The sequence below is a fragment of the Aphelocoma coerulescens genome, chromosome 3, assembly GCF_041296385.1.
Source record: "Aphelocoma coerulescens isolate FSJ_1873_10779 chromosome 3, UR_Acoe_1.0, whole genome shotgun sequence".
NCBI classification, from domain to species: Eukaryota; Metazoa; Chordata; class Aves; order Passeriformes; family Corvidae; genus Aphelocoma; species Aphelocoma coerulescens.
In genome coordinates this window covers 67,758,695-67,902,873 of record NC_091016.1, presented here as the reverse complement: position 1 = coordinate 67,902,873, position 144,179 = coordinate 67,758,695, and the positions used below count along the sequence as shown (strand labels likewise).

The 144,179-nt window shown below is 39.3% G+C and overlaps 2 protein-coding genes across 5 annotated transcripts; both read right to left on the bottom strand.

Moving 5' to 3' along the window:
- Positions 1-62,928: 62,928 nt before the first annotated feature.
- ALDH8A1 (aldehyde dehydrogenase 8 family member A1) lies at positions 62,929-74,226 on the bottom strand. Its single transcript, XM_069010724.1, has 7 exons — positions 74,001-74,226; positions 69,765-69,912; positions 69,227-69,382; positions 67,339-67,488; positions 66,421-66,677; positions 65,462-65,623; positions 62,929-64,047 (listed from the first exon to the last, which is right to left on the bottom strand). Exons 1-7 carry the CDS (start codon positions 74,136-74,138, stop codon positions 63,595-63,597), a joined length of 1,464 nt encoding a protein of 487 aa, XP_068866825.1. The 5' UTR covers positions 74,139-74,226; the 3' UTR covers positions 62,929-63,594.
- A 2,990-nt stretch (positions 74,227-77,216) lies between these two features.
- HBS1L (HBS1 like translational GTPase) lies at positions 77,217-136,873 on the bottom strand. 4 transcript variants are annotated; one of them, XM_069010720.1, is made up of 19 exons: positions 136,720-136,873; positions 134,048-134,113; positions 132,131-132,268; positions 129,792-129,986; positions 102,573-102,681; positions 97,978-98,055; positions 94,128-94,384; positions 93,495-93,660; positions 92,326-92,443; positions 89,591-89,737; positions 88,877-88,951; positions 87,999-88,116; positions 87,744-87,812; positions 84,421-84,525; positions 82,318-82,408; positions 80,620-80,728; positions 79,915-80,015; positions 78,865-79,009; positions 77,217-77,897 (listed from the first exon to the last, which is right to left on the bottom strand). In XM_069010720.1, exons 1-19 carry the CDS (start codon positions 136,760-136,762, stop codon positions 77,886-77,888), a joined length of 2,142 nt encoding a protein of 713 aa, XP_068866821.1. In that variant the 5' UTR covers positions 136,763-136,873; the 3' UTR covers positions 77,217-77,885. The 4 variants fall into 4 exon arrangements, with proteins under 4 accessions (XP_068866821.1, XP_068866822.1, XP_068866824.1 ...); XM_069010721.1 differs by lacking the exon at positions 97,978-98,055; XM_069010723.1 differs by lacking the exons at positions 129,792-129,986; positions 132,131-132,268; positions 134,048-134,113; positions 136,720-136,873 and adding an exon at positions 129,139-129,252.
- Between the last annotated feature and the right edge of the window lie 7,306 nt (positions 136,874-144,179).

Genomic DNA, 144,179 nt, shown 5'->3' with positions numbered 1-144,179 from the left:
TATTATATGTGCTAACTGTTAAGAAATATTGCCTACACTCCTGAACAGAGTCCCTGTTGACATATCAATAAATTAAATATTTCTATGCTTTCGAACTTTTGTAATGAGTATCTGAAGGTCAAAGAAGAATAATCATCTGAGATTTACACAAATAAAAATAGCTCAGCGGTTTCTATTGCACAAGAAAAATAACCATAGTAATGCAAGGAAGAAAAGGAGGTTCAAGGGGAGACCTCATGACACTCTACAACTACCTGAAAGGAGGCTGTAGCCAGGTGGGGATTGGTCTCTTTTCCCAAGTAACACAAGACAGGACAAGAGTTAACAGCCTCAAGTTGTTCCAGGGGAGGTTTATTTTGGATATTAGGAAAAATTTCTTCATCAAAAGAGTTGTCAAGCATTGGAACAGGCTGCCCAGACAAGAATTCATTATGTCTGAATGTATTTAAGCACATGTGGTGCTTGGGGCATGGTTTACAGCTGGATTTTGCAGTGCTGGGTTAACAGTGGGACTTAGTGATCCTAAAGTCTTTTCCATCCTAAATGGTTCTGTGATTCTATGCTGGCTCAGAGAAAGTCATCTCCTGGCTGCAGTGTGAGCAGGAAGAATACAGCAGGGACAGCACTGAAAGAATCAGTCCTGAACACTGAGCATTCCTACCTGAGTGAAGTGCTAAGGACATGAAGAAGGCAAACAGAACCATACTAATCTCATCCTCCTTGAGCCAGGACCCGTGTTCATATCACATCTGCCAATTTACCTGGTGTAGCTTCTGCATGGTGTAGTATGGATGCCTTGAGAGCTGCTGCCAAAAGGTGCTGCTTTAGGACACATACACGGTAAAGGGGGGAAGGGTCTTCAGAGTCCTCTCTCTTTTCAGGCAGATGATGCAACCAGTAAAATTACATCACTGGGCCAGTTATCCCTTACAGCACTCCTCTGATTTATTTCCCAAGAAAAACCACTTGTTTGTTTCTGGTACTGAAAGGTTCAGAACCTTGTTGGGACAAGCTCTGATGACTAACAACAGTCTGCTGCCTTGTTCAGGCTTCTGGGTTTGGGAATGGGAACCGTTCAAGAACTCTCATCTCTAGAGAGGCATTTGCAGGAAATGTTCAACAAGATTGATGCTCAAAAAAACAAGCAGAATTTGTTTTGATTGAGAATAATTTTTAAAAATATTAAAAATCCTGCAATATTTATTCCAATTTCCTTCAAATGAAAGCAAGAAAAAATGCATTCAGTGTTGAATCAAACCTCAAAAAGTTGATTAATTTTTTCTGTTTTGCTTTGGTTTTAATCACAGATGTTTCCTCTTTTTTTTTTTTAATCAGCACAATTTTATCCCAGGGAATTTAGACTAAATAACATTAAATCAATTTTAATTAAAAGCTTTAGCTATTTCCCTGCAGGTTTGTTTCAAAATCAGAAATAGTCATGGAAGTTACTGGCACTATTCAGCAAATAAATTTTTACTAAAAGTATAGAAAATTTTGGGTTGGAGAGAATCTCTAGAGGTCATCTGGTCCAATCTCTCACTCAAAGCAAGAATGAGTCTACTCAAGATCTTCCCAAGCTATGTTTTCAAAATCTCCAAGGATGAGGAGTCTCTAACCTTTCCAGCATTATGTTGCCTGTGTCAGATATGTTTGCTCCATGAAGTAGCTTTTGTGGTGGTCTCCCACTGTGGGATATGACCTGCACAGGTATCAGAGGTAAAGCTATAATGGCTGAAAGTAGAACAAAGTTCCCCTGTTTATTCCTCTGGATTAGAAGTAAACATGGACAGCTTTTAAGGAAGCTTCAACCTTCAGTGAGCTTTCCTGAGCTGCAAACTTGCACAAACTCTTCCTCAGGAAAGCAGAGATTAATGTCTTCATAAAGAGCAACAGTTCATTAGCTTACCAAATCCCCATTCAACTTACTCTTAGCATTATAATTAAAGAATACTAATAGCTTTTATCTAGCACATCCCTGAAGTAAGATCTGAATCAGACTCTGGAGGTATCGATCTCCCTTTGCTGTGGAAGGAGCTGCTAGTCGGTGAGTGGACAACCTTGATTATTTGCCCAGATATGGTTAGGAGGAGTCAAGGTTAACATGTAAGTCTTTTAGGAAACGTATGCCCTGTACTTGCATCCAGCAGCTAAAAAGAAACTGATAGTTTGCCATTGTTTTCCTTCTTTTCAGCTGACAGAACCAAGCAGCTGTAACCACAACAGCATAACAGGAAAATACAAGACCATTTAAATCTTTGGTCTTGTTGCGCATTTCCTGTTCATTTTTGGTGTGCTCATTTCCACACAGTTACCAAAAATTTCTTAAAGCTTCCAACAATACTGTCATAAAAATTTAAAAAGCAGGTTACATCCAGGTTTGTCAGATGCCAATACAGACTCAACTGTTTTTCATAAATCTCTAAAATTAAAGCCCACAGCTCCCCACATACTGACATTGCACAATGGTCCCATGATAAGCAGCAACATATCAAAATTCTGATTTTTTCTTCTTTAATCTGTTTGCCAACTCCTATTCATCTGGGATATGCCCCCTTCTTCCCAGCTATATATCCCAACAAACTACTTTGCTGTGCTTTTCTCAATAATTTTGTCCCATGTTTTTTAATTTTTTGTCCATAATTGCTGGTAACATTTTTTCAGACGGGCATGCTGTCACTCGCTCTTGAACATGCACTTGTCTGAAGATGTCTATAAACCATAACTCTTCTCCTAAGAAACTGATGATTGACCAAACGAGTTAGAGAGAACAGATGTTCTTGGGGGTGAGACTGGGGTCAGCAGAGCACAGAGCAGAAGCAGCAAGTGTTCAGTCCTCTCCCTTCTTTGAATACAGTGTCTGTGCCAGCAAGTTTCTAAGATAATAATTTCGTAACTATTCTGTAAAATGTCTCATTAGTAATAGTAATAATAACCATAGTCATCAGTTCTGTCCAGTTAATCACAGTTATCAGTCTTAAAATTTTCAGGGAGATTTTTCCAGACTGAAAACTGGCAGCAGTGCACAGGGCAACAAAACCTCAATGCTTTACCACTCCTTTCTTCCTGTTTCTGGAACAGTCATCCTGCAGAGCATCTCATCCTAACAGCCTCATGCAAGAAGGATCAGTGTCTTTTGTACAGTTTTAATTGGCTGGAAAGCATTTTCTGATTCTCAAGTCTTTGAATTCCAACTTTGCCAAACGAAGTAGTCCCAGCAGGGTCCCATTGGTTATTTCTGCACTGCTTCATATGAAAGGCTTATTCACTTGAGAATGAACTATAACATGTGATAGTAATTAGCTGTGGAACTCTCATCAAATTCTAAATAAATTCCTTGTGATCAAAATCATATTAGGTAAATAAATACAAAAAAATTGATAAACAAAGGCTTGTGCAGGAGTTCATTGTATGAAAAAAAGTTAATGAAAGTACTGTGTCCTCAAGAACTTCCCCAAAGAATGGGAAAGCAGCAAGGACAGAAAGGCAGCAATAACAGCAGAATTAACATGCTCTTAAAAGGAAACAGAAATTAAAATAAGAGAGGATTGAGGAGCTGACCAGAGGATGTGGATGGCAGAAGGTTGAATCATTCAAAGACTCCTGGGCCTGGAGGTTACATGATCACTCCTCAGCCTTTAAACACACTGAGATGAAGAAGGCTGTATTATTTAGTGCAAAAAATACATCTCTGTTGAGCTTAGCCTACCTCGATAGGGTAGTACTGTTTTACATTAGATGAGAACCTGTCCTACTCGTTAGACTCATGCTTGACACCAGCGGGTTGTTTGCTGGGTTTACAGCAGACATTAGAGAACATCACTTGCTCTTTTAATCCAGATTTTGAAATAAAATAATCCAAATCCAGTTGGATTTTCTTTTAAATTTTCTTACACTCTGTGCAGGAAGCTGGGAGGGGTGGAGGGAAGGGCAGGGGCAGGCCTTTTGCAAAAGGATGAAAACCATTTGGATTTTCTATATTTTGTTAAAAAGAAATTAAGTATGAAATTTAGAGGAGGAAATTTTCTCAGTGAAAATCAAAATCCACTGGACCATAATACAGTTTCAAGTTATCCCTCTGGGGGTTCATAAATCTTCAGTTAATTTGAGCAAAGATACCCTCTAGGGGGATAATACTCCTAATAGAATTGACAAAACAAGTGGAAAATATCTTTCCAGTCAGATTCACACCATTCCTTGCTCAGGAGGAATGAAGACACAACTGAGAGCTCAAGGCAAGCAGTTCTCTTGAGGTTTCTTAAGAACTGGAAGCTGGAATAATCATCTTAGTCATCAAAAGATGAGTATTTAATTGGACCAACAATGTCCCGGATTTTAGAATCAGAGCATGCAATGCTAACTGTAAGCCATATTTATCGAAGACAACTTTGGAAGAATATAAATAGAACCTTCCCAAAGCAGAAGAATTTTCTGTCCAAAAACCTCTTTTCTAATTTGAATGTGGAAAAAAAAATATGTATAAATGCAAACAACTTAGCGGGAACAGGTAAATGAAAGGCCTTTCAATGAAATATTTCTCCTCTTATTGCACAAAGGTTTTAAGAATGTATGACCACACTTTCAATCTAAGGATATTTTCTCTGTGGAGAGTGCTATTCAGAAGACTTCAGCTCCATCTCTGAAGCAAGGTACCTAGATCTGTGTCATATACCATAGTGCCACATCTGTTCCTGTGATGATGGGTCAGTCCTACAACAAAGACCACACACAAGACAAAGCAGCTTGGTATCCTGAATGGTACTTTCCCAAATCATCTACCTCTGGGCATTAGGGAGGAGAAACATTGAAATTTTTAGCAGGGAAAAATAACATTGCTCTAAAATGCAGAGGTGAAGAACTCAGTCCATGTCAGGGTCAGATAAACTCAGCAGCTGGAATGGACTGTGGTCTTTGCTGCATCTGTGATCTTCACCAGGTGAATCAATATGAAAACATGACCAAAATCTTAATAGTTGGCAATGAGCTGATTGTATTTGCTAATCAGTCAGTCAGTGCATTTATAAAGATCTTTGTGATGATCTTCAGGATTCAAGAATAAAATTCAAATTTCCTTGAATTATGTCTTCAAACCAAACAGGCAAAATACATTTTTGACAACCTTTTTTCAAAGCACAACCATGGGTTGTCAGCATGTTATAAACTTTTCCTCTTACTGGAATATGATATTCAAAGCTACAAAGCACTTTCAAACAATATTATGTTTAAATCCCAAATCTCAGAGCAGCAACAGCATACTCAGAGTTAATATAGTCAAAGCATTCCTGACACCACTTCATTTTTCCCAGTTGGTGTGCACACTGTCTGCATATCAATATATCTTACACAGGAAAGTGTGCCTGGAATAATTCTCTCGGAAGCTCTCAGAGCTGCTGGAATGATCAGGCAGGAAGATTTTGCTGCTAGGTCATTAATTAAACACTAGCCTCAGGGTAATAATGACTAATCTCTTTTAGCTAGTGTTTTAATATCATGTCCAAAGCAGGGCAGTGGTTTCAGCCCTGTTTCCGGCAGCCAAAAGCCACAACACAGAATGCACTTGCACACCAGAAAATTTGTTTGTTTGTTACATTGAAAGCCTCCAAAGACAGAAGGATATCAAGGACATGAAAAAGAAACTCATCAGACATAACTGTGACATTTGCTAATGATGCAAAATGTTAGAATAGTGGCATGGGTGAGCTCCAGGACTATCCATAAGTTTAATGAGCTGTCCCACTCACTATTATGTCAGGGTGAGAACCTGTATTCTAGTTTTCTTATACCAGGTCCCAAGAAAAACAGGCTTTTCTTCTATTGACATGTAAGCAGGGTCAGGACCTATCTTCTCTCTCTCTCATTCCATTGTCCTGCAGCAACACATGCTAAGTCCTGTTCTTGAAGGATGTCCTCTCTCATCTCTTGCCTAAAACCCACCTTTTCTACACCTCCAACTCAGCCCCATTCCTTCTTCTTTAGGAAAGCAACAGCTTTACTTTGATTTGGAGAAGCCCTAACACGGGGGTAGGGGACCTGACCTGCTCCTGTCCCAGTCAAATGGAGAGCTCACCCACCCCATGCTGTGAATCTGTCACCCCACCCACACACCACAAGTTGGCTGTCAGGCACCACCGCCTGATGTCTGGCTGTGGGATGTCCTCTGTCAGTCTCTTTACAAAGTTTTCACTCTAAGGGTTCATAAAATAATTATTCTAGGATAATAGCTTTGCACTGCCAAGTGTAACATTAAATCCCACAACTATGTACAACTGCAAAGGAAAGTTTTGATTGTGACAGTAAATGTATCTCTAAAATCAGTTTTAAATCCCTTTGGCATTTCTTCTGGTATGTTGCCTTTTTTTTTTTTTTAATAAAGATTAAATTGCTAGAAAATTTGCTTCTGAAGACTTGACTTTGAAAAGAAATTCAAACCCTTACATGTCATACTGTGCAGTGGAACCAGTTACTTCCTCTTGCTAACTCCAGCATTTCTCAGAGGACTGCAGTTGAAGATAAAGGCAGCTGGTGACAAGGAGCAATCAGACAAATGTGTACACTTAGGATACTTTCTGTCTAGAGGATTTCAGCTTTTTTCCTACATTCCTTTGATGAAAATATGGAAATGTCAAATTTCCAAAGCAGCCTGGACTTTCTTCGGGACTTCTTAAGAGATAAAAACACTCAAGACCTGGTTAGGAAATGACCCTTAAAAAACCCACAAGCTGTACCCTGCAAAAACTTACCTGCTTCAAAACCCCTGATTACGTAAAGGAAGAGAAAGAACATGAGTTGTTTTTCAATATCAACCCTGTTAAATTACATCTTACAAGCACTTCATAAAAGAAATCCACTTGACTATACAACAGCTGTAGAAATTTGCTTTGCAGGCGTGCATTAAGGCACACTGAAAGCTGTGCTCAACATTCCTCCCCAGTCACATGGAATCTGGCTGCTCCTGTGGTCACACACGTGAGGCAGGAGCACTTGGCTGCAGCCTGTGGAAAGCTCACCCGTGACACGTGAGGGTGGCTCTCCCACACCACCAGACTCTCCCCTGGCTTTTCCTTGCTCCTGCAAATGTCGATTCTACAGTTATTCACTTCTTAAAATATTTTCATTTCTTTATCACTGCTATTTTGAACTACATAACAAATGCTAAACCCGTCCCAGCATATACATGAAGGGGTTTTATTGAAAGAAAATCTCGGAGGAGCCAGGGTGTCTGGAACAGCCATCTTAGTGCTGAGGGAGCCTTGCAGCACAAATCCTCACAGGCTGCTTCATTAATTAATAATCTGTAGGCATTTAATTGGTACCACTGGATATATTCAGAACATAAAAATGACAGTCTGAGAAAGGAGGCAGCAGAGGTAGAGCTCTTTCAGGAATGCTTTCCCTGTGAAAAAGGAACTTTCAGCCTGACTCTCTAACACAGCTCTCCCTTCCACATTCAGGGTGTTTCTGTGGGATGCATACATCTCATGCTTACTTCAAAAGCTGTTGTCAGTATTCTTGGGGCTATGGAGCAAGAAGAAAGGCCCACCCTTGGGTCTTTCCCATAGGTCCCAGAGGGCAATGGAAAAGTTCCTGTTGACTGTGGACACAAATTTTCCTTAGCATACATTTAAGATGCATGAAGGACTTTCTGCACAAGGGCTTGAGGGTCTGCTCCAGCAAAGGGTTTTGGCATCAGTAAAATCTTACCTGTCTAAAGGCCATGACAGTGCCCTTAAAAGGTCTTTTATTACCTAAGGGCAAGCATTAGACTTGTTGAGGATTGTTTCTAAAGCACCAAGGGAGAAGGCTGAGCCCTATTAGACACAAGGACATCACTTCCCACCCTTCCTCTTGCTAAATATGTGCATGACCTAAAAATACATACTTTCTTTTCTGAAAAATAGAAGTGACCAGTACAAATTAGGGCTGCTGTGAGCGGGATTGGAAAGTGTCTCGGTATACTTACAACTTCAAGTAAGCATATAAAATATTCATTGATTCAAAATCCTTTGTTAAAGTACTGCTTTGCTTCCTCTACAAAAGAAACAATGTCCCTGCATTGAGACAAACTCCCAAAGGACAGAATGTAGGAGTGTGAGCATAGCTGCACCTTCCCAGCTGGACTGGCAGATGTGCCAGTGCTGGAGAGGCAGCTCAAAACTCAGAGCTGCCACCAGGCCAGCATGGAAGCTGCCATGGTGCCCACCACTAGACCAGACAGACCTCTGACACTGGACACAAAGGTGTGCGAGGTGGAAGGGAAGATGCCTGCTGCCAGAAACCTTTTCTCAGCTCCTTGCCTCAGAACAAGTCCCACTGCACACAGCAGGGACAGGACTCCTTCCTCCTCCCACATCTCCAGGAAGACCCACAAGGACTCAGAGCTTTGCCCTGTGGAATCCAAAACCTTTTAAACAGCATGCTGTAGTTTCAGAGACAGGACATGTTTTGGTTAAAGTGCTTTGCCAGAAGGTTTCCAGCTAACTCCAATTACAGCAAGAGCTTTCAAAACTCGACAGCCCCCAGTTTGCTGAGTTGGTTTGTTAATGTTTTTCACGGCCTCTCCTTCAAACTTCAGCTGGGCCATAGCATCTCTAACATTGATTGCCTCTTCCTCTGCTGAACCCTCTAATTTGAAATCTTCTCTGCATGTTCCTTCTTCCCTGTGACCAGTATGACCAAATTTAAGCTCTGTGCCCACATTATTCGGGTTGTTCCTGACTACAAGTCTCCCTGTGCTGTCCAGCCTATTGACTTTGGCTTTCAACTACCCACTCACCATCTCACCCTGAAGAGAGTGATTCAGCTTCTGGGTGATGTGAAATGGTTTCTATTTCATTTTGCATCACTTGCAGCCTGAGAGGGGAACTGGAGCCCCACTCCCTGCTCTGTGAGCAGAGCATCAGGCATGGAGCAGGCCCTGGACAGGAAGGGTGTGGGGCTATCCAGGTAGGGCAAGCGTGGGGCTGCTGATCCTGTCTGTCGGTGTGCTCAAGGCACATATGGTGGGCATACACTTCCAGGTAACTTATCCTGCATAACTTCAGTTGCCATACCCAAACCTCCTCTTCTGTCCATGACCTCGTTTTTCAGCTGGGCCTTTTGCAATGTCAGCATTTCCCTGCCTCAAGTGTGTGTTATGGCAATATTAAGGTGAGCACAAAATGCCTGGCTTCTGAGAGCAGGACACTTGTCCCCACATGTCTGGGCTCAGACACTCACTCAGGGAGGGAGCTCTGCTCTTCTAAAGAAAGATGATCAAATTCAAGGTTGAGTTGGAGGGCAGGATTGCTTAAGCTGTCTTTTCAGCTAAGTTCCAGCTAATTCCTGCCTTAAGTACATAAGGCAACGGTCTTATGTATCAGTCTCTATGCTTATTTAGAATTTGTATGCACAGTTTGCATTAGGAAATCTGATTCATTCATCTGCCAGAAAGTATCTGGCAAATACAAGGTTAATGTAAAGACATAAAGACATTCCTTTGAATGCTCTCCCGAAGTGGTTAAGGAATTTACACGATTTGTTTCAGAGGCCTAATTACCTAATACCTGCTGAGTTATGACAAACATATATAACAGTAAGGACAGTCTAACAAACAATAATTGCTGCTCAGGAAAATAGTTTTTGCTCCTAAGATAAACCAGGTAAGGTATGTTCTGATTGTCCGGTGACAAGACCTTGTAAGTGTATATATCTGCCAAAGGCATAACTTCCAGAAGGCAGTGATGTGTTCTCAAAGGGTGACATATTTCTAAATCTTCTGTGATTTTGCCATGGTTTTTCTTAAATACCTGCTATTATATTGAACTTAGTGATAAATACTATTTGTGGACAGAAACACTTAAGTCAATCCTGGCAATCAGTGGTCACAGCACATTAGCACCATTACAGACCATAGGGCAGTACAGCAGAATTCATTACATATGTTATATTAGACAGTTATTAGATTATTCATTATATTTCACCCACCTCACACCTCCTTTCTCTCACTCCCACCCTCCTGCCAAAAAGAAGACAAAACTAAAAACCAAATCACAAAACTACTTTGGTTTTACCTTAAACTACTATTATGAAACCTGTACAACCACTTTCTCTCAGGAGACAATTATAGGCCATAGGACCACCAGTTAAATGTATTAAATGGCAATATAAATATCTTTTTCAGAAAGAGAACATCTGATAGGTAAGCAGTAGAGAAGTAAAAGGATTCTTTTAGGATATTGGAGATTGTTTTATATATGTTCTACTTTTTCACCTAATACTATTTCTAGCAGATCTCTCTCTAACTGAATTTTAGAACAATTTACTAAGGCTTTATCTCTCTTTGTGTTACATACTTCACATGCCACCACCTCTCAACACCTGCTTAACAGTGTGGTGACAGGTTGCAGGTGCCTTCAGACTCTTGCTGAAATTCTAAATGCAAGGGAGGAGTGAATTTAGAAACTGCAAATGGACACATCAAAAAATACAGCCAACAAAAAAATCTGTGCAAGTTGTTGCTGAAAAAATTTTTTCAGAAACTTCTCTTCCTCGCCTTGTTCATGGCATTTGTTGCACTGATAGGTCGTTTCCAATAATAGCAGCTGCAGAATTTGTCATACATGATTGGGTCACACGTGCATAGCTTCCCCAGCCTGTCTGATTCCCTGTGCTTATCCCTTCTCCTAGATAACTTTTTTCATTGACCCAGTTTTTTCTTTTTTCCTTTTTTTTTTAATTCAGGAAGTTCTGCACACTTTCATTCATCTGAGGACTTACATCAATCCTTTATTTGTGCTCAGGCTCAACTCTGCTCTGGGGATACAGCTCTACGTACGCAGCTCTGCTCCTGGCTACACAGACTAGCCTAGTCCATAAAGACTTCATTCAATTGAAAGTCCTTTAAAATAATCAGCTCCCTAATACCAAGGCTGGCTTCTTTTTCCTAGAGATGCAAAGCTGAGAAGTTGCCAGAGACTTTCATTTCTGGAGGTTCAACTACCAATTTTAATTTCAGATGTATCTGAATTCTGATGTCTTCAGCAGGAAGGTTTCTGAGGTAACTTGTACCTACACTTTGAATTTGACAGCATTACCTGTCTCAGCTGAAGTATCAGCTCTGTAGATGCATCTTTGTGTCTTGGTGGTCAATGCCACTGACTCTGAGGACTTACTTCTTAGACACAGGAGGTTGTAGACATCCCGTCTGAAGCGGTGCCCAAACTTTTTCAGCTGTTGGTCCTATGCAGTGGCATAGGATGGCACTTCTTTTCAAACAGAATTTCTGGGTTGTCTGCTCTCTTAATTCTCTTCTGACAGTACAAAGTTGATATTCATAGTTCAGGGAAGTAGCTAGAGGGTAATTTTAAGGGGCAGATATATGGTAGTGTTAACTGATCAATAACCAGTTCTTTACTACATTAAAGAAGAAGCAAGTTCACAGTAACCATAGGTTCTATTCAGTCAGGTCTATCAACAAAACTTTTTACTTTCTTACTGCTGAACTTCCTGAGCTCTATACTTCATGAAAAAAAGGAATTATTCTGACCTCTGGGTACTATTTATAATGCTCCAGTACTTGTAATTGAGGCAAAGTCTTGGACAATGTTATGTCTAACACAGTCTTTTATTTCCTAAAAGTTTTGCTATGAGGCCCACCATTTGTTAAAGAGATTTTCAAGAGGGTCCTGGAGCAGAGTTCTTCTGTCAATAGTTACTGCAATTCTTTGAGCCTCTATTGTGAGGAATTGTGCTATTGTCTTTCAAGCACCTCTTTAAAACCAGATTTTAAATTGTTCAGCTAACATTATTAATTACTTTCCTAAGATCTGAGTCACCAATGTTGTACATCTGGTACTGTCATTCACCTTCCAAAATAGTGATAGATTATGAAATTTCACTGTTCTGATTGGTAACAAGCCAAGAGACTCATTATATTATTCATCCTGTTAAGATGCAATCCTCTCTAAAAAAAAAAGCAAGATTACTTCAGCTGGCATAACATTCACTTGCCCTAAAATTCCTCTGATGACTTCTACTGGTCTGTATATTACAGACGGAAAATAACATTTTGGCAATTTGGTGCAGTGAAGTTTAAACTTTAAAATATGGAGGCAAGATTTTCACTGAAGTATAGTGAATGGTAAAAATTTTCTATACCAAAGTTGATCACAGGTTTTGCAGAGCACTTGTGAATATCTCCTACCTTTGCCAATTGAAACAGTGGTATGCCTACACTGCAGTCAGTAACCTCACCTCTCGAACAGCAGATTAGAGAGCTCTGTGCTGCCTCACCTGCCCATTCCCCAACACCCACCCAAGCCACCTCATAGGGCTGACAGGAAGCACAACCCATAAACTACTCCAATGAACTAAGCAGCACTGTTGGAGACCAAGCAGAGTGGTGGCATGAAAGCTTCGTTTTTCCACAGAGCACTTTTACCTTTTATTTCCATGCTGGCTTTTAATGGTTGGTTTAAATTGTGCTGAGTAATTGTGATGTTCCTTTAATCCAGGTCCAGATGTTCCCTTGCTCGGGTCCTGTGACCCCCCCCCCCCCCATATCACAATCTCTTCTGAGCCAGTTTCACGTCTTACCCTCATGCTCAGCAGTTGCTGTCAGCACTGTCATTCCCTGATGCCAGCTTTGAGCCTGCTTAGCGGGTCTAGGTGACATTGTAGCAGATGCCACCCCTTAATAAAGGAGAGAGATTATACATACTCTCCAATCCTAGAAGAAAGGATGGCCAAATGTATATGCAAATAGCGTGGAAGTGCATTTCATAAATAACAAATGATTGCAGTGCCTAGAGAAACTGAATTGAATTAAGAAACATATCACCGTTCTGTGCTCTGATCCTCCTGTGTTACAGTTCTCCTTGGAAGTCTGCCTTCCTAGCAGAGCTGCCCTGATATAAGCACTATATAAAAGCCCTTTGCAGAGACATCCACTTCTAGCTTGATACTGGGGCTACTATAAAACAGTTTTCATGAAAGAGTGTTAATTGAAAGGAAAAATTAGAAGAATCAGAATCTGCTCTCTTAAAAACAGAGTTTTTAATGATGGAAAGCACGTATGCCTAAGAGAAACCATCAGTTCCACTGTGTGCAGTCAGTGGAATATATGAAACCAAGAGCAGCTATGAGAAACATGCATAAGAGGGCCACTGATGCCTAGGTTTGCATGAAACATAACAGCTGGTTTTGCATAAAGGCTTCTTTTTGTGTTTCACTGCTACCTGCTTCCTCAGTGGTCTGTTTTCTACTAGACAAACACTGGATAATCCCCTGTTTCTCTGGTGTCATATGCAATCATCTCTGGAATTTAAGATTATTATGTTGCTTACCGTAATTGCCTGTTATAGGTGTTATAGATGGACAAAAAGCCTTTCATGTGCTTACACAATCTGCCAGACACAGGGCAGTATGAGGCAGGGTTCAGAGTCCAATTGATTCTAATTCCACACTAAAAATTTTCACAGCCACTGTCCCCTGAGGATCTTGCTGAGCCTCCCTACATGTTCATAAGGGTATGACAGTGACATGAATCCATGAAATACAGTAGCAGAGTACCCATACAGTACTCCTTGCCTAAGAAGGACACATTCTCTGAAGAATAACATAACCATCCTGACTATTGCTTTTCCCACCACACTGGCAGCCCCTAGAACTACCAGGAAATTGTTAAATAGCTAGTTTTGATGAGAGGCTACTCCCAATGATGAGAGAAAAAGACTTGATCCACATCATTTCCAGTGAGAAGAGACATATCCAAAAATAGATGGTTAACCAAAATGTGAATCAGATGTTGAAAACTTTGAGAACTTCTCAAACTCTGGGGGCAGAATTGAATTTCAGTTCCCAAGTGCTGGCAGTACTCATAAGACTCCAGATAACCTTCCTAAAGCCACATCTACAACACAGTCTTCTGCCACAGCATTAAACTGCACACAGATTAATCTTGGCTACTGCTGGCTTTGCCTAAGTTACAATGGAGGCTCCTCTGGTTTTTTTTACACCCAGTCCTGTCTGCCAGACCAATGAATGAATGGCAGCGTGTTTCCACACATTCTAATATAAGTCATGTCAGAATGTACTCTAGGTATAATTTATCATGAACATGGAAGTAAATAATATAGCTCAGATGAAGGTTTTTATGGGCAATCTCTATAAGATATGTGGGATGAATTAGCACTTCCCAGGATGGGACCATGTGCTCTCCTCAGTTATGTCCTAGCTCAATGTTAAAAGGAGACATGATTGTGACCCCACTCCCTTACACCTCAGAGTTCCTCTGCATGGCAGAAGGGAGCCAGAGCATATCCAGGGCTTCTTTAGTTGTCAAAATACACCTGTACAGCAAATGTAATTGTGAAATGCCTGGGTGTTTTCCTGCATGCTGTCATCTCTCTACAGCTTCTCATAAAGTCATCTGGCATCAGAAAAACTCTGCAGCTCTCAGTGTTTAGCCTTTGCATTAGGGGTGATCAGTCTTCAGCCTTTGAGGAGGCATGATCCACCAACACTATGGCAAAGACCCTTAAAAATGAGCATATGCCTCATCAGAGGGGAAGAGATGTAAGTACAGATGGTGGTTTTCTTATGGATCTACTACATCATTTTATGGCAAATGTCAGCTATGACAAACAATGAGATTTTCATATACCTACTGATATAAGCAGCAAACCTGTGATAATGCAGACAACAGAAAGACTTTATGTCATGGAACAGCTCTCTTAGTGAGCTTGTAAGACAAAAGTGTACAATAAAGTGTAACACTGCAGCATTTCTTTACCACTGCTGCTTCCCTAGCACACCCGGTGAGGAGCAATCTGCTTCTGATTCTCATTTTTAAGTTATTATTGCAAGTGTAATCCCCAGCAATGAGGTAACAGAGATATTTCAGTCTCTCTGTGGGAGGCCTCTATATATCAGGCTTGTGATTGCGAGGATCTTCCAGAGCATTGCACCTTCCCTGCCTGACAAGTGTACCACGTCAGAGGCGTGCTGGAGGGGTGGAGAAAGCAAAATGATGCTCACACAGCAATGTCACCCACAGCATCACTCTGCTCTGGTGACATGGATCAGAATGCCTGCAAACAAACTGAGAGGATCTGAGTTTCTATCAAAAAGCACAGCATCAGAGCAGGAGCCTTACAAAGGGAATCCTATTATACATGCATATATTTTTATATATGCATATGTATATGTGTGTGTGGGTATGCGTTTCTGTAGGGGATGCCGTATGGGATGCTGTGCCTCTGGCTGGCAGCTGGCAGGCAGTGGCTGTTAGAGCCTGGTTCCGCCTCCCAGGAGCAAGAATGCTGCCAGCTTCCAGTGCAGGGCTGACTTTCACAGAAGATTGTCCTTGAAAGAGGTAAGGAAGCATAAGGATAGTTAACCTGACCATAAGCAGGTCACTGAACTGTGTTGTGATTGATCAGGTATTATAGAAATGTTTTTCCTACAGTTGAAATTCCAATCTCACGGGAACAATGGAAATTTCATGGATTCATTTTTTGTACGTAATGTTTGGCTCTAAGGGGACTGGAAAGAAAATCAGTTCTGCTTCAAACCCATAAGCTTTCTACAGTTTCCGATGATAAAATATTGTTACTGAGGTACACTGTTTCAAGGAAACTTGTTTTTCTGGAAGCATCTGGGAGTTTAGAAATTACCAAGCATAAGACAAAAAATGAAACTGACCATTAGGTTCACCAATCAAGCTAAGTAATAAAAGAAGCTTTTGAAATCCTCCAAGCCACAGTTACAGAAAAAAGGCAGTCCTCAGAGACATGACTGACAGTTTTGTCTTTTAATCCCAAAACCTGATTTTGCAAATTTTAAATTTTTATGCAATTAACTATGGGCACAGAAGGTTGTTTGGGAGGGTAACCTGATTAAACTGTCAGTAAGACATATATGCCTTTAAAGTGCAATATAGAGTAATTAAACTAAAACATTTGGTTATTAATTGGGTTATAAAGGTGAGTGACAATTTTGACTATTGACAGTATTTAGCTTTATGTCATTATTTTTTCCTTGAGAAATCATCAAAGCCATTTGCAGATGTGAGTGAGTGAGTGAGTGAGTGAGTGAGTGAGTGAGTGAGTGAGTGAAACCTTGCCATGCTCCTGCAGTCATGAGTCCCACTTCCCTGCTGAAGACACCATGTCGTGCTCTGTACACCAGCACAGAGGGATAACAGGACCTTGCAACAGCAGCAGAGAGATTCATTGCCAGGCTAGAAGCAGGACCAGGGTAACCAGAGCCCTTGGAATACATGCCACAAGCACAGGTTCAATCTGAATCTTCCCTTCCCACCTGAGTAGAATTAAAATGAAAAATGCCACAAGACTTCAGACTATGCCCTATACTAATATACCAGTCTCTCAAATGGCAGTACTCTCCTTCCTTTGGGCCATCCAAACTGGTCTGGCTTCTCCCTCACCAAGTGGAAACAAACAGCAGAGCTTAGCTGTGGCTGTCTGGTGGCAGCAGGAGCACACCAGGCACAGAGTCAATCCATCACTGAGCACAGCCTGGCTGCCTTGTGGCTCATGAGGAGGATGTGCAGGATCCTCATGGCAATTTGAGCAATCTGGCCTGTGACCAGCACATTCTTGTTACCAGCAGGAGCTCAGAGCTGGTTTCCACAGTCACACGGTTCAGCCCTGGCATAATGGTTATTATGAAATGCAACCTGAAATCAGTAACATTTAATAGAGGAAAGTGTGAAAGTATATAAAAGGGCTGGCAGTGAAATTCTGAGGTTAACTTCCAACTTTTCTAGTTACAGGTACAAGCATAGGGACTTGAGACAGACATTTAACATTATTTCATCTACATCTACCATCTCTACATTTCTAAGCACAATTCTGCATTTCTCAAGGCCTTACCAAAAAGAAGAATGAAGATCAGCTTTATGGGACAAGAAAATTCTATCTGGAAAAGAAGGGCCATTTTATACTATGACAGAGCAGAGGTGTGTAACTTCATATACTTATTTATAGCAGGGAATATGGCGAAGCAAAACAACAAGGAAAACTAAAGCACAGACACAGTTATCAGTATGAAATCTTCTCATTTACTTCCCACTGTGTAATTTATTCATGTCATAGCATAAGGGTACATCAAAAGAAACAAGGAAAAATGTGTTTTATCAGAATTCAATCCGTGTTTTCCAAAAAGAAAAAGCCAGCTTTATCCTCTAGGTAATCCTAAATTGTGAGCACAGTCCAATGTTAATTGGACTTATCCAATAAGGATACTCATTGCAACTTCTCAAAAGTAGTTAGTGTGGATGATGTTCACAATTATCAGTTTTAAAAGGCCAGAGGAACTGAGACGTCCATGTGAATCCCAGCTTCCTGCCGCACAGCCTGGGAACAGCAGCTGACCAAGCCAGCCTGTTCGCCTCATTATGCTGCTGACGGCGAGTCATGTCCTCCACATCCCCCTCCCACTCTCACAATGAGGGGGAAACAGGTATGTAATAAGGACAGTCTCTCTTTGTTGAATATTTTATGGGAGTGCAGGGATCCAGTCACTCTATTTCCTTCCTCTGCCTCCAGTGAAATTAAAACGAACTTCAGGGCAGCAGAGTGTAATGCCCAAAGAATTTGATTCCTCAATTTTTTGTGCCTTTTAAAAGTTTTTAAAACCCCACTGCATAAGGATAATGGCATTTTCTACCAAAAGTGCATTGTTGCTGACAGTGGCAAAGCATTGAGTATTCAACCCCTGCTTTTATCTGATTCCCCTCTGTAATCTCCCAGATAAGAGCAAGCAAAGCGTTTTACTTGTAGACCTTTCATATACCTCCTGGGAAATTAAAAGTTGCAAAAATCCACCGTGGGATACTGGGAAGCTTAAGGGAGAAATAATGAATGCTTGTTAGTGAGAAAGGAAGAAAAGTCTGAGGAACCTGAGGACAGAACTGTAAGGAAAGTCAGCAATGACTGAATGGCTCTGGAGAGTAGGATATTAGCCAAAACCAGTGAGCAGATCATTATGTATATGGCCTTAAGTGACTCCACCCAGAGGAGATAGCAGGGAAAGTTTTTGCAAGACAGCAGGGAGACATAAAGTTTCTCATTCCTTCCTTTCAGATTCATGAGGAAAAAGGAACATCACACCCTAAGGATGGCTCCATGCTGAAGGACAGCAGTAACCCATCTGGCCTGCAAAAATGCTGGGGAGGAGGGCCAGGTTTTTCAACCAAATTTCATTTCAAGTAAAGAACTTACTTTGAGGAGCCACACAAATTTGGCATCCCTTCATTTTTATTGTTGCAAGTTATTTGCAGCGGAAATAAAGAACAATGACCGAGAGGATATACTCAGTTTTTGAAGGAATTTGTTATTATTTATAGCTAAGGAATGAACAAGTTTTACATTTCCCACTTGCAGATGTCATTTGATGCCCTGTGTTAACTGTCAAGGTTGCCCACTGCAGCCTACCTGTGGCCCTGGGATGCTGCATAATGCAGTTCCCAGGAGTTTAGGGCACTCACATGGACTGGGGCAGCAAGTGCTCCCAGCAGAGGTGAGCTCCATCAGCCCACTTCACAGTGCCCAGCACTGTATGAGACTGATGGAGTAGAAAAAAGCAGAGGGAATGTGTATAAGGGAAGCTGAAAGTCTGGGAAAAAAGACATCGGGAGATGAGGGGCAAAATGAAGAGCTGAAGAATATCATCTGAGAAACATCACCTCATGTGGTACCATATTCCTTACTTTTACCATTACTGGTTGTTCCTAGTGCTCTAAAACACACACACACAGATCCATTTCAGGTGGGTCTCAAACTGGGAGTTATTAGTGTTGAACAACATCCTGATGTACAGGGTTCAGGCAGGGTCCTGTGTGCTAAGACAGGCCAAAAGGAGAAGTCACACCTCTATGTCTGCCTCTAATGACATGAATCTGAAAATTCAGGGAATGTTATTGAATAGCATGCAGCAATTAGTGAAATATGAGTCTTTTTCTAAAACATTAGCTGACAACTTTCTATTGCTGCTATTGACCTTACTATAGCAATAAGGGTATAATGAGTACTGAATCCAGAGAGTAACAATTTCCTGGGTACGACATATGGATGAACAGGTCATTTTCCCCTGAACCACTTACCCTTGCTTCATAAGCAGGAATTGTGACCGAATTAAAGGAAAACAGAGAAAGTTCCAATCAGTAGTGTTCACACTTCTGTTTTCAAATAGCTAATTTGAGGAAAATCAAGAACAAGCTGACTGATGATGATGAAATACTTCCAGTTAATTTGCAACCAAGTAGAAAGAATATTATAGAATTTTAATTGGAGAGAAATGGATGAGTAGATCGAGATAATGCATACCAAAGAGTGCCAAAAGTGATGGATGAGGTGTTAGCTGTTGAGAAATTTTCAGTTACGAGTGAAAATTTCGGAAGTATGTCAGTGTTTTATTTTTTACTAAAACAGAAAGTGAGGCAATTCATTTAACTGACATAGCTGACATCAATTTCAGGCAGAGTTATGGCAAACTACGCCAGGAGTTTATGACTAACAAGATTGGAGCACGATGGAAAAACAAGCGTGATCCCACATTCCAGTGAGATTTCACTTCTGCTTGATAAAGTTACCAGCACTGGCATACAAAACACTGGCAAAATCAAGAGAAGTAGCAGTACAAACTTGTGATGGAGGAAATGCACCTGCAGCCCTCCAGCCCCACAGGCAACAGCGTGGCGGTCAGAGAGGAAATGGCACAGATGTGGTTTTACATGCCCTGTGGAATTGGGTGGCAAATTCAGTTTGGAGACTAAGGACCAGAATGGCAGCCTGCCACTCTTCATGGTACAGATGTGATGCTTCCTATGGTTCTAAAATCAAGAGTATCATGGAGTATGGAAATGGACTTTCCTGCCAAAGTTCATATTGACACAAGAAGCTCTGGTAACAGCATAAGAAAGGAAAAAGGAGGAGGAAAATATACTGAAAATTAGAAATTAACTGTTGTTTATAGGAACGGTTTTGTTGATAAAAAATGAACTGTGGTTGATAAGAAATTAACTGTGTGGAAGATAAACACTTTGTCAGGTTCTATCAGGTTCGTAAACCCTCCCCTTTTGACTAAAAATCTTAGCTAATAAGCAAAAGTCTTAGAGGTGTGTGTGCGATTGGGAAATGAGCTTTTCAATGCACAAGTGGTCCAAATCCCAGAGGGAAACAGCCCGTATGGGACTAGGACAGGGAAGCAAGAGGACATGTGGGACCTTATGGTGCTCCCTGTAGATGGGAATCTGAAAAAAACAAGCCAGAAGAGATCTTCAGCTGCCAGCTGAATCTGAAAGAGACTTTCCACAGGTAAGACTTGAAGTACTCCCACTTTAGAAGGGCAGAGACGGCTGACCTAGCTGCAGGCTCAGAGGGAGCTTATAAGACTTGTGAAGCTGAGTTCATCTCTAGATTCAGACATGCTGGTCATGCAGCAGAAATGGAGTTTTCTGCATATCTAGGTGAAGAATTTATTCTGATGCTGAAATTTATTATTTAAAAAATAACTAATGCTATTTCACCTTTACAGACAACTATACCGGAACATAATTTTTCCAGGCATTGGTTTGTGAAATATGTAAGATAGACAGATATGAAATATATGTAGCCACTGATTAGGGGACAAAAAAGTAACCTTCAGATTCCATTTGCAGTACAAATCTGCCACAGTAATCAATAAAGGCCTGTTAAATACTAGTGAAGAGAGAACAAATGGTGAAGTAGCATACCAGAAAGACACCATTACATTTCAATTAGCTGTCAAAACACTTCTTTTTAACTCACAGCCTCCAGAAATTCAGCATTGTTTGGCATTGTTATTTCTCTCCTTTATTTACACGCTTACTCTTTGCATGCCTGCAGAAGTCTGATGGGAAACATTAGTGGAAAAATATATTTCTGAAAAGACTTTTGTTTGTGTTTGGAAGAACCCAATTCAATAGAGCTATGAAGAAAATGTGATTCAAGAGGGCCACATACATGCTTACATTTTTATTTGTAATTGCGGAAACAGAGGAACTAAAAAAATTTTGGGTTTGTTTTTTTGGTTTTTTTTCCCAAACAGAATTTTAGTGGAGAAGTGGGAAAAACTTACTGAAACTGGTTGAAAACAGTGGACCAGTACTGTCTTCTTGTGACCTCGGGTTCCCTCTTCTGAATATTCTTCTAGCTGTTCCAGATAATTAGCACATGCCCAGACTATGGAGCACAGTGTAGCAGTGAATGCCTCCATCTTTGAACAAAGTTCCTCAGGCAGCCCAACAAGCAGACTGTGCTGCACTTCATGCTCCCACTCTGGAGAGGTCAGGCTCACCAGCAGTGGGTCACAATACCAGCAGCAAGATGGTTGCTCACAGACTGAAGGTGTCCACAGTGATGCCACAAGTCTGGCAGTCCCCAGGACATGGGTACTGTCCCCACATGATACTAACAAAGCAGACATGTTGTGTTATAGTCCTCCCAAAATTCAAGATCTTTTGAAGAATGTGACCAGCCTTACAAAATGCCTCTCTTCTGAGACAGGTCCTCTGTTTTAGAGGAGAGAGCAATGTTTCAAGAGGGAATAGTCTCCATGCAGTGGGTCTCTGTGATATAATCAACCATTAACATGATGAGGAGATGAAGCCCCTGAGGATGGCGCAGCCACATACCATTGCTCATTAACTACCAACAGCAATGCAAACCAAAGCCTTACTGGCAGGTTTTTTTAGTCTGGATAATTTGACATTTAACAGCTAGGAAATGCGCCCTCACGAAAAAGATTAGCAAGCCAGAGCGGTCACCAGAGAGCAGGATACTAAAAAAGAAAAACAAGTCATGATTCATAAACTGCTGTAGTGCCATTGAATGTAGCAGAGCTCTACTGGTCCATGTAAGCTCAGGCTCTGTCCGACGGGACCAGATCCTGCCAGGTCTCTACAACAAATAAGTGGGCCACACTGCCCACATGCTAATTCCGCATGCTGTCCCACAGATTTTCCCCATCTATCCACCCCTGCACAGTCCTTTGACAGCATGGTTTTATTCACATGAAATACTGCTCACTGCTGATAAAGGATCACACTGTCATTTTCTCCCAGGACAGGTGCCAGGGAACTACTGTTCAGTCTAAGTGGGGAAGTAAGATATGCTTCTAGGAAAGAAATCATAAGTAGTAAATTAAATGCACTGAAAGTCTCCTTGAAGAGTCATCTGCAAGCCTTTGTGCTTATCCAATGCTGACTACACAATGAAAAGCTCATTTGATTAGGAAAAAAGGCTGACAAAACCATGTGACTAAGAAAAACATGTCCTGAGGAGGCTGTCCCTGCTACAGTACAAGAAAGCACACTGTGAAGCCACTGCGGTGTGGGTGGGAGAAGTGAATTCCAGAGTTGCAGATGGTATGTGGCAGCATATTGATCACTCCCTGACAGGACTCTCCCAGCTCTGTGCAGGCAGTTTGCTTGAAGGAGATGGAAAACAGAGAAGCAAATACTCCTGCAGCACAGGAACTATTCTAAACAGTCAGTTCATTATCTGCATGAAATTGTCCACCATGGTTAGAGTCGTTTAGTTTCTTCAAAAAGTCTTCATACTCCTCAGCTTTGGGCTTTAAATCTACAGAAACAGTGAGAAGGACTTTCCAAATCAGCTGTTAAACAGCAATGTATTTACTTTAGCTCATTATATAAAAGCACAGGTTCTGTTTTTATAATATTGTAGATTCCTTTGTTTTTCTAAAGCCCTATGCAAACTCTTGGTTACGTAGCACTAAACTTTGGAAGACTTGACCTTGTTCTTCATAACAAAAACATCTGGTAGGGAACCTCTAAGATGAAAGGCTCGCATTTCAACCCGTGCACCATATTCAGCTGTAAAAACAGTCTTCACACTCCTCTTGAGAGCTATTGAGCAGGCTTAGCAGTAGAGTGCCTCAAAAGGAATTGCCTTCATGGCCCAGAGAGCCAACAGCCCTGTTTTAGATCATACTGAGGGAGAAACCTGAAGTGAATGCTGCTAAAAGGCCATCACAAACTGGTAAGTAGAAATGGGAGCAGATTCAAGTACAGACATAAAGTTTTTGCTCCTCATGACTGAGGAGCATGTGGACTTTTTGCCTACATTTCAGGCTTTGTTTGATCCAAATCTTCCCAAGTCATGCACCTACAACTCACAGCCTGAGTTCAAACACTTAAGAGATGGCAGCATCCCCTGAGTCCAAGAAAGAAAATTACATCTGGAAATTATTGCCATGTCTTCTGGGAGACCTGTGGTGAATCCTGGACCTGCCTGTGATTCACACAGACTGCCTGAACAAGCAGACTCGAGTCTGCAACATATCTTCAGTACACTTGATGCTCTGAATCTCCAGAGACTGGGATAGATTTCAAGTTGTGCAGAGATGGTGAATGGATCCAGTCCTTGGTCACACACCCAGAAGTTATCATAAACATGTTCTGCTTCTCCTGCCATGTCTTGTCTTACTTGCCTGTTTGGTGGTCTTCAGAGTTCCCTGAGGTAAAATAACAGCATCTCCTATCACTCTTCACACACCTTTGCAGGTAGTCACAGTGAAATTTTCTTGTTAATGAACATTAGAAATAGGCCTTATTGAAGTGAAACACGTGCCTTGAACAGTGACAGAGAACTTCAGGATGAAGAATTATCTCCAGCTCAAACCAGATCACGTCAATGCAGATGCAGATTCAGGCTCTACCAACCTGCTCTTTACTGCAAGCTCTGTCCAAAGCAGACAGAAATACTATTCTGCTTCTAGCTGGATCAGGCAAACAGCCAGCCAACAAACAAACACTCAAAGCTCAGTGATTTAATTTTGTAATAGACAATTTTGCAAAACAACCTTTCCACAGCAATAGGGATGATATTTCATATCAGCACATCAGCTATCTACAAGCACCCTGACACATTTTTGTAAGGATGAAAGACTAAGCTTTGTGGTAGTCTATTTCTGTTAGGCAATTGGACCAACTGTCAGAATTATCAGATGCCATTTAACTTGGGTGCCTCACAATCTGGGTGCCAAAATTAGGACATATTGACACAGATTTTCTGGTTTCAGGCACCAGGTAGTGGCAAGTGGTTTTCAGACCTGTGGAAAATACAAGCTCTCCACACCTCAGAAAGAATACTGACCTCTTTACGTTTTAAACCAGGTGATACAGCTAGGGACAAAAGATCAGACAATCTTACAGGTACACAAGCTTTCGAATGGAATGAAAGGAAACCTCTCTATTTTCCTGATGCTGTGCACCTGCAGACTGAGTCAAATCCCAGTGCAGATGTACTCTTTTACATCATGGCTCAAAGAATTGAAGAAGTTGTTTGTGTGTTTTATGTAACAGCTACTGATGTCCTATTGGGAAACAGAACCACTCTCTATTAAGCTTCTTTCTTTGCTTTAGTCACTGGATCGTGCTTTCTGTATTGGAACAGCTCAGTGAAGAGTGGGAGAGCTGAAACACAAACACCAAATGGTAGGACTTTTCCTCCAGTAGCACTTAAAAAAAGTAGAAAGTGATGGTGATTTGAACCAGATGATAAAATAGAAATGCAAATGTGCTACATTGCTAGAACAGTGGGGAAATAAATGAAGGCAATCAAGGATTATGCCTGCTCAAAATGTAGTCATATCCAGGTAAAAATGCACTCATACAGGGCAAGGCACACTTTTTGTTCTATCACAAGTATACAACCTCATGAGTATAGGACCTCATGGACAAGTATTAGCCCTTACTGAAACCATTGTAAGTACTTCTGATGATATGTACTGAAAATTTCTATGGTCCAACTTAATGATTAGGTGCTAGATAGCTTACATTTTTTTTATTCTAAATAAAGAAAAAATCCTCCTAATTAATTCTAGCACCCGCTAAATTCTTCCAGTACTAATTTAACACATTCCCAGCTAGGCTGAGCCATTCAATATATCTCACTGCAATACAGATCATCATATTATCCTGTGCACCTACACTGTGTACACTGCTTGTTACCTCAAAAGCTTTTCATTCAGGCAGTAAAAAACAGTTATAGATGGAACAACAGGTCCCAGGGCCTTATGGGCTTGAAGAGGGTAGAAAACTGCCAGATAGTTGTTTCCTCCCCAGCACAGCCGTACCCTGACTGCTAGGCAGTGATAAATTCTGCTCACAGGTGGAAATACACAGAAGTGAAAGCATTTCTGTGTTGTCAAAGATCTTACTTATGGCTTTCACTGAAGAGCTGTGACCAGTAAATTGTGCACTCTAGCCATTCTCCCTTCATTTTTAATGAATAAAAATGCTTTCTTGCAAAAATCAATGACTCAGAGAAAGGTTTGTTTACTCTCCAAGTGATTTGGGAAGGCAGAGGAGAATGCTGTTGGGGAGTTCTTGGCACGAATTTACAGTGCGGAGACAACAGCCTGCAATGGAAGTTGGGAAATATTTAGAAAATCTGAAAACAGATTGTGTTATATTGTTCTTGTCTCAAGTGATGTGTGGATGGTGTTCACCTCCCGGCGGGAGGGAAGGGGGTGAATGGCTGAGGAGGAAGCCAGTGGAATTCGCACACTCCGGCCCCACTGGCCTTTGCTTTGTTTTGGTACAGGGGGAGGACAGAGGGTGAGGAAAGGACACTGCTTTTACATCTGAAAAATAGAGAGGTATTTTAACTGTTAGGAATATATTGTCTTGTTTTAATAGTTTATGGGCAAGAGGCAGCAGGGAGAAAAAAGCTGGAGGTACTTTTTACCCCTGAACTAGGCAGCACAGGAAAGCACGCATTTAGAGACAGTCAAAAATCTTTACCATATTAAATTTTGCTAAAATTTTCCCCATTTTTCTAAACATAAGCTGTCATTGTTTTGACAGGAAGGAAGGAAGAGGGTGGGGTAGGAGAAAAAAGTAAAGAAGAGAGGAAGACAAAGCACATGAGAACAGACACATGTAGCACTTCCCAAACAGTTCAGAAAAATATGCACAGCGTAAGAAGAGTTACAGTACTTCAGAAAGTGTTGGGTTCAACTAGGATCACCTGGCAGTTTAACCAAAGCAGCCAGTCCATAGTGACCCCTAGTAAACCACCCAAGATTATTGCAGCATAACAAGAGGGCATTTTCTACGTGATTGTTTGCCTTCCAGTTACAGTCAGTGATGCCTTGCTTATGTAAGGTTACCCCTATTACATCAGGTGTAAAGAAGATCAAGGTCTTAGAAAAACCAAAGCTCATCTGGCTCTGTTTCTAAGCAGAAATCTTATATTTCAAGATCACTGGAGTTCAGGCTTCCTGGGCTGCTGAGGTCAGAAGACAATGGGTTGACAGTTGCTGTAGAAAGGAGCCATGTTTTCATCTTCCCCACCTGCCACTGGCTGCAGCAGTCCCAGACACGTGACAGGAAGAGAACTGGAAGTGCCACATGTGGTTACAGAGCAAAATATCTTTGCATGGTTCTTAGCATCACTGCAGGCCATTGCTTAGGGGGAAAGACTGTTTGGCAATATCTAGGCATCTACAATTTAAAGTCAAGAGGGAGTCAGATGTGTGCTCCTCAACGCCCTGTGCCACACAGCACTTCCACATAAGCCTTCCTCTCTCCTAGACTGAGAAGGAGCAGGCACTTTCCTGCCTAGTGCACATGCAAACACTCATCAGATCCTGCTCAACCAGAGGGACTAGTGCCAGATTTCAATACTCGCTGCCTCCATCAGTCCATTTCACTCCACTTACGTGATCTATGGGAATCATTAGGGGACTGTTTGCACAAGCTACTCTGAAAAAGAAGGTCAGCCAATGCTAATCTGCTGAGAAACTTGCAGCCCTATGAGCTCGTGGCACCAGAACTCATTTGCTTTCAAAAGCAGCAACGTCAGATGCAAAAAAGGTCAGGTCAATAACCTCCAGTTATTTTGTGCCAGTCTACATCATGGTCAGACTAGAATGGACAGCCTTGCTAAATGTGATAAAGTGCTTTATCATATCTACTCTGGCATCTAATTTCCATGCTAACCCCTTGCTGAGTTTTGTATCCTCTGTCCTTTATCTATCGTAATGACGTGTTATTAAATATGGAAAAAGTCAGACTTAACATAGCTGGGGAGATGGGAATGTTTCCATGGTGGAGTCACCAGTTCCAGGCATTTGTTTACTGCACACTAATTGTGTCACTGAGTCAGTGACACTAACATATGTGATGCACTGGCTGGTGTCTTTCAATGCATGGTAAACCTACAGTCATATTAGGTATTGCTCTTATTAGGGTCAGCAAGAGCTGTGCAGATGTTAGGGTGAAAAATTTGAGTTTGTCATAAGTCATAAAAAAGACAAGAGAAGTTGTCTACTGCTGTGTTCACATATTTTTGTGCGCTCTTACTGGAAGCAGTCAACCACCTATTTAATTAGGTTAAAGCATCTTCAGAGATGGAGTTCATACTTACAAATGCAAGGGTTTTACATTTTTACCTCACAAAGTAGTCATGCCAGAGACCTGGTTGCAAGTACACTCTCATACTTGAGTGAAAAGGAACAGTGTCTCTTATCCAATACAAACTTTCTGTCCTGAGCTACAGAGTTTGCATTTTGCATTCTCAGCTCTGAAAATATGGGGTCAACAAAAGCCAGGAACAAGTTTGTGAAATAATTTTGATTGATGACGGTAAGTTTGTTCACAGTCCATTGCCTCACTGAGCAGTAGGAGGCCTTTCTATGGGGATGAGTCAGTGTCTGTAGCTGTACAGTTACAGACACTGTAGTCAGTGTCTGTAACCTGCCTAACAGCAGGTTAATACAAAATCTAACACAAAGGGATCACCAAGGACTGAAAACCATGTTTAGCACCTTCAACAACAAAAACTGGCTGCAGGAAAGGGGCACAAATACCCTTAAGAGTGCTCTTGTCACATATCCCACAAAAACATTTCTCCAGACTAACACTGGATGGCTTTCTGAGGGACCTGTTGTCAATCAGGAATCCCAGATGTTTATTTGGGGTTGTGATTATAGGGCTCAGCTCCAGTATTCTCTGAAGTGCTCTCTGAATGGGAGCACACTGAGAATGTCAGTTGCCTTGAACTCTTCCCATGCACACTGGCACATGAACGTGGTGGTACTCTCTGAGATGCATCTGAAAGCAAAATGTGATGCAAGCCTGCATCATAATGAGATACTAGATGGTTAGAGGTACATCAGGTTCTGTCAGTGGCTTACTAAACCCATAAGGAACAAATAGTACATTTATCCTGTACTTCCTGAAAAGATCAGGAAAGCAAAATGATCCAACTTATCTCATGTGCTCCCTTACACATCTTGCTTTCTAATGACCCACTTTTTTTGGCACAGTTGTCTTGGCAAAATTCAATGTTTTTAAATACTTAGTACAGATGCACAGTCACAACATTTCTCTTCATACGCACATTTGGATACAGATCTCTCTATTTTTCTCTTAAGAATGGATGGTAGGTGTTATCTTTGTCATTTAAAATTTCAAAAACAGTCAGGTGCACCATTTGCCTAGAAGGGCTCTCCATCTGAATTAACACACAGTTTTGAATGAAGCACTGTCACTTGTTTCACCTGCATATGCCTGCTCAGTTTTTCCATGCTCATCATGGAATATCCATTGCCTTAGTTACCTTCAGCCCAACTTAGCAAAAAAATTAGCAAGTAGAAACCTGCCTATTTTACAGTGAAGGCTGAGAGATACATGTTGGTTGGAGGATTTCAAGTATCCAGCTTGAGAATGTTTTCATCTGTCCAGGTTTTGAGCTGAGACAATCGTATTTTATTGGCTCTACACCAGAGCAGTTCTCCCAGTTGAACTATGATAGCTAGAACACTCATCTGCTGAAAAACAGTCCATCTGGAATGATGAATCATCAGCTCTTGTCTGCCAGTACCCACCCATACAAAATGTATGTGTCAACCATACTTCGGATTTACCGAAAGTGGCTTTACCACTCTTGTTTCTAAGGAATCTGCTAAATTAAAAGCCCATTCATTAAAGTACAGCCTTAATTCATTCCAGGCTCTTTCATGCCCTGTCATGTTATGGATATTCCTATTTCACAATCCAAGCAAGCAAAACAGAACAATCCATCCTCTGATTTGCCAAAACATTCACATGAGTTGATGACAAGTATCCATCATGGAAGAAATAAGAGCTTTCACATGATGCCTAAAAAAGAAATGTTCAAATGGAGTAACTTCAGTAAACAATTTAAGTTATTTTGAACAAATATTTGTGCACATCAGGAAACAAAACACCCATTTTGTCTTTCAGCTACTCATTATAAACAACAAAAAATGAAGAACTTATGCGAATTCAAAAACACCACCAACTCCCTTCTTTCCCCTGATGTTTGTAAATTGTCTGCAGCAATGTCCCACATACACTGAGCAAAACCGCTGATCGCTGTCAAAAATGAGACAAATGGTGCTACAGAGAAAAGCTTAGACTCAAGAGGAGGTGATTGACCCTTCCATCATGCACTGTCTGAAAGAGGTCTGCTGCTGATTTGTGAAGAGACAGAACAAAAGACCAGGTTTTCCTGATTCTTGGGCCAAAGGGCTTGCAGCACAGTTTGTATCTCTACCCTTTACTCAAAGGCCAGAGTGTGCTGAGCGTGTCACTCCTGGTTGCTCCTTGAGCCATGCAGCAGATTCACATCACCCCAGATACGTGACTCAAAAAAACAATGTAATAGTTACAGAATACTGGTAAAAAAACAAGGGGATTTTGGAGTCTTTTAAGTGTCTCCTCTCTTTATAGATCTTTTTTTCCCTTCCTTAATTTCCAGATTGAATATTCTCTGCTGGTAGCAGCTTTTGGTCTTGACTTTTTAAACCCTGCACAGGATGTTTTAAGCTCTCCTATCTAAGTGCACTAGATCCCTTACAGGGTTCAGCCCTGAGGACATTGACTTTCTATAAACAGCAGGGCAATGATCCAGCTGTTAAGAGGGAATTGTATTGCAAAACCATGCACAACAAAACTTTGATTTTATATACGCTCTACTGCTGATCTCTCACCATTTTCTTTAAAAGTCTTTTTTTCTTTCCTTTAATTTGATCCACAGTTTTCTCTTTTGCATTCAAAGGCTGCTGGCAGAAAAGGAAATGAGAGAAGAATTACAATAAACAAATACAAGAATAGCAGAAGTGTCTTGGTACATGTTTTGTTCCTTATCTGGAAGAAGTTTTAACTTTAGAAGGCCAGCAAGAGGGTACCTACTGATCACAATGGACATCATTACTTAAGAAAAACAACTAATCCTAAATTCATTTTTATTTTGACTCATAATAATTAATATGGAAACTTTGAAATAGACTCCTCTTGCCTTGACTCACTCAGGGCAAGGGCCTGATCTCCAACAAAGGGATACAAAAGTCAGATAAGTCCGTCCAGGGGCAGCAAAACTACCCCCTGTAATTTTCCCCTTAGAGGACATGCCTGCAATGCTCACCACCACAATTGTTTCTGTTGAACTTCTTGTGGAAGATGGTGCAGAGGATGCCTCTCTGACACCCTCTGGCAAACGTGTCTCACAACTTGACACTTCACTCACCGATACATTGAAAGTTACATTATGGGAAAGCAGCCCCACAGTATGGAAAGAGAGACTGTGTGGTATAAGTGGGAGGGAAAGAGCTCTTTAGCAGGCTCAAGCCCACTAGGACAGGTAGTTTTGGTTTTTCAGCTCAGCTCACCAAGGATAAAAAGGGAAATTACTTCAGCCACTTAGTTCATCAGGATTGTATTTAACAGCCTCAGGTGGGAACCATCAGGCCACAGGGAGTCTAAACCAGCTGAAGGATGTGGAAGTACATATGAGTTACACAGATGGAGTAAAGGATTTGAGTTAGATAGATAGACAGAAAGAACGGTTTAGTGCAACAGCATCGCTCTTTACCTCTCAGTTTCCCTATTCTGCCTCTACTGTTTCCTCATCAAGAAATGGAGGCAAAGCAAGGGCCACAGTGCTCCATAAACCCAGATAGCTGCTGCCAGCAAGGAGGTAAGAAAAATGTCCTTATGTAACTTTATGAACATTTTGCTTACACAGGAAATTTAATCAGCAAAGACATCATGTACTTTAGGACTTCCTAAATAGCAGTGTTATCTATAAAAGGAATATATTCTATTACATGAATTCCCCTTCTGAAGGCAGAAGTATATTTCATCTCCTTTGCCTCCTTGACATGTCTATAATCCCCAAAGTATTTACAGGTAATACTCTCCAGGGCTACTGAGCAGTGAGTATTTGACTTGGGCAGCTCTTAGCCTCTTAAGCTCTACTGAGTACCATATGTTGCATGATTCAAGAGGTGAGTTTTAAAAGCTCTAGGTTCTTTCATGCTAGTGACTTCCAAATCACCCATTGTTCTATAGGTGTGGTAACACAGCTCCTGCCTTGTGAGCTGTCTCTTGGAAATACCCTAAAATCCCTCCTCTTTCAGAGTTACACAACTGAAAATCACATTATAGGTCTGAAATAACAGAGCCTTGTGCTCTAAACTGCAGTATCTCCAAACATTTCCCAAGTCCCAAATTCCATCTGGTGAAAAGGAAAGAGGAGGTAGAGCCGTGTCCACATGCTCCTTGGAAAGATACAGATTTAGTCAGGGTTTAAAGTCATGCTTCCTTGTCAATCTCTTATGGACCCAGAGGGGACACCAGGAGGGAAAAAGAAAAGAAAAGCTGCACTAAGCCGATTATTATCCTGTGTTATATTCTTCTCTGAGGTTCTTTACACAGCTAGCATGCTGGAGAGTTCTTTAGGCAGCTCCATGTCTCTGCCATGCAGGAACTAAGGAGCTTTTTAACATGTCTTACAGGACTCTGCAAGTCCCAGGTGCGTTACTAAAAAGTTAAGATATTATGAGAAAGTCTGTTTATATTATCTTTGTAATATTCCTGAAAACGACACTTCTTATTTCCTACTTAGAGGGAAGGAAGAAACTAGAAAGAAATAATGTACATATTAAATCCTTTGAATCTCTCTTTTTTTAACAGTCAGACTATACTAACAGTAGCTGTAATACTTGAACAGGAACCTGCCCGGCCTACATACCCATATTATATATATAATATCTATTTATAGGAGCATGTAAGTCAAGCTTATTTCATGCACATAAATTCTTCTCAACTTTGTCAGAAAAAACATATCCTGTCCTTTCATTCCTGATCCCGAGGACCCCCACTTTAGCTTTACACCTGTGCTGCCCTAATTTTCAGGGCATTTGCTTCAGGGTTAGTCCTGCCTGCCTGTTTTCTGGTTTTGTCCCCACTTGGCTCACCATATCATGAAGGATGAGACAGATGAGACTTGTTTAGCTCCTCACATTATTAACTGACAGGATTTGTAACAATGACTATAGCCATTTCTGTGACTGGTACCCCAGCTGGGATTCATTTCCATGGGCTCCAGAGCTAGTCAGGAGAGAAAATGTCACTTCAGTTAGAAAGCAGGCTCTGCAAGGGGATTGTAATGTTCTTCCACCTGTGTGATCCAGAGAGGACAAATAAAAGATCCTCTAACCCCAGCATGTGACAGCAGAAATGAGGAATACAACATTCTCACAGATGAGTTCAGCCAGTGACCAGACAGAGAAGCAGATTAATTCATGGGCAAAACCTATTCTGTCTTCATGCAAAATCTGTGTAAAGAAAAATAAAAAGCAGCAGGAAGGACTGTGAAGATATCTAGGCAAAGTCATTCAACAGGGCTGCATTTGATGGAGTCAGCAAGTCTTTAAAATAAACATTGGCACTCTTCAGGCCATGTGTCTAGTGAGTGGCAAAGTTCAGTGTAGCCTTTTCTGGATGTTTGCAGTCCTTTTATCAACTTGAGCAATGAGCTGTTACTCATTCATATGCTATCATGTCAATAATTCAGTATGGGTATTATTTTGCTTGCTGGGGAACTTCCTAACAAAATTAATTTTATTGGAGACTATTGACCAGTCAAAACCAAGAAATTTTAGGCCAATTGTAGGGAAAGACAGGATCTTGTCCAGAATTTGGCCTGCCCCTTTTCCTTTGGGGTATCTAATCGTATTAAACGTTCCAGCATCTCAGCTTATTGAGCATTTTGCCATAAGTAGCACTAGCTCACCCAGCAGGTCTCAAGATTTCAAGCTCCTTGACTTGATTTTGGATCATAAAGAAGAGCCTCAACCACTAGATCTCTATCAATTTTTCTTCCTCTGTCTGTTTTCCTTGCATAGTCTTATACAAAGCTATCCCAGATGATCAGCTTCACTTATTTCACATTGCGTTTCACTTTTTCAGGTCTGCATTTTAGTTTTAGGAAAAACCTGTATTGCTAAAATAACAGAGACACTACAACATGATTAAAGCAAGGAGCTTTCTACTTGTGAGCAAGTTACTTCCCAAGACATTGAAGGACAAAAATTGAGTACACTTCTCATTTTGCCTTATGCCAGTGTAATCTTTGGTGCAAATATCTGAGGAGACAATTTCTTCTTCTCGAGATGAACATTAAAACCTGATGGGCAATATGCTGGCTGAAATAAACCCACACAGCCATGTTAAGCACTCTTAAGCCAAATGAGCTCTGCTTGTTGGGCATGCTGTTGAAAGAACCAGTATGAGAATTAGAAGTGTTTGAAGATATCCCCTTGGGGCTAAAAAGAACAAGGTGAATTGAATTGGATTTGTACCATGAAAAGTACACTACCTAGAGCCCTAGCAGCAGAGAGCCAGTAAATGAAAGCCACGCTATGCTTGGGCACTACAGGAGGAACAGAACAAATGTAGAGCACATTAATTATGTCTGTGTAACTGATCATTAATCTGAAAAGAGAATAGTGATGTTCATCATTCATCTACTTCAACATATGATATTAGAATAAATCAACACTTTCATGAGCTTGACAACTCTGGGGAAGAAAACACTCTGTTCTCAAACAGAGAAAGCCTACAGATTCTAATCCAACCCATACTAGTGAGTGACAGAGGACAAATACAGGTGTTTGATGCCCTGAGAATTAGAATAAATCAAGGGCACAAGGGGAAAACAACGAGGGCTTCAACATTCTTAATTGTTTTTAGATTACAACAGGGGAAAAAGTTCGGATTTTGATCTTAAGGAAAAATTTACAACTTCACCCAACTATGTACTTTGCACTATTATTATTTTATTATTAGTTTAATTCCTGTTCTCGGGTTTTGATATAAAACTGAAAGAGAAGAATAGGAAGTCAAAGCCATCATGCTGGAGTCAAGAAAGGATTTTAACTGTTACCACGTTTTACTACACATACAACTATGACACAGTAAAAATCAATTGCTTGTTAATAGCATCACTGTATAAAACAGTGTGGCTACGAGCCTCTTGGTAAATCTTCTGAGGATTGTAGTTCTCCTCACATAAGTTGTTAAGATGTGAAGCTGAAAGACACAAGCCAAAGCTTTTAAGCTGGCTCCTACTAATTTGTTGGGTGGCATCAAATAAACAATCAACACTTCAAATGAATTCCCCATATTCTAAGGGAATATCAGTGTGGAAAAACTCAACACTGTAATTTTTTCCCAAATACTGGCCAGTTCAGACCTCTCTTTGTGTATGTGTCCCCAAAAACAGGGAAATTAAAGTTTCAAAATCCCAGCCTTTGAACATAAGTTTGCTACAAAAAAAAAAAAAAAAAAAAAAAAAAAGCTGTTTCAGCTAGACAGAAATGCTTCTTTTCCAAAAATGAAAGCTGTTTTGATCATTTCTGTTAGGAAGAGGTAGATGCTCTTTTCAGGATAGCATCAATATTGCAGTAATTAAACAGGAGGAGAACTTTTGTTGTTCTGCTGCCAGTTTACTGATGCTAACTTCTTCCAGAGCCCCCATCACACATCTCTGAGTGCTACAAAATCTTTTAATCTATTTATCCTTATGGTGCCCCTAAGAGACAGCAAAGCACTGTTATCCCCATCTGCCAGGTGAGCTGCTGAAGGGAAGGCAGTCCCTTGTGCACTCTCCATGAGCAGACCAAAGTCCAAGGGCAGAGCAATATCCTTCCAGCCAAGGGACAGGAGACTTTATCTATGGTTGGGATACCTCACCAGATGAGGAAGACTTTGAGTCTTTGCTCCCAGTTACACAAAGAACTGAATTCTCCTCTTTGTCATCTTGGATATTTTCAATGTAGTCCAGCAGCTACTCATGCATAGTGTTTGATACCACATTTGAGCAATGAGACCACTTCAGGAAAAAGTGTGAACAGATAGGAATTCTGTAAAGTGAGTGTCCACTTCTGACTTGCTGGTGCCAAAAACCTTCCAGTGTATTGTGCTTATTGTTGCCTCTACACAGGAGGCTGCTTCTCCTGGCACACAGCATAGGAAACCTGCACTCACTGCTTGGAGTGGCCCTGAAGGAGTTAGGTCTTGCAGCACTGAGAAAACCTGAGTACAAGCCCCTCTGAGTGGTCTGCCAACAGTAATAGGAAAAAGGTGGTTGAAGATGAAGCAGGGATATAAATTTAGGCATTCCTGAATTTACTTGTGAATTCTGGTGTTCCAGCCCCTGGACTATCCTCACTGTTGGGCCATATAGATGTTTGAAAGGAGATAAGAAGCATTCCTGCCCTGACCAACCAGGACTGCTTTTATCCAAGACTATATTAAGAATCTCTTCTCTCCACCATCTGTCCACAAGATGAGCACACATGGGGTGGGAATGTTAATCCATGATATTATCTTCCTTCACCTCCTCCAACTGATACCTAGAGTATAAAGTTATGTGAGTCTGATCTATGCAGAAAGAATAAAATCACTAAATGTAGTTAATTTGGCCAAAAAACTTCTAAAATTGAGGTGGCTGTAAGCATTTGGAAGGCATAAAAATTAAGTAAGGAAATAACTGGCCATGTTAATCCAAAGGAGTGGAAATTGTTCTATATGGTGATGGTTAAGTACTGTGAATTTTTATACTTGATTAATAGAGACTAAAAATTGCAAAAAGCCCTGTTTTCACTTACAGTTCCTACTAAGACATGTATTGCTAGAGTAAAATAATGTTGTCTGAGTTTCAGTGTCAGGCTCACAAAGGGCATAAATAAAGGACGAGTGTATGGCAGAGACAAAGGGATTCCGTTCCTGGACCAATACAAGGCCCAATACATCAAAGGCCCAAATTGCTGCCTGCGTCTTTTCCACCCAAAGGCAACATGAGCTGCAGTCATCCCCATTTGCTACTTTGCCACATTTCACAGCTCAGTCAGCATAAACCCCAAAGGCTTTTGCATTTACACTGAAGCCAACACTTCATGAGAAAGCAGTAAATGCTTCTGTGTATCCCACCACACTATTACAGGTTTTCTTTCCCCCTTCTGCATTCTATTCTCTAATTTCTGTTGTATTTCCCAGAATCACAGTATGGTCAAGGTTGAATGGGAACTCTGGAGGTGAACTTATCCTAATCCCCCCTCTCAAGCAGGGTCATCTAGAGTTAGTTGCCTAAGTCTATGTCCAGATGTCTTTCGAATAAGTGTATTTATATTGTCTAAGATCTTCAATCAGCAATAAAGTCTAAAACAAATTAGAGCTAGCACATATTCTAGGAAGTAAACATTTTATGCTTCTAGGCATAGCAATCATTTAAGTTACATACATCCTTAGAGACCCCACATAGGGCAACTGACTATCCACCTTCAGCAAATTTGAGTATTGACTGTTACTGTCCGTCATCTAAGTTAGATTCCATTCATGTTCAGTCTAAAAAGGTACAGTTGATGAATAGAAGATCTGCCCCTATGAAAGTCATTTGAGATCTTAGGTAGTCTTGATGGATTGGATCTGAATCTCTGTCCCAAGATGTTACAGTGAAAACAGACAAAGCTAATGAACATGAAAAAGGAGAAACAAGAGTAGGAAGAGATCTCTCTCCCCTCCTTCAAGAGAACAATGGCACAGAGAGAGATGAACTTCAAATAACTTGCACCTAGTTCAATGCTTGGGGCCTGGATCACTCAGTTTGAACAGAGAGCCTCTCCCAAACCATCTTTCTTTCAAAGCTGTTAAAAATTATCCTGCTTACCTATGAAATATGGCTGAAACATATTTTCTGCTTGGGGAAATGAAGCATGAAATATGTTTTTAGATTACATCTTATGAAATATGAAATATAGCAGAAACAGAATAAGCATTCAAGTCACAGACACATCGTTTTTATGACTAGCTCTGTGAGCATATACTGATGGAGCTCTTACAAAGATTGATCTGAAAAAACATGTTTCCCTGCTTTTTGGACAAGCTTTACTACTGCATCTGAAAGCTTTTGCATTGAGCACAGCTCATCACAGCACAACAGGCCCCAGGTTTCCATCAGGTTTCTACATAACACGCACTGCTTTCTTTATCAAAGCTTGGCTGATAAGACAAGTGTGCCACCTGAGCCAGAGAAGCACATTAGCAGAAAACCTTCCATGTGGGCATAGGCAATGGCTATAAAGAGCAGACGAATGGAACAGAGTCAACAGGGATCTCACAATCCATGGACTGACTATGTAAATGTGCTCTGATTGTTTGCTCAAGCCATTCTAAGCATAGCCTAAACACAAAGCACATGGAGTTTTTCAAATGTGAATGAGACTCTACTAAACATCTAGGCACTTTCTTCTTGGGGGTGTTTTTCTCCAGTGTGTTTGACTTTGTCAAACCAGTCTAAGTAAGTTAAACATGCAATTGCCACTGAAATGGGGATTCAGCTACTTGGTATCCTTTAGAAACACTGTTCTTCAGATATTTCAGAAAGGAAAAAACAAGTGCATTATGAACCTTGGAAGGTAGCTATTGTAAATCTTGATGCTGAAAGTGATCATTTCAAGCTATTGATTCATGCACCTATACAAGATTACGATGGTTTTAGTGACAAGTCCTTTTGTGCTCACAGACAGTTAATTTTAAATGGAGAACAGTGCTTCATAGATAAAGCTAATATAATGTTGGAAATTGTGAGTCACAGCTACCATACTATGGATGACCAGATCACATTCCTGCAACTTAGGTACAAACCCTCCTTCCCTTCTCTCTAAACAAGCATATATTATTCCTTTTCAGTGTATGCAGACACTCCACAGCATGTACCTGTCCCACCTAAAGCCCCAGCCCTTCAGTTTTCTTGGCACTTCCACATAACAGATGTCAAGATTTGTGGTTCGCAGTCCATGGTCTACATGTAACAAGTGGTATAGAAAACTCTTCCAGGAGAATATGGAGCAGGCGACAGAAACAGTTCTTGACAGTGCCTGCATGTATGTTTCCACAGGAGCTGCTGGATAAATCCCTCATGGTTCTCACACAGCAACTGGGAGTTGAAACAACTAGCAACCAACACAACCATGCCTTTAATGACAAGTGCCAAGAACTTGGCAGAATGAGGTAGGGATCATTGGATTAGGATGGAAGGAAGGCTAGATCATATTTACCCCTGAGGTGAAAGAAGAAGAGCAATTAAGAAAGAAGAAAGATAGGACTGGATTCCTCATTTTGGCAGACAGGAGAAGAAGGAAAGAAAGAAGCCAGAGAGTGAACTGCTGCTTAAGGGTGTGTAAAAGGAAGCAAGGAGCTTAAAATTGGGAAGGGAAGATGGGTGGGAGTGAATTCCTGGTTTGGAAAGCAAGCAGGGACATGCAGCTTGCCCTGAAAGCTAGCAACTGCTGCTGCCTCGAGTGGTGCTTCCCAAACAGAGTAGAAAGTGAATTTCAGAACAGAGGGTTTACGGCAAAGAACTCCCTGCCCATTCTCCCATCTCTTTTCTTTTATAGGAAGAGAAATCAAGAGAAGGGCTCAGCTTTGGAAACATGGCTCCACTCTCAGTCCAAATAGTGTCAGGACCCCAAAGTGCACCCACAGGACTACAGGGAGCCGTAACAGCACCAAGAACAGGGTATCTATCCCATATTCCCTCTCAGGTATGTTGCCTACTGACATGATGCTTTTCCATTGAGACTGGACTACTGAGAGCATACTGTGAAACAGCTTCCAGGTCTATGAAAGCAAGTTACCATTTGCAGTAAAACAAATAAACCAAAAAACCCAAACTTGCAACATGTGTACACCAGAAATAATGCCAGGGAATGGCAGTCATCAATTTTTTTTCTTTTTTTTTTTCATTGACCACTAACGCACACTACAAAAATTTGATATCACTGAAGAAAAGCTGTCCCACTAATACTTAGATGAAATTTGGCCTAGTTAAGCAGCATCTGCAGGATCAGAAACTGTGTCCCCACAGACAGCTTTTACCAGTACAGTTCACAGCACTGACAGAGAATCATATTTAAGACTTTATTGTAGTATATCCAATCTATTTAGCTGGTAAGTTGTGCATCTCAGACTAGATAATTGCCACAAAATATTGTTGAAGATTTGCTTTTCTGATTCCCAGTTGTCCTGATAATCTGCTTGCTTTTTTTGTCAAGATGTGATTCATTAAACTGATTTAAATATACTTTGATTTTCTTTATGTTTATATCAATCATGTTTGCTGAATTCCGTACTCACATTATTTGTGACATGCATAATGTTTGGAAACACATGAGCAATACACTCACTAAGGATAGAAATTACCAGTTCCAAAGGCAAGAAAATGATGTTCATTCCATTATCTAGATTCACCAACAGAAATCTCATAGATGAACTCTATTCTTATACACAGCCAGAGAAGCAATCTTCTTATCTCATCATGATTTCTTCTCATCTAAATCTCCATTACTTCTGCCATCTCATTTTTATGTAATTTCCTTCATACAGATGCTTTTATGTCAAATTTCCCCAAGCAGACAATAGATATTATGTTTTCTTTATTTCAAAGCCTTTTATGTGGAATGAAAATAAGTGTAGAGAAGCTACAGGAAGGTTTTGTGTTGTCATGCACTCCCAAAAGATACATATTCTACAAACTCCTTCTAGATCAAAATTACTCTCCTTTTTCTCAGAAACAATCCTATTTCCAAAGGTAAGGATTAGGAATCTAAGTTCCAGGATTAAAAAACTTTTACTTTGATATAATATTATTGCTCATAATACTGGACAAAAAAGAAAAAAAAATCCAGAAAGCCCCTACAGCTTATCAGCTGAACCATATACCACAGATCCAATGTAACAGTAGCATCCTTGAATTCCTTCCAGCCCACCAATATAAATTTCTTCCTCTAACAATCCTATGAACCTCACCACATTTGTCTTCTTAAGGTATAGGTTCTGGAATCTGTCTCTAAAAGATGTAGGAGTGAAACCAAAGCTGAATGAAGTGCAGCTTGCCTTTGGCAGCTACATATCAATTAGAGTAACCTGATAATTTTTTTCTCTGTGAATTTACTGAGGCTGCACTCAATCCCCTCATCCAGATAATCAAAAATTATGTTAAACAGGACTGGGCCCAATACTGAGCCTTGAGGAACCCTCCCTAGTGATCAGCCACCAACTGGATACAGCCCCATTCATTACCACTCTCTGGGCTTGGCCATCCAGCCAATTCTTAACCCAGCGAACAGGGCACCTGTCTGAGACGTGGGCTGCCAGCTTCTCCAGGAGAGTGTTGTGGGAGACAGTACTGAATTCTAGGTAGACAACATCCACAGCCTTTCCTTCATCCACCAGGTGGGTTACCTGGTCATAAAAGGAGATCAGGCTGGTCAAGGAGGACCTGGCCTTCCTAAGCCTGTGCTGACTGGGTCTGAGCCCCTGGTTGTCCTGTATGTGCTATGTGAGAGCATTCAATCTGTTCCATAACCTTCCTCAGCAACAAAGTCAAGCTGACAGGTCTGTAGTTCCCTGGATCCTCCTTCCAGCCCTTCTTGTGGATGGGTGTCACACTGGCCAGGTTCCGGTCATTTGGGACCTCCCTGGTTAGCCAGGACTGATGATAAATGATGGACAGTGACTTGGCAAGATCTTCTGCCACTTCCCTCAATACCCTCAGGTGGATTCCATCCAACCCCATAGACTTTTGAGTGTCTAAGTGGTTAAGCAGGTCACTGACTACCTCCTCCTGGATTACAGGGGGTCCATTTTGCTCTCCATCTCTGTCTACCCACTCAGGGCCCAGTTGCCTTGAGGATAATGGGTCTTTCTGTTAAAGACTGAGGCAAAGAAGGCATTAAGTACTTCAGCCTTTTCCTCATCCTTGGCAACAATGTCCTACTCCCTGCATCTAATAAAGGATGGAAATTTTCCTTGGCCCTCCTTTTGTTGTTAATGTATTTATAAAAATATTTTTTATTGTCTCTCATAGAGTGGCCAGATTGTGTTCTAGCTGAGCTTTCACCTTTCTCATTTTCTCTCTCTGTGATCCAACAACACCTTTGTACTCTTCCTGAGTTCCCTGCCCTTTCTTCTAAAGGTAAAAAACTCTCTTTTTTCCCCTGAGTTTCTGTGAAAACTCCCAGCTCAACCAGGCTTATCTTCCCTGATATCTTGTCTTTTGTCAGATACGGATGGGCTGCCTCTGCATCTCTAATATTTCCTTCTTAAAGTATATCTGGCCTTCCTGGACCCTTTCATTATTAAGAACTGTTTCCCAAGGGACTCTCTGAAACAGTGTCCTGAACAGGCCAAAGTCCATCATCCATAAGTCCAAGGTAGAGGTTTTGTTTACCACTTCATTAATCCACCAAGAACCAAAAACTCTTACTGCTTTGTGCTCACTCTGCCCAAAGCAGCCTCTGACCACATCTCCCACCAGCCCTTCTCTGTTCATAAAGAGCAGGTCTAGTGGGACACTGCCCCTGTAGGCTCCCTCACCAGCTGTGTCGGGAAGTCATCTTCCAAATGCCCCAGGAACCTCCAAAACTGCCTCCTTTCCACTGTGTTTGGTTTTGAGCAGACACTGGCAGGTTAAAGTCTCCCACAAGAACAAGGTCTGGTGATTGTGAAACATCATCCAGCTGCTTACAGGATACTCCATCTGCCTCTTCATCCTGGCTGGGTGGTCTGTAACAGACTCCCACCAGGATATCTGGCGTACCAGCCTTCGCCCTGATTCTCAGCCCTGGGCACTCAACCGTATCATCACTATCCTCAAGCTCTGTGCAGTCAAAACACTCCCTGAGGTACAGAGACACCCCAGTGCCTCTCCTTCCTCTCCTGTCCCCTCTGAAGAGCTTGTAGCCACCCACTGCAGCACTCCAGTCATGACAGTCACCCCGCCATGTTTCCCTGACAGAGACTACAGCATGGGTTTCCTGCTGCACAACAGCCTCCAGTTCCTCCCATACTGCGTGCACTGGTGTAGATGAAATTGCTACTGCTCTACTCTCCTCCAAAATCAGCTTCTATGTGACTCGGGTTCTGCACCTGAAGGGAATTGTAAACTATTTGAAGTAATGACCGTTATTTGAAATAGTTGTCATTAGCTGTCCTTAAATCAATGAATAATTTTAACCACTGCATGTTGCTGAAAAACAAAAGTATGTGTGACTCACAAAAGTTCATGTATATGTTTTGAGACTCAGAAGAGAAGGGGTTTTCAATTAACAGGTTAGAAAGACAGTATGAAGAATATCCTGAGGGCAAATGATCTAACAATTGTGTCATGACATGTATCTTAGAAAGAAAAAAAGATTAACTGCCATGGTGAGCTAAGTGATCATTTAGATATTTGCAGACAAAGGAACCACAGCTCTGCTGAGTTTTTAATGACTTGAGAACAAAACCATCTCCATTTAGACACGAGAAGCATTTGACCCTCACAACCCACTGTTGCTGTGCTCACTAGGTTGTGCCCATACTGCCCTCCTGGTTCAGTGTTGAAGTGAAATCTCGACTGTCCCAATTCACCGTCAGTTGGATTTGCAGAGTGGTTTTAGCATATTCAAACTAGATTATCTGAGCAAGAAACTCATCCAAAAGCTCTTCTCCATCCACCCATGCACCAAATTAACCCTAGTCTGTAATGGAGTCAGTAAGTGGTAAATCGATGACTTGTGCTTCAGACACCCTCAAACTACTGAACGATAAAGACTGCTGTGAGCATTAAAAGATACTGTGTCAAAACTTGCAGGGACCAGAGTCCGGGTTTGAGTTACCCATCCCAGTTTTTATAGGCAGATGTTCAGAAATGTAGGCTGCATTTTGGCCTTGGGAATAGTTCTCAGTGCTCCTATTACAAAACTCTTATGGATGTCTCCATTACATCTGTCTAGCACTACTATAATTGTAATGTATAACATGTCTGGGTTTTCTCCCTCAACAATCAGTCTAGAATTACTCTCACAGTATTGCAAAGTTGGGTCATTTCTGATTCTTGTTTCATCTCGTCCATTTTTGTTGCAGCACTGAATCATGCCACCTTCAGACAATGTAACTGGTTATGCACATGGAAGGTAAGTAGCGTCACAAATCATATAATGCAAGATCTAAATGGGGTTGCCTAATGCCAAGGTACCCCTGCACCAAAGTACTAGGACACCCCTCCCCGCTGCTCTTTCTCTGTGTGTCACTGTCCTGAGTTCTCCCTGTATCCCAATGCGCTGAATATGACCATACTTTGCAACTGAGCAAAGCCTGCATGCCTTGTGCCCATAGCTCTCCTTCCTTTCTTGTGCTCACCATCCCTTTTTTCCCCCCAAGTACTTCCCTCAGACTGCCTTAGCCCAGGCTCTCTTGACCGTGGGACACAGCTTGAGACAGGCTCTGCACTAGAATGGGAAAGCACCATAATGTACCTGCTGCAATCACACAGACACAAAGCACAGGTCTCTGCAGCACCAGGTGTCCAAGCACGTGGCCTCCAACACAACCTGCGGCAGATCCAGGGCATGCTCAAGGTTTAGTGACCACTAAAAAAACCCTCTTCCATGATAGTTCTTGGCTGCAGCCCTAGGAAGTATCATCCACAGGTGCTCCAGGTGAGGATAATGCAGGGCATTGTGAGGGCAGACCACTGCAGCTGCCTTCCCACAGCTGCTGTGTGCCAGGCTGCACCCGTGCTTGACCTATTTACAGTTGCCATGGAGAGAATGAAGCATATAGAATTATCACTCCTCCAACTGCAATGAGATCTCATGGAAATAAATATCTATTTGTGAATTTAAAGGGGAAATACAATAAAATAATTATGAAAATCTATGTCCAGTGACTGCTGAAAAACATGCATTACTTGACAAAGCTAATCTATCATCCTTTGTTATCAGCAGGCTGCAGCTCTAGCCTTACCAACCCTTTTAACCAGAAAAGAGAGTAAATTGGGCACAAAACTCCATTCCTTTCAAGACTTTCACATTCAAAACTCAAATGCTTTTCATCTTAATGGTCTTGCAACACAAAAATGGATTAAAGCAGCATTAAGCCAGGAATCACATTTTCATGTGCAGTGCAATTTCTTGCATATCCGTAAATAGCTTGGTCTGCCTCCCAACAATAAGATTTCTTCCCTCTGTAATTGTGTTGCAGCTACAGCAGCTACAAAAGAGACCAGCACAATGAGACTGATTCTCTGAGAGTGCAAAGATGAGCTCCTTCCAAGTGCTACTACTCAGCAAGGTTTCTTAAAGAAACATTAGGAGTTTCTTTAAGAATATTAAGGTTCATTGAATTGATTGATCAGGTGGAAATGACCAAAACCTTTTAATTTAGGCTTCAGTAAACATTTTATACATTTTAATGATTTTTTTCATTAGTTTATTCTCTTTTTCTTCTAAACTGCGAATTTATTAATTTCAAGGATGTATAAAAATGTTTAATTACTGCAAGCAACTCTGCCATCATGAGACACCTCAATTTTGTAAGCTTGGAGGCTGAAGATAATTTTGGTCAAGCCTCCGGTTCAGGATATTTGCAGCACATAATAAAAATAATTTATTGAAACTACATCTCAGTGAACAGTGCTATCAACACTCACATGTCAGTGAATGGCCCTTGATTAGCCGTTTATGTCCATGTAGCTAAGCACACTCATTAGTTTTTATTTTCACTTGTTAAAAGAACTTAGAAGCCTATCTGGGGACCAGCATTCCCAAGTATCACTTGCATTTGGGGAACGTTAGTCTTAAACTAGAGACCCAATCCCATTTTTTTTTTTTTTTTCACGGAGCCTTCTGAGTATTTTACATTTGTGATAGCAGGGAGAGAAAAACAAGCTAAAAGAACAGAGTACAAAAATCAAGTCTCATAAAGTCTATTATTCTAACCAGAAGGTCCCACAGGGAAATGATTCAGGGCTAGCAACCCTGAGGATAGAGAAGGGAGAACTATGCTAAATCACATTTGAGTGACACAGACCAAGGCTGTGGGTTTGTGGGGGTTTAGGTTTGGCATTTTTTTCATTTTGTTTCCTGGTAAAGATTAAAGCAGACAGCTGAAAACTCAGAGGTAGGCGATGTCTTTCATCCATCCATCTTAGAGGCAGAGGGAGGTGGCTTGTCCTGCGGTAACGCAGTGCCATCTAGTGATTCCTTTCTTTAAGGAAAAAAGGAAAGAAAGAAAACCACATTAGATTATATCTTCAAGTTAAGGAAAAAACCAAACAACAAAACCAACCTAAACTGCCCCTCGTGGTCGGGCAGGGGGTTTGGCAGGCAGCCTGTTCCCGTAACGGGGTGCGGGTGCGAACAGGCTTCCCTCTCCCGGGCAGCCGCTGCCGGGGAGGTTTGGGTGGAAGCCGCGGCCACCTCCGCCATCCTCCGCGGGGACGGCGCCGACGGGGGCCCGGGTGTCCCCTCGGTGCCAAGCCAGCGCACAGTGACCGCGGGCTTTGCGGGTCCCCAGGGCCGTGTGACGCGCAGCACAGCCCGGGCAGGTGCCACTGGGGTTCTGCTCGCCAGCACTCGGGCTCCCAGGTGTAATCAGGGGCTGCTGCGCCAAATGACAGCTGTCCTGATTCTGACCATGAGCTTTGCAGCACTGCAGCTTACCTGTCTTGGCTACACATAGCTAACCATAGCTAAACCCGAAATATTTATTTCACAGGTGTGAAAAGCTACAAAAAGGGGAAGGCAACATTTTTTAAAGAAAATAAACTCAAAGTTTCTCATCACAGAAGACTTCATGATATACAGTGATCCCTGGATGCTGGCAGTTACTCTAAATCTGATTTATCTGTCCTGTGAGTTGAGGTTCAGGTGTAGGTGCCTTCCAGAAGCCACACATTCCCATGAGCTAAGTACTGGGCTACATGCCGGGAAATTCCACATATTTCATTTCTGCTCCCATTTGGCCTGAAGAAACCCATCCTTTTGTATTGCTGGGTAGCTGCCCTTGGCCAGGAGACAGCTGCAGGCTGCACATAAAGGTGGGGAATGGGATGCAGCTGTATGGTCATGACTTTGGCATGTGACCACCACTGCTTCAGCAGGTGCTATATGGGACTGCTACCTTTCCCTCAGCAGCAAATCCATGTTTTATCTTCTTTATTCCTAACTTAGAGGAAGGCCAGCCAACAAGCCTAGTATTTAGGATTTCCAAATATAGCTCATAGTTTGCCACAGATGGTTTTTTTCCCATATTCTTTCAGTGAGAAAGAGCAATTCCTAATGCAAAACCAAAGAGAAGCTTTTGTACATTTTTGATTGAGTAAGTTTTTATGCGCTAGTGCAGCATTTACCTTTTCCCAAAGCTAACATTTTTTCCTTCAAGTTGAAATACTTTCCTGAAAGCTACTGTTTGCATATTGGGCCATAACAACACCATGAACATACAGAGTCTGAGATGGTGTATTAAAAAAAATGGTGAGCAGGCTTCTAGAATAGTAGAGGAGCAGATCCTGAGAGCTTTAATAGCTCAAAGCTGATCTATGTTCGCTACTAACACGTAATTTTCAACTTACATGACATGTAGGAAGTAATCCTTTTGCCCTGTTCTGTCCTGGCACACTCTCACTTGGATCCCATAGCCAGGATTTGGTGTCACCTCCATGACGCGTGTGAAGAAATCCAGTGGAAAGCAGTGAACAATGAGAGATCCAGAAAGCATGGCATACAAGGAAAACTTGCATGAAGCAATACTACCTAAAAATATATTAAAAGCCACTGAAGAGAGAAGTAATAAAATCTTCCTGCCTATCATGGGTAGGAGGAAGATGGAATGACCTTCATCTGCAGTTAGGAGAATTCAGGTTCCATGCTAGCAAAAAGCACTTTTGCAGCAGAGGTAGAGATAGGGGAACAGGGCGCCTGAGAGGATGTAGACTCCCTTCAACCAGAGATCCTTACTGACAAATTTAATAAAAATACAGGTATAATTACTTTGGCCAGAGGCAAAGCCTAGACAAATGCATGGGGTTCTTCAAGCCCTCCTTGCTCCATGAATAGACATTAAAATTCTAGCCTAGAAAAAAATGAGCTTCCTTCCAACTGCCAACAGAGAGTCAAAATACAAGTACAGCCCAATTTCACACATACTGGTGTAAATCAGGAGGTACTAAACTAGGGGCAGTGGAATTATACTGCTGTAAAGCCCAAAAAGATGTCCTTTAAGATCATTAAGCTAGTGGGTTTTAATGTAACAAAAGGCAATTTCTAGATATTTTTGTACCCATTCTAGTTTCTTTGTTATGTTCTATTCTGGGTTTTATAGCAATAATGATATCATCCCCTCATTGCCCTGGTATCTAAGTAGTGTAAAAGGTGGAAAAAGATATTAACCAGGAGAAAAATAAGTTTATTTGATGCCCCTGCACCATAAATCCACCAATAGAAGAATGAATATATTCGTTTTTATTAAACTCTACTTAGTAAACCAGTTTCTCTACCTTCTGTAGCTAACAGTTTCACACAGCTTTCTTTTTTAAACTGTCTAATTTTGTACAGGACAAGTGATAATTAAAAATTTAACCGAAGGGCCTAGCTAAATCTTTGATTTTCTCTGTGCCCCAGTTTCTCATCTGTAACACAGAGATAGTAGTTTTCTCACTCCAGACATCTTCTGTATGATTCATTAAGATTTTTAGGGTGGTTTGCATATTTGCAAGTTATTAAAACAGACCACAGCAGACAATCCAACCAACATCTTAGAAATTAATTTCCTTTTACTGGGCTTTTGACAGAATTCAAAAAATGAGTGGAAGATCTGTGGTTTTTCTTCCAAAATATACACTGTCAGCCAGTGACTGCCTGTGCTGAGCCCAGTGAATAAATCTCCCATCAGCCTCGATGGGAACAGAATCAGCACATACTTTCCCACTTTTTCTACGGGGTGCCTGACACCTTTATAACACAATAAGCACCCTCCAAGAGGTACCTCTACATCTGGATTTGCATCCTCTCCCAGTGCATCTCCCTTACTATCACATCCCAAAAAGCTGGTCTGCCCCTTTGTACGTAGGCAGACAGCTTTCATTGTGCACAGGAGAATTTAAATGTCCTTTCTATTTTGCGTGAAGGGCAAGTAGTCAGTACAACTTTGGTTTTGGGGTAATTTGTTGACAAGGATCACCTAATATCCCCTATTGCCGGGTGGAAATAAGTTCTCTTTGGGGCAAAGGGGATGCACAGTCTGCCTGGCTGCATGAAGAACATCATCCCTTGTCACTGTGATTACGTTTAACTGCCCATGTGTGGATAGTTTTATCCTAGGAGTAACAAGTGCATTTTCATGTTTAATCCACTTGGGAAGATAAATGTTAAATGTGAGTAAACTAAGCAGGAAGAAGACACTCATATGCCAGTAGCTGATAAAGCAAAGTTTATCAGACTCAGCACAAAGCAAGACACACCTGATTGGTGAATATCAAAAGCCCAGGTTCCAGGCATGAACAAATCACCTTAAAATATTTGACTGCACATTAGTAGCCTGCAAACTACGAAAAAGGTGTTTGGAAGTGTGAGGCAATGGCCACTAACTCACCAAGAGTATCTGGGACAAAGTGTCCTCACTTTGAATTCTTGATGCCATTGACCCCAGACAGCTCAACTTGTCATGGGTGAAGCTGTTCACTTCCCCATAGCTGAGAGGGTACCAAGCAAGGACAGCTTCCACTGAAGACTACAGCAATCCTCTTGCTTGAGCACTGCAATAACTTTGCTATTTCTCACATTATTTGCTAATTCTGTCCTATAGTTTTGCTCTAGCAAAGCTTCTTATTTTCCCTCATTTCCAAATATAATTCTGAAATAAGCAAGCCTTAACTTTGGGTTATTAACTGTGAATGCCAGATTATGATTTCTATTGTTTATTGCCACTATTAAAGAGGCACCTCCACCCAGCTAAATTTAAGATTTTGTCTTCAGGCATAATAATATCTCTGCAAGCTGCTCAGCTCTAGTAAGTACTTAAATATATACTTAAATTTAAGCATGCATGTTGCCCTCTGACGTCCATCAGAACTCTGTTTAGAAGTAAGTCTGTGGTTAACTCACTACACAGGCATTTTCTTTAACTCAATACAACACAGTTGCTGTGGCAATAATCAGAAGCATAGCACTTGTGGTGAAAGGAAGAATGTTTTGATTGTCGTGTGAAGATTCACACCTTCAGAATTAAATTCTTTTACTAGCTGCTACTGTTCCTCCTGCTGGCTCAGCAGACTGCAGTGAGTCTTTATTAGCTGTGATAAGCAGCACCAAGACAATGATTGTCCAGCTTGCTCTAGAAGGCCATTTAGCCCTGCAGAATTAACAAGACATTGACTCCCTGTACAAACAAACACCCCAAAGATGTCACTGTAGAACAGGTGTTTAACCTACAAGGAAACTATCTTTGTTTTGGTAAGGAAATCTTTTAACTCACTTCCTCTATAAATAACACCTGAGGGACTATATTATGCAAATGCTAATCATGATCAAAGCAGTCATAAGGGATATCCAATCCATGATCAAAGGTCTATAGTCTTCTTGTGTGTGCACAGTATGCACTCAATTTTTATCAGAGCTTTATAGAGCAAAGAACAAATATAGTACCAACTTGTCCACCAAGAACAGAAAAATATCCCCAACGAGTCAGAAGGAAAAACAGATATGTGGAAAAGAATAAATGAAAAAGTCAAAGCAGACAGAATAGGAAGACAGAAGTTACTGTTTAGCCTCGAGGTCACAGGCAAGGTCATACAAATTTCTGAAACTATTTTCTATGTTGAAAAACCTGAGACCTCCTAAACTGCCTGCTTTTAGAAGATGGTCTCAAGGCTGGTCTTGAACTACTTTTTGGGAATTTTAGGAGAAAAACTCAGTTCCCCAACAGTGTCCTCATGATTCAGCTGAAGCACAGCTGGGCTTTTACAACTTCCAGCTATTCCCTCTGCTCTTTCAGTGACTGTGCCCAGCATAAAAATGTCAGATGTCTTTCCTTGACATCACTCTAGGATAATCAAGGACTCAGTGTCTTGTTACCACCTGCCACGAAGGCACATGGCCATTATATACAATCTGAATACAAGCTGCTATAAAAGACAACAGCCCCACAAACACTGAGGTCCCAAGGGTGTCCTGGGATTAAGCAGGCTCTGATGCTCTGTTTCAAAAGTAAAGAACAGAAAACATCCCTGAAATTCAATGCAAATACTTCTCTGATAGCAAGAAACACTCACTAAGACTTTGAAATTATAGCTGAAAAAAAAAAGGTGGGTACTTTCCATAGCATGTTCCTAGGGAATCTGTATTTATTCTGACAGTTTTCATGTAAAAGAATGGTCACATGTTAATACAGAAAAGTAAACAAGCAAAAAGACTGAACAGTGTTAGTAAGAACTACAGTGGATCCAAAAAGCCACTTTATCTCTGCTTAACTTAGCTGGCTCTGAAATGAACACACCAGTGGAAAATTTTTTTGCGTCTGCTACCTATTTCTGGACTTGTCAAAAACATATCACCTGGACTTTTCCAGTTTTCAGCTGATAAAATGCTTACTGCTTTTCCCTACATACTTTCATTCTGCTGTGCTTTTTCATGCACAGTAACCAGGCTTGCCTTTCCTCAGTCAAATCCTGTTTTATTAAGCCTGAAGTCTATGGTCCATTTCATAATGTTAGAGTCAGGTCTTACACAACTGTAAATTAGTTTAAGTCTCAGCATAGAAAATGAAAGCTGAAGAGAAACCAAACAGAATCTGTCACTAGAAGTGTCTGGACATTTTGACAGGCACAGGTTGACATCAATTTCACAAAAATATCCAAAGATTTGATATTTCAAAGTATATCACATCTGGATCTGGTCTAGTACCTGAATCTGAAACCTTAGGAATAAGGGCTCCTCACAGGAACAACTTTCCTGCTACCTTTTTAGTGCTTTGTCCTTTTGCTGTTCTGTACTTCAAACTTGCAGAGGCAAAGGTAAAAAGGACGAAAAACACCATGGTAAAAAGATGAGAACACAGTGGGTTTTTAATAATCAGAACAAAATTTAATTTCTAGAAGTTGGTGAGCTACAGTAACTACTTTTTAAAGAATTCTTACTTATGATTTTAAAATATTTTTGAAGTCTTTCACTGTCTTTAACACTGGACACTGACCCCAGTGATAAAGACAGATAAGCTCTGAGATGGAAACCAGTATCTTCTCCTTGTCTAGAGAAATGCCTGAGAACTACTTGCTGTGAAATCATCTGTGACAGGCACATAGGAAAGCCTCATGAAAATGGTCGTCACAAATCTTGGGTCTCTTACTCAAAAGTAGGAAGGCCCTCCAGTCATACACCTTCCACAGTTTTAATGGGTATATGTGACCCAGTATGAGAACTTGATGTTCCTTTTGTTTAAATATTAATCAGCTTTTGCAGAAATAGCAGAGCTGTTTCATTCATTGTCTTTTCAATTTATAGAAATATTAGATTTGTAAAACATAAAAAATCACTTTGCACTTCTAAAACTTAAATTACTACAAACCTGAAATATAATTTCATACAATGTTGGAAAAAAAACCATAATAAAAGCAGGAGGGAAAGAACTGAGAATACTTTCCTAATATACGTGATCAGTCAGATAAGTTTTCTACAGCTATCAACAAACTTGCTTCCAGAAGATTTCATTTGTAGTTCAGCACTAATAAAATGCCCCTAAACTTAGTCTTCCTTGCTATGTATTACCACAGAAGCTTACAACTGTCAGAATTTAGTTTTCCTCAAAACACATACACTACCACCACTCCCTGCAAAGGATTATTTTGGTAAAATTTTTGGTGTGCTTAAGGTAAGAGATATAAAACTCCCTCAATCTTGCAGACTAAGTCAAACCATTCCTCAAGTGAAGAGCCACCAGGCAGAAAGAAAAATTCCTTTCTTGGCTCCAAAGTTTGTGAATGCTGAGAAGGGGAGAAGACCTCTGCGGGCAGGGGTAGCTCCTCAGCCTCCTCCCATCCCATCCAAATCAATCAGCAGGACAGCTCTACACACCCTTTGGGGCTGGTTTATATTTAGAACTTAATAAAGGATAAAAAATAGCAAATCATACACCCACTCTGCTTTGGGGAAACAAACGTGCTAGTCAACGGAAGATATAAATAATCGCACGATGACACAACGAAACGCCTCATCCGGTGCCTTCAGTTCAAACCACTGTCCAGGGGCCAGCAGAGCTGTTGGATGTACTCCCTGAATCTCTTTTCCAAAGTGATGGATTCCTTTTTTGGGAACCAGCCCAGTTCACTGAGGAGTCATTTTTTCCCCCATCAGCTGAGATCAGTCACCAGTAACTCATCACTTCTCATCCAGCCCGTGCTCTTCACTTGTAACTGAGACTTTCCAGCAACAATACCACAGCTGGCCTGCAGGAAACACCCCCGAGCTTCCTATTCATAGTCTGGGAAGGGCAGAGGAAGGAGAGAGCAGGCAATCAGATACAGAGCGATAGGAAAAGTGTGACCTTCCTTTCCCTTGATAGTGACACCATTTTCTCCCTCAGCTTTAACCTTTTGAAAACATTCAAGAAGCCATGTGAAAACCCACAGCCTCGTGCGATCTACACATAGTAACTCCAAATGTTTAGATGCAAAAGAAAATCCATACTGATGGGTATAAATACTAGGCCAGAGAAGGTGAACATGGCCAACAGCTCCAGGGAAGAGCCATGCTGGGTTCCTACTCCACAAATACAGGCATTTCTGTTAAAAACTGATTTTATGTTTCATTAAATAAATTGGACATGCTGTCCTGGGAGCAAGAAAACAGGAGTTTTGTGTACCTAGCTCTCCCACTGTGACACAATTTACCTTTATGGAATGTTTAAAAAATAAATCTTTATCAGGGAATTCCATGCCCTCTCCTTACCAGCTGCAAGTGAGGTTGGCATGAGGCAGAAGTCGTAATGCTTCCAGACACTCATGTGAAAGGATTGAGAAGCCTGGAACATTTGGATGCTAAATGCAGAGAGGGTGACAAGTTTATATGGTGGCTAAGCAGGGGTCTGGGAAATTACAACAAAAGTTACTCAATGTCTTGCCGTGTCCATCCAAAGCTGGCTCTGTAAGTCCACTCAACTTCACAAGTACTTGCAGCCACATGTGACTGGAAGTGTACAGGGACAGAAGAGCAAAAAAATATGATGGACTTTTAGGGGGGGAACTGGAATGTTTATGGCTTTCCAGCTGTCTTATAAGAAAAGAGTGCTTTTATGGCAGGATTGTGCTCTGAGGGTGGTCCACAGTGGGGTGGAAAATTGTTGGGAGAGTTTATTTACATGCTCAGTCACTCTCTCTGAGCTCTAATAAGAGTAAAAGCAGCATGAAATGAAGTGCCAGCTACTGTGAAGAATTTCCAGGTAACAGGATTTATGGAAAAGTAAACATGTTTGTATACATCCCTCAGCAGTTAACCACTGTATCAAGTGGAAGACCTGCTGCCACTTCAAGGGTTAAAAGAGATTCATAATTGGAAGGGAGGCTACAAGACCCCGGTGCAATCCCACTGTGCAGGACAAGGAGGAGGATGGTGAGTGTGTACACACACCTCCTTCTCCTCATAGCAACAATATTTTTATTCACTCTCCCAGATCACAGAATCAAACAATCATAGAGCAGTTTGGATTGGAAGGGACTTTTAAAGGTCATCTAGTCCAACCCTCCTGTCATGAGCAGGGATACCTGCATTTAGATCAGGTTGCTCAGAACTCCTTCCAATCTGGCCTTGAGTGTTCCCAGGGCCCTTGGAGCAGCTATAAATTGCAGAGGTTTTTGTCACCTGGGCTATCACTGCAGTCCTGATTCAAGTTAGTGCTGTAGCTCGAAGCCTGTACTGTCCAGTGCCTCTTTGAGGAGCAGCACAAAGTGAGTGAGTCTGATCCAAGCCTTGGCATTACCATGGCAGCCAGCACCTTTGCTGGTAGCTTCTGGGCACACAAAATGAGTTTCTTCTTCTCAATCCTAGCAGGGCAGAGCTGAGGCACTACTGCAGAAGACATTGCTTGATCTGCCTCCATTTGGGGAGGAGTGAATGTCAGACTCTTGGGCTGTAAATTCTACCAGTATTTCTCCATATTTTACCTATGGTTTTCTCAGAATTAAGGGTGGTGGAGGAAACAACTCTAAATAACCACAATGCAAACATTTTACAGTAGAAAGAAAGCACCACCCTAAAAATGGCACAGAGCCATCATTTTAAATTACACAGGGCAAGAGCAATGCCCCTTTGGAAAGTGTCATTTCAAGGTAACGAGGGTGTTGAGGAAAGAGTGTGTGACCCTGGCCATTTTTATCCTCCCAAAAGGTGGGGATGTGTCACAAATTGCTGTTACCAACCCGAGCCACTCCTCATTCCTGCACGGCAAGCTCTGCCTTGCCACCAAGGGAGAAGCCCCAGCCGCCACCACAACAGCTCCACAGGAGCAGCTCACAGCCAGTTTAACACTGTGAACCTGCAGCAGGGAGTCAGCAGTGCCAAAAGACAGAAATAGCAGTGCTCCTTTTATCACCCAGGGTTTCACAACGCACAGTGTGGTGCCAAAAGGTCCATGGATAGGGTGGGGAGATTCCCCTCACCTTTTCCCAGGGCTCATCACTTAGTCTTGATGTTTACAAGAACTGTAAGAAAAGGTTTCTCATTTCCAGGTGTGGCAACGTGACCCTCACCTCTCAGTTCAGGATCTGGTCTTTACAAAGACTGGACTGCACGGGATGCATCCTGAGGAAAGGGTGCAGTGCCACTCTGCGTGACTGCTGCCTGAGACCATGAACTATATTGACCTCCTGGAGAGAAAGGGGGAAAATGAGACTGCCCCTGATCTGAGATATACAGTCACCTTTAAACAATACTTTGGTCAGCCTAATGACTGTCTCTTTACCTTTGCTCCATCCTGCTCCAGGGAGAATTGCAGCTCTAAGTGGAAAGTTAAGAGCTGGAGCTGTGCTCGGCCAGATTTCCTATTGTGATGACCAGAAGCCAAGTAATGAGAATGGGCTGAGTCCTCCTAGCTCTGCAGGGCTGGACTGAGCTCACCCCCATGCTTACCCATCCAGAGCAAAATTGTCCCTGATGGTAAAAAGGCATCGATTGATGTTGGAAGAACAAATGCTACATTCAGCATCTTCCCTAGGACTAGAGAGCACTTTCCTCATTCACACTTTTCCTTCAACAAAGTATGTATCAGTCTCCCCTACAGAGAAATAAGAGTTATTACCATTCCCAATGTTTCAGATACCAAGTGTTCTGCATGGAGATCTACAGGATCAGAGATCACATCTCTTCAAAGCATGGCAAATTGTTCAGGGCCACATAGAAAAAAAACCAAACCAAATTTCACATGAGGTTTGTGAAACCCCAGGCAACTTCCAGTTTAGTTGAGACAACCCTGATTTGGCATGCCTAATGCAGCTGCTTCTCTGATAATGAAGGGCTTAGTCCATGCACAGTCACTGCTTTGAGTGTTCACATTTCTTAAATTAATTCAGAGGATAGCTAAGTAGCCACATGTGGGAAGAGAAATAGTACTGTGAATTAATCATAAAAATTACCTGACTTAGCTTCAAGGAACAGAGCTCTTTCAAGAGCTATCAAAATCTGACAGCATCCCAGTGACAGCTCCATGGAGTACAACTTCAGCCCTTAATGGCTGTTTCCTAAAACCAAAATAAATTAAGTTCCTACACTACTTCATGGCCGTGAAATCCAAAAGAAAATTTTATACTGTTCAGAATATTGCTGTAGATTTCTTATTTTCCTGTGCACAGATGAGTGTCAGCAGTTGCTTTTTCTCTGTGTACATGATTCGAATTATCTAGTCCTCACTTAAATTCTGCTTCTTTACATCTGTTGTTAAGTATGTTTATTATTTAGAGGTATATAAATTGATTTACAAGACTCATCTATAGTGAAACAAGAACTAACCAGCCTTCCTGAATTAAAGAGTCTGACCTCCCAGTGATGCACACTGAAATCTTTCACTCTTCCTACCTCAGCTCTGCTCTAACTCATCCTTACCAGACACCCAGCAGTCAGAGTACACACCAGCTGACCCCTTTTTCTCTGGGTTCCAGCAGTTAGTTTTCCAGGATGCCTGAAGACAACATGAATCATATTACCACCAAAGAAAGGAATAAGCAAGAAAATTTCAGCCAGGAACATTCTGCCTCTCCCTTACAAAGCAACTTTCTTCTCTGGTGAGATTAATCAAACCTTTCAGAACATGACTGCATGGGGGAAAAAAACTACCCTCAACTCACTTTAAAGAAACGTCTTGCAGGCATTACAGTATAGTCTGTCCTTAAATTGCCTCAGCAGCAAGATGAAAAGTGCTTCACACTTCCAGATGTAAGATGTGCAAAGAAGGTTAATTAACTAAAGTTCATATATTGCTTTGAAGGTGGAAAGACCTCTAAAGGAAGTGCTAAGAACAGATAACGAGAATCCATCTTTTCCAACATCATAAAAAGTAGATCAATGCTGCACAAAAAACGTACAACAGAGGAATTGTCCAACTGTAGGATTATTTATCAGAGTTTTACCTGGAGCCTAAGGGATTGCTTAGAAGCTGGTATTTCCCAGCTGTATCTCAGTCAGCGCTGTGATTTCACTACCTATTTTTGACAGGTAACCCAAATGGGACATTGGAGTAAATAAGGCTGGAACATTATGACATTTTCTTCAGTATTCAGGGCTCACAGTTTTGATGTTCAAAAAAGCAGATTTCTGACAGCTTCCTCAAAAAGTGATTTTTTTGTGTGTCTGTCCAAGCACATAACAGCCCTGCTAAAAATGCTGTTTCTGCAGCACAGTATGCCCATTAAATAATTCGTATCACTGACTAACACTAGTGAGAAGTGGTATGCAGGAGCAAAACAAGTGAATCTGAGTACATGACAGCACATTTCTAAATATTAATTAAGAAGGAAAGAAAGAATGAGCATATTTAAAAATCAAACTGAAATGTACCTATTGCTGTATTTTGTCCTTGGACAAAATATTATCATCCTTAAATCCAAACTTCATGAACTGCAGTAACTTAGCCAAACCTCAGGAAGAACTATGGGAGGAATTATTTTCCTCCTTCAGTGGTGAACAGCTACATCTCTTAGGCAAAGAAGCACAATTCGCTTTGGTAAACAATGTTCTAATTCCACTGGGGAAAAGAGGTATTGGTCAGATCCTGGGAGGAAAATTGAGTTTTAGGTAGGATGACAGCAAAACCTGAACCAAACCATCAGCTGAAGATCAAAAGTAGACATTGATTTGTATCAGCTGAGAGGAATGTGACCTCCCCTGAACCCTTGTTCTCAAAATAAGGTAGTTTTATTTTTTAGATGAGTGGATGGTGTTAAGCACTACAAATACATAGCATGTTGTGCTATAAAGAGATCAGGAATCTGAAAAACTTGTTTTCTTTTAGGCTGCTCATGGAAAGAAACTGAACAGGAAAGTGAGGTCTCAAACCAGAATGAGATTTTCTTTGGAAGCACTTGGATAAATACCTCAGCTTGCCCTTCTTACTGAAGCACCACACTATGGAAACTGCATGTCTGAACAGTTATGCACATACACATACTTATTTTTTAAACATAAAGCAAAGGTTTCAAAACATATCACCAACAGAGGAAGCAGCCTGAAGCTCCTTGGAGGGGTCAACTGATTAGAAGAATCTCCCAGCACTGTAACAGCAAATTTCTTTTCGAATCACCAACAAACTCTGGTGCATGTGGCTCTTGCAGGATGCTGGTTTTCACCCCTGTCCCATATGACTCAAAGCCACAGAGGCCAGAGACATGTCTGACAATCCAAAAAAACCTCTCCACACTATGCATTTGAATAGGCAAAACTGACAACTCGGAAAAAAAATGATTCACTGTAGGAATATAATTATGGGTTACAAAAGTATCTTTTCCATCCTCCAAAAGCTTAGTGCAGTTCTGGAAGCAAACCAGCACAGGAAGGAGGTAATTTCCTAATCAAACTTCTAAGGCTATCTTATCATACCTACTCAACGTCCTCTACTTGGAAAACTGGCTCCAGTGTCTCCTTGGAAAAGGGTGGCTGAAATGTAGCCTTTCAGCAGGACTGAAATTACTCATTTTCAGCTAACAAGTACTCATGTGAAAATATGGATATTTCACCACAAGAACTGCAAAGAGAATCCCAGACAGACATTCTGCTGTTTCCACCAACAAATGTTTTAGCATTCATCCTGAGGATAAAAGATCGTATTTCAGCAGTAAAACACAGTCAATTCACTGCAGCCAAGTAAGTGTAAACAAATCAGTTTTAAAAAATTAAGGCAAGATTAGGAAATGTTCCTTTTCTTTTCTCTTTTTTTTTTTAACATCAACCCTTGAAAATGCCATTTTACAGCTGCAGAAAATGTGACTTTTGCCTGACTTTTTTGTTGGGTCAGCCAAACTTGAAGAAAACCATAAAATCTCTCCATACCCAGGGATAGGCCCTTACTTTAATATGCACTGTTCCCAAAGGGGGAGAAAATCCAGTTATTAAAATGATAGCATAATATTTTCATTATTATTTCAGGAGCTCAGAGTTAATTGGACAAGTTTAGCACCCTGTGAATGGATGTGTGTCCTCACTTCACAATAAATAGTCTATAATTACTTCCATTTCTCTGAAACCAGGAGATCGTTCTCATTAGCAACACCCTGGAAGGAGCCTTTTGTGGGTTTGGGTAATATTACAAACCCCTTCATTATCATATCTGGACACACCACAGAAGCTCTTACACACAGAGAAATGTTCTTATTTCATCTTTCACGTAACTGCACAAAGGCCCCACATGCCTTTGGTGAAGCTGCACAAGTGCTTCTGCCTTAGGCTCCACTGCAGCTCAGCATCTGTCTGTCACCTCCTCATGTCCCAGTGGGCTCCTTGGACCAGGCATTCCTGCCTTCACTTGAGCCAAGCTGCAAGGTCCAGCACATCTTCCCAAAGTGCAGGACAAAAATGAACTGGTTGCAACCAGGTGAGGAACCTCAGCCTGATCCACCTGACAGGTCATGACTTCCATCTTCCCCTTTCCATCTTGAACAACTGCCCTTCCAGGACCCTTGTGCTCCCTTCTGTGGAAGCATCTGCATTTTCTAGGATATTGTTAAGGACAGCTGGTGCCAGAGGGAAATGCTACAGGGCAGGCTGTGCCATGGTTACCTCGTCACCCACCAGAGAACACACCTGTCCGGGGTGCTCTACCACCTCCTGTGTTTTAAGAGACAAAACTTGCTCTTTGACACAGCACCCCAGGAGTGTGCATCTGCCACTCTGGACTCATCACTGACCCCTGCATATGAATACACACACACACACACACACACACCAGCTGTCTTGGTAAAACAGGTGTTTTTTGAAGCCAAAAGTTGTTGCAACACATTGTCCAAGTCCACACTAGAAGGACTTCTTTCAGAATTTGGAATAATTTTCCTCCCTCCACATCTCTCTGTTAAAGAGAACAGAATTAGATGCACAACATGACAGTAATATTACATACAAAAGTGAACATTATTTGCAGATTCAGCACACTTCTGCTTATTCTCTCCAGGTTCATGCTGGCTCTCCTGTTAATTGTGATGATGTAGCAGGGCTCAGGCCGAGTTCTACACTGTTGGGCTGCTTTGGCTGAGCTGGTATTCTCACACTGATTATGCTTTCCCTCATAATCTCCAAATCCTTTTCAGCTGCTCCTTTTCAGGAGGCAGCACCATACACATAGTTTCTGGCTCCATAACTAGCCTTCAGCTGCATTAAGATGCATCCTGTTTAACCAGTTTTAATACTGCAGGGCTTCCCTCTTTTCCTCCTTATGCCTCGATCTTCACCTAAATTACAAGTGTTACCAACAGAGATTTGATGTATTCTAGAAAAACGCCTGGGCATTGTTGTGCCTTAGGTACAAACATCGCCCTCCAAGTGCAAAAACAAATGCTTGGAAAGGAGGGGAACACAATTCAATGAAGAAAATGTCCCAGAATTTCCTGCAACTGTTGTTGGTTTCCTTTATTCATTATATTTAGCTTTCTATAGCATATTTAATTACCAGCTAGGGTGGAAAGTGAGACCCTGGTCTAAGACTAAGAAAATTTCATTCCATTTTCCTTTTTCACTCTCCCACCACACATAAAATTCACAAATTTAATAAGAATCTCGAGGACAAGTACTTGGACACTTCAGCAAGAGCTGAGACAGGTGTTGAGCTCAATCTTCAAGCCTGGGCAAAAACTTAAACCTCAGCCCTGAAGACAAGCCTGGGAAGAAACTCCTCACAGTTCCCTCACAACCCCACTGTCTTTTTTTTCCTTTTTCCTTCTTTTGTTGTTATTAAGAGGAAAATCTTAAGTATCTGACTCTACCTGTGAAGTTGAATCTTAAGGTACAGCTTTCTGAAGTTTGGAAAATCAAAGCTAGGATTTTAAAACCAGCCTAACTTACATTCTCATTCTGCACATTTACGTCAGGCACAAAACTTTCTTTGACCCAAAAAGTCAAGTCTGTTTTCATCCCTGAGAGTTTTACAAATATGTCCTGCTTTGCCTAAGTTACAAACACTGTGGGAACATGGACATAGCTCGATTTGAATATAAACATTAGAGCTGATGTGTCCCCTCTCCAAACTACATTCAGAGTCTCCCTAAGCAAAGCTGCTTTCAAGCATTATACAATAACTGGATACAGACATAAACAGGCTGAGAAAAGATCTGAAATAGAAAAAAATAGCCCTATGCTGAAAGCTGTAAAAGGTGGAAAATACATTAATACCTCCTCATATAAAGTAATCATCTCACACCAGTGAGATAATCTTCTGGTGTTAAACAGAACTGTACTCACTCCATCAGTAAGAATTAACAGATGGAGCAACTCTTTGAGATTTACATAACAGTAATTAAACAAATCCTCACAATGACCACATGATTTCATGCACAAGCCAGGGCAGTCTACAAAAAAAAAGTTTTACTGTCATGTTGGAAAATTCCAGAATGTGTAGCCTGAAGAGCTCTACAAGAGCTGTCAGCCTCATGACTTGGATCAGTCTGCCTCATCCTCCAGGATATCCTTTTCACTCTCCACTTAGAGTGAGAGCAGAAAACTCAGAAATAAAGCAGCTGCAATAGACACCTTCATTATCTGCAAGAAGTCCTTGGACTGCTTCATCTGTAAGATGAGACAGTTATCCATGCACATTGCTACACTGGAAACATGGGAATGCTCATAGCTCTTGGTATACAGGAAAATTCTGTGTGCCCACAGAGAGCTCCTGGTACAAGCAGGCAACCTGTCCCACGGCACCTGCTTCATTGCACAAGCACCAGCAGCTCCCTTTGGGGCTAGGACCTGAGGCTGGAGGTGGACATGGGAAATGCAAGAATTACCCTTTACTACAGGCAAGAAAAAAATTCCCCCACTGGGTAACACCCTCACATCTGTACACGTACATGTATGAATGTCTATTAATCTTAAAGGGCAAGAAATAGCAGAATAAGCAAGGCACTTGAACTGCACATTAACCAGAGAAGGAGTCCATCCATTAGAGACAGAAAACACAGAAAGGGACAATATTTTGTATCTTCACATGGGCTCTTCCTCCTGCCCAAAAGTAAGCAGCATCATTAGCACCAGCAGACCTCCCTTACCTCTCTGAGGTGCTGGACACAGGGATGATGGAATGGGGCTTCCCAGAAGTTCACCTCTGAGAAACCTTCAGAGCCATGCTGGACACACAGCCACCACCTCTATACCCCACATCTGGGGTCCTGCAGAGCTCTGGCCCCACCCTATCTACTACTCCCACCACTGATGTCTTGCACCAGAATCATGTAGATGGCGCACAGGCCTTTGTCTCCAGTGTGTGAAATACATATAGAAATCTCCCATCACATCTAATGCAAAGATAAAATCAACATCTGAAAGCAAATTCATCTCATTAAACCTGAACCTAGACTAGACCCAGGTGGGGGAAGGCATCCAACCATTTCTACTAATTGTGTCATATCCCATCTGCAGCTGCTGAAAATGTCTGCCCCTAGCACCCCCCTGTCACCCCCCAACGAATGAAGTGTTTCACAGCTTTTGGGATCTTTTGCTCTTCCAAACAGGATGTGTAAATAGAAAAAAAACCAAACTGGCAGAATGAAACATGCACTGACATGGCAGTTTATTCCCCTCCCAGCTGAGTGACTGGGGTTAAAAAGCACCAAAGCAGGTGTCTTGCTGCCACCGTATGGTCATGAATAGACCTAGGCATTTCTAAAATAATCATAATACATCAGTTCGCTAAGCCTATTTTTTACATATTCCCCTAACATGCCTTCAACTGGAGGTTCTTGTACCAACTCCACCAAATGCCCACAGTTCCAGCCTGGCTGCTAGGTCTGCCCTGCAACCAGGTGGCATCCAGAGATGTTGATGTGTATCCAACCCTATTTCTCTTTTTGTTGAAAGGAAACAAGTAAGTAAGTGAGATACCCAATTAAAAAAAAATCTCTGCTAACAAATGAGGAAGAGTTGGAAGAGGTTTTACATTTTGGTGACAAACATTTCCAACAGTTAGTTCTCTTAGGAGGAAATTCTAGGTTTTATTAATGTAGAGTGATGTTGTCTGTGATGCAGCCATATTTTTGTGCAGGGATGTAAAAACCACCATCACTGAGGTCTCAAAGTGACAAAAGGCTTTAATTTCAAAAATTAGATAATACCTGTTAGAGAACAGGTATTAGGATCATTCAGCTCCCTACTATAAAGAAGGTTATAATTAAATATCATGAGAATGTCATGACCCCATGGTTTAAAATCACTTAGTAGGTTAAAAGTAGTTCCTCAGGCTTTCAGTGTAATATAGTATCAATCCTTGTCTGACATCAGCGAAGTGCAATACGGATGGATTTTCACACCATTCAGAGTGAAAATTAGCTAATTCCCCTTTATAATATCAGCCTCACCACGTGCTTGCTGCTTTCTCCCTCAAGGTAATTCACCAACCAGAGCTACCATCATATATTACTCTTTCTCCAATCTGCCTTAGAGGGACAGATTTTTGAGACAGGAATATCAAAAAGCTTTAGGATCTGTAAGACAGGCAAGTCATCTGGCTTGGGATGGGTTGACTGTGGAGTCCACACTGATCTTCTAATCCAACCTCATGAAAAGCTGCCTTTAACATTAGCATTTGGGATGGTCATTTTCAGCTGTCATTGATATTACTTGACCAAAGATCAAGAAAGGAATGGCCACAATAGTAGCCTGTGTTCTAAGGAGCCATTTTTGATAACTCAAATTGCTGTCATTTATTTCACTCTGAAATACTTCTGTTGATATATGTCAGTGCTTTATTGTGATGGTCTTGACCTCAGTGAAGAACTCATAGGAATCCTTTGCTCCCTCCCTGCCTATGCCTGAGGCTTTCATCCCACCAAATGGCAAGTTCAGGTCTCTCACAAGCCAGCAGTTGGTCCACACCAATCCAGACTGTAGCCTGTGTGCCACCCTGTGAACACGTCCCACGTTGCCGGACCACACCGTGGCTGCCAAGCCATATTTCACACCGTTGGCTCTTTTGATCACCTCTTCTTCTGTATCAAATGCTACCACACATGTCACAGGACCAAAAATCTCTTCTTGCATGCAACAAGATTCATCCTTGACTTCAGCAATAACTGTGGGCAACATGAAATAGCCTTTCTGGTTGCCAGGCGGGAGGGCCAAAGGATCTACTCCCTCTCCGCAGAGGACTCTGGCTCCTTCAGCCTGGGCTTTCTTCACATAGTTCCTTACCTGGGGAAGCAGCAGAAAAACATCACTGCTAAAGGACACCAAATCCAGAGGGTTCACACATCAGCAGGAGCCCCCGAACATCTCCAGTTGGCACATGCTGCCCTCTTACAACAGAGGGCACCATTCCCTAACTTTTGTTGTTGTGCTTCTTTGTATGCAAAGCTGTGTATTTCTTGCTGAAAAAACAATGGTTTTCTCTTTCCTAACACTTACTAGCCTAGCAGACAACACTGCTGGTCCTTCCCACTAAGTATTGTCAAAAGGGTAGGGCCCTTGGTGAAAACACAAGTGGTCCCAGAGCCTCCCTCCCTTCTCCCAGGAGCCTGGGTAGTTTGCCATATATCCCATGCCATGGTTCACTCATTTACTCCAAGGGATTTTCCTGCCTCACAGGCAAGACTTTTTAAATGTTTACATGCCACTAGGATGATGAAGCCATGAATGCTACAGAAAATCTCATCAATAAATAATTAAAGATGTTTCCATGGCTGCTGCTAGCATAAGCTTGCTACCTTGAACATGTAGGATGTACTGTTGATCTGCTTCTGCTGTTCTGCAGTCGTCGCCTGGTTTCTCTCCTTACAGAAAGACCACAGAGATACCACAGGTTTCCTTATCTTTTTCCTCTTTTAGCCACCTTAGTAGGTTAAACTTGGAAGTTCTCTGTGGTGCTACAGACTAAGGACCTCAGGAAGTGGGTATTTCTACCACTCTACTGCAGAACAGGAGAATGTGGAGAACCTGCTGAGGCATCAGGAAGCACATCAAAGGTCTGGCTTTCTCTCAGTCTGTGGTTTTTTGGTCTGCTTCTTGCGTCAGAGTTCTGGGATAGCAGCATCTGCTCTCCCTGAACTCTGACACCACAGCGTTCATTTCATATAAGCCACTAAAGCAGACTGTGTCTAACTGTGCACCATCTCAGCTGCTCTCCACACACAGACCATTACAAATTCCTGCAAGCAGTTCTAGGGAACTGTGTTTTGTACACCCAGAATTTGCCAGAGTGATGTAAAAATAAGACTTTCACCTTGTGAAGTCACTCATTAGGCAAATAAGTGATCCTAGCAAATAGACTATTAAAATCCAAGAAAATGCTGTTGAACTCTAAGATTTGTGAGAATAAATTTAGGACTTAGAAACCATTAGAATTATTCCATTCAAACAGGAGGAAATATTCTTTTGTCATTTTAAGTTATTTTCTCCAGGGAGTTTGATTTTTTTCAGAGTAATTACGTGATCCCAGGCCACAGGCAACAGAAACCTCATTAAAAAGATGCCTTATAATAGCTTTGAGTTATCGTCCCTCAGAGCTAATCTTAGAGCTGACATGATCCTTTCCCATATACTCCTGAAACTACCTTTTGTAGCCCTCTAAAAGATGAGATGAAATCACAAAAACTCCACGTAACATCACCTTTTCTAGATGTTCTTTACTTATTAGTGCTCCCACATCGACTGTAGGATCTGAGGGATTCCCAGTCTTCCACTTCTTGGCCTCTGCCACAAACCTCTTCAAAAACTCACTGTATATTCCCCTCTGAACAAAGATCCTGGAGGTGCAAAGACAGATCTCACCCTACCAAAAAGAAAGAAACAAACAAGAAATCAGCAATATTGGTTCATATTACATTGCACTATTGACATGTACTAGGAATTACAACCCAGATCACTTGTGTCTCTGCAACCTCAGGAATGAAAACTACATTAACCAGCACTGCAAAGTGGGATTTTTTTCCAGATAAAAAAGGAAATATGATGGAAAAGGCAAAACAGTATCAGGATCATGCAATCACTACCATAAATAAACTAGATTTTTCATTGATTATATATTTTTCTTCTCCAACATTTTTTAATAGGAATTATGATTTCCAACTCTGAATGATCTCTCTCTTCATTTCCTGATAATCTCCCTCTGATACCAAGCTATTTTTCTAAATGTTTGCCCAGATACAATTTCCTGGCTTTGGTGTTCTCTCCTGCAGGTAGTGATGAGGGAAGAACAATGCTGGTAAAATTTTGGGGGCAGTCCCCTAATTGAATTCCAGCAAATCAGGAGGCTTCCCACTTGCACAGTGGGTCCTAAAGCAGCTGCTTCCCTGACAGACAAGAAATGTATCTACTTTGACAGGAGTAATAACACCTCGTTGTCTTCTGATGGAGAGCACGAAAAAGAGCCTTTTATTACTTTGTTTCCCTCTTTGTGGAGTAATGAAATTTTTCGTATTTTTCTACTTAGGATTTTCTCACACACGGTCTTGAAACAGACCTTGACAATTTGAGGTTCAGATCCAAAGGCAGATGCACCCATGCACACAAACCCTCAGCCCCTCCTGCTGCCAACGGGGTTTATGTGTTACAGGGGTGGGGACGCACCTGGTTGGCAAAGCTGGACCTCACGGTGGTGGGGATGCACTGGCTCAAGTCAGCATCATCGAAGATGATGGCGGGGTTTTTGCCGCCCAGCTCCAGCGAGAGCCGCTTGCAGTGCGGAGCACTTCTCTCCGTGATCCGCTGGGCCGTCAGCGTGCTGCCCGTGAAGGAGATCAGAGGCACGTCGGGGTGGCACACCAGGGCCTCTCCTGCCTTGGCACCCGTTCCAAACACGACATTCACCACCCCCGGAGGCACCCCTGATGGGAACAAAGGCACACAGTCATCGGACCCTTCCTGTCACTCAGAGGGTGTCACTTCCTTGTGTTTTGTTAGAAAGCAACCAGCAGCTCGAGGGTGACAAATACTGACCCTTAACTTTAGTAGTAGCTGAAATCCATGCTGTTAAACAGGTCTGGGGTTCATGGGTTAAATGATAAAACCAATTCCACTAATTAACCAAGCTCGTCTGACATGCATCATCAGAGATCTGGTGTTCAGTCGTTCAGGGAAGAAGCAACTGTCCTCACAGTTTTAATCAATAGTGTACCCAATACAGCCATGACACAGTTACCAAGAGCTGATTCTCAGTCTTTTATGCTCTCACGGCTCCTTTGCTTGCACCACAGACTTAGGACATCCTTAAGTGGAGTGTGGGAGGGGCAAAGGATGTACACAAAAACTTTTCATCAGAAGATAATAGATAAAAATGGGCAATAGCTGGGGTGGGGAAGATAGGGTAGAATGAGGACAGGGAAAGCTTTTTGTTCTCCAGTGCAACATTCAGCTACAGCAAACAGTCTTTCCCAAAGCCTTTGAGCACCTTCTGCTTTCTGCAACCACAAAAAAAAAAAAAAAATAGTGGTGCACAGACAAGCATTTCTACCCTTTTCCCCCTCCTTAGAGTGCTATGGGCCTTACCTGCTTTCTCCAAGAGCTTGCACATCATCCAGGCTGTGACAGATGTCATCTCACTTGGCTTGGCAACCACAGTATTTCCACATGCAATGGCAGGAGCTATTTTCCAAGTCAACAAATACAGTGGCAAATTCCAAGGACTGATTAAACCAGCTACAAAATAAAAACACAAAGACAGGAGGTCAGTCTGCTGGGATACAAAACTCATTTCTCTGACCTCAAGCACTTATACACCAACTCCGTTTTATGAAAGGAATTTGGCCATGGCTTTTATTTCTAGACAACTTGTACAATAATATATTTGCAGCATTTCTCACAGGGAGATAGCTTCTTAAAATATCTGTGCAAATGATTCTAAAACTGACCAGCTGAACTCTCTGAATAAGTTTTGCTGCTTCTTCAGGGCAGAATTTTATATTCTCAGGAAGTTTTTTAGTGTTTCCTATGAACATTAATGCAAGGTTAGCCATAAGAATCGTTTACAACAACTGGTCTGGGGTAATACTTTGTGTTAACAAAGAGCAAGTGAAAGTAATTATAGAGTGTTTTGGGTTGTGAGGGTCTTTAAAGATCATCTGGTTCCAAGCCCCAAGGGACACCTTTCACAAGACCAGGTTGCTCAAAGCCCCATCCAACCTGGCCTTGAACACTGCCAGGGTTGAGGCATTGTCCATTTCTCCAGACAACCTGTTCCAGTGCCTCACCATCCTCACAGTAAAGAATTTCTTCCTAATATCGAATCTAAACCTACCCTCCTTCAGTTTGAAGCCATTACCCCTTGTCCTATCACTACATGCCCTTGTAAAAAGTCCCTCTTCATCTCTCTTGTAGGTCTCCCAAGAGCTTTCTCTTCTCCAGGCTGAATGTGCCAGCTCAGATCATTCCTGCTTTCTCTTGCTCTTTAAAGCTGTTTTTTATTTTTTTATTTTAATATTAAACAAACTATGTATAGCATATAGTGCATATCTTCCAGACAAATTTTACTCTAACTTATGAGTGCCAAAATTTATCCCTGTATAAACTGTTGTTCCTATGAATTGCTGAGAGACCAGAATTATTTTCAGTAATTGCTTTTAGGAATATTTTCACTTTACATATTTATAGAAAATTATGGAAAAAAAAAAATCCGTAATTGTCAGGTGTGACTCCTCACAAAAGCCACATGATTTCTTTCTGTTTGATGGAGTAGATGCAGTGATGGACTTTTCCTTATGAGAATAATTTTACCAGAAGTCATGTCCTCCACTGCTCAAGAAAACTTTTTAAAAGGTCCTCTACGTCAGCCAATTTAATGTTTTAAGTAATTCAAGTGTAAATGTGGAGCATTCATATATATTTAATATGTTGGTTTTGTTATATATATATATAACATAACCTAATAATGAAATCATTACCATGCTGTTACTTGTCAGCGCAGCACAACCACTTTATTTCTGAAGCAGCAGCAGCATCTAGTGGCGGAGTTCTGCAATTCCCCAGCTAGAGTGGTTTATTCACCCACGTGCACTCGGGCCACAGACTCACTGCAAACTACTCCCGCTTTCCCAAAGGAGAAGGGGATCCCGCTCACCCCGCAGGAGCAGCAGCTCAGTGCTCTCTGCACATCTCACAGATCCACAGTCGTAATACTCACCCACAGACACACACAGACAAAACACAAGAGAGATTTTGAAGGTGAGAGCTATAGGCTAAGCTTTTTAAGACATGCATTCTTTTTGCCATGAAGTAGCATAACTGATTTTACATGAGGTTGCTGATGCTTTAGCAGACGTGCCCATGTTTAGCACACAACTCAGAGGCAATAAATGCTTTCAAAAAAATCTTTTCTTTGCTGAGCCCCTACTGAGGCAGACATTCTGCCAAGCTTTTCGGCATGTGAGGATCATCATACCAACTCCCACAGGTGCCCTCGAGGTGTAGTGCACACAGCCCATGGTTGGCATCTCGGTGCACTCTGTGACATGATGAAGGATGGAAGAGGCAAAGAAACGGAAGTTGTGCACAGCCCGAGGGATGTCCACTGTTCTGGCAAACGTAATAGTTTTTCCTGAAACAAAACCAAACATGCTGCTGTCATCACGGACAGAAACAGTGCTTTGTAGTCTGCTCTGAAAGTTGATTTGTGTATGTTTTGGGAAATGTCTTTTGTCCTGTGCCCAAGTAATCCCAGCACACTGCAATCATAGTCAACAACAGCTCCCCTCTAGTAATGCATTCCAAATATCTGACAATTGAAGTCAAAGTCAGCAATTCTGAAAAGCAAGAACACCCCAGTCCAAAATCCCAATCCCAAATCCAAAATCTCCTCAAAGTTCTTGCACATCAATTTGCTCCAACAGTTCATACCGCACTAAAAATTTCATCCAAATCCTCCATTTCAATATTCAGCAAGGCACATTATATTTGAGATTAACAGTTCCAATTTTTACCCTGATCTTTTGACTCTGCTTGTGCAAATGCTTCCAGGTCATGTTCAATCAGGTCTGCCAATTTGTTCAGGATCTGAGATCTTTCTGATGGACTTTTTGAGGACCAAACTGGGAAGGCATCCTTGGCAGCTTTGACAGCAGCTTCCACCTAAAAAAGCAAAAGAGGGATGGTGAATGCTAATGAAAGGCTTAAGAAAACATGAAACACTCAGCAGATTAATTCGTATTTTAGAGACTAATAATCCAGTTGACATTGCTGGGAAGATGACAACTCCTTAGAGCTTCTCCATTGTCATCAAGAAACTATCCCATAACTCAAGAAGTGTTATTGAAACAGAATATCTAGAAAAGAAACTTCCACTGGAACTCTTGCTTTTCTCCAAATTACAGCAACTTGTGGGCCACCCTCCAGGCCTGGAAGAAATGCTGATCAACTGGCACCAGCAAGTGCCACTGGCCAAAACAGAAAAGAATCTTCTTTCTCATGGAGGAAAGAGCAAGAATCTCCCCAGAGCAAATGCACCTTCAGTCTAAATACACACAACCCTTGCAACACAGGACTTCAGCCACACCAGGCAATGATGAAAGTAAGGGCTGGAGAAGAAATGGACTGGATGGTCTGCTAGCTCTTGATTTCCACCATTTGGTTCAAACAAGGACTAAGACTATATTTAGGGAATGGACACTCAGAGAAAAAATTTATCTTACCTGATCACAGCTAGAAACTCATTAATGCCCTCACAGGAAAAAGAAAAGTTCCTTTCTAAACTCGGGATTTAGTCAGTTCTCTCATCAGACACCTAACAAAGCCTACAAATAAGCATCATTACATGCATTTAAGCAGATGCACATCACTCTTATCAGTATTTTGCTTGAGATGTCCATGACTGCTGCATGTCCTTCAGCCTGATATTTCTGAACAGTGGCAGATTACCAGCACTTTTCTAAAGCAGACCCGTCTTCAAAGGATTAAAATTCAGAAGAAGGCTTTCTCTCCCATCAATCATTTCCTCTGGAGTCTTAAATGGAAGTTACCTGCCTCTACCATCTGTTGATTTATAAGCAGTTCCTTCTTCATGTTTACCAGTCTCACACTAACTGAAGATGGTCATCAATATCCTTCCATATTTTAATTAACTGCCCTATTTCCCAACTTTTGCTTCCTATGTATCACTTATTCAATACTCCCAATGTCTAATATATGCATCCAAGTGGTGATTTAGTCAAAGTTGTCTTAGCTGATTTCCCAAAATTTTGCTCATAGAATTTCTTCAGTTTTGGAAATCTGCCAAAATCAATAACTAGGAGGATGCTAATGTAGTATTAATCAGACCGTTATGACCTCTCTGAATGTTGCTACATTGCTGGTTCCCGTGAAGTCACTGAAGGCTCCTTTCCACCAATTCCACAAAACTGAGTTCCGAATTTGTTCCTTCAGATTGTGACAGGTTGTATAAAAACCATCACAAAATAATTTACAGATACTCCAAAGATGTTTTACTAATGACACAAAAGTTCAAGCAAGCAAAAAGATAAAATCTATCTACCCCTTCTCCTTCCCCCTCCCACACACATCAGAATTAATGGGCCCTGTAAAACTAAGGCCCAGAGTTTGAAAGCCAGAACAACACCAGTACAGATGGCAAGGTGGGAAATAAACCAAAATGCAGAGGGTCCCATGGATCACTGGCCATGCTCAGAAACCCAGACTCTTCTCTTTTGACTGTAGTTCGACAACCTCCTGCTCAAGTGCCAATGGCAACAGGCTGTCAGCCACTGAACAGCTGAAGCAGGACCAAACCAGGCCTGGGAAAGGGGAACTGCAGCTTCCTGAATGAGTCCAGGGCAGATGCCACGCTACCCTGAAAAGGTTCACCCCCTGTGAAACCATACCACCTTCACTAATTAACTTTTTCTTCCACCCTCCCATCCTGTGGTGCTGATGCTGCTCATCTGTCCTCTCCTCTGTGGCCTTTTCCACCAGGTGCTCCCAGGAAAGGAGACAGTCAAGACGGTCTGCATTTTTAACCCTTCAGTGGGTTTAAAAGGACAAAAATGTTGCTTTTTCACAGATGGCACAAGAGAAAACTAGCAAAGGAAGGAATTAAGTGGCAGTAGATTCATCTAAAAAAAAGTAAGAGGAAAAAAGGAGATTTGTAGAGAAGTAAGAGAGCACACAAAGGTTAAACAGTTACTTAGTTTGACTAGCAAAAAGCAGCAAAGAAAGTCAAGCCACAAAGAAAACACGCGTAAGAATTCAACTATGAACTCGTGTCTGAAACACTTCCTTCTGCTTTCCTCTTCTGCACAAGACAGACACAGAGAAACAACACACAATCCAGACCCATCGTAAAAGATTGCTATCAAAATACCCCAAACTGAACTGCCCTCAGGACATGATGTTTGCTTTTGCAGGGGATGATGTGCAGGAGACAGGTTCTTTAAAGAGAAGTGTTTTTAAAGTAGGTATTTGTCAGCACTAATTAGTCCTCATCAGCCTGTCTTTTGGAGATACAGGGCACCTACTCAGCTTGCTGTGGTACTGCTATTTAGAAGTTAAGACATCTAGCTGGGGAACAAACTAACCCCTAGAAAAAAAATACATTTGGCATTTTTGGCAGAAGGTGGCTGAAATGGCCACAGCAGCTGACCTGGTGTTAAACTCCAGGGTCAGCAACAGACTCACTGTCTCCCCTTGTGTCACCTTCTAACTTCCCACTAAAATTAACCAAGAAGATATGCAACTGGACGTTGAGCCTTGCTAGAAACCAGCATCCTGAGCCCTTTGTTGAACTCGGGTCAGATGCTTACTTTGATATCTCTAGGTAAACCTCAAGTAGTATGTGATTGCATTTTCTTCAGCACATTCCATCAGTCACCAGCGGATGCCAGCTCTGCAGAGCCCAACCTTTTTTGTGTACAGGTATCTAAAGGCAGGACTAAATCACTCACCAAATCTACAGGTCTTTAAACTGGGTTCCCATCGCTACACACAACCACTGACTCAGAAAGCTGAAAGAGAGAAGACGTTACTCTTAGGATGTTTGAACGGGATCTCTAGAGTAACCAGCAGCCTCTGGCATTCTCGGATCTCTCTGGTTTTAACAATTTTGCAAATGATTGGACAGGAAGATTTGCACCTGCACATAAAACAGCATTCTTTTCAGGCAGAATTAAAGAGAGAAATGAACTTACACAGATGTATTCCAACAAACCCAACCTGTTACTCTTTAACCCTTGGTCATCAGCATCTAACAAATATTTACCCAGTTGAAATTACAGTGCAAAGGTTTCTGCAGAGAGAAGCAAAGAGAAAGGATGTCAACAAGGCTGAAATGCAAGTGAAGGGATCAGCTACACACAGTAGTAGTTTGTTTAAAAATACATTTTGAAAGTGCTGTCAGTATTTGACAGTATTTTCCAAGCCCTCTTGTGCTATCCAAGCTTGTACAGTCACTTCCCCCTTCAGTAAGTCTGAAATACTATTTTGGACATAGACTTGTAGGCCCTCTATAAAGTAGTATCAATGAAACTGCAGCACCCCTGATGAATGTCAATGCCCATCCACACCTGAATATGTACAAAGTTCCAGGAAACATTCACCCCAGTAGAGAGCACAAGACCAGGAAAATCCTATGGATGCAGGGTATGTTGTAAGGAAATGCACTCATCACAGCCACTTCATTACAGCCAGTGAATATCCAACTGCTAATCTCAAAACCAGAGAGGTCTGAAAGCTTTCTACCATCTTCAGAGAAGAGACACCAAGCCAAAAATCCTTTTAAATGAAAACTGCAGATCATCAAAACACTAAGGAAGAACACATTTAGTTGCATATGGTGCCTCTAAATTTATTTACAGAAAAGATCAACAAACACTCTTCTCACTTACAGATTGTTTGTATTTACAGCCTGTCTGGGTGTTATTGTTAACTTATGCACAAGGCATCTCCCACCATGTGAGCTGAAGAAGCTCCATTCAAGTTACTGAAGCTTTGTTGATTCACACCAGCTTAGAATCCAGACCATAACTTTCTAATAGCAAAATGAAAAAAATGACAGCATTTGCTGCCGCAGCTGTGGATTACACAATACTACAATATAATCAAGAAGTTACTTGTTTAAGCATTGAAGTAATCATTTTTCTGTTCTCTCACCTTCAGCTTCTCTCACCAAAAGGTTATTGTTACATGCATTTAACATTTTTCACTCCTTTTTATCTGTGGATAGTACTCACCTCTTCTTTGCCACTGTCTGGAACCCTGCAATAGACATCTCCGGTGGATGGATTATAGGAGTCTATGTAGGAAGAACAAGGAACAAATTTGCCACCTATGAAGTTTTCCAGCACTAAGAGAGCCTGTGGGTGAGCCATCGTTGGCTGCCTGCTTCATCTGTGATTCTTTTTCAGTGAGGCATCAATTTAGATTAGTATGTCTGTATGTATTTGCACAGTGAGTCCGAATTCCTCCCCCTCCCTCTTCCCTGCACCACGTACAAGTGGGAACAAAACCTGACCAACAACAGCAGGAAAGGGGAAAAATTAGTATTTCTGTGACACTTGGTTCTTTTCTAGGAGTCAAAGCAAGGAGGGAAGAACAGCACAGTTGCTGGAAACCAGCTTTTATCTCTCTATAAGAAATAAAAGTACTGAAAAAAAGAGAAAAAGAAGAGTATGACAAGGGAATTTCTACCTGTAACAGTTTTTCAAGTTACAGTTTGTAGACATTTTGCAACAACTAAACAAAATAATTCAACACTCAAACACAGCCAGGAACCTGCTTCTAAGTGTCAGCAGACACAAGAAAAGACACTTAAGACCAGCATGTCTGCAGCTCATGTTCACTGTTTTGTCATCCTCAATACTTTTCCCTCTATCCCCAAAACCAATGCACCTACCAAACCAAAAGATTTCAAGCCGTAAGAAACTCTTCCACTGATATCCCCAAACATCAAACAACACAAACAGCTGAGTGACCCCTAAATTCAAACAGCTGAGAAGCACAATCCTACCCCGTACACTGTTACATGTTGTCAGAAAATAATCTTTTTCTCCCCAAAAAAGCAAGACAGCGGCTTTCATGCTTTCCTTTCCATAGATATTCCAGTGGAAGCCACCTTACTACAGAGAAGCCTGTTACACATAATTAGTTTTTTCATTAACTTCCCAAGAACCTAAACTGCCTGGTAAGAGCTGTGTAGAAGACATTTTCTCCAAGACAATGCTTAGGATTATCAAACTTCTTTAAGATTGATTGCATGCCAGCTCCTTGCTCTCCAGAGATATTAAAAGCACTACACCCAGAGAACAGTATGTTCTCATCAGGAGATTGTTAGTATCTCAACCAGCAGTTCAGGAAGGTTTTGCATCCTACACAACTGCCAAGCCATCAAGTTTCACGTGTGTACCGGTTTGGCCAAATTTAGAAATATATACTCTGAGAGAAGGCACAACCACCCCTCCCCCACCAGGTTCGGGAAAAAAAAATAAATTTTCCTCGAAGGAAAGTGAAGAAGATAAAACTATTTATTTAACAAACACACGGGAAAGGAAAATGAGGTTAAATGGTAAAATCTTTCGCTGTGGAGGAAAAACCTGGGAAAGCGTTAGAGTCCTCCCTTTGGTCTCCTCGGAGCTGGGGCTTGGCCCAGGGCCAGACCCTCTGTGCCCAACGAAAAGTCCTCCCGATGTGCTCTGAGGTTGAAAAGCAGTCCAGTAGCAAAGGGAGAAAAATCCGGAATTCTAGAGAAGGAAAAAAGCAAAGTCCAACTCTCAGTCTCTCTCCGGAGAACCAGAAACTGAAACAACTGGCCAAAAGCTGACTGGAACACGGCAAGCCGGGTGCTTCCTCGCTCCCCTGCCGCAGCTGGGAAGGGAAAAAAAACCTCCTATCTTTATGTGACCTTGAACAAGCTGCAAACTGCTTTGAGAAAGTTTTGCTCAGTTTTTTCTTCTCCCTCTCAGGCTCAGTTTAGAGGCATAGAAAGGCACAAAAATTAATTTCTGGGCATAGGCAGCGATATGGGATACACATCATAACGTCACCCCAAGACAACGTGGATTAACATGCAATAATATTTTGACTGAAGAAAGGTGATATGCTTTTATTGCACAACAACAAATCATTTATGCTTCAACCAAGCAGCACCTCCGGGCAGAGTTCAAATCTGTGTTGAAAGGTAGTGCAGTCAAGTTGAAACTGGATTAGGTAATACCATGCTTCTCCCAAGATGCAAACTGGGAAAACATGCAGTAGCTTTTCTGTTATCACAGAAAAGTGAGCCTCAAAATTTAATGCAACCACGTGTGAGAAGAGTTATCAGAGGTTCACCGTGTATCACACTTCCTTGTCCATAAACAGTAAGGAACTTAAGGCAAGTCTTAAAACTGAAGACTGCAACTGTCCCTTGACTTAAGAGCAACCTAAACACTTTCAACGTTTGAAGGCAAGCTCTAGTGGAACAGGTTCAATGCAGGAGCTTGGCAGTATAAATCTCTGGAATCCAACAAGGGCACCAAAACCTTCACAGTGGCATGTTGAAACTGATAAATACTTAAGTGAAATTTTTGGTCTATAAAAAGACATAACAAATAGTGGTAATTCATAGCTTCGGTTTTGACAGTAACAGTTTTCAGGTGTTTCAGATTCGTAAGATTTTACAAAAGTCATTTCTACATAAAGCATTGCTGATACTTCTACAAATATCCATGCAGTCAACAGTACAATTCATCTATGTGGTCAAGTGCAGGTAGCTGCTGAATTGGGGCTAAAACACCTAAGTGCAAAAAAAGTTATTTACAAAAAAAAAAAATCACGTGGGAAGAGCAGGTACAGACCATGAAGGACTGTGAACTAAATAACAAACAGCATTTTTGTGTTCCTCACTACTCTGGACGCAGCTTTCCTTTGGTTAACCACAGCAACCAACGCTCTGGAGCAACTGCTTCAGTTCCTGTCCCCCGCTACTAACTCTGGGCAAAGGTGAATTGTCTCCACTCTGCACTCACATGCAGGTCCTGAAATATCTGACATCCTCTCAAAATTCCTACCCAAAAAAAAACTTCCAAGTTGTAGTAAAGTGTGTCTGTTCTGAGCTGGAGGAGGCAGAAGGATCCTCCTTTCGGCTGGGAGGCTTCATTTGCCCCATTACTGAAAAGCAGGAAGGAGTTACAGGAGTAAGTCAGCACAATTTGGCTTTAGCAGATACCACAAGATTAAACTGTCAGCCTTTGTTCAAAAGAGCACTAAATCTGGACGAAAGAGGTGTATGCACAGTGGCTGCACTGAGTAACATGAGAAAAACTGAAATTATTTCTTCAGAAAGCCAAGTTGGATGCCAGTTTCGCATTTTAACTCATAAGTTTACTCTGAAACGTCTCAGTTATGGTAAGTGAAGAATAATTTAACACAATTTAGGAGTGTTTAAATAAAAAATATGAAGGAGACAAAAATGCTCAGACAAATTAATTTTATTATTCTTACTGTTTAAAAAATAAAATTAGCCAAAGTTGGCACAGTTTCCACTACACAGCAAAAGAAAATTTCTTTTTCTTTAAATAAATTTTGGGAAAGGGAAAACAATCCCATGATAATACTACATGCTATTCTCTTGAAAACAAGGTAAATAGTTCTTTTTTTTCCCCTGAATATGCATTCAACTCAAACCTAAAAATATATTAGACCAATAAAGTTACTTTACTGAATTAATGTGCAGCAAAAAAGCAACCAAAGAAAATATGTAAACAATTTATGTCTGGAAGTAAGGAGTTTGTTTCATGAGATCATCTTTTTCTCTAATTCATCATCTTTTTCTCTAATTCAACTTTCTAATATTTTTCCATCAACTTCTCTAAGGGCTAAATTCCACATGGAGAAACACATGAGATTCTTGAGATAAGAAGTGCAACACTTGCAGTTCCTTGTCAGTTGGCATCTTGTTCTGCAGCAGGAGAGATTGATGAAGGGATCCCCAGATGTCTCACACAATTTGACTTTTGTCACCACCATCTTCTCCCCAATTAATTGCACTTGTTCCTTCAACTGAAATAATTGGATTCTTAAATAGAAGTTTGGATATCTGATTGAGTTTTGCTTGGACAGTGGAAATTCTGTCACCGCTGTCATTCTTTAATCTAAAAATACAAGCAAATGGAAAAAACGTTATGGTGAAAAATTAAGTACTAAGTGTAAAATGATCACAAGTGTTTTTCAGTATTATGTAGTTGTGGAAAAAATAATTCCTTTTCCACTTAAATTCTCAGAACAAGATGACAGATACTAAAGTAGCAATTCCCAAATAACAAATCAAAGAGTTTATTTAGTCCCAATTCTACAAACATTAGTCTAGATCTAAACATTGCAGATCCAAATAGAACCCCAGTCACCTCAATCTAAATTTAATGAAAAATGGGTGCAATCCATCCTATTTCTGGATCTTGTTTAAGACCAGACAGATTTTTAAGAGCATTATAGATCCATAATGCCTCTGGCTGACCTAGCACATCATTCCTATGCATGGATGGAGAAACCAGAAATGTTCATGGTCTAAGTTTTGACATTAAATGACTCAGCCTTTAGTTCTCAGTACTAGGACTTGGTTAATGTGTCTAAATCACAGGAAGACTTTTTAAACGGACAGATAGAGAGACATTCATATTTTTTGCTTCCAGTAGAAGACAAAACATTTATGTTTAGCCCCACAGTCTTTGCTTCATCTCACACAGAATCAGAAAATGTTTTTAGGCATCAGTAAGAATCAAATGTACAATTGTTTTTAATTTTAACAGAAAAAGATACTGGACCCAACCTAGACACAGTAAAAATGGCCAACACTTCTTATTTACAAACTGCTTCCAGTATATTTATACAGGCAGATTTCAAAAAGATTGATGTTAACTCAAGGGGGAAGAGGGGAAATTCTAAACAGAGTAATTTTTACTCCTAATAAACAGAATCATGACAAGTTTTCCTCACATCCTGCTGAAGCACTGTCTCTTTTTTAGCAGAAATAATTCGCTTTTTGGGCTAGAGGGTGTAAAACAAGACTTAACCATATCGTTGTTCCTCTACAGTATAAAGTCTATTACGAAAATGCCATACCTCTGTAACAACTCCTGCAGCAATAGTGGAACCACTGTAGCGTAACATAAACCTCCCCAGCTCTTTAAAATCTTTGTACAACTCTAAAGCAACAGGTCTTTGAGTTTGTAGTTCTATTAGAGCATTCTGTCCTTTAGCCAAGAACCTGCAGGTAAAAAAGCAGAAAACCCTTATTAGAAACAGATGCATGGATAAATTAATAAAAGAACACTGAATAAATGGAAAAAAATCATCTTAAAAGTCCCAAAGTATAATTATCAAGCTTGATTTCAAGTATAATCCAAACCATGAGACTGAAAACTCATTTGCCTGGAGTATACATTTTAATAAGGCATCTGAGTTTTCTTCAAAAACTTCTTGGCACTCATCACAGCATTTAACAAATTGTTTTGAAGCTAATTATCTCATTAACACCTGTTTTTTCATGTCAAGTGGAAATCAAGTCTTGTTTCAAACCCCACGAATAAAAAACCAATTCATTGCTTTGTAGAAGTCTGCAACAGTTTCAGCTATGCAATTTCTGGAAAAGGATTATTCTGAAAATGTTGTATGTATAAAACAGCATTTCTACCCAAATACAGCTTTAAATAACTAGAGGGATGATACTGTAGTTCTGTGGGAAGACTCACTAAATTTCTTTTGCACTGACATGCTGTCTAGTCACGTATATTTTAGACATTTAGCCATCTCCAGAATTATGCAAGGATCCCATACTTTAACAGTAAAAAAAGAAATACTGAAGAAAAAAAAGAAAAAAAAAAGAGAAAAAAAACCCTTTAAGTAAAGGGCTGCTGATCTAGGATTCATTCCTAATTCTGCAAGTGACCTTGGGCCTAAGTCATTGCACTTCTCAGGTGCTCCACATTTATCAAGTGGGCAGGAGGTTCTTCACTTTGTAAAGCACATTGAAATCCAAACACGAAACCAACTAAAACAATAAAAGCATATTCTTATAACATACAACTGATTCATAGTAGAACCTGTTTGACATACTGTGTATTAAAAGTCAACCCATTTCTTGAGTAATTATTAACTATTCAAAACACTTACTTAGGTTTTTTCTTTGTCACTTCACCAGTGCTTTTGTGCAGGACACTCAACAGCCTTGTAATAGTAGCAGGTTCACTTACTGTTTGATAGTGTAAAAGCACCTGAAAACATTTTTTGCAGTTATTAAACATCCTACAATACTCAGCAATCCTAGGTGTTATTACTTGAAAACAGCTGCTTCTTTTAAGACTGTTTTTTTTTAAAGAAATGCTTATAAAACTTCTCTCACAGGAGTGTCTGCCTCACATAGAGTAACTGTTCCTAGTTCCTAAATTTTATGATGATTACTGATACGACACAAAGGCCATATTTTATGTTATCATAAATACATTTTTCATCCTTTATAGGGTTTTGCTTTTGCCAGCTCAGTGCAGTTCTATAGCATGAACTGATATCTTATTTATTTTAAAAGGTATCTTACACTTGAGTCCATCATTATATTTCCACAAGATGTGAGCTTCTAAAGCCTAGATGTGATGAAACTCACATTGTCTGAAATGACTCAGCTATGTACTAAAAGCCAGTAAAAATATGCATAGACAGCCACAGTAGCCCCTTTTATCCACTTTGAATTACAGAAGAATCAGTTTCCTCTGGAGAGACAGAACCACTTCTGGATTCTGAATGTGTCTCGTATTCAGGGGTAGAACACGGAGAAGTAAAGCCCTGAGCAACCTGCCATGAACAGTTTTCACAGAGACTTACAGGAAATCCTTTAGTGATTGGAACCTCAATATTGAAGATGAGAACTCGAGCTCTGAACCGAGTGCAAACTTTAATGGGTTCCTTGGGATCACAAAATACACAGCCCACACTACAAGAGAGAACAAAAAAAAAATCAAACAGATGTGTCTTGACATAAAATCATTAAATAATTACCCTTTTCCAGTGCAGTGATTAAGACAAGCGAAGGAAAAGCAACACCACTTTAATATAACTGGGGTGGTAGGGAGGTTGTGGGTGCATGGATATCCAGCAACACTGTATTAAAGCCTGTAACAAAATGAGTTCCTAGACAATGTCTACCTTATTTTGTGTGTATGCATGAAGGGCTCTGTCTAGTTCAGTGAACAATTACGTCCATTGATAATCAGTTTCTGAAAATGTCATTGTTTCCTGTGCGTAGGTATTTTTAAGAGTTAAACTTTCATTCAGAGATTCAGTGTTTCCGTTCAATAGCATAAAATACTGCAGTGTCCCCAAAATTGCAGTACTGCTGCCTGTAGCTCAAATATTTTCTGGATAATAAGGGAACATCATGATCAGGACTCAAAACCTGAGCTCTCAGCAGCACGCATTTCCAAAAAATTCTACATGGAGAACACAAGAAAGCTGCTGCTTGATACAAGTTAGTAAGCATATAGCTTTTTCACAGGGGCTAGTTTTAGCCATCTAAAATAAACGGAAAATTAATCCCACACAGGAAAACATGATGGAAGAGAACAAACAGCACAATTAAACATGTACATCAAAGTTTATCAATGTCAAGAGGACTTGAAAATTCATAGCTTTTCTTGACAACTCTCGCAGATCTCCAAAAGATGAATGACATCAAGGTAACAAATTGACTCAAGACTTCATTCAACAGATAGAACAAGACTTCCCTCACCCTTTTACCACTAAGAATCCCACCCCAATACGGCAATACAGAATACCTGTACTTTTCTCTTAAATCAGGGTATAAACTTGAAAAGCTATCAATGCAAGGAGATTTTCAAAGAATACCTTGAAAGTTTGCTGTCTGAAGTCCAACTGGAACGTAAAGAAGCTGAACAAATTATGGATCCAGTTACCTGGCCTGAACAACCACTGACACCTAAAAGCTTGGGGCTAATGCTTAGCATGAAACCTACAGACTGGAAAAGACACAAGGAGATTTGCTGTGTCTCACTATCAGACCACCCCTCAGCAAAACATTTAGGAAAACAAATCTTACAAGCAGCTAAATGTGTTGAATAAACAGTTTCCATCAATTCTACTTGTACAGATTTACTCATTAGTACAAAATGGCAGTTGTTTGCATGTGTCTCATTAGAATAACTGATAATTTGAGAAGTTCTTTAAAAATTTTCTGTTTAGTTTAGAAACACGGGTTTAATTTATTTGGCAATTAAAATGTCCAAGGACTAGTCTACAAGAAAAGGGCTTGGAAGGTTACTGGTGTCAGCACTAGGGCAAAGGATGAAAACTGACAGTATTCTTCTGAGGCTGCCGTTGCACATGTGGCAGATGTTTCCAACGTTTGTACATGCAAGCCAGGTGATATGCATCACTTTGGTTTTAAATATCCTGGTAGCCACATCATTCTTCAAGTAAACCGCTGTAATACAGCCCAGTGTAATAGTTATATGGCTTTTCATTAAAAACAAACCGTTACTTAGACTGAAACCCAGTTCTGCTCACTTGATTTTGATGATATCCATGCCGGTCAAAGTGAGACTAACGTGATCTCCTGCAGCAGCCCAATCAACTGGTTCATCGTGCAGTGTGATTCCTGGAAATGAGTAAGAACAGAACCTCACAGTGAAGTACCTAGGTTCTGAGCTACAAACAAACAGCTCTGTTTGGGCCATTTGTGCTTCATCAACCATTACTCATCAATTTTCAGTATGAATGGGATGAGAGTAAAAGCTTTTTAACTGAGAAGACCAAGGAAGCTTTTCTTTCCCGTTGGTGAGGATTCGCTATTCTCTCTCACCGCACCCTGCACCATAACATGGCCTTATTTAAACCAGAGGAGGGGACCTGGCCCTTGTCACCGGCACAGATGACGCAATCCTGAAAACGCTGTAGTACTAATATCTCTGTATCTGCCCCACCCACCCTTTGAGGCACACGCACACCCTAGACCGCATCTTTCATATACTTTAATGGTACTGTGTCAACTTTCATTTACCTTAAGTGGGTTTGCTGACTCTTTCATAAAAAAGCGTAACTGACGCCTTTTGTTCGCAACATCGCGTCTATTAGAAAGCACCTTTACAAGTAATTTAATTCTGATTTTTATGTATTTTAATTTCTTTATTCTTTTAAGCCTGGTTGGTGGGTGAGGGCAAGACTAATTAGCTCTGATTAAACATTCTGAGGTTTCTGGTAGACACCAAGAGAGAAAGAAAAAAACTGTATTTTAGAAATACTGCATATATTTATAGGATCTAGTTCCATTTTGCTGCAGATTGTACCTCTTGACTTACAGATTTGTTCCCAAAATCACCTGCCAAAAACATGCCAGAAAGCATGATTCAACTATAAGCACATTAAGTACCATTTTTTATGCAGCATTGATAATTATTTCATCTATCTGCCATTATCACAGAACGAATGAAATTCAGCCTCTTGAAATGAACAACTTGAATCCTAATGTGCACACTGTCTTTAGTAAATAATGTATGCTAAATTAAATTATTATTTCTTTACATTAAATATAAATAGTACATGCTTAATGAACTAATATCCCCAACCTTCATTTGCATTTCAGTCATGAGAGAGGCATTACAAAAGAAAAACCATAGAATCATGCTGCTGGAGATACTCAGACAAAATACATCTTTTTCCATGGTACTTCCTCCACTCCCCACACAGAGGAGTGACTACAGTGGTCTGCTACCCAAATTCATCTACATTATTTAACATTCCTTTGCATGTGAAAAATGTGCATAGAACTGTGTAAGTTGATGGACTGAAGAGCTTCCCAAATTAACACTGAACAAGCTGGGTTTGGAACAGAACAGACAACAAAACCAACACATTGCTGAATTCAGGCTAAATACTTAGATACAAAAATCTATTCATACCTCGAGGACCCAATTTTTTATTCACTGGTCAATGTAGGAAAATCATAATTTTATCTTTCTATTTGCATATGAAACAAAACCAACTCTGCAGTACAAAGACAGCAAGCTTAATCAGGAAACAGCTAAGCACTTAATGTCTAGCTATTCCTCTTTTCAGAAATCAAATACATTGAAATTTAAATCCAACTTTCTTCTCTTTTCTAGCTGCTCAAGACAACTATATCCTGAAAGTTTGATACTATGAAAGGATCAGTGACAAATCTTACAACATCAAACAAGAGTGATGACTTAATTCTCAAGCTTTTTCACATCCAATTAATAAGATTAATTTCTAAAGGTTGTTCAACATCCTCACACTTCCTAACAGCAGAAACACTCCACAGTAAAGCTGATTATTAATGATTCCTGTACTGAACATCTTTATAGACATTGCTAGAACTCAATGCTTTTTACAGGCTCTTCATAAACCAATGTCAAAAGCCACAAGGCTATAACATTTGGATTATCTGATATGGTAAAAAAATGCATGCAAGATTTCACATACTCTTCACAGACATATTTATACAGACACAGTCACATCTAAAGAAATTCGTTTTATGCTTTCACAATTTATGTTTGACAGTTAGTATCAGTTTGACAGTCTGTTACCATTTCAGTAACTGTTTCTAGCCCAGTATTGACCTGAAAGTAAACATGCTTCTGAAGACTATACCTTTTGCAGTGCAAGTTTCATTGGGAGGCATTGCCAGAAGTCGTTCTCCAACTTGAATATAGCCTGCTTCTATTTTACCAGTCACACAAAATCCTGACCCTTGGTCTGTAATAAACACAGCAACAATTTCAAAAACCTCATAATACAGTCAATTTTCCGTGACAAGTTAGTCATTCATCAATGCATAGACAAGTTTTTAATATTATGAAGACTTTTTCCCCTCCCAGCAGAGTGTTCAGTACTTGCAAGTTAGCCAGTTGCACATCATAATGAAAATGAAACATTAAATTCAAAACCTCTAGATCTTACATTTTTCAGAACTAAGGAAGAAACACTCTTCTTCAAACAAACGTAGGTACATAAAGAAATATTTTTTAGTTTTTTCAGTATTAGACTAAGCCTCTTTATTTCTAGCAATATTATTTATCACTTTCTCACTACAATTACAGATTAAAGGCATATGACAGACTCTCATAATAATTCTCATGCATACAGGTGCAAATTCCTATGCCACTTACTGTTTAACTGAGTCAGAAACCTACATACTCTGTCTGCATATTACTTTTACTCCTGGAAAAGTCAAAGAATGATTGAGGCCTATTTAACACGAGAAACTATTATAACTGGAGATTATTTAAGTATTTCTGAATAAAAGATCTGCAAAGTGTTCTTCTTCATGTCCTAACACTCTGTTCATCATTTAAATGATATGCCAGTTATTTTCCACAGATACGCTACACATGCACATTTATGCACATACACCTTAACAAATGCCTCATCTTCTTAGCATGTGTTTGCAGGTGTATTTAAAAAGAACTCTCTGAACTTATTCTACAATGACATTTTCAGTATCCACACAAACAGCAAATAACCCTTTGCTGAATTCAGTGATATAAGCAAATATCTTAGTATTTTGTGTCTCACATTAAATTAAAAGCTGAATTTAAAGCTGAATTCAAAAGAACAAGTTGATCTCAAATCTTGAGGTCACTTACTACCAACTTGCTCTTTGCATTCTTCACAGATACTGATGAATGCTTCAGTGTAATGAATGCTTCCATCTTTCTACCTGGAAAAATATTACCAGTATGCCTGCGTGCTAATTTTCCTCTATTCATTCCAGCAAATGATATGAACACAGACAATTAACAGATGGCATCAAATGTCATTTTTTGACAGAAAACTGTCAAAGCCGATCCCGTCTAGAAAAAGAATACCCAAGCCACGTTACAGATGCCACCTCAATACAGTACACAAAAGAACCTGAAGAAGGCTTTGCAAGCACTGGTGGCAACCAGAAACATGAACCAATTCCAGGTTCTTAACCATTCCCAAGCACAATTGAGAACCATTTATCTTTTGTTCCCCTCATCACCAGGTCTGGCTTGGTAAACCAACGTGGTCTTTGAAGCTTCACCAACTCCCATGCTGATTGCTTCCTGAAAGGTGTCAAGTTCCTTCAGTTCCCCCTGAAATCAGTGTAAGTGCAAAATGGACAGTGCGGGACAGAATCAGGGCATAAAAAATGTCCCCATTTCTGTGCATTATGGTATTTGGGTTCTGCCAGGACATGTTCTTTGTCCTCAGGATTTGGTTGGTGGACAAGGCTCTTTCAGGGTCAGATCAGTCACACCCCCGACAGAATTATAATATGGTAAGTGGGGACCGATGAAGCAGTGAAGGGATTTACAGGGACCTCTTCAATCAAGCGATAGTTTGCCTGGAGAGCATGAATATTAGGAGGCCTGTGGAAGAAAACAGCTAAAATCTGCCTGAGGCAGGTGAATCATATATGTGGGCAGCCTTAATACAGAAAGGGGTTTTCCAAACCATATAAGAGTACACTCAGCACTCTCACTTTTTACAAACTTCTATGGACAGCTCCTCCTGAGCATGCACAGGTACTGTAACAGAGCTGAGACCAACTGTTGGTTCATGTACTTGTATCTGCAGCTACTTCCTCTGGTGGCATCAAAGTTAATAAAGTTTTGAGATCATAAGGTAAGAAAAAATAGCCTAAAAAAACACCTAAAAGGCCGCATATAGTGATAAACCCTGTATATGTAAATTGAGTCCCTTCCAAAGTCATTATTTTTTTGCATGCTTTAGCAAAACAGATTTAGTCAAAATTGCTCATTTTGTGAAACTTTGCTCAACACAAAAATGATTATTGCAGCTGAAAAGCTGTGACAGTATGGTTGAAGATCTCAATCAATAATCCTAACATTTTCTCACAGCTCACGAAATTAGAAAAAATAAACACAGTGATGGCATAGATGAAAAAAACCATGCTATCACATTAGGGTAAATTCCCATGCAAGCTTTCAATATTTAGCATTATGGCTTCAGTAAAATCAGCTAACCAAGGGCATGTAGAATATCTAGTGTTTTTTCAAAAGCCCACATGAAAATTGCACAAACTTGGTTATTTCCATTTATTATCAGTATTTTGATCTGATTTTTTCTGTACTTCCCCTATAAACACCCTAAATATAAAGCAAAATTTCTTAAAATATGAACTTCAATAATAATATTTGATTACAAATATTTACAACATTTCAAATTATGCTGTCATTTAGTTTGCAACATTCCTCAAGAGACCTACAGAATGTTTCAAACGGGATGGGTCTAGAAACCTTATTTCTTCTAAGTTACCTGCAACTGTACATGACTAAATGGGAAAAAAAAAAAAAATCAAGTTTACCATGAAAATCTTACAGGCTGGAGGCAGTCTATTTTCTCCAGACAATCAAAATAAGAACTGGTTATAGTTCTTGCCATTCCTATCTTATTAATGATGGGGAATAGCTCACTGCCTTAAATCCTTGACTGGTTGTAATAGCCACCACCACCCTTTTCTTCCACATCACCTGCCCAAATTTTTATACAAAATTGAAGGAATGTATCATTATTTACAACTAAAACAATGAGCAGAAAAGGAACAAGACAAACTTGTTTAAAATCTAGAACTGGAAAGCAAAAGAGCCCAAAGCTACACTAATAGAAACTTTAAGAAACACTGATTTAGTCCAGCAGAACCAGTTTGGGAAAGTCCTACATTCTGTCCCACAGAACTGTGAACCCATTACAGAGACAAATAACTGGTCATGCAGATTATTATTCTCAATTTCTTTTCCAGTGTGTTTCGCCTTCAGCAGTACTATTTAAAATCTGACAAGGAATAGTACTTGAAAACGTACTATTCTGGTCCAAGACTACTGACATACATGAAGTTCCAACTTTAAGCCTTATTTTGATAGCATTTTTCAACATTTGTGTTAAATATCAGTGAAATTATGGTAAAAATATCATAAAAAACCAACCTTTAAAAACATCAGCAACACACAGTCTAAATGGTTTATCCACTGATCTCTGTGGTGGTTTGAAAGAATCTGCAAATAAATTGATAAGATCTTTTAGAATTTCTGCATATAATGACTATCTCAGCAACTTCTCAGTTAGAGAAATTAATTATGTTGCATTCCAATGACTTTGTCTCACGTTTTCCCCAAAATAAAAGTTTTAACACACACAGGATTAAGATGTATTAGTTTTCAAGTGAGGAAAATTGCACTTACCAATTTGCTCTAACAAACACTTTCCTTTATACCATTGTGTGAGGTCACTTGACTGACCCCTTGTGACTAGATTTTCACCACCAAGGCCACTTGTTGGAACATAAGCTACATCTGATTCCTAATGAAGAAAAAAAACAGATGTGAAGCATACATTTACAACAGGATCTGTTAGCAGAAGCAAAAGGTGCATTTTTTCAACATTACACATCTAAACTTGAAAAGAGTAGTTGTCACATTTGTATTTCCCCTGAAGAAAGCAGGTTACTCAGTGGACCAGTTTCCTTTGTAGTTACCTCTTGCCTGATCACTCTGCTCCAGAAGAGCTGGAGATACTTAAATATGATGATATCAACAATGACAACTAGAAACTGAGTTCAGGTAACAAACTCATCCGTGTCTGACAGGCAAAACTTTGGTTTGAATTGCTGCTTTATCCATAGAGATTGCAGGAAGACCACACCCAGTCCAAATGAATAGTAGTTGGAACTGAGAAAACGTGAGCAGAGGGTTCTCATGAGCTCCACACTGACACCTGCTGCAGTATAAAACTCTCTACTGTCATTCACGTAATCATGAACATTAGGACAGACCATTTTTGTCTCTTCTGCTTTGTAAACAACAATCCCAAGAACTTAAAAGTGATCTGAGTACCCCCAAAGATTCAACAGACCTAAACAAAGATGATGACACAAAGAGAATTAAAGAACTGACTACCCTTACCCAGGGCACAGTGTCACCCTACCAGTAAGAAAAGGAATCTGCTATATTATGCACACGTAGCAGTAGCAGGAAAGTGACACAAAATAACCTGACTGCAGGAAAAGCTCATTCCACCCAAATGCTTGAACAAAGCAATGAAGGCATCATAAATGTATTACCTTAAAGCCAGCTTGCTTAAGAAATTGGCCAAGCTTACTTGTAATTTCCTGAAATCTTTCCTGTTGCCAATTAACCTAAAATAAAGCACAGGTTATGATATGATAATAAAATGATAGATTTTTAACCATGACTTGAACATACAGCTGCATGTCATCAATTCTGTAGTAGAAACAGATGTGTATTTATAAACATGAGATTTCCAGGTGCATTCATACTTGAATATATAAGAGCATACACATTAGCAATTACTGATCACAACACACCACTAAAATTGCAAGCCCCTTTAATTTCAACAGCAACTTTTTTAAGTTTACACAAAATTCAGACTCAGCAAGATATATTCAACACAGTAATAACTTAAAACATAAATAGTGATCTTTAACACACTTTACATATTTAAATAAAACTACTTTGGTCTTGACCTGAATGACCAAGATGATCTTAGAGATGCCACTGAGATCAACCATTATGTGAGATTTCCACAAGTACAAAAAGGATCCCTGCTCATTTTAGCACCAGAATTAACCTTTTGTGTACTGTGAAAATACACCCATAAATGAAAAGAATGGCATTGTAAAGTCTAAATATAAGGGACAGAGCCAGAAAGCAAAAAACAATGCTTTATTATTAGTTCCACAATACTGATCCTTAAACTTACTGTCCACAAATCTAGATAGAAGCCCTTCACTTAAACGCAGAAATTAAGTGTGTACCTGGTCCATTTTATTGACTGCAACAGCCAGCTGCGTCACGCCAAGAGAGCGTACTAATAATCCATGTTCTCGAGTTTGTCCACCTGTCTCAAATCCTGCCTCAAACTCTCCTCTGCTGGCATCCACAACCAATATTGCCACATCAGCCTACATTATAAAGAAAAAAAAATCAAAAGTGGTCAAAAGGTGGAAATAATCTGGTAAATTCCTCAATCAGTAACATTTCACACTAAACGTACTTTACAGAGGAGGGATCCTGATGTGCTCCAAAGGTAATTGAAACTGCTCAGTCCCATCTGTATCAAACCCACTTTGCTGAGATATTATGGCATTATGTCATCTCATGTCATAAACCAGCATCTCCTGGTTAAACACAAGACAACAGCTGGTTTGGGGAACCTGTGCCCTTCAATCTACCCACTGTGGGTGCTGCACAGATCTAAACAAAAGCAGCCTGTGCTCAGAAGCTTTAGAACACAACGTATGAGCACAGTGTCCAGTTCCCCCTGCCTCAGTCTGGACACCTTGTTAGTGAGAAGTTGCAAAAATAGCAAACAAATCCCCACACTATACAACTGGGACAACTAGTTGACTGTATGCTGGATGTAAATGCTTCACAGTCCACTCAACACACTGGAGCATGCCAAAATCACAAGGTGGCAAAGACAAAGTAGCCTATTTTATCACCTAGACAAACTCTCTAATACCAAAGCATTAAGAGCATATAGTCTACAGTGCTGCATGAAAGTCATGCAGCATGTAAGCACTGGGAAAAAACACAGCTCTTGCTGTTAGCCTTAAATGCTGCTAATATTTCTTGTACTTTTCCTCCATTGGTAAGTAATTGCCAGTTAGATCATCATCATGTACTAAGTGAGGGCAACAGACAAGAACAACAAAGGTACTGGTGTCAACAGGCAGGTGTAAGACAATTTCATAGGCCTGAGGAGTTGGACATAACGGAAAGAGGGAAGAAAAAGTGGTATTTTCTCCCTTTCCTTAAACACTCATGCTTCAGAATGCCAAGAAAAGGAACTGAGTCCTGACTCTGAACTCTCCTCTCCTCATCCTAGGCATGAAATCCCCACAGCTCATTCAGAGACAGCAGGAGTGTGAGAACAGGAAAAGGATGACTGATGAATTTCCCCAGAGCTCCCAGCCTCAGAAGTGCATTGCAGTGAACTTCTCCTTCAAAAAAAAAAAGAAGACATCCTGCATTTTCTAAATTATAAATTATAAAAACAGTACCTCAGGACTTACTGAATGTGTATCAAAGGCCAGATGCTGGCCTTGATAAGGCTGATTTGCATTTTGCATAACAGCAGTTGGGGATTCACCTCCTAACAGCATTCTCCACAATAAAAAGCCATTTCCAGCCATTGCTTCAAGCACTGAGCCTACTCTAACAGGCAATGGAAAGTTGCAAAGTTTCAGTGATTCCTTAACAGGCTTCAAAACAGACCAGCCTCTCATCATCCTGAGAGCTGGAACACAAAGATACCAAGCTTTATGTGGTCAGCCCCATCTTCTGTTGAACTGATACAATTGCTGGGGGATTTGCAACTCTTCTCTTAATACTTCTGCCTGTGTTACTTTTCTCCCAAACGAAAAAACTATTTAAATAACAACTGTAAAGAAAATAGCATATCTGAGTCAACATTTTCCACTGCTCTGAAACTAAAGATCCACTTCTAATTTTTAAACTCATAAAATTGCTACAACATATATTCCACTGTATAGATGTCTGTATAAGCACTACACCATAGTTTGCAAACTTCTGACTATTCCGCAGCCTAACCACTGGGTCACAAGGTCTGAGTTCTCACTCAGGCTCTACTTCAGAGCTAAAGCAGAACTTGGGACAAATCAGTCTCCCTACAGTGTAGTTCTCTATCTGTAAGATCATACTAGCAGTACTCATCCAAGTACTCAACAAAGATCTGAAGATATAACCCATATTTCAGACTTGTGACACACACAAAACAAAAACCTATACACAGCTTAGCTTTTGAAAAAAAATTTTGATTAAACCTCTACTTTGGAGAATCAATTTTATTATTTAAAGAAGGATGCCTTTAAGTGAAGAAAAATAAAATCATTCAATGTAAACATGTTACTTTTCCCCCATCTCTGATGTATTACTTCCACAAATAAGTAATCTATAGATTACTGGTGAGTGCCATACTTAATTCAATGGGTAGTGTCCAATACTTTTGACTTTGCCTAATGTTCCTAAAACAAGTAACATGCAGTCTCTGCAAATATCCTCTTGACAAGACAGATGCCTTCTGTATAAACCTTGTTATCTATGTCTTCTCGTCCCATAAAAAATACACTGTAAAACAGAAAAATGTTTTGTTTGACCTATAAATCCTTTTTCTTTAAGCTCAAAATCACTTAAAATCTTAACCTACAAGATGACTTTCACAGAACTACTCACTGAGTAGACATATACCATATCTAAATAGCTTTCAAAGCTCAACTGCAATTTTATCAAACTGAAACTTACTATTAAATTACTTGCATAATAAAACCCTCCTCCCAAATGTTAGCATCAAAAAAATGCAACTACCTTTAACGTTTAACAAACACCTTCTTTTTTAAGTTTAGAAAACTCAAAGATATGCTAACACCATCAATGATTCCATTCCATCTTAGATTTTAAAAGAAAAAAAACCATTTAAGAAGTTACAAGTAATACTGATATTGGAAAAACCATTTGAGACCATCTCTACCTGTGCAGCTCCTGTGATCATATTTGGAATGAAGTCTTTGTGGCCTGGAGCATCCATCAGCGTAATTATTTTAGTCGGTGTCTCGAATTTGGTCATACCCACATCCATTGTCACTCCCCTTAAACAAAGCATACATGCAACACACCATTAAAACTGCTTTGAAAACTTCACAGAGATATGAAGTATCAAAAACACAACCATGCACTTATGCACTTCATATCTTTCACTGATTTAGCCTTCACCATAGGGATACCTGCTTGTTGGAAGAGCAGACCTCTAGAGCTGCCTTTTAGTAAATCCAGTCGTAAGAAAAACACCCAGAATTCCCAGTACTAACTCCATGCACCCACAGACTGTGTCCCAACAAGCACAGAGAGAAAATGAAAACTGAATTGCATATTTAAATCATTATTAATTATTCTTTTGATATTTAGTTCTTCAGAAAAAGGTATCATCAGAGTAAGAGAAACATAGCTGAGTTTAAAAAAAAAAAAGTGGTATGGGACTATAGAGATACAGTTACATATTTGCAAAGATCCACAGGCAGAACTTCCGATTACCAAGGAAGGATCACAACACAACACTTGGCCTCAGTTCCACACCTCACTAACCACTACATGTTCTGCATGATATACAGGATAGGATTCATCTCATCAAATGCAAATGCCTACTGTACACATCTGTATCTGGGTTAGTCATCTGCATCTCCCTTTACAGACAATTGAGAGAGACAGAAACTTTCAAGGGACAAAATGTCTTGTAGTAGTAGATACTTCTAGTATGCTACTTCCAACCACCAAAAAATCCCAACAACAAAACAAGCCCCCCAAAATCCCAACGATTTACAGATGACTCCAGAAAGTTTTTCTTTAAAAATAAAAATCTCAGAGCAAAGAGAAAATAAAATCAATCAAAAACAGCAGTTCAGAAAACTCACTTCTTCAGTACAAAAATGTAATTTAAATTTCATATTTCAAATCAATAAAGGCATTTTATAAAGCATACAAATATAATTGCTAATTTAATTAATTTGTAGATTTAATTTTAAAAGTAACACAAGTCAAATGTGATGAACTACATTTCAACGCTTAGTTTATTACACTAATATTTTCTAACAAATGCTGTTCTTTCAGAGAAAAAGGGTTACTCCCATTAAAATGTATTTCTACCTTTCTCTTTCTTCACCAGTTTCATCCAAGACCCATGCATAGGCAAATGAAGCTTTACCGGCCTTTTTAGATTCCTGTTCGTATTTGTGCATAGTTCTTTTGTTCACATTTCCCAAAAGGTAGAGCAAATGACCCATTAAAGTACTTTTGCCTGCATCAACATGTCCTGTGGAGGAAAACAAATATTATAGCAATTTTATTCATTTATGCAATTTAGGTATAGCACAGGAAATATACTGAACACATGAACATCACATGCACTAATAATGCTTGCGTAATCCACAGAACTTCATAATCCTGTGAGATAGACACAGGGAGACAGTTTATCCTAACAGCCAGTTAGCATGACAGCCGTAGAGGACCTCCAAATTCATACTAAAAACAACACGCTGCAACAATGAAACCAAACCAAACATGTTCTACTGTATTCTCAAAGGGAAGCCAAGTCAACCTCACTGTCCACGTCAAAGGCATCTGAATGTACTCCCTCCAAAGAATGCAGATGCACCTGAAAACAGTATGAGATTTTCCTTCCCTGGAGTGAGGACAGTTTTGTTTCTGTATCACTTCCAAATTCAATCAATGCACTTTTTAAACTTTATGTTTGTCAAAAATGTAATTTAACAGTATTACCTATTACCACCAAATTCAGCAGTTGCTTTCCTCCTTGTCTCTTCTCCAACTCTGCTTTCACATCTATTTGTGGTTTTACCTTGCTTGACTTTTTTGCTGGACTAGGCACCATATTCTGCTCTTCTGAAACCTGCACTACTTGAGGTGAAAGAGTAGATTTTGAGACAGCCTCAAGTACCCCAGAAGCTACTCTGGCGTCTTCAGGTAACAGTCCTTTCTGAGGTGTGTTAGTGTGGCCATTTTCCTCAGCAATCGCACTAGGGGAAAAAAAGAAAACACAAAGAATGCAAATGGCAAAGACATAGATCTATAGGATAGAAATTGAGTTTCCCCTTCAGTATTGTGTAAACCCCTAAGAGTATGGGATAAGCCCATTAAGGTGGAACTGATAAGCAGCTGGATACAAACTGCAGAGATACCAGCTCTGAACATCTTGTCTGAAAAGCACTGTCTACAAAAGCAAGATAAGATGTAATCTTGTAAAATATATGAAATAGATAAACAAGCTTTCCATTGACTCTACCAGGAAGGGAAAGGACAACTATGCAGAACAACCACAGAGAGCAGGTTTCCTCTGAACTAAGAGCCCAAGTCAGCTTTGCAGCACGGATCCTGAAACAGTTTCCACATACACTAAATTACTGCAGCTGAATATAGTGATGTCCTATTGTGAGAACAGCAATACAATATAAAGAGTTGATATTAAGCACATGTAAGCTGCAATTTAAAGTGCAATGCCTACACAGAACCATAACAGATAATTTATCAATATTGAAAAAAATTGTTTCATGCATAAAACAAGGCACTTAGGACTAAAGAGATTTGGATTCTCACACTCCCTTTTTCTAACACCCTGTTCTCCCACAGATCACCATACTAATCCTAATGGTAAATAATCCTCAATATATTATTTTCTTACACTGTCTCTTTTTGTCTCCATTTTGTAAATGAACATATTTTCCTGATTTACACAAGCTTTCTGAGAATATACATTATTCTTCACCTATCATAGCAAAGATGATCACTAAAAACAAACACTAAGTAACCTTTTAAAGACAGCAAAAGCTTTCTTACTGCCTGACAGCTGCATGGTGAGGCATTAATGTAAGCAACAAGACAGGAACAGAAGCTCTTATTACAGGTGTGCCAACATTCTATCACAGCAAACATCAATATACAAACCACTGATTATTACAGTATAATGAAAATCCCTACAAAACACTGTATTTAAAATTTTATCCAAGGGGAAGAAGCTTCTTCCCCTGGAAAACTGGAAATCCTTTCAAGTTCAGTACCATCATGCTGCAGACTGCTTTCTCAGGAACAGGTTCATGCAGGCTCTCAAGAGTCAAGCGTTTCCACATCCACAGTGAAATCTTCACTCTCCACTTTCTGTTTACATGCCACAATTAACTACCCAGTTTTAATCTTTTCAACTTCTAAAAACAAAACTATTTGTTTTGGTACATTAGAATCCTACATTGTGACATCTCAGCTTTTATTTAACATTCCTTCTCATTTTCTGTCTGTGTAGGCGTATTTGCATTGCGTTAGTCCCTTTCCATTACACAGATCTCATGGAACAATACAGTCTAAACATGCTAGTCTACTGAAGAGTTATGATCTAAAAAATTAAATATTATAAATGTTCAGGTCAAATGCAAACTTAGCCTCTCATTACAGCACTAAGTAACATGGGACATCACAGAATTATGGTAGTGAATTTGAAAGGATTTCCAGTTTTCCAGGGGAAGAAGCTTCTTCCCCTTGGATAAAATTTTAAATGCAGTGTTTTATAGGGATTTTCATTATACTATAATAATCAGTGGTTTGTGGCTCTCCCTTCTTCCCCACAGTTTTAGAACCCACCTGTATTATCAGTACTGCAGCAGACTGATTGATTTTGACACCTTTTCATAAGGCCCAAAGCCAAGTCTTTCTCTTGATTGTGAGACCAAAGCAGAAATTCCAACACTCATATTTTTGGCTACAGTTCCAAAACCCAAGGTCAGGCTCTGGCCTCAAGGCTGGATACCCAGGCGTGCTTCTCAAATTAGCTAAGCAAACAACCTGTTTTATGCCAGCCTTGATGGTTGCAGGGGTTTAGATGGTACGTGTGCTTCTGCATAATGGATAGACAATTCTGTATAAAGCCTACTTGATATTAAATAAAATATAGACGCATAAAGTCTATTTATATTTTTGTATTGAAGTACTTTCTAAAAAGAAGTTACCCTATCAAAATATTGTAACCACTTGAAGGAGAAGGACAAGCTTATATCAAACTACTGCCTTAGGTCACACAATCTTGACATTCCAGAATTCACACTACAAAGCCAAGTGTTCTGTATCACCAACTATCGCTCCAATGTTATAGATAACATTGCAGCTTGACAAGCTGGATAACTTTTATAACACTTGATTCTCTAAACCAAAACAATAGTTGGTCATCACTGCTCTACATGTAGCTATGAAGAACGCTGATTACACATGAATTATTCCACAGGGAAAATACATTACACCCATTTATGCTTTCTTTTACTGGAAAAGGTAAGTGCATTTCTATAAGGCTGAACAGAAAGCTCTGCTTCTAAAATTCCTTAAATAGTACATTAAGTTTTAGTTGAAAATATACTTAGGAATGGCAAAACAATTATTTTTGCCAATGTCTCCACAGGAAAATTTTATTTCATGAAAACAGACTGGAAACAATCAAGCTGATAGAGGGTAAATATGCAGAGAATTGTGGTAACAAAGTTTTCTACATATTTTAATAAGGTATTTAAAATCATCTGAATGATGCAAAGTATACCAAATAATTTTTGTCTCAATCATTGAAGAGAGTCTCATGCATTTACAATTAATTTGCATTAGACAACTTTCATCAAGATTAAGACTCTTCCATCTTTTTCCCTTTTTTCAGGCAAACTTCACTTCAGTCTCAGCATAATATCTAGCATGTTCACATTGAAGTACCAGGACTAGTGCCAATATGCAAAGGTCACACTGTAATGCAAATATGGTATTTTACATTGATATCAAGTTTTCTTCCTTGAAAGTCTAATATTTGAAGTTCTGGAGGAAAGTATTTGTGTAAGAAGTCATATCAAAGCAGCCTTTACAGCTGGCAATAGTTTTCTCTCCTTTTCAGTGTCTGCATTTCTTCCCAAACCAAATTTTCAAAAGAAAAAAAAAAAAAAATTAAGAGGTAGTTATTTAGATGAAGCTGAAAGCAGTGTGACCCAAAAACATAACTCTCATGTTTTTCTATACCTTTCCAAAATACATTCAAGCATTGTCACATCAGCCTACGAACAGACAAGAATATATTTTCAAAGAGAGGTTATTTGTAAGCTTCTAAATTTTATGTCATTAAGTTAGCTAATTATTCTTTTTCTAATCCCAGATGCTAAGATCTTCCTGCAGGCCAAAGCCTATGTCAGTAAGGATTCCCCAAAACAGGATGGATTTTGTGTGGTGGAATTCAAACTAATGACAGCACCTGAAAGAACGATGGTTATTGCCAGAAACAGTAAATACTCTCTCATTTCTAAGTAGCTTTTATTGCAACCACCGCTGCTTAAGGCTGCCAAATAGCTTTTATTTTGGGTGGTGCAAAGAAAAAGTGCTAGATACAAATGAAATGAGTGAAACATGGCTCCAGCCATCATTAGGACTTGCTATTTTTTCAAGGGTGCAGTATTTGAACAGTCAGTACACTGCTGGAGTTTTAAAAGTTTCAGATATTAGTGTGTTTTGGAAACTTGGAAACAACTTGTGCCATGATTAACCTAGACTTGCCATTCCAGAGAAGAAACACCAGAATGGACAGAGCGTATGATCTACTTACAGAGTATCTCTAATAACATAATTCAGCTTCTTGCTGACCAGTGTCAGGGAAAGGGAGAGCAAGTTTATTGCTGGGTACCTAAACAGGAAAGTAGGCAGATGAAATTCCAGTCTCATGGAAGTACATGAAGAGAAATACAACAGTAAAACTCTGACAGTTTGTTATGCTTCATGGTAACTAGATGAGTAGTTTATCAAAAGCTTCATAATGGCTCAGAAAAATGCTAAGGAGCTCCATTTCTGACAGTTAATAAACAAAATGAATGACATTGGAAATGCTCTTCAGCAAGCCTCTTCCCACAAGGTTTTCCAAAATTACTGAATTGAAAATTTCTGTCAGAAGGCAGTACCTAGTGTGTCACTAGTGCAGGCAGTTCAGGATATAACCAAGTCAACTGCATGCATTTTTGGTAGCAAAGTTCCAGCTTGGTCTGAGCCATGATGACCTACCATATGAAGAAAAATTTATACTGGAGGAAGACCACTTCCTAACCAATTGCTTCCATTGTTGTTTGAGAACTTGATGGAACTATCAAAAGCAGTCTCAGTTTGCCAGCCACTGCTAGCCGGTAACGTGGAGCCATTGATTGATTATGCAACTCGACTTCTTTGAAAGGACAGAACTATCACAAACCTTGTATGCCCACTGCAATCACGTACTCAAGAAAGCTTGACCATCAGCAATTCACACATAAACGTCAAAACAGCTCTTTTGGAAATCAGCAGACAAACCAAAGCCTGGCAAGTGCCAACATTTAGTCAAAATTAAAACTGCCAGACCAGAAACTTCCTATCCTGTCTTGCCAACAAGGACCACAACAGTAAACTGAATAAAATGTTATGGTTACACTACTGTTTTCTGGGGAATATTAATAAATACAACATATGTTGTTATAAGATGTGTTAGAAGGCATTCAATCTCCCATAAGTATTGAAAGGTTCACACTACCATGCATTCAAAGAGGAACCTGAAAGCTTATCTGCTCAATATTAACTCTTCAGAATTTAGCTTTAAACATTAATTTCAGTCTTCTAGTCTGGATGCTGGGTGAATTATTTTTACAGAACCGACTCTTTCGGAGTACTTACAGTCATTACAGAAATGTCTGCATTTATTTCCCCTTTCAAAATTATTAATTACAAAATATTGGTCATACTAGTTAAAATAATCAACCCTTTTTGGTCACAAGTTCTTCTGGCTTCCTTTATTAGTTAACAGAAAGAAAAAGCCTAGTAAACAGTTTTGCTAGAGCACCAGTTTACCAGCAAATTCCATTTTCTGTAGACAATCCCACTAACACCCAGCAACAAAGGCAATCAGTGCTCAAAGCAATTAATAACTCCTAATAATCCATCCATTTCAAATAAGATTCACTGATTAATATGAGGTTATCCCCCATAACAAGACTGAATCATAGACTGAATAGCTAGTCAAAGAATGGGTTTCTTGGCTAATCCAGTGTTGCTGCCTTTAAAAACGTGGTCCAAAAATTACCTTTAAGATCCCATACTGGTAACAACAAAAACTAGTTCATATACACTATACAACCCCCTTCTAATGGTATCTGCACCAGCACCATGCAAATATTTTGGGGTGAAAGTAGGGGGCAGTCAAAGACGTTTTAGAATCCATTTAGAATGCTTTGAGTAATTCATACCGGTGCTTTTGGTCAGTGACATAAACTATGTACTTAAAAAGCTGTATTATTATAAACACCCTATATTAAATTAACAACGAAACAATAACATAAAAAAGGTATGATAAGGGTCAAAGGAACAAGTCTTTCTCAGGTGTTAATAAACACAGATTCCTTCTGTTCCCTAACAGGTTATCCTTATCCTGCCATTAATGCAGAAGGTAACTGCAGAAGAAAAAAACCAATCCTAATACTCATTGAATTGAGGTGGAGGTTCATGTTTTGTTTTTCAAGTTTAGAAATAGATGATTCTCTGCTTCTATAAAATCAAAGTCATAGGCCTTGGCAGTGCCTCCACAGCAGTCTGTTGGACAAAAAAAGAAAGGAGGTCTTCATCAGACTCCTTGAAGCAGGGGTCATTAAGACATGCAAGTAACTTTGCCATTTAAATTCCATCTTCTTCCATATTCATTGATTGGCTGTGCCCCAAATCTCATGCTCTTTTACAGATCATTCTACTTCTTACCTATTCCTCCCACTTAAAGCTAAATACCCAATGTATATCCAATTTCTACAGTAAAGGGAAGTTGGTTTTCAGTTAGTATTTCAGCAGTACCACTAAATGAGATGAATTAAAAACCATCTTCACAAGCACAGAATGACAGAATAGTTTAGGTTGGAAAGGGCCTTTAAATGTCATCTAGTCCAAGCCCCCTCCAATGAGCAGAGACAACTTCAACTAGATCAGGTTGTTCAGAGCCTGGTCCAGTCTGATTTTGAAAGTTTCCAGGGTTGGGGCATCCACCACCTCTTTGGGGAACCGGCTCCAGTGTTTTAACACCCTCACTATAAAAAACTTCTTCCTTACGTACGATCTACACTGACTCTCTTGCAGTTTAAAACCATTACACCTGTCAGAACAAGCCCTCCAAAAGGTCTGTCTCCATCCTTCTTATATATCCCCTTTAGGTACTGGAAAGCTGCAATAAGGTCACCCCAAAGCATTCTCTTCTTCAGGTTGAACAACCCCAGCTTTTCTCAGGCTGTCTTCATAGGAGACGTGCTTCATTCCTCTAATAATCTTGGTAGCCTCCTCTGGGCCCACTCCAACAGGTCCATGTCTTTCCTGTGCTGAAAACCCCAGGATTGGATGCAGCACTTGAGATGGGGTCTCACAAGGGCAATATTAAGGATTTATCTAAAGGATTTACCAACAGGTCATGAAGGTTTGGCCTTTTTCTGCTGCTGAACTGTAAGCAAGCATGAAACAAACTATTTCAGTGTCCCTGAAAAGAAGCAGAATGGCTGAGAATCATGTTGCAGACAATCATCTTTCATCAGAGACTGAGTCATCACTAGCCTGTCCAAGAATTACTTTAGTCTACAGATGAGGAAGCATTCTTCTTATCTCCTCCTTCCCTGTGGAGCAGGCACACATGCTAAGTATCAGAGATACAAATTCTGTATTTGCTCTTTTTTGGAAACAAACATTTAAAATAGCCATTATGACAGATTAAAAAAAAAAATCAATCACAACTACTTAAAACTAGCTGGCAGATTGTCTTCACTCACTTAATATTCCTTTCTTTTTATAAACTTCTATCCAAATTAAATTACTACATGAAAGTCACCATGAAAAACTCCAGCTTCTGAGAAGTTTAGTAGGAACGTAAGAGATGAAGGTGCCCCAAACTTCATGATCAAGTCCAGTTTTCAAACCCAGAGTCACTGATTAGTAGACAGCAAAGAGAAAAAAAATGATGCTTCCTTTATATATTGCAACTCTCAAACAGTACAGACAAAAGATTTTGAAAGTCACAGAAATTTTTGATTTGGAGCTTACTGTACCTAAGGAGACTGAATGAAGGTGATGTTTTTTAGCAATGACATTTAGCAGCATAAAGGAATAATGACATCAGCTTCACGCCCTGTATTAAATGTGCTTAAGCAAAAACTGCTTGCTTTCCATTCAGTTATCAAACAAGCACAAGATACTGTAAAATAAAGCATGCTGCCCTTGTACTCCCAAAAATGCTTTCCAGATCAGAACCACAAACATTGAAGGATGAGGCTGTGATGCTGGCACTTACACTTGAGAATTTTTTGACCTCAGGATGAACTAGGGAATCTCTTGCCACGATTAGGTGGGTATTATAAGCCTGGGTTCAAAAACAGAATAAGGGTACCTGAGTAAGAAAAATACATTAACCTTTCTTAATAGAAATAGACAAAACCAAAAAGAAAATAAAAATTGTGGGGAGCCACAGAACACTACTCAATGATATTTTGTGGACCATATTCCCAAAATACATGCCCTGTCCTTATAAATTTCTTTAACTATTCACTGCTGGCTACTGTTGTAGGTAGACTCTGATCCAGATGTCTGTCTTCTTGCTCTCATGAGACATCACCCTCAACAGTTCCAAGTCAGGATAAAATTAGAACCACTCTAATTTAGCTATAGCGTAAGCAGGACTGAACTCTACAACAGTTGTACCCTGGACACCTGTTAAAGTTAATAAAAGCTGCAGAGGAAGGCAAGGTTTAGCCATAAGTGATTGTTTTCCCCATTAACTATTCTTAAATATATTACTTCCTTTGAAGAACAAGCAATTACAGTTAAGATTTATTGATTTCATAATTCCACTTAGAGAACTAAATTTAAAATAAACGAACCCCAAGAAAGTTCAGTATTCTATGAAGCGGATGTTTAAATAATCTGACTACCTGATATCTCTATGCACTATTCATAGTGAAAGGATTTGTTAAATTCAAAACGTGAGGTACCATCTTCTGAAAGTAATTCTGAGTCAAACAAGAAGCTGAGATGGTTAGTTCTGAAGAGTGACACTAAAACTGCTGTGAAAAATAGAAAAAAATAAGAAGAAAACTTGCTACAGGTGCATCAGTCTGAAAGAGGAGCTGCTGATGTACCTTGATGTATGAGGGCTTGGCTTACCATGGAACTTCAAATCCCGTGGATTGTTTCTTTCCAGACACTGTCATTTTGGTAATTTTTGGCACAATTTCAGATTCCATTCTGGTTGACTGGGAATCCCTTGGTTTTCCTAGTAATAGACAAAAAGTAAGTTTGAACTTAAGGTTGTGACTAACAGGTATTAAATATAAAGTTTAACAAGTCCCATTACTTCTCTCCAACCCAAAGATACTAGTCCTTCATGACCAACTCTCACATTTCAGTATCTTACTTGAACATATTACATAATTAATCAAAATAACCTACAGTTAGATCTATTGTGAAAATCTCCAAGCATTCACCTGACACCTACACTATTCAAGAGCTTTACTAGAAGCAGCTCTGCAGGATGCCAGAAGCATTTCATACAATACAAGCATAAAGAAATACTTTGCAGCTGCTCAATAGATGATTGAATTAATTCTTCTTTAGAGTTTTTCTTTTGCCTTAACATTGTTAACATTGTAAAGCAAAAAAATATTTCCACCTCAGGGAATGCTAGCAGCAGCACCAGCTATGTGTGGGCTGTAAGGCCTTCCCTGAAACCTGTAAACAGAGTTGTCTTGTACTGAATTACACTCAAGAAGCCAAGCAATTCTCCAAAGTTAGCTAGTTTAAAGGTTATTTAGAAATAATTACCAGAATTGAGTAACTTAAGTAATTAAGGGTATTAACTTTTACCATGACTTAAAGGGAAACACAATTAAAGTTCATTCTGAATTTTGTGAAACTAGTTGCACAACTAACAGCACTACAGTGCTATTAGTTTCTTATCAAGCTGTAAAAAAAGAGATGAATTATTTACTCTGCAGAGGAGGAGTTTCTATAAAAGAAGTAAACTAGTTATTTTCTTTCCACAATTTCCTTGTTATTATGTTAGGATCCCTTCTTCCTTCACGGAAAAAGACTTCCTGCTTTACAGCATTTGTGACAGTAGCTGCACATTGTGTTCTGAAGGATGTTACATACATGAGAAAGCAAAACAATAACCCGAATTCAGAATTAAGCTGCAATTTTTAAACATGCTTTACCTACAAGTGTATCTGAAAACTAGAAAAAAGGCCACTACTCTTCCAGTATCAGACCAATTTGGATACTCAAGAGTCAAGAGAATATCAAGTTGTTCTTTCGAGTATTTTAGATATACTACATTAGGATGAACGATTGGAGCCATTTGGCCCCACTCATTTATGTTAATGCTGCGCTTCCTTCTAAAGCACAACGGCTACACCTTTAAACCACAAAATCACATTGGTTTGCAGGTTACATAAATGGTTGCGGTCAAGGCTACTGAAGATTTCAGGCAAGGAAACAGAATACCACAGACACGTCTACAACTACAAACCAAAAAAGCAAGCAGTCACAATACAGATGGAGACATTCTTATTTATCTGATGACTTGGTCTTCATCTCCCTCATTTGTCTTATCTGCTATTTTATTTATATGCCACCTGCAGATATCTGGAAGAAGCAGCCTGTATGAGTTTATTAATAGTTGCATACAAATTACACTGTAAATAAGAAACAAAAGTAAGAGAAATAATGACAACAGCAGAAAGCACAGCTTACAAGAATCTCAAATCATGTAACTAACAAATATAAATATTCAGAATATAAAATTCTCATTGGACAGGGACTATTAGCTGAGCACAAAGATTGTGTTCTATCTTCAAGCTCTTAAATAGATCCCCTAGGGCATTTTTTTAGTAAGCAGTTAAACACTCCAGTTACAGTAAAAATTACTTTTGCTGCCAAGTTGGTATGATACTTTCTGCTTCAATTCTAACAATTTTCAAGCAGACATAATTTTTGACTGACAGGTAAACACGACTGCTTTACATGTAATTTGAAAGCTAAATTACAGTTAATTCTCAGAAAAACACATGTTTGAAATCTGGCTACAAGGAACTAATAATTAGTAAAACACAATTAAATTGAAATGAGATTAGTTTAAAGAAAAGACAATTAAATTTATATTACATAACTTGAAAATAACTTGCAATCTACTACTCCAAAAGTCAAAGGTTTTACAAAAGATATCTTCTCTAATCAATTTTGAAATTAAGCTTTACTCTGTACAAGTAGTGCTGCAGTGTTTGACACAGACTCAAAGTGAAATTGTACAAGAGGACAAAATACATTCAACAAATGGAGTATTTGACACAAAAATAAACTTAAAACTAGAATTTGGGAAACACCACAAGTGGAAAGACGATACAAAACTAAAATCACAAAGAACACAAGAAAGTAAAATAATAATGGTCCATTAAAGCTGACAGTTTGGGTGGCTTTTTTTCTTTATTTATATATATACTTTAGTTTTATAGGTAACAATAACAATAATAATTATATAAATATATAAATACTAAAGCATAGGTGGAGCAAGGAAGCAGACTGGGATCATATAAAGACAAATCAAACCATAGAAATAATCCCAGAATGGCGACATTCAAACAGATGAAAAGACAAGGCAAGAATTATTAGTTACACTACTGATAGAAGCATCAAATACAATTTTCTGCCTTCAATGTTTTTATAACCAAACACAATAAAATCAAGCAGCACACTGAGATAAGGACCAAGTCTGTCTTTTATGCATTGCAGGCGCCATTAAAGATTAATAATTATGGCTTCATTACAAAGGACAGAAGGCTGGGAAAGGAGTATACTTTACTATCTAATCTATAGGGAACCGGAGAAAACTGCATGATAAATTCTTATCTGCTCTAGCAGGCAAAGCAAAAGCTATTCGGCACTTAACAGATTGCATGCAAATCCTTAAATTGCACCTTGGAACTAAAAGGAAGTCAATGCACAAAGCTGATACAATTCTTAAAACACTTCTTAATCTACAGGCAGGGTACCCTATGGCAACTGGAGTGCACTACAAAGCCAGAAAAAATGTAGAAGCAGTAATCCCAATCTGATTAGGACAAGAGCAGCTGTGGAAAAACAACTTCTGAAGGGAAAGGTTTACAAGGATATACAGATTTTTGCCAAGAAGGCCTTCATAAAGTTCTTCATGCCTACTGCCATTTGGACATTCTCAAACACATACCTAGGTAATTCAATGTTTCCTAAATCAAGAGTACACATAAAATAAAAACAGATACATCTTTCACAAACTCCAAAAGAAGCCCCAATACCTCCTTGTTACATTTCACTACTCTAGCATTGCAAGAAGTAAATCTAGGTGTGTATCCCTACAAGTAAATGCACTGATTGACGTAACACTAGGAAAATTTAGAAGTTTTCCTTCCATGAAAACACATAGTATACGTTTATAAACCAGAAAAACTAAAACTGAAAATAAAAAAGTAAAACCTTAAAGGCTTATCAGCATGATAGTTCTCACAATTCAGAATGTTTAGAACTCCAAACTTCCAGCCTATTTTAAGTGAAGTAACTTCCAGAGAGGTATTTGGACTGCACTAACATCAGAGTACCTAGGCTAAAGCGCACTGTAGCTACAAGTCAAACAGTATTACAAAACTAAACGTGTGCTGATGAACCTTGTCTCAGTATTAAACTGGGATGAGCCTAACACCAAAGGGAACTGTTACAGGCCTGCACTGCCATTACTCCAGCACAACTGGAGTGTATGACACTTTGACAAAGTCCTCTTGTATTATTCTTGGCTGTTTTTTTACCTTTCCTGTGACTGCCAGTTGGTCTTCTGACTTTAAACAGACTTTTGACTTAGTCAAAAAGTATTACTTCAAAAAGTATTACTAATGACACCTGATGTAACTTCAAAATTCTTAGAAGTACAACCCCAAAATCTGATGGCACAATAATGCACCTGCAGGCTGATAAACATGACACAGACACATACATACACAGGAAAGAAATAAAACATAGGGACAGTCTTTAAAAATTAACACAGTCTCTCTAGATGTTCAAGATGGAATAGCAAAAGTATATAGTCAACCATCTTCCTTTACTGTGAGCAACTCCCTTTGGATTTCTTTTCTAAAACTGGTTGTAAGCAGTACCTGTAGAAGATCTGCACAAAGAAATCAAAAGATTACTCTGGCTACATTATCAAACCTAGCAGGCTTGATGAGTCCTTTTTTCAGTTTTGGTTCATATACACACTTAACATTGAAAGTAACAGGAAGATAAAAACTGATCTTTTCTCTAATTCTGTTGGAGGTATGGAAGGTTTCAGTAAATGGAAGAGTTGACTGACAGTCTAGTCTGTTCCCAGGTAGTTTAGTGGTGAATGAAAAGAGGAGTCTGCTATACAGCCACTCTCTCAAGAAATACATGTTGACACTAAATGGATATTGGCAAATTTGGAGAAATGAACACGAGCACTGGGTATTTAAATCCACACTGACTTTGTTCAGATGACCATATCTTTTCAACAGCAGAAACAAAATGCCATTGCTTTCAATTCCTACCCACGTAAGCTTCTCCTCCCAACTAGTCTTTCGCTCAAACTGCAAATTGGTAGTGAGACTTTACACTCAACTACCCCATTGCACAGAGAAGCCTGTTTCTGATACAATGAACCAGAACGTTTCATATGCCTGAATTCAGCTTGAAAAACAAAGACAAATGTCAAAAATTCAGGCATGTCTTGAGTCCATGTTTTTTCAGATGGCAATCCCATCTCTACTCACAAACCAATTACTAATGGTATATAAGCACTGGCAAAGGATCACACTTTCAAGGGAATTATGTTCCAGTTAACTGTAGACAGAATGCAGTTAGTTTTTCACTTGCATGCTTCTGACGTTTTTATCGGTTATATTGATTCTTTTCTTTTCAAAATTGCATGTGCACTTGAAGGCAGCTGCATACTATTTCAATTTTGAATGAGGCTAAGGATCCTACATTCAATGAATACTTGACAGAATAAAGTTACTTAAGCAGGTCCTCCTAATGCTGTCTAAACCAGCACTGCCATGAAAAAAAATACACATGTAACACCATGCTTTCTAATCTACAAGATATGGTTTGCATCCTTTCCTCTGCTACAGACTTTCTATATAACCACAAACAAGCCACTTGCATCTCTGTCTGCTGATTATACAGCAACAGCCAATTACTTAAAAGAAAACAGGGCACTGGTTTTGTGCACCATGTCATGAGCTTGGCGCACATCATGAGAAGACACAGTTTTATCTGAAAAGCAGAACTAATAACTGAGGCTCCTCTCAAGATAATACTTCCCTTCCTATATGCTGTGCTATGATTTTAAACTAATTTTAAGGCCCTACAATTGTGAAAATATTTCAAATATTTTGAAATAGACGAGTGAGTCAAGTAGATGTAGATACGCAGCTGGTTACACACAATTTCATGCCCAGAAACATGTATCACTGGTTTGCTCACATATATCTGTGTTTATATTAACATCTAATAAATCCATTATGTAACATAACCCACCTGAAAAACTTCAAATTGTTTACATTCTTCTATTTATGCCATAAACCCCACAAGCTTCTAGCCTTAGATTAATTTTTTAAATTTGCCTTAAATACAGTAGAATTTTATTTTTATCTCTTCAAATTTCACAGCACATGGGAAAAAATAATATAAGGAAATATCAAAACTTGTCAAATTAGAGAGATATGCTACTGAAAATTTATTTTGGTTTTGTAATTCAACTGAATTATTTGAAAGTCACAAATTCTACAAAATGCTGTAGGATATAGTGGCAACTTGCAGTTTAGTTAAGTTTGCACTGGGATGCAGCACACTATCATCAGTGGCACTGGTACTGTGTATTAGTATTATCAACATATCACAATTCTGAGAACAATACCAGAAGTCCAAGGCTCTCAACAATGTACCACCAGTACACAACATGACTACAGAACTCAGAACATCCCAGTTTCCTAACCTTTAAAACATTCTGCCTGCATATAATTTGCTGTGCATCATCCCTATAGCCCATCAATTAAATGCCTTTGGATGTAAGAGCAGTGACGAAGTCTGCATGTGTGAGAACTTCAACATCCAGAATTTCTTTCATATGCAAACGTCAGTACTTGAATTATACTGGTTTAAAATATCCACTTTTAGGAAACTGTATGACAATATGCTACTATGAACAATATGCAAGCGGATGCTACTGAATATCCGCAGCACTTCCAAATATAATGCAACAGTCCAAAATAATAGAAAAGGCAACTTGCTAAGTCACCACCCAGTGATGAGAGACAGCCATTCTAAAGATACTACTGAAAACAATTCTCCAAACAAGAACACTGAACTTTTTCTTTTTAAAAGAAAGGTTATTTCCTAATAGAAACCACAGTCAGGGGCTTTCCAGGTAACTTGGTCTCGTTGTTATAACTATTACCTTCTCTGCAAAGTTTCAGATGGTGAATATGATTTTTTTTTTTTTCACGAAACTGGGAGTAGGCATTTTCACTGAAAAATGCTGAAAATAAAAATGTCCACTTGCACCTAACTACAAGAATGTTTTTGTTTTGTTCTTAAAGTTTGATACAGCAAGAGGGAAGAGGGATACAGCAGGCTCTTGAGTGGTGATATTCCTGAGTCTCTCCATCATGAGCCAGTTTCCTGGGATCCATAGTACACAAACAGCACAACTCGCTACCCCAAGACTGAAGTTCCAGAAAGAGTTTGCTTCACTACATGCAGCTGCAACAACTGGGTGTGCAGCAGCCACAGTGAGAAGGCCTGGCAGCCTGCTACAGCCAGCTGGCACTCCTCACCTCTCTGGCTTTACTTTCAATGTTTGCAACTTTCAGCAAGCTGACATCTCTAGTCCAAAAATTAATGTGTTCAAGTGAGGCTCCTGCCTGGGGCTGATTTTTTTTTTTTTTTTTTTTTTTTTTTTTTTTTTTTTTTTTTACTTCCAAACAGGAGAACAGAGAAACTGGAAGATAAAAGATACAACAGGAGATTTTTTAAAATGGCACCTAAGGAAAGTATTATTTGCATAAACTAAGTCCTTCAAGTGATCTCTCCACAGTCTGAAAACCCACTTGATTTTTTCCTTAGAAAACAGTTTGCACATGCTCTTATGGCTTAAGTTTTTAAAACTAAATCCCAGAAACACTTCATCAACATTCAGTATGTAGCTGTATTTTTGTCCAGGCTGGACATAGCTGTGTCGCTTGAACTCAAATTTTACCTCTCCTATGGTCTCCATAGTTTCCTACCACATCAATAAACTGGAGGCATAGATTTGTCTTGCGTAAATCATAAAAACAAACAAAACTGGAGGGCAAGAGAAGAAAAACATATAGTGAGAACTGGCAAGCAGCAAAACACACAGATTATCAAGGACAAAGACTAGAAGAATGAAAACCAGTCAAGAAGAGAAGATGAAATGAGAGATAGAGTGACTGGGGAAAAAAAAGCCAGTAATAGTGAACAACCTAACTTGGAGAAAAGCTGTGTGTAAGGAGAGGGAGAAAGCAAGAGGCCACATACTCAATGACAAGTTACATGCAGAGCTAAACATGAACAAAGGAAGCAGAACAGGAGCAGAACTGAAAGCGAATGCAAACTACGACTGGAAAAGAGCAAACATGGAAAATAATAATGGCCAATGAGTGGAAAAATAGGTAGGAAACTGGGAATGGCTAGATAAGGAGTTTGCAATTATGAAGTAGAAAAAATGAACTGCAATAAAAAATGTGGACTGACATGAGGAAATACTGTGTTTACGGCACAAAGACGAATTCAACAAAAAACTGAACACAACTAAGAGGATTAGAAGGACACAGACAATGATGTTAGATCAGGTTGAAGCAGAGGGAGTGGAATATGTTATAACAAGGCAACAACACATTTTCTTTCCTGTCTGAAACATAGCCAAAATTTCTGGAGTCTCACCATGTCTCTTGCCATCAATACTACCTCCCTGAATGAAGCCAAATGATACAGAATCCAGCAGTCAGTTACAGCTGCATTCTCTTGCTCTTCTCACCTGAAACAAACGTTTCTGGCCAGCAGGACTTATTTAAATTACGTATAGTCAAGCCTGCAAGTAGCACCTATTACAACTATTTTTTCCCAGTGACTCCCTATTGCAATCATTCCATTGAATGCTGTACATTTAATTTAGAATATCTAAAGTTGCTGAAGAAACATGTCTCAGAGAACAGAGTATAAATATATTTTATATAAAAAGACTTTACTTTTGTCTATTACAACTGGGAGCTTTCAGCATTCTCACAACTTAAACTTGTATGTCTAAATATTTGGATGCTTAATACAACATTCCAATTTCTATGAAATTATGTTTAAGCAACACACAATAGCAAAGAAATGCACAGACCCGATTCTATATGTAGACCATTGGTACAGTCTTTCCAGAAACATGGATAACTGGTCTGGTTTGCATTTGTGGTTAATCTGTTAGGAAAAAGACGGGCACTGATGCTATAGCAAAACTCTTAAGATTTCCAGTTTCACTAAGCCAACATCTCCCTTGTAAAAGAACGGAGTTCTCCTGTACAGAAAGGCAGACTGGGGGGTGGTGTATTTTTTCTTTTAAAGTACTCAAACAGCTGTCTCTCCTTTTGATGTTTCCGATACAAAAAATGCGTAAAGGTCCAACAGGAATTCAACAATGAAAACAGCAACTTTCTCATCCACCAAGCTTTTCAAAAAAATGTCCCTGTGGTATTTCTCATACCTACTGCTTATAGTTCAGTGGACTAAAAATCCAGTCCTTCACATGACCGTAACTCAGCACAACTCATCCTGTAACTACTGAAACCTGATTTGTGGGAGGTGTACTGCTCTGCACTCTAGCAATGCCAACGATACCCATTCTCAACCCGTAACTGAAGCTACGATCTCCTATAAAAATAATTTATTAGATATTTGCAGTTGTTCTGTTACAGCAGGTTTACTCTCCCCCAAATACACAACCATAGGTCGTTGGTGGTGTTTTCTAACTCAACGAATTTTTCTTAAATGACTGTGAATTGTCTTTCACTGAGATTTAGAAAAAGCTTGGTCTGATATTTCTGAAGTGCAACTTCCTACCATAAATGGTCATGTAAAGAGCAGAGTCAGCACTATGGGCAGGATAACCCTAAAAAGATATCCCCTTTAGCCAGTCACTTAATTAAACAGAACAGAGTCCATGCAAATTATCAGAATTTCTGTTAAACCCTGGCCCAAAATGAGTATGTAAAACTGAAAGTACAATATGTACATTCTATTATAATTGTATTGAATTTCCAAAAATAAAAAATAGCAATTTCAGGTTTAATTAATAACTAACGTTATAATGCCAGAGGATGGTGCTATTTGCCTGTACATCATCCAGGTAATTCAGAAACAACATCATGCCCTTTACACATCAATGTTATTTATTTAAGTACACTCTTGTTGATTGTATTGAAGGAATGCAATGCATTTTACAAAAAGAAAGCTTTCCTGATCCATGACTTTTATTTATGCACTGAAACTATTTCAGTATGAAACAGAAGTTTAAATATAATAGTGAACATGAAAAACACAGAAGTAAACTGACAGTGTTTGAAGAGTAAAACCATCTTACAATTGTTCAATTTTTCCACAACCATTCTGCAAATTTCTCCAGAAACTTAATGAGGTAGCCTTTTAAAGTTGCAGAAGAAAATGTATTTATTGGCCAATGATTGTTAAAGCTGCCAACATTTTTAACATTTTTATGTTACAGAAAATTGTAAAAATTTAGTGTAGTAAAAACTTCTAGGTAGGATTAGCTAAAGCCTTATTTAATTTAGGTTCTCTGAATTCTCAACCCTCCCACTCTGCTGGTGCCATTACAATCACACTAGATCCTGAACAGGGCAGAGAGCTGACATATCTGTGGGCGAATCCATAATTTTTTGTCTTAAAACTCAAATTTGAAAATTTCACTTGTCCACACATTCACTTTTTTGTTTCTCTGTTAGTTTTTTATAAGAAAAACAGATTTACTTGATGCCTCCCCATGATTTTAGAGATGGCAATGCAGACCACACAGGGCAAGGCCACAGCATAAGGCACATTCCAGAGTGGAAGACTGGTGGCTTCAGAATGCCAAAAGTCTAATCATATATCAAAAATGTATCAGTTATTGAAAAAAGCAGTTCAGGGGCTTACATAAGATGTGATTTTAAAGAAGCAAATGTCCAACAGGTTGAGTATAGTTTAAAAGAAAAAAAAAAATCAAGGTCCAGCAGTACAGTAATTATTCACAATACTGTGTATACACTAACACCTATCCCTTACTATAAACTGATACACAAATGCATTTAATAACAAAAACTAGGAGTTGTTCATGAGTACAAGGGAGAAACTCACTGACTGACAATGACTTTTGCATTTCTGCTTGCATGGTTATGGTAATCAAACAGCAAATCCTCAGACATGTCCCGTTTCAGTTCCTGAGTTTTTTCCCTTAAAAAGACAAAAAATAGATCTATTCTACTTACATATTTTACAAAAAGTCAGACAAATACTCCCATTTTGAAAGCTTTATTTATAATGAAGATGAAAGGAAATGACAGTATTTACTAAAATTTCATTAAAGACAGTAGGAGTGGAGGTATGGGATTGCCAGCAGAAACGGAACTGAAAAGATGGAAGCACATCATGTGAAACAGTTTAGATTTCAAGGGGGTATTTTTGGTTTGAAGAAACTGACTTCTTGATCATTCTTGCCATGCCCACCACCTCCTACTCAACATAGCTGGACACATCATTCCCAGCCAGTAGTTAGGGTAGTTCTCTGGGATGTGGCACAACTAAGTTCCATCTTTACTATAACTGACAGGAACTGTGGATGATATGGGTATCATCCGCAGCACAGTGAATGTTCAGGCTCTAGATATTTTTGAGTGGGTTTTTTTCTACTTAGGCAAGAGACAACCTTCCCACTAAAAAGCACTTCACTATAACTACTAACCAGCTTTGGGTGTGAGCCTCAGTTCAGAACCATCTTTATGTTCAGTATTTGTTCATACACAGAACTCAAAGCAGACCTAGCTTGTATTTTTGCTACAAATACTTAAATGCCACTTGAATTCTAGAGCCCATAGCCATAGTGGAGATTTGAACTCAATAAGAATTGCTTCAGGACATTGTGCTGCTTTCCCTGAGAAAGAAAACTGCTACTGAAGAAAAAGATGCTAAGGAAAAAAGATGAAATAAAGTTCCAGAACTTTTTCTTCTGAAACATAAATAATACTCTAAATATCCATAATATTAAAAATGTACCAACGAGTATTACAGTTCCCTAGACTGAAAACTACAATTAGACACAAGAACACAAAAAAACATTGCCAACAATAATACAGTGAAACAAGTGTGCTATTTTCAATCCCAAAATCATTAAAAGATATCATTTTGACCAAATAAATTAGACTCAGTCATTTTCCAAATTGTCACAAAACAACGTATAGTGTTTGGGTTTCTTGATCAGGAGCAATTTTAATAAATTCAGGAAAGTGACAAGGAAAAAGCTGACAGTATTAACCAGAATGGAAATAATGATGCTGGAAGGTAGGCTCCAGTGAAGATAAAACCAAGTAAAACACAAGACTGACATCTTAACAAGCTCGCCTTCAGAAACAGTGGTGTTCTATGTAAGGCCTCTAGCTCAGTGAATAAACAACACCTTTTACTCTGGAACAAAAAAAAACAAAACCCAAGAATAAGGAGTGAAATAGGAACTAAGATGTTACACCTAATACATGCTCTCACTTTTTTAAGGCAATCTAGCAGAGCAGGCCGGCCCATGTGCCCCCAAGAAAATTGGAATTTTTTTCAGAGCAGGTATTTGTAGCAGTGCACACATGTATTTTATGTAAAATAAATATCTAACTACTGTAAATATCGCACATGAACTAATAATACACCTGAATGATGGAAAAGGTACCTCTGACAGGTGCCAATATAGAACTCCCAGACCTAGGAGCTGATAGGCCCCTAATTACCAGAGGTGTAATAAAGATGATAGAGTAGGAGAGATGGTATTTACAATTTTACAAAACAGAATAGCTCAAAGGTACTGTAACTTGAAAATCCTACCTCTTTTGCTATTCCAACTAATTCCTTAATATCCAAAACTTAATCAGCTACTGAAAATGTATAACCTCGTAAAAAGTTAAATAATACACTAACTGAGTTTATTTTAAAAAACTGAATCTATAGCAGTTAAATGCATACATTTAAAACTCACTTGAACAATTAACTTGAAGGTAAAAATGTTAAATGTTCAGATTTTTACCATTCAGAAGGGATAAATGTCAAGAAAGGACAAATCGGAAACAAAAGGAATTAAAAATACATTGATCTTTTCACATGTAAATAAGGTCAAGTTAAACATTTCACACAATCTGTTCAAAGGAAACATGCTGAGTGAACACACACCTCTGATAGTGCTTGTTTTACTAGGATTAAATGTAACATAATGAAGCAAAACACTTAAGAGAACCAAGCAAAATAATTAACAAAGTGCTGTTTCTCCTTTGCATTTTTTTCTCTCCAAATAAGACTAATATTGATCAACCTACTCTTCCCCTCCTTAACTGTTCCAAGATTTCAGATTAAGGGATGAGTTTTAGGCTATTCGTTCAATTTTGCATTATTACTCAACTATTAAGTGGGGGGTTAAAAAAATAAATGCAGGATCACAATTCTTTCATAGAAATTTCAGAAAAGCTACTAAAGTTTAACACTTTTTCTTATATCAGATAAAGCCTAAAATAATTTTTAAAATATTAGATTTATAAATTATTTCTATGTAGCTGGGACAGTTTAAGTACTCCAGAGGGATTCAATTTTAAAAACATAATACCAGGAGAAAACACTTAAGATTTCCTCCTTCCAGCTCAATTTTGTTTTCAGTGTTCTTACATCATGAAACCAAATGCATCATCAAATGTTTCCACAATATGCTCACAACTCTCAGTTCAATACTAGAGACTACATTTCACAACGTGCTATTATTTAGCAGGGTGCTCTCCCTGTTTTTTATTAGATACTATTTAAAACATCTTCCCCTCTCAATGCTATTTGCCACTCATGCTGGAACATCAGAAGAGAAACAAAAGGAAATGAGGCTTCGAGTCCAGTCACACTTGTATCTACCAGTTTTTGGTAATTTGTCCATAACATAACAGGGTATGTGAAGTTGTGTTACTCCACATGTGACTGCTCTCAACTGGAAGAGCCTTGACTGCTCATAACTATGCTGGTGAACCAGCATTTTATTCTACCTTACTACTGATATTCAAAGTTCAGTTTTTCTGATATGACTAGCTACATCACCACTAGCCTCTCTAGCTGGTAGACCTTCCATATATTCCTGTGCTGTAAAGGACACTTTTTTTTTGCATGTACCTCCTAAACTCAAGCAACTCCTGCCTTTTGGAAAGAAAGTGTGCAATCTCAGTTTTGTCCTCAGTGCTACACAGGTCAAAGCTCAATTATCACACACACAAACCTAATCAACAGCAGCTATCTTTAACAAAAGACAAGTAATAACTAAATACACCTACAGGAGAGGATGACCATATTATCACAGCTTGAGATGGAAACTGTTAGATAAAGAAGTTTGATACTACTAAGGCATACTTTACTTCACATAATTTTCTTCTAGTTCCATTTTAGTGAAATTTTCTGTCTTCACTGTAAGATCAAGAGGCTTTATTCAACATCTACTTCTGCTCTTCCTTCAATTCTAATGGAAGGTACCCTACTCATTTCCTAAATAAACAGAATTAGTTTGCCACACTGTCATCTTGTCCTGTTCATAAATAGAGTACATTTGAGGAAGGGCAAAAATGAAGAGGAAGCAATGGCTACTAAAATTACAAAGGAAAAAAAAAAGCTTTAGCATTCTTTCTTATTTAAATATCTCACTGGCAATACAAAGAATATTTGAATGCTAGGTGTGAAACTGGTAAAGATCTCTGAATCTAACTTGCAAAACAAACTCCAGCTGCATCAATGCAGCAGGCTGATCAAAGGTACTTAATTTATCTGCAGTCCAGGATCTCCACAGTACCAAAACCAACATATTAGCAGAAAAAAAATATAACTGAAAAGAAGTTCACGCAACTATTACTGCAAATTTAGAGACTAAACTTAAGCTACCTGAAATGTCCCAAAGTTTTCCTGGACCACTGCTGTGCACTATGCAGTTTGTACAAACACCTATTTACAACAGATTATATACCAGAAAGACATAATTCCCTAAGAAATACATTACGGATGGCACCAGCAACAATGGACATTACTACAGATTTAGAGAACCAACCATTCATTTGATAATTAAGCTGACAGCAGGCCTTTGAGTGGCTAACTGATATAAAATCCTTGAATCAAGCTCTAACTGTATTTATCAGGGAAATCACTGCAAGGAAGAGTACAGATGCTGGCCAAGCTGAAGTAAGCAAGGTACAAAAAAGCTACTTGACATACAAAGCAGCACACATTTGAAAAACACAAAATACATTTAAAAACCTAATCACCTCTGCATTAAAATTTAGGAAAAGTTTATAAAAATTGCACCATACTTCAGCATAAGAAATGTTTTCTCTTTTTAACTGCAGCTATTTTACATTATCTGCATTACTTATCTACACTTGCAATACTTATATAATTACTCTGAAAATTTACGCCACATTTTCCTATGAACTCATCTGGCATCAGCCAAACTTATCTGAACCCCAGCATTATCAAAGATGAACTTGTTTAATTAAGACTAGAAAAAATTGAGACCTATTATTACCATAATCTGAAAAAGAGAGACCCATATTTAGAAAACAACAACCTATATATATTTGTGTGATGTGAAACGTAACACTTGAGACTCTATTCTTCATTGCCAAAATATTTCAGAGACATAAACTGATTTATAAAAAGCTGCATATCTGAGTTTAGAAGCAAAATTGAATATAGTAAAGTACAGCCTATAGTTTTAGATGAGCTTTGGAAGATTTATCAGATGTGGATCAATGCCAGAAAAATTTCATTTGCCAGACTCAAGCAGTGCATTTCACTCTATCATGACTTAAGAAGGGAACCTGCATGGACTCAAGTTCATTGCTTGATGTTTTTCTCTACACTTCACATTTACAGTAGCACCTGTAAGCACACACATAGCATCTACAATCTTGTAATAGTTTGCTTGCATACGTGTTATCCTAAAAATAGCATCAAAAGCATCAAATCTAAAGTACATTTTTGCCTTGAAAAATATTTATTTAACATCTTTGGGTAGCACTTATTTTCCTTTTTTCAACTTAAGCACAGCACTTGGTGTATACACAGTTATGCCATCTCGCCTAGTGGACAAGCAAAGTTAGTCATTTTCCTGTTTATGTGGGTCAGCAATAGGGAAGAGGAAAACATTAAAAATAGGAAAATGTGATTCTAAAACCACAAAAAGTTGCAGCAGGGACTCGAACAAGGAGTACCCAAAATAACTTCAACTCATATTTTGGAATTAATTAGATACAAAATTTCCACTTAGGGTGAGCTTTTATAGGCAGTAAAAACATAGAAAAAGAACTGAAGCAAGAACCACACAAAGCTCTTCCATGTCTTTGACAATATGGCATTATAACTTCTACAGAGACAAGTATTTTCCACAACAAAATTAGCTAGGTTTTCCAAGCTCTTGGCATTTTAAGCATGAATTTCTACTTTCTCCCAGGAATTCTGACAGTAGACTCATGAGTTTTAATTCTAATGGGCATTTCAATCATCACAAGTATTATACAAGGAAGGAAACTGGTACTTCACGTATTTTTAAGTATCCCCGCTGAAGACTGAAAAACTGAGATGATGAAAAATGGGTAAAATCTTGTCACCCAAGAAGAAAACAGTTCAAATGTAACTAGAGGTACAAGAGGTGGCATTTCTGTTATGTCTGATATGTATGTGCCATAATACACTAGACTATGCAACTAATATGCTTTATAACAATTCTGAGTCATCCACAATACTGCAGAAACATATCCAGAAGACAGTACAGAGATGAAGTTTGCACTGATGACACAAATTTTCTAGGGAAGGACAGTATTTGTAGCGAAAGACACTTAGCATAAACAGACATTGTGAAGTAATTTTGTGTTTAAAGCTTGCATTTTTACACCTTCCTGGCTTTTACTTTTCTGAATTTTCCCAGGTTTCCTGTTAGCACTCAAGCTCCTTTTTATCAGTATGTAATGTATTTTAAACTGTTTCTTTTGCTCCCATTATGTTGGATTGGATATGCCACTTCTAACATTTAGATGTCTTACTAGTTTCTAGAGCTGAAATGCATTAGTTTTCAACTGTGAAATACTCCTGTGTCAGCATTCCCAACAGCCTTGCTTTGAGCACTCAAGTGCAAACTTCAGGTAGGATTTACAATCTTTAAATTGATATATTGATTAAATTGATACAACAGCAGTGATTAATTCATCCTTAAGGCAGGATTTAAAAAAAATTCTGACTCCAATTATACCTTCCTGACACCCCAGCAATCCCACTTGAGAACTTAGTAAATTCTTCACTTTACCTTCTAACAACACTGAGAAAATCATGTGATAGCTGATCTTTACCGTGACCTGAATGGACCGAGATAGGACACTGTAAGAACAAGTGAAGCTACGGTTTCCCCAGGATCTCTGGTTCTTCTGGAATCCCAAAGTTCTAAAAAGGACACAATCATTTTTAGTTTCATCCGAGTTCTCTTCGCTTCCAAGCAAAACACCCAGTTTTCATACATGATACAATCAACTATAGAAATTACTGACTTTGTATTGGTTTACACTTTGTCCTAACAAAAGTAACTAGTGTTAGAGGACCATAAAGGAAAACTCAGAAAAAGCCTGGAGTGTCACTTTTTCCAGTGTAGGTGTACAGTATGTATGAGGAGAATCTCAAAAATGTATTTCAAAGGATTTTAAAAAACTTTTCATTGCTGGTGACACATTTTTCCCTGAAATAAGCCACTTCCTTTCTAAAACCCACACAGTACCTCAGTGTCAAGATTCAGTAACTTCACAAAGTCTGTGTATATATTTTTCTTACCCAAAACACGGAAGTCCTAAATTCTCATTTACTTTCCATGATTTAAGATATATCATGTCAGATTTTAAACATTTCCACTGAGAAAAGAACACATTTTCTTTGTCACAGACTTAATGCATGCCATATCTCAGTGTAATTAAGTACAACAGGTCCTCATCTCTATAGCAGGCATTTGAGAATTGTAATGCTACAGAAAAGTTACCACAGCCAACTGAAGTTGGGAATAAAAATTTCTTCTGAGATATCGATGTATAAAGAATGGATTTTCAAATGTGCAAAATCAAAGCATCAGAGCCCTATATGATAAATGACAGAAAAACCTGAGGAACTCTAAAGCTAATGAAAATTTATTGTACATCACCATTAACCTTCAGAATGTTTGCTCCTCTTTGGAATTCTCCCTATAAATAAAATCCAAAAGTAACAGTTTGCCTGGGTTTGGTTGCTTTTTTATTCATTGAAGGCTCCCAACTTCATTTGTCCATTAACCACAAGCAGAAGTGATAAAAGTTATCTGTTAAAGCACAATAATCTGCATTCTGACACTTTGCACTAGGAAGTAACTGCTATCACAATGTCCATCTGCAACATAAAAAGACAGAAGACAAATAAGTATTTGTTCATGGAAAGAGAATTACCTATCATTGTGAACCAAAATCAAATGTTGCTGCACTCAACTGACAGAAAAGAAAAAGCTAGTGACATCGAGTCACACTGTGGTGATGTTTGTATGATTTTTTCATTTTTAACTGCAACTGGTGTAAAGCAAAATTGAAGAAGATACTTACACAGGAGAGGCAAAAAAAAAAAAATCAGAAAATGAAAAGAAACATTAACAAAATGCAAGGTAAGCACCTGCCAACTTTATTCGTGCTTTTCTTGAAACTGCCCACACTGTATTAACAGTTATGTCAAAATCCTGAACATGTGCAGTATTAATAAAAAGCATAAATCAAAAATACATGCCAGTGAAGAAATACCTGTGTCTCTATTAACATCTATTAACTGCTTCTCTATTAAGAAAGTAGTAAAGCCCAGTATCTCACATTTAAATCTAGTTTTGTAGACGTGTGCACTACTCCCAGATTATCTGGCATGTCATGAGTAAGGCTTTTTTTCAGTTTCCTGTGCCTTACTTTCAACTTTGACTCTTTACTGTGAAGCTTGCTTCTTATTAAATATTTATAAAAATAGACCTGTTCTTGGTGCTATTCTTGAGAAATTACCATAAAACAAAATGGTCAGTGCCACCACAAAGACAGCTCAACTCTAGATTCCTTGCTGCCCCAACGGCAATCAAACCAAAGAGACTCAGTTCACAGCACTTTTTATTTCCTGCAAGGACTGCACATTTACAGACATCTGACCTCCTTCTTGCTCAAGCATCACTAAAATCAAAAATCTTAATGTCATAAAGTGGTTAACAATTCCAATAACAGTGCCTGAAATGGAATAGAACCTTGCTCACTCACCAGTATCTGTTTGTTCTGTTAACACTAACACAAGCAAAAAGAAATGTAGTTTAGCCAGAAAAAAACCATGCAGAAATGAAACAAAGATGCAGAAAATGCAGATCTTTTTGACTGAGGGTACCATTTTCACATACATACTTTTTAGAAATTTGAATTTTATGAAAGATTTCTCAGAGAATCCATAAATACCAGCTACAACTCCTGAAACAAAAATCTTTGCTTATCTTGACTACAGTAAGAGCAACTTATTACAAGAGTGTGTTTCAAATTGCAATCACTGAATATCACTGATACCAGAGCAAAAGACACCTGAGAAATTCTACACATGTCAAGAACATATGCACCAGTCAAAAGGAGAAATCTATATTAAGGTTTCATTCTTTCATGTTATGGATAAAAAGACTCAAAATAGCCAATTGAAATATTAAAATAATGTCCGTCTTCATCAGCTATTATCTCCATACATTGACAAGATCACAAAATCACAGAATATCCCGAGTTGGAAGGGACCCCCAGAGATCAAGTCCAGCTCCTGGCCCTGCACAGCCCCATCCCCAAGAATCACACCATGTGCCTGAGAGCACTGTCCAAACACCTCTTGACTCTGTCAGGCTGATGCTGTCACCACTTCCCTGGGGAGCCTGTTCCAGTGTCCAGCCACCCTCTGGGTGAAAAACCTTTTTCTTATGTCTAACCTAAACCTCCCCTGACACAACTTCAGGCCATTTCCTCAGGTCCTGTCAGTGGTCACCAGAGAGATCAGTCTCTGCCCCTCTTCTTCCCCTCATGAGGAAGCTGCAGACTGTGATGAGGTCTGTCCTCAGTCTCCTCCAGGCTAAATGAACTGAGTGACTTCAGCTGCTCCTCATAAAGCTTCACCTCCAGACCCAGATCATTCTTTGGATGATCTCTAATGTTGTTGTATTGTGGGCCCCAAAACTGCCCCCAGCACTCGAGGTGAGGCTGCCCCAGTGCAGAGCAGAGTGGGACAATCCCCTTCCTTGCCCAGCTGGCGATGCTGTGCCTGATGCCCCCCAGGACACGCTTGGCCCTCCTGGCTGCCAGGGCACTGCTGGCTCATGTTCAACTTGCCATTGACCAGGACCTGCAGGTCCCTTTCCGTGGCACTGCTCTCCAGCCCTTCATTTCCCAGTCTGTATGTACAGCCAGGGTGGTCCCATCCCAGGTGCAGTATCTGACACTTTCCCTTGCTGACCTTCACTTGGTTGAGAATTGCTCAACCCTCCCATTTATACCCTCAAACGAGTCAGCAGGTCCTCCCAGTTTTCCATCATCTGTGAACTCACTCATTATCCCTTCCAGTTCTGTGTTCCAAGTAATTTATGAAGATGTTGAAGAGCACAGGCCCGAGGATAGAGCCCTGTGAAGTCCCACTAGCAATGTCTGATGTCACCCCATTCACTGTAACCCCTTTGTGCCCAACCCATGAGCCAGTTGCTCACCCATCTCACGATGTGTTTACCCAGCTGTGTGCTGGATTTATCAGGAAGGATCCTGTGAGACAGTATCAAAAGCTTTACTGAAATCCAAAAAGATTACATCAACTGGATTCCCTTGGTCAACTAGGCAGGTTACCTTGTCATAAAACAAAATCAGACAGGACTTTCCTCTCATGAAGCCATGCTGGCTGTGACCGCAGACTGTTGTCTTTCAGATGTTTTTCAATACCACCCAGAAAAATCTCCTCCATAACTTTATCAGGCACTGAAGTGAGACTGACAGGCCTGTAGTTTCTGGGGTCCTCCTTAATGCCCATCTTGAAAATCAGGACAATGCTCACCAGCTTCCAGTCAGCGGGACCTCACTGATGATGAGTAAATGCTTCACAAGCAACTCTTCTCTAAAATCTCCATAATCTCATTATAAAAAGAATAAAATAATTTTCACTATGTTTTCATAAGTCTAATTCTTAAGAAATTGTTCAAAGATTCTCTTTCAACACATATTTTAATCTCTACAGACTACAACCATTTTACACGTTCTAGTCATCTTCTGGTCTTAGTATTACCAGAAACTTATAGGGCAATGGGTTATTTTCTAAAGGAATCCTACCAACACTAAGCATACAAATCAATTATTTGACCAACAAACTACAGACATACCTCAGAAGTCACTGACAACTGTTTCTAATGGCCCATTTTTAAGCATGCAATGTAACAAATCCCCAAACCAGATAAAGCACACTTCCATGATGACACTAGAAGCTGATGAGCAGTTTCATACAGATTGTTCATCTCAAGAATCACCTAAAATCACAAACCACAATTAGCTTTTACTTTTTGGTAAAATAGTGTACGTGCATACACCACACAAAGAAGCAACTGGCTGCATAATACAGCAATATTAAAATAGAAACCCATTCCCACTGAACTGCATTGAGATAGCAATTTGGGAAGACAAATGCATGCTTAAATGAATAAATAAATCACCATTGGCTTTTTGTTTCATAACATTGTTCTCCAGTGCAGACAGATAACTTGAACTAATAATATTTCCTATTATCTAATTAGAAGCCTGGACACAATAAATTGAACATAAAATCTAAGTCTATCAGCTTTCTACATTTCAGAGAAAAAAAAAAAAGACATCTATAAAAATTCAACTCAATTAAAAATTTTTAAAAAAAAATTTAAAGAAAACCAAAACCAGCCAAAACACAACAACCCAAAAAACAGAAAAATACCCCCTTTCAGCACCTGAGGAAGTTTACCTTTACTACATGAATTGCAATGTGATGAAGTATTTGCTTGAAATATAGATCCATAATCAATACCTAATACAAAAAGATTTAAAAATTTGAGAAGTCGAGTACTTTAGATTTGAAAAAGATGTGAATGACTGTTTGTATAACCCTAACCTACAGCCCCTGTATAAAGGTAAACTACTGCCCTTGTATAATGGGACTGTAATAAACCACATTTGCTTCATAAAAAGACAAGTTGTATCCTATCTTCATACAAATCTTTTGTACAGATATTCATTTTTGCAGTAGTAGTTGTTGCTGTTTAACTTTTTGCAGAAGTGCAGATTTTGAGAAATTGCTGATTATGGAAAAATCAAAAAAAATTTTTGAATGGCACAAGTAGGGAAATAGGGCAAAACACAAGATTGCAAAGACTACCTCACTGCACCCATTAGTCACTTAGAAATAAGATTTTGAAATATTATTGTGCAGCATTTCTAGAAATTCAAACAGCTTGCTACATGTGAAACTTAAGATCTTGAGAACTGTTCATATAGATTTTGCCTTGCTTTCTCCAAAGGAATCTTCTGTGCAAAGAATGCCCATGCAAACCTAGATAAGAACTGGAGTCTGTTTCCACAATAAATACAAACATTACAGAACATTCAACTCTATCAGGTAAGTTAACAAGAAATTGTAATTAACTCAGTTCTTTAATAATATGCATTTATTTACATATATAAAGCAATATCCAGAAGTCAATTTTGTATTAAAAATAGTCAGCAGCCACTTAAAAATTATGCACAAAATAAATTTGATGTACTAAATGGCTTAGGAGTATACAGTAGTATGTCTATGCAGTTTAATATTATCTTTTTCTGTTTATATGGAAAGACAGACAAGTATTTTGCAATGTTAATATCTGAATTCCAAAACAAGTAACACAACCCATATTAAAATAGGCAGATTAAGTTTACTAGAATTCCAACATTCATTAGGCACAAACCCTTCAGTGCAAAGGCCACAGCTGTTACATAAAAATGCCACATACCCTATCATGCAGTATTCTAACACAATTAAAACTGTCCTTGATACCATAAGCCTCATTCTCAGTAAAAAAAATTAAAGGAATAATTAAGGAAACTATTAAAATACCTGTTTAATTTAAAAAGCAAATATAGTGACACAATACCTTTTGTTTAGAAAAACAAAACTAGAAAATTGTCTAGGCATGAAATTAAGTCTCTGCTGAAATTTAACTGGAATTCAGGTTTACCCACCACTTAGGCACCTTCTCCAATGTTCAGCCTGCAGGTCTGTATTAATTCAAGGCTCACTTCAGGATTCAGGATTGCAAACTGAAGAAAAATCCCTCCCCTAGTGCTTATACCCTGAACAGCATATACTGCTCCTTCATGACCACTAACACCACAGTCAAATGCCAATGAAAAACTAATTATATATGAAAATCTAGGTACCTAACAAGATCCAAAGTTGTTTCCTAAGGTAACAATCCCACAGTAAAATCCATGATTAACATACAATGCTGATGCCCTTTAGCTTGTCACTTGTTCAAACTTTAATCTGCATGAAAACTATGCCAAATCGGAGCTCCAAGTACTACACATTGCCCCCTAGTACTTTTTCCAATGGTATCCACAGGACCTATATTTAGTTGTATATCCAGTTCATGCTCTAAAATTATTACAAATTATAAGAAGTTTTATGTACATAAGGGCAGCCAGGGGAATGAGAAAACAGACCAAAACCAAAGAGAAGCCAGATAGAGAAAGTAAGAAAAGATTTAGATGGGAAAGCAAAGCTATTCAATTTTAAAAGACCCACATGTATTAGAAATCTCTATTGACATTAAGTCTGGAGTATTTGAAACACAGGAAAGCAAAACCACCTACAAATATAACAGGCATGACAATGCCAAACTTTGCACTCATGTTTTATGCCGAAAAATTAGAATTTCTCTACTAGAAAAATACACACGGTTTTGGGAAAAGTGAGCTTTAATTACAAACTCTGCTAAGGACCCTTTGGTCGGTAGGAAAAACAGACTTGGATTTTTAAGCAGGGGGAAGTTAATGCCTGGATTAACTTCAGAGAAACAGATCACTGAAAAGCATTTCATATTCTTGACACAGTAGAATTTGCTATTATGACTAATTAATAAAACAATCAGTATTACAACCAGTATCAACCAGACTTCTATGGAAAGTCTTCTCAGGAAATCAATTATGCTCCTGCTAATGAACTTATCAGATCATAGTATGTACACTAGATTGCATTATTTAATCCTTTAAAGGAACTCCAAATAGGTTAGGATACAGATGGCTAGATTAACACATCAACTGGAACATAAACACTGCAGCACTGTAATTATATAAAACTTTTATTAATTAGGTTAAGAAACATTAATTTCATTCACAAGGTCAAAGATCACACTGCTCTTAGTCCTAAATGACAACTGACAGACGAGACAACTAGACAAAAAGCAAAATATACAGACCATTAAATTTGTACCTGAGAGAACTGGAACATGTTTTCTTTTATTTTATTTAGAAACAAAATCGTAGTGCAACCGGAAGTCAGGAATAAACCTAAAGGTTTTGTCTTCTTTTTGATGTAACATGCTCAACAAAAACTAGATTAAAACTAGATGAAAGTCATATCTACTGTTTCATACTAGCTGCCAAGTTTAGCACTAATTAAGTGTATGAACAAACATTTTCTAGTTGCAGCAGTATCTCTATTGAAATTATTGCTGTTCTGAATCTAAAATACTGACAATGACACTGGAAATATATTAGAAGTCATAATGTGTACTAAAAGGGAAGTTCGAACATACATGCAGCTACTAATTTGCGTAACAGGGCACCATAATAAGTCCAGAATGTTCTGATTTGGATCTTTCATCTAAAGATTCAAAGTAACAGCAATGGGTGCAAACAGTAGAAGAGAATGCATTTCCATTTCTAAAGGAAGTTTTCTTCAAAAAAGACAAGAGGCAGACACAAATAGCACTTAGGCTTTGCCTGATTTTTTTTTTCCACTGAGCAGAGACTCTCATGCTACAGTTGTAAGAACCAATACTTCAGTACTTCTTTGTAAAACTTGAGAATAAACAATATAATCCTAGGGAAACTTCTTATGAAATACATGCAGCATGTACATACCTATAAAACTGCTGGTTTAAAATGCTGGATATCACATTTTGATAGCTAATTGCAGTCAGGAGGCACAACAATTTAATTGCTTGCTCCCCTACAAATTTGGTCCTATCAAAACCTACACATGTATTACCACAACCAGAAGTGTCGAAACCTGAGGTCCTTGAGGCTTTTAAAAACTAAAGGCATTTCTGTTGTAATAGTGTGATCAGTATAAAGATAGAAACAGAATAATGACATTGACTGGAAACATCCATTACAAGACTGGCAGGTTAATAACATACTTTTATCAGAATATCTAACCTTAAGAACATTTAATAAAACAGTTGTAATATAAACTGAGGCTCCTGCTCCCCAAACTATACGCCATATAGCAAAAGTAAATTACTTTACAAAATAATCATTCACTGTTCTTCCCAATGAACGGTATCTTGAACACATAGAGCAATATTTCAAGAAGTCTAATGGTGTTTACAGAATTTTGTACAAGCAGTAGCTATACAGTAAAGTTCAAGACTTTCCAAAAGTTAAGAATGTTAAACTGTCAGCGAAAATTATGCAAAATTAAGATATTCAGTGCAACACTTTCAAAGTTCACATACAAATTTCTGCCTATCAGCAAGAATTGTAATATGTCAATTAAAAAAATTTTTTAAAAAGTCAGTTCTGCATCATAAATAGGTCCTATATAATTTTTTTTAATATTATGCAATATCAATACTGATGCTTTTTTTTTTCCTCATTACTGTCTTGTAAAAGCTTTCCTTTGGTTAGCTTTCACAATATCATCAGGAGATGCTGATTTGAAGTCAAATGGTGTTATGGCTATTGTAGGACCAGTTTCCTTGGGTTTTACATCTTGTACTTGTCTACTGTATAGGAAAGTTTTATGTATCCCAACTGTGCGCCGCTTATATCCTTTTGGAGGATAACGGAGGCACAAGGTTAAAGCAAAAGCTGAAGGTCTTGCACGCAGTGCCTTTATCCATGAAAGGGACAAATCCTGTCTCTTAAGACCATGCCCTTTTTTGGGTTTCCTGCTTGTTTTGGCAAAACCAGAACATTTTCCTTGTTTTTCTTTTAAAAGTTTTGTTTCAGGACTTAGTATATTTGACTGTCCTACCACACTTTTCTCTGTAGATACATCTGCATTTTTTACAAGGACACTTAAATCAATGTCGGTTCCTTGGGAGGGCCTCAATTCAATTACATTGTGCGTGGCCAAGTCAGTTCTCAGCTGAGTTTTATCTATTTCAATAGTCTCTGCTATTAAATCTGAGAGTGATAAATTCTCAACCTCCTTTATTGGAGAAACTTTAGAAAGGGCTAGAGAAGACAAAGATCCTGTTAGCTCTGGCATCCCACCTGAAGTCTGGGGTTGACTTACTAGTTGTGATAATGATGAGGTTCCCAATTTCCTATCAGTGAGACTTGCTGTTGACTGGGTGTAAAGATCAGCCAAAGAGTAACAGTGGCTAGCACTGCTTTCCTGGTGCTCCTGAAGCAAGTCAGCCAATGATGTGCTTCCAGGTCTTAACACTGGCAAAGCAGCCAGATCTGAAGAGGGGCTTTCTTGTTTTCGACTATGCGCAAGTGAAGAAAAATTTTCAAGAAGTTCATTCCTTTTATTTACAGTATGACTGACTTCATTATCAAGAGCCAAGTTTCCTAAAGCACTTGTTAAACACGGAGGACTATAAAAATGTGCATTACGATTACAATCAGAAGGTTTTGAGGAAACAAGAGGAATGCTGTGTTCAGGACTCAGAGAATCACAAACCACATTCTGCATCAGCAAGGATTTCAAGTCCTGTGTTTCCTTGCATTTCAATGGGTTATTTCCTATGCTAGAGTGAACATCCTCACTCTCAGGAACCAAATTTACTGCATTAGCATTTTCTGGTAGTTGCTTCTCTGCCTGTTTATTCACAGGTTCACAAAATGATCCTTTACACAAATCCTCACTGAACACAGATGACAGAACAAGTGAAGAGGATTTCAATCCTTTCCTTTCACATGAAGGCATATCAGATTTTTCAAAATTTGTAGTTAAAGAATAAAGAGCTGAACCACTTTTGGCTGTCAGGTTTCCAAACCCAGGTCTGTTGGTGTTGTCAGCAAAATTGTCTACTGCACAAGAGAAATTGCCTGTATCAATACACATTTCTGGACAACAATGTAAGTCTCCTTACCTTACAATAGCCAATAATTTTCAGATGGAAGTCCAGTCACAATGAAATATCCCATTTTTTAAAAGTTGACAGCAGCAACAAAAAAAAAATCAAGAAACATGAAAAGGCATTTAATTACTAAGTGTTATCCAAAGGTAAGGAATGTTCAACAATTAAATTACAGGTATCTATTGAAATACGTAAAGAACTTTAAGAATTAGTAGAGAATGCCAGTAAAGACTACCAATATTTAAGTACAAATCAAAATAAGAAAGCTACTATATAGACACTACCAAAAAAGGGAGGTTTTAGGGATGGGAGATGTCAGTTCATCAAATAAACAAGAGGAGCACTAAAAATTTAAAGATGCTTTAAATTAAAGATTTAAGGACATGCATTAATTCATTTAAGTCATGTAAGTCAGAAATCAATCATGAACTGTAGATGGTCGCAGCTTGAATTTTAACTGACACTGAGATGTTATTTTGACTTCTAGCTCAAGAAAAGCTGTTTCCTTTAAATGTTTTAGAACACACATATAGTAAGTCAGTCTTCTTTCATTTTCCAAGAAATGACTATTGCTATGATACGCGTCTTCACAGTTTGTAAAGCCAAAATTAAACTGTAGATAGAAATGAATCACCTTGAATGTAAACAATTAAATATAAGTATACCTTTTGTAGTCTTTGCTAAAATCACAGCATCCTTATTCTTGGTCTTCACATTTTGCTTACTGCCTTGTGAAAGCACAAGATCCAAAGCCTTTTGTACATCAAATTTAGTATCCAGTACTGCTTGCACCATTGCTTGTTCTGGTATGGACTCTGCCAAAACTTCTCTCATTTGATCAAGGCATGAATTAAGACGGGCTGAAAGAAACATATTACTGTTATAAGCTGCCCAAAAATATGTCTTCAATGGCCTAACCACTAGCACCACACCTCTGACTAGCGAACAGAAGGGAAAAATATTACAGTAAGAGCTAAAACCTTTAGAAATTAATTTCAATCTCACTTACTGCCCTGATAAACTTTGTTCTCACACCTTGCAGAATATTTACCTATTTCAGATATTGCAATAAAGAACATCTTACTGATTACCATTTATTATTCTAGAAAGTCTCAGTACTGAAATATGTTGATGTTGTAAAATATGTATCTTCACTGCAGAGGAGAAATACAAATAATCACCTTAAAATTATCTAAAATAATTTAGTAAGTCAATGTAAAATCCCACTGAACAGCACATTTAAGTGTTTACAGAGGCTACAATTAACACCCAAAGTACAACAGCATTTTCAGGGTCCTCAGGCCTTAACAACTGAAAACTGATCAACATGCCAGGTTTCAAACTACCTGTAATCTTTACTTTTTCTAAAATTGTAATATATTTTTGGCTGATAAAATCAATTTTCTTTGGCACATATTTCTGCAACTACTATAAGCATTTACTAAGATACTTGCTGCACAAGAGACTGAAAATTCACCAGGCTGCCACGCACTGGAAGCCAAACAAACACTAAAGAGCACAAGAAAATCTTCCTGAATAGTCCAGTTGCTGCCAGTTCAGATTTTAGAAAACAGGAGCTGAAGAACAGGAAGACAACTACATCTTTTTATTTGAACACTTCCTGGAAGGTGTTTAAAGTAGTTTGCTTAAAGGAATTCAACACCACAGAATTCCAACCTCTACAAGGTTACTTATATTAGCACCCTTTACCTCTAATTCAAATAGAAAGTGAATCTTCCCCAGACATCTGCCCTGCAAAACAAGTATGGGCAGAGCCTTGCACAACGTGCTTGTTGCCATTTTACTATCTAACACTCAACAAGAACAACCTCGTGAAACTCCTTGCAGCCACACTGGCTACATCAATAATTTTGTATTAATGGCCAACACTACATACTGTATCAAACATATTAGGTCTTGTGAGACCACTGCTGTTTTCACAGTAGGAGTGGATATTTTGAGGTTTCTTTTCCCTCTTTTTTATAGTCCAAAATGTTACTTTCCTTCCAGCCCCGATAGCAGTTCTTAGCTGACTGTGTCAAAAGCATTCTGCAAAGCCAGAGGACTGCATTGTCTAGATCACCTCTACCATTATACTAGCTCATTCTTTCAAATTGCACTCTACAGCTTAATTTCCTGCTGTAAAAACATGCATATTATTACCCAATACACCATATTCAACCATATCTCTAAGCATTAGCTTAACTTCTACCAATTCACTTGACATAGAATCAAAATTCTTTCTAATTTACTGTTCAGAATTGTTCACAATTTTCTGCACCTTTTTTGAAGTATTGAATTTCAACACACTTTAGTGCGATCTTATCAACATTTAAAAATAACCCTGATTATTTCCAAAACATTAAAAACTACATTAACACTTAGAAAACAGACTTGTGACTCTTTTTCACAAAGCAAGCAATTAAGCAATCAGGCAGCAAGCTTAAAAAACAAAAGCAAGTATTTTTCCCCAACCACTCAGCTCAGAACTCAGCTTGAAACGTGGAATTCATGGCTGTAAGACTGAATGGAAACAAAAGTCTCATGAATTCAAAACAGGATAAGAAAAGATTGTACAGAATATTGGCTACTCTTTCAAGGAAATGCAAGACTTTGAAAACCTCTCAAATACTGCTGATTGCTATAATTTGGAATGCAAAACAACAAAAAAAAAATCATTCTACAAATACTCAGTTTATCATATTCAAGAGTCAAGACTTGAGTTGTCAGTACAGATGTTCTAACGTCTCCACATGAAATCTCATTATTTCTAGTAAGAAACTAAGAACATGTTTCAATGTGTGCAACCAAGTTACAAGTAGTACACAAAAGGTAGTTACAAACTTGAAGAATGGCCACTGAAGGTAGGCTCCTGAAGGGTATTGCTTTATAACAAGATTCCAAAATTCTGAACAGTGTCAGTCAAGTAAGAAACATTAATTTAAGACTATTCTACTAAATCCTTAAATCATGTATCATTCTGATAGCTGTTTTCCATAATTACCTCTATCAACTTCAGTCAACTGATGAGTGGATGTAAAACTATCAGCAGCAGCATCGGTACCTTCATAGCCATATTCTTCTTCTAATGGCTCAGCAAATGTGGCTGGTTTGTCTCTTCTGGAGTAAATAAATTGAGCTGCTGCATTAGATAAAAAAAAAAAAAGTATAAAAAAAAAAAGTCAAATGTTTTTTCCTCCTTTAAAAGCAAAACACAAGTAAAGGTAAAATAAGTTAGGATGCTGAACTGTTGCAGTGGTTTCAAGGGGGTGGTGAGACACTGCTGTATAGTTACTACTACCTGAGGACTGCACAGAGCATACAACAGCTCATGTTGGAATATATATAAATTCATCACTGTGAAACTACAGGCTCGGCAATATCCTTGTATCCATGGAATGCAGTAATTCTGCACAGTTCAGCATTAGAAAAAAGAATATACTCCAGGTTTGAAAAACAGTACTTTCTATACAAATCTATGGCCTAATGTCTTCAGAACCTTACTCAACCATTTTTGTTAAACTCAGTCTCAATTTTTAAGTTAGCACGAAATTAACACTGCTCTTACAGCATGTCACTGTCAAATTACTGGTAAGAATTTAACAGAGTTGAACACATCCTTTCTTTCATAGAATTTCATTTGAAATACAGCCCATGAGTAAAAATGCATAGTCACACAAAACCTTAAACAAGTGCATGGCATCATTCTGATTTAGCAATGTTAAGGCATATACAAATAAAACTCCTCACTGAACAAGAGCCCCAGTCATTCCATACTCTCAGAAATGTGCAAAGCATAATGTAAACAAATTGCCTTATATAATAGTCTCAGCAGCTCTGAAATCCATACTGAAAGCAGTTGTATATCCAGAAGTAGTACAGCCTTGGCAACTGTTTCTCAAATGCATACACAGCATTACATATTCAATCACCATAACTGAAGCAACTATTAAGATTGTTAAACAATCTAGATCAGATTACTTTATAATTGAAGCTTACACATGAAGAGTTCTTAGGAAAATTACTGTACGCAGGCAGGAATTAATCTTGCCATTTATCAGTCTATACTTGAGCAAAAAAGTACACATTGCACATTTTCATCACTAAAATCGAGAGCATGAGAGAGGACCAGAGTTTTAAAGAACAAATTATCTCAAGTTCCTGTGGCCAGAGGTCACACACTACATCACTGTCACAGTGGACCTGGATCCAGACCAGCTACCTGCAGTAGCACAGCTTTGCATCAACACTAGCTGTACTATTTCCAGGGCCTACTCAGCTCTAGAAACACTGCCACCAAATCTGGGGAAACCCTAAACTGATAATCTTGTCAGAGACTTGACTGGAGAACACAACTTAAATGTTCTACAGCCAGGCTGAATTCAGCTGAGCTGAGTGACTACAATTATGCCTTACCTGAGCACACAGCCATCACTATTTTAAACCTACTTTGCAACATTACAAATGCTGGAAGGCTGATTAGCTCCACATGATCTTGCACGAGAGGACCAGCACTGCAACCCACAATAAGACTCCCTACCCCATATTTACTCGAAGTTGCATAGAACAACTACCAGGTGCACAATAACAACTGCTAAGCCCAGGTAGATCCTACTAACCATATGAAAAGATACCAAATGTTTCAAGATTATCAACACATTCCCACAGACCAGATTTTTACATTACCAAGTACATTCCAACCATCTAAGACAATATACATACAGGATGCAAAATGTGACCAGCAGTCTAATAGGACTTTCAGAAGTATAATGCCTAACACTACATAACTGACTGTAATAGGAGTAAGGCCACTAGGCAGTTTCGAAAAGTGGCACTAGCTTTTAAATATTGTTTTAATTTAGAAATAAATATCAGAGCAGGTATCAATGAACAATACTTGAATGTAATTATCTGAACCAACCTGTTGAAGGAGAAATGCAATAATCATCTTCTACTGATTGGCCATACACATCATCATCTTCAAAGTCTATGAAGCAAAAACAGCAAAATTAATCTGCACAATTTCTAAATAATAATTCAAAGCATAGGTTTTGCATAAGGTTTTATGAAATTATTCATTTCCTGTATTCCAGAAGTGCAGTTAAGTTCTGTTTATTTACCTAGATAAGAAGTAACCTTCTACATTACAGTAATAAAATTTTATTATAATAATATGTTTTAACATTTAATTCTCTATTTATTAGGCTGAAAATTTTCGAGCTACCATACTTCACACCTCCTCCTTCAGCATCTCCTTTGCCCTCACAGACCAAATCCAGTTCCAAAAATGGCACTTCTCTTGATATTTTTACTTGACCTCTCAGTCTTAACCCCAGACAGACAGTTCAACTGCGATTTCTACTCCAACAACTCAGGATCAGCATTTCTACTCCATTCCTACGCACTTCTCACCTTTCTTCTCCGTTTTGTCCTCACACCCATCCACCTTTCAAATGAAGTTCAGCAAGGCAAAAATCCCAATTCACAATTCTCTTTGAACATGCAAAATTGTTTCAGGCAAAAAGCAAGTATCTCATACTTAAAAATATTACTTAAAAAATATGGTTACTTAAAAATATTCTTTCCTCATAAAAAAAGGCACCAAGAAATACAAAGAGTAAGTTATGCACCTTTCCCTCCAAAATCTAATCCTAGTATTATGTCAATCTTTTAAAAAAGTGTAATTTTCACTAAGTAATAAGGAAACACCTGAAAAAAGTAACAAACTATTATTAAAGACACTACTGCACTTGGCAATTTCACAAGTAACATCTATTGTTTACTGTTTTAGAAGATTTACAGACCACAACATGCACTGACCATAAAAATAAGTATTTAAAAATCACATAAATTACAGAGAACAGAGTAGAAGCTACTGAAGCAGTCCAGCTGTATTGCCAACATATCTGCAGATGGAATATCACATTGGTTATATTCACAACATCTCAGAAAGGAGGGGGAGAAAATGGAACATGGTCAAATGAAGACCAGAAGATCTAAGGCCTCAGAAGTCTTCCTAAGAAAGGAGATCAAAAAATACTGTAAATATTTAGTTTAGAAATGCAACATATTTGGACATTACAGAGTCACGAGCAGCATAAAAAGAATATATAACATTTAAAAGAGAAGAAAAGAAGACACAAAGTCGACTTCATTTGGGCCATAAATGATTCTGTGTGACTACAGTGGTAGTATATAGTACAAGGGTCAAGACCTGACATGTAACCTCACAGTCAGGCTTCCAATAGCAATAGCAACTTAATGGCTACAGCAAATTACTATGTATCTCAAAAAACTCATTAAAAGAGAGTCGGATGAGTGTATGAACACTGAAATTAACTCTGTGGATTGCGCACTTAACTTTATGAATGCCAGAGACTCAGCTGAAATACTTTCAACAAATCTGTGATGAAAATTGGTCTCTAGAGGATGAAAAATCAAGCAGTAAAATTCCCAATCTAGTCCAATATTTTGCCTACATTAGGCAAATTTACACTAGCAGAAACTGCAAGGTGGGAACACACAGCACAGCTCACATGAATTTACAACTTCCAAGAAATTCCAAGATCACAGTGCAAAACCCAATTTGTGGTACTATCATACATATAAACCGTGTAGTCTGGTCACTCAGCAGAAGCCCAGAGGCAGGCTGAAGCATTTCTTGCATTTTTTTTAATAATCGGACAAAGTGAAGCAACAAAATCGCTACTCTTACCAAAGGGTTCTTTAAAATACCGGTATCAACTGAAGTGTGTCCATTTCTCCACGGCCCAAGCCAACAAAAATAAAGACTTTGAGTGGAAAAAAACCCCTCTGATTTACAGTTTGGCTAAGTTAATGGGGCCAGGGCACAAAGAAAGTGCAGGTACAAGCCAAGTTCTTACAGAAGAACTTGTTCATTCCACGCATGCTTAAGTAAAATGAGACAGCTGCTTGAAAAAGGTTATTCCCTAAACGCACAACTCCATCTTTAAGAATTACATTTCTTCCTCAGGTAACAGCTGGTGACTCCTATCTATTAACATCAGCAATACTTTGCTAGAGTTTGGCAGTAAATATCAATTTTCAAGTTTTACAAGACTAAACATGGACGGCTTCAACTGTACTGAGGCTTTCTTCAAGCCAATGCCGCTGTTGAAAAGCAGAGTCAACTTGGGCAGCTCAAGGCAACGCAGGTAGAATCCAGCTGTGGCTTGGACCGAGTACCAAGGGCACGCTCTCCCCGTGTGGAAACTCCCGGGAGGCCCCGGCAGCAGCAGGAGATCCTGGATGGCAGAGCGGCCACGTGTGCCGGACCCTCCACTCGGGCGTGAAACGGGCCGGGAACGGGGCGGGGAGAGGCCTCGCCCGGAGCCCCGTCCAACCCCCGCCGAGGGGAGGTGAGGGGGCGGCTTCTCCCCTCCCACCGCCCCTGACAGCCCCCCGGGCCCTCCCCTACCGCGGTGCCGGCCCCGCTACACCCTGCTGCCCGCGGCCACCGGGACGGGAGGCCCGGCCGGTAGAAGGGGCGCGGGCCGGGGGCAGTGTGGAGGGGCCGGCAGTTGGGCGGGCTCCGCAGCTCTGCCACCAGCACCTGCTCGCCATAACCGCTACCTTCGTCGTAGTTATATCCTCGGACGTTCCTGTGCCGGGACATGACGATGGCGGCGGCGGTCTCTCTCTCGCTCGCCCGCCCGCGGTGGCGCTGGCGCGGCCGGCCTAGGTCGCCATGTTGAAGTCCGGCGGCGCCTGGCGGAATCGCCTCTTGCGCAGGCGCGCGGGGCACCGCTTCCGCCCTCGAGCGCTGCTGGGCATGCGCACGGCGAGTCCCTCCCGGCTCGCTCGCGTCCTCCGGCCGGCGGCGCGCGCCCAGCCGGGGGCCGCTCGCTGAGGCGCTCGCGCTCCGCCTACGCGCCGGGCCCGGCTGAGGCAGGGCGGGAAGCCCCGGCCTCGGTGGTGGAACGCTTAAAGTGGCGACTGGAGGTGGCACTTGGTGCTGAGGTGCAGATGTCGTGGTGGAGCCCAGCTCAAGTTTGGGCTCGATGATCTTGGAGACATCTTCCAACCTGAATAAATGTTGCTGCGATTCTATGGGGTCTAGTAGTTTAGAGTCTGCATGTGGTATTTGTCTGTGTAGTAATGTGAGTTACAAGGGAAAACTAGGTATGAGCTGCCCATTTTCTGTCAATGATGGGTTTAATTCAAGCCAGAAATGGGAAGTGTTAAATGCACAGATGTAAGGTAGTGTTTTAAAGCTCATTCAAAAACAGCTGCATCGATGAAAAGGGAGCACTGTGGATTGGCCTAAGTTCACCAAGGGCATAGTCATTTAAACACATCTGAAACAAAGTCTATGATTTGTGCACCACCACACGAAGAGAGTTTGAAAGGCTTTGAAATTAAGTACAAGGCCTTTTTCAATTCTGGATCAATTGACCTGGCTTGTTGGTGACGAGTAGCCATTACAATCCAGTGACTGACTAGTGGCCAGGATTAGATGAACTGCTGTAGGTAAATATGATTTGTAATAATTAGCATTGTTGTTGGCAGTGTTAAGAAGCAAAATGTCAAACCATTAGGCTCCATGGAGCCTTGATCTGACTTAATTGGCACATTACTGTGACACCATCTAATACCAAGTTTCAGCCTGCAGGAGCAGTTGCACTGTCAAGGATTCAGGTAACCAAGGAATGTCCCTACAGCTACTCCTCATGCTGGGGCAGAGAGAGAAGGACAAGCAGACAAGACCTTAAGCTCTGGTGGGAAAGGGAGTTGGGATAGAGATCCCAGTTCATGAGCTCCAGCTCTGACAGAATCTGCTTCTGTATCTGCCCCAGTTGTTCCCCAGATACTTGCACTCATCTATGGGCTTGGGAGCTGCTAGGCCAGTGATCCTATTAATATTTCTGAAGTCAGGTGCCTTCATCTTTGAGAACTTTAATAATTTATTTACCATCTTTTCATCCAGTGTTGACAATATGAGAAATTGAGCCCCCTTCAGCCACCTGCATGCTCCAGGTGTCCTCTGATACCCCAGCACACCGCCAAACATCCCTACAACACACATGCCCTTCTGTAACTGCCACCTAACTATTGTCTTGTCCTTGCCCACATGCCAAAAGTGTCACTATCTACCGCTCCACATCCTTCCTGGTCACCGCCAGAGGCAGGGACTATTAACCATAAGCCAAAGTTTGTGTTCATATACAAATTGTATGCAAAGGTGCAGATTGTTTCATTACCTTATTTGCATATTTCTAACTAATTTCTACAGAGAAGCACATGCAGCTCACAGGCTTAGGTTCTACACAGTGGCTTTCGTATGGTGCTAGGATTACAACAGAACTGGAAACAAAGATTTCTAGTTAATACTGGTGTCCTGTTGACCTTTAGTGTCCCAAAAGTTCTCTGCAGCAGAGGTTTGACAGTGCTAATCCTTATCTATCCCAATCTCTTGACATGAGTAGAAGATACAAAAGTGAAGACTTGCTATCATCCATTATTGCTATGGCCAGGGAAGCACACTTCTAAATTCAAAACCTGATTCCAGCATCTGCTCTCTGAGCCTTCAGTGAAGTAACCCAAGACACTGTATCACTACAACTATAGGGCATCCTCCCAGTCTGCCTCCAACAGCTTTACTTTGGAAAAGACACACTTTCCCGCCTCCAAAATTACTTAGATCCCATTCCTCAAATGTTAAAAACTCCAGTAAATATTAATCATGTAAATTTACCTTTTTTTTTCTTTCAGGTAGTGACAGTTCTCATTTCTCACACCTGACCATTCTGTTGCAAAGATATTTCTTTTATTCTTCTTATTGACGCTTGTTACATAAACCACCAGCTGCTTATCAAATAATAAATTTTTCATGTTTGAACTTTTTGTATTGCCTCTCTTAATTTTCAGTGACTGTGACTTTCACAGATATGATGCTCATTTCATTTGTTTGACAGTCAAATGTAACATTGTTTTCAAGACTTCAAAATTAGTTCAAAATAAATAACAGTTGTGAAAATACAAAGATGAATATAAAGGTATGCCAAATGGAGGACATGATATACTATGTAGTCTTTCCATGGCATTAACAGTGAACTTGAAAGGTTGCTATTTTTCTTCATTTGAAGTGTAATAGGTTATATCATACGAGACCTGAGGAAAAGAACCCAAAGACAACAATTTTTTACAGGAGCACAGTTATTTCATGTTATGGTAGTCTCTTCAGAGGGTCATAAATACACTGTGATCATTCCTTGCCTTTTCTTCATTCTGAGACCTATGTAAATATTTTAGGGAAAGGTGTTCAAGAAATAATAAGCTTTAGTTCTCAAGCCCTAGCTTTACCTCAGTTCGTGCTACTTGTATGTGAATGGAAGGTTCATGAAAACTCTTCATCTGACAGCAAAGCAATCTGTAACTAAGCATTATTCCCTCAGCAGCAATTAGAGCACCATCAGAGAACCTCACCAGTCTGGCTCCAGCAGCTCTGACTGAGGAATGACTAACTAGGCAACTTCCGGCATTCACTTCCTTCCTGCCCACTGAGATCATATATTACTTTAAGGTGTGTGCCTTAAGACATGAACCAAGATCACTGGTCTCAATTCAAGTGGCAGCATTTCTGGTAATCTTCTTTTTTTCAGCAATCTCCTGGGCACTCCCAGCCCCAGCACTACGATTATTTTTTGTAATTGTAAGAATCAGTTAATAAAATATTTAATAATTTCATTTTGGATAAGTGGAAAGTCTTTCAAATGATGTTATTTCTTCTTAAAGTGAAATTGCCAAGCTTTTTCGTAGTTTAATAGCCTTAGTTACAAAATATTCAGTCTACTTCAATATTGTATTGTCCTTTTAAACCAAAGTGAAGCAGGGCCTGGTTTGGGAAAAAACCAGCATCATTCCAGATGTTTTACCACACTACCAGGTGTGGGTATTAAGTTCTAAAATATAGGTATTATTAATGTCACTAAACACATTTCCAGCTGGTAAATGACCTGACTAGCTCAAAAGAACTGCAGCCATACATGTCTGTTTTTGTCTAAAATGATGCCATGTAGTCAGATGCTGATTTAAAAGTTAGAAAACAAAGAGTATTAATAAATTATCATTTTGTACATATGGTAAATAGCAAGTGTCTCCAATTTTCCCCAGTATGAATGAGCTTGTTAAATATATTTATTATTTCTTTGGGAATGGGTCAGTGCAGAACAACAAGTTTCACATGTGAGTGATTTATGTTAAGTCAAAACCTTGTGCAGTTTCAACAGGATTTATTAACAGCTAAATTAGATGGCAGCTGATGGCAAATGGTGATGCAATGGCAATTCAATCTGGAAAAGTAACCTATTTGTATAGTTTAACATAGAATCTTTAAGACTGGAAAAGACCTTTAAGATTATTGAGTCCCATCCAGCCATAAACCTAACGCTGTCAAGTCCACCACATTTGTGTTCCTGACAAGTATGTAAACTTCCTTTTACAATGAGGAATAAAATATTTCAGTGACTTTAGCTGCGTCTATACTTTCTGAAACACTTTGGTTTCAATCCCAAATTCCCTTGTCACCCTGCTGCCTCCCTGCTTGCTCTCAGACTCCTTCCCATCTGTAGTGACCCAAATATTGGCCCAGAAAGGGAAGGTCAGTCTCTGCAAAGAGGGGAACTGCCTTGAACTACACAGCTGGAAGAGAAGGAGTTCAAATTCAAGCATGGTTGCCAAGAGCATGGTAGCTAAAGCCACTGTGAAGCACTCACTGAAAACCTATTATCTATTGGTTTTACCCCTGAATAAAAATAGTATTTTATTACAACAGAGTGGCATTCACTTCTAGTTGGTCTATGAAGTTTATTGTTGGTACAGAGAGAGATAAGTGATGAGAATCATCAGAGGTATGGGAAATTTCTTATATGAAGAAAGATTAAAAGGATCAAGAGTTTGTCTTACAGAGAAGATGTATAAAATGGAACATGACCGAAGTTTATACGAGAAATGGCTCAGAAATAACAATTGGGCTTTTTTTTCTCATAGTGAAAGCTTTTGTCAATTTCCCTGAAACTGAAAGAAGGCAAATTTTAACCTGATAAAAGTAGACAATTTTCATTCAGCACAGAATTAGACTATAAAGTTCATGGGCAAAAAAATTATCATGGCCAAAAAAAATTAGCAAGATTCAAACAGTTTAGATCCTTGTGTAGATGATAAGAATACTTAAACATGATCACAGTAAATATTTAAAGCCTATATAAAATTCTACAAGGCATAAAATTCTTCATGTTATAGATTCCATCTACTTTTCTTGTTACAGGTGACTGACAGGATAAATTAAGGGAGCTGCAGACCTAAGGAAGAGGCAAAACAGAAGGCTGTCATTATGACTCGGTTGAATATGATGCGTGTGTCTACACTAAAGCAATTTATAATGACACATATATATATTTACTGTGCATATAGGCAGCATTCTGTTGTGTGTGATTATATATATTGATTTATCAACCGCTTTTAAAAGTTTGTCATAGATCCTGGTTACTACCATAAACTGTGTCTTCATCAATATATCTGTGATAATTGGACATAGAGCTGCAATCAGTAACAACAGTGAGGCCTTTTTCTATTGCATCTGTAGAAAAAAAAACAAACAGAACTTAGATCCTGGAAAATGTCTTTTGAGAAACATCACACAGGTATCCATTGTAGCAAATCAAAGTAGGGTGAATATAGTTTGAAAAGTCCCTCACTATTCTGTATAGAATAATTCATGACACAAATCTGACTGGGACACTCCACTACTGATCTCCTCATAGAGACCTTAAATAAAAAACAAATGCTGACACATGTATACTTCTGGGAGGCACAATAATACTTAGCTTGTTGGGAAGACAGCTTGTGAAATTCTAAGAATTATGTTAGAATTACTCTGATTTTGTTTTCTGTGTTCTGCACTTTTACGGTTTTGGGACCTGCCTTTGACAAACACAGCTATACATGTTGGGCCACTGAGTCAGGGAAACCCTCTGTACTTGCCTCTCTCAGAAATCCACTACGTCCATGGTTATCCTGAGTCACATTTCTTCACACATGAGACTCAGAACTGAATCTGTAAAACTGGGATACATCAGGCTGAAAAGATTTATATGGTGTTATTAAGTGTGTCAGGTAGCAACATATGATGAATAAGAAATGCGGCTTCCTTCAGACTGATACTATACATCAGTCTTTGACTAAAGTCCTTGTTTCGTCTCCCCCCAAAAATTTCACTTTCAAACGATGATTCTTCAAGAAATTATGAAGTCCCTCTTTATCTCTCAACCAATTCTCATGTACTGCACACTGAAGAATCCCATAGCAGGTATTGCTAATTCATCATGCAATCACAGGATATAATGCACTTCAGATGCCCTTTCATTTTGCATTTCTTGCTTTGTCATCTCCTTATATTTGGTGTATCCTAGAGTCAAATGCAGTGCTACAGCACAAAGCCGTGACACTAGCAGGGAATGGAAATCTTGCAAAATAATATCCTTTTAGTTCAGTTTTTTTCTCTTTATCTGATAACCAGAAGCTACTTAACAAGATGCTCATTTACTATCTAGTTTGCTTCACATGTTTAAAGTATAAAATTCTATCATTTGCTATTAGAACAACGTCCTATCTTCCATGAGCTAATCTTTTATGGCAGATGCACTGTCTTAAATGTAGAAATCTATTAGAAAACCGATCTGATAAAAATTTATGCCTGCAAAATGATGATTCACTTATATCAATGTACTTGTCACTCAGACCGTAAAAAAATACATATAATACCACAGAATTGGGTGGGTGCTTAAAATATGCAAGACCTCGATAATAGGAGAACATTAGCCACAAAGTGTAAAGGAGAAACACCAATTAAAAAATAAAATTACCAGTCCAAAGTTTCCAAGTTCATACACCATATATTACTGACAGGAGCATGCAAGCTTTTGGTCTTAGGGTGCTGCAGCAGCTACTTCGTGGATGACAGCATGATTTCAGTTTAACTTGAGATAACTTACTCATCTCCCCAATTTTCATATCTGCGCTTCACAAAAGCAAACATGGCTTAGGCCTTATGAATCAATATTTTAATACTGGTGTCCAAAGCTGAACTGATGTGGATGTTCTAATTGAACATCATACTACCTCCAAAATATCCCATCTGAAAAGAACATTGTCTCAGTTTCTGAGCTATCTCTTAGGACAGGTTAACTACATAAAATTTTGCTTAATGTGCTTAGAATGATAATTGTTTTATGTGATTTTGTTGCTGATTGCAGATGTGGCAAGCTTTCATCTTTGTACTGAAGTCCACGTGTGTTTTATATTTGTATCCGTGGAATGAATTCCCTAAAAGACACAACAGCATTGCAGTGTAAGACAAATGCAGTTATCATTTAAGTAAATTTTTTTTCCAAATCATGCATGGACACAATGGTTTGTTCTGTCTCTCTGCTATGGATAAAATATTTTCCCACAATACTTCTAACTGGTACCTTGCACCAATCATTCCTGCAGACAAAACCTGTCTAACCCCAGAGACTAACACCTCTGACTTACAGCATTAACTACATCATCTTTAAATGGAGGGAATCCTTGCAGCAATGAAGTCTCTCTTTGCCCTGCACTCATGGAAATAAAGAATTAACTTAATTTTCCTTCTACATTAGTAAATTTTGTAGGAGGTTTTGAGGGGAAGGGGTTTGCAAACTTTTATAGAAGCAAAGTTTATGAAAAAAACCTATTTTCATATATTTAATCATCATAAAATTCGGTGGAAAGATGCAAGAGAGGGACTCAAATTAGTGCTCTCTCAGATGGAAAAACATGTAAAAGTGAATGTTACATGCTCTGCATATATGCAGAGTTTCACATTAGTCATAGTGTGGGCCCAGTGATAGGTCACACAGATACAGAGACAATTCTGGTTACAGCTGTGAAGAGTAGTTAGGGAACAACAGATACAGTGCAAGGAATCTGTGTTTCATCCCTTCACTGCTTGTGGAATAGCTTGTTTTATTTGACATAAACTATTCCTGTAGCCTGAAGTATTTAATAGA

Coding starts and splice junctions, on each gene's coding strand:
- ALDH8A1 (XM_069010724.1), bottom strand. CDS start 74,138: ATGGCTCACCCACAGGCTCTCTTAGTGCTGGAAAACTTCATAGGTGGC. Junction 69,383..69,764: donor AGCAGAGTCAAAAGATCAGG/GTAAAAATTGGA, acceptor GTTTTGTTTCAG/GAAAAACTATTACGTTTGCC. Junction 64,048..65,461: donor GTAAAGAACATCTAGAAAAG/GTGATGTTACGT, acceptor CTGCTTCCCCAG/GTAAGGAACTATGTGAAGAA.
- HBS1L (XM_069010720.1), bottom strand. CDS start 136,762: ATGTCCCGGCACAGGAACGTCCGAGGATATAACTACGACGAAG. Junction 92,444..93,494: donor ACTGGTGAAGAAAGAGAAAG/GTAGAAATACAT, acceptor GCTTTGTTTAAG/GGGAGTGACAATGGATGTGG. Junction 84,526..87,743: donor TGTTGCTGATGTTTTTAAAG/GTTGGTTTTTTA, acceptor TGTTTATTACAG/ACCAAGGGTCAGGATTTTGT.